Source organism: Mus caroli, unplaced genomic scaffold (assembly GCF_978045245.1).
Source record: "Mus caroli unplaced genomic scaffold, Mus_caroli_1 scaffold_2, whole genome shotgun sequence".
NCBI lineage: Eukaryota > Metazoa > Chordata > Mammalia > Rodentia > Muridae > Mus > Mus caroli.
In genome coordinates, this window is record NW_028227257.1 from 61,693,168 (window position 1) to 61,836,695 (window position 143,528).

At 46.1% G+C, this 143,528-nt stretch overlaps 2 protein-coding genes and 1 pseudogene across 4 annotated transcripts; 1 reads left to right on the top strand and 2 right to left on the bottom strand.

Annotated features, from left to right (window-relative positions):
• Positions 1-9,815: 9,815 nt before the first annotated feature.
• Bub1b (BUB1 mitotic checkpoint serine/threonine kinase B) lies at positions 9,816-59,801 on the bottom strand. 2 transcript variants are annotated; one of them, XM_021149632.2, is made up of 23 exons: positions 59,557-59,801; positions 57,745-57,891; positions 52,583-52,642; positions 51,374-51,518; positions 48,162-48,358; positions 45,609-45,775; positions 43,183-43,397; positions 42,791-42,882; positions 40,305-40,534; positions 35,905-36,017; positions 34,954-35,069; positions 33,801-33,850; positions 32,082-32,139; positions 31,202-31,310; positions 26,679-26,941; positions 23,859-23,992; positions 23,089-23,229; positions 22,485-22,585; positions 16,088-16,237; positions 14,526-14,668; positions 12,766-12,940; positions 11,600-11,706; positions 9,816-10,256 (listed from the first exon to the last, which is right to left on the bottom strand). In XM_021149632.2, the coding sequence occupies exons 1-23, from the start codon at positions 59,568-59,570 to the stop codon at positions 10,025-10,027; spliced, it is 3,159 nt and encodes a 1,052-aa protein (XP_021005291.1). In that variant the 5' UTR covers positions 59,571-59,801; the 3' UTR covers positions 9,816-10,024. The 2 variants fall into 2 exon arrangements, with proteins under 2 accessions (XP_021005291.1, XP_021005282.1); XM_021149623.1 differs by having other exon boundaries at positions 34,954-35,072.
• A 3,511-nt stretch (positions 59,802-63,312) lies between these two features.
• LOC110306921 (eukaryotic translation initiation factor 5A-1-like) lies at positions 63,313-85,099 on the bottom strand (annotated as a pseudogene).
• Positions 85,100-103,552: 18,453 nt separating this feature from the next.
• On the top strand, positions 103,553-124,066 carry Bmf (Bcl2 modifying factor). Of its 2 annotated transcripts, XM_021150201.2 has the most exons (5): positions 103,553-103,690; positions 104,060-104,189; positions 106,215-106,511; positions 107,979-108,142; positions 120,142-124,066. In XM_021150201.2, exons 1-5 carry the CDS (start codon positions 103,568-103,570, stop codon positions 120,241-120,243), a joined length of 816 nt encoding a protein of 271 aa, XP_021005860.1. In that variant the 5' UTR covers positions 103,553-103,567; the 3' UTR covers positions 120,244-124,066. The 2 variants fall into 2 exon arrangements, with proteins under 2 accessions (XP_021005860.1, XP_085690696.1); XM_085834570.1 differs by lacking the exon at positions 107,979-108,142.
• The last annotated feature ends 19,462 nt before the right edge of the window (positions 124,067-143,528 follow it).

The window sequence follows — 143,528 nt, forward strand, 5'->3', positions numbered from 1 at the left end:
AATGTTTTGAGTGCAGAGCTCTGCCTCAGTTTCCCCTGGCTCTTCCTTAACATCTGTTCCCATACAGAGTCTCTGGAGCTTTCTCAGGACCATTTATGGGTGTTCTGCTATCCATGGGAAGCTTTGTCCCTTTACTGCTCCCCACGGCTCAGGCTGAACTATCCCTATCTGTGTCCAGGGTGTTTCTGTATTTTTGTGGCCCCAGTTTGCCACGGTTCAAGCCCTGGCAGCCAAGAGCAGGTGTTTCTGAGATGATTCTCATGGGGGCTTTGTCCTGGCAGCTGGGAGCTTGCTCTATGGCTGGTGCTGGTCATTGAGTGCTTAAATTCCAGAGCACTTATTTCCTGGAAGAAGTGACACAAAGCTCACCTAGTTCTCCTTATCCTGCTGTTGGCATGAGTGTTTGTTCTAACCTTCAGGAATCCCAGTGACCCAGGAGGTGGCTGCCCTGATGACCCCCTTGCCACCTAAGAGCTGGAGGAACAACTCCCCAAGCTGTTGTATTTTGCTTTTGTGCTGCTGAAATTGAAATCAGCGCCTGATGTATCTAGTCTTTGCTACTTTGTGGGTCTTTTTCCCACCCTTTATCCCTTAGAGGGAGTAGAGAGAGAGAGAGAGAGAGAGAGCCCTGAATTTTAATTTCCTTCCTTTTGTTTCATTTTTGAGCACCTACTAACAAACAATGAACAATCCCTCTGTGATGCTTGTCTATGCATGCTTGTCTATGCTTTATGCTTGGCCGGGTGAGTAGCACTATGAGGAGGCGTGGCTTTGTTGGAGTAGGCGTGTCACTGTGGGTGTGGGCTTTGAGACCCTCCCCGCCTAGCTGCCTGGAAGTCAGTCTTCTGTTTGCCTTCAGAAGGAGATGTAGAACTCTCAGCTCCTTCTGCACCATGCCTGCCTGGACTTTGCCATGTTCCTGCCTTAATAATAATGGACTAAGCCACTGAACCTGTAAGCCAGCCCCAATTAAATGTCCTTATAAGAGGTGCATTGGTCATGGTGTCTGTTCACAGCAGTAAAACCCTAAGACACCCTCTGAATGAACAATAATCACTGACCCTCTGCCTTTTGAAACCCTCTGAAAAGTTTCCAGAATTCCAAAATGTTACACAATTGCAGGAAATACCTGCAGCTGGCAAAACCACGCTTGTGCTAGAGCATGAGGCAAATCATAGTCAGCGCTGCAGATGGTTCAAAGCAGCCCAGCATCCCTGTACCTGCCATTAAAATGAAAGCACATTTTTAGAATATTTATGTGTTTTTAAAAGAAATCGAAATCCCAGAATTCTCACTACATTTCCCCACTTCTGTTGTTAAGTCATTAACTGTGCTCTCTGTAGCAGGAAATTATAAACAGACATTTTTCAAAGAAGTCAGTGCTTTTCAGGTCATGGCCAAGGTTTCCAGGAGACGTCTCCTACTCAGTTCTAATCCTCTTATCAGCTTTGATGGTGTAGTGGTTTGAATAGGTTTGACCTCCATAGGTTCCAGTGTTTCAATGCTTAGCCATAGGTAGGGTGTGTCACCATTAAGAGGTATGGCCTTATTGGAGTAGGTGTGGCCTTGTTGGTGGAGGTGTGTCTCTGTGAAGGCTTTGAGGTCTTTCATGCTCAGGCTTCACCCAGTGTGGAAGGAGAGCCTCCTTCTGGCTGCCTGTGGTGGACATTTTCCTCTTGGCTTCCTTCAGATGGAGGTGTAGAACTCTCAGCTCCTTTTCCAGCACCATGCCTGTCTGTAGCCTGCCATGTTTCCTGCTATAATACTATATTGAACCTCTGAACCTGTAAGCCAGCCCCAATTAGATGTTTTCTTTTATAAGAGTTGCCTTGGTCATCATGTCTGTTCACAGCAATAAAACCCTAGTTAAGAGAGACAGTATCAACAGCAGCTGGCAAAACCACACTTCTGCTAGAGCATGAGGCAAATCAGGGTCAGCTGGTATGGACAGTCCAAAGCAGCCCCTTAACCCACACATGGGATTAAAACAAAAGCATGTTCTTATAATGTTTCTGTGTTTTTAAAAGAAACCAAACTCCAGAATTCTCACTACAGTCTGACTCATGTGCAAAGCAAGTGCTGTACCACGGAGCCACACCCTGGTCCCAATTTCCATTAAAAATTAATCATTTATCTTCATTATGCTAGTGATGGATCCTAGGGTCCTGCAAATGCTAGACAAACACTGGGACACTGAGCTATGTCTCTTGCTCCCAAAATGCCTATAAACCCCGCTGAAGTGGGAGGAGGAGTTGTAGCACTTGGTGCCAATCAAAACACTAGGAACTGTCCGCATCACTTCTGTTGCCTGGATACGGAGTGGAGGTATCAAGCCAGCCTCACAAACTCCTCCTAAGCAAGACAGCCAGCCGCTGACCTCAGAAGTGGCTCTTAGGATCTGGTGTGCTCTTTCCCTTCCCACAGTCACTGTCCTTTCTTTGTTACCCATCTTGTAACAATCCACCCACTCTCTGGGACATGGTAATAAATATTGTATATATTATATCTCCCTTTAAACTGTGTTACTCTGCCAAGGAAAGAACTCAAGTTATTTGAAGCTGGGGCACAGTAGGATTCATAAAAGTTGCTTTAGTCTTCTATCTGTAACTAAAAATCCTGTTCCTAGGAATATAGGACCACTGGGTTATAATTGCTTTTGAAAAGTTTGTTATGTGAGCTGGGGAACATGCAGCGCCCTGGGCTCCATCCTCAGCGTCTCACGTGATGGCTTGTGAATAGCGTGCTGTAAAAGGGTGGATGAGGGTGTGCGGTGGTGCACACCTTTAATCCTAGCACTCAGGTGGCAGAGGCAGTAGGATCTCTGGGAATGGAGGTCAGCCTGCTTTACATATTAAGATCCAGGAGAGCTAGGGCTACATGGAGTGTCTAAAGAAAGACCAGACTCAGACATGGTCACGAATGGACACACACACACACACACACACACACACACACACACACAGTGTAATAACAAATAGAATCCTGCTAGCACTGTGGTTTATCAAGGTTTCAGGAAAGCACAGAAGAGCACTGCTATGCACATGCGTGATAGCAAGGCCCCAATCAGTCAGCCAGGATCTCAGTCTGGAGAGGTTTTTACAGAACCTTAGATCAGTAAACGTTAGAACTAAATCGACACACAGGCTTATGCAGAGACCATTAGCTTTCAACATGTGAAGCAGGGTCTCGGGGTAGTGTCATTTAGAGGATGGCAGTGGCTCAGGGAAGTTAAAGTCACAGCTAAAAGTCAGGTCCAGTTATTCTGGCTTCAAAGGAAGCATTTCTAGGCCTGGCAGGGTGATATACACTTGTAATTCCAGCCTTGGGAGGCAGAAGCAGGGAGACCACCATAAGTCTCAGGCCAGCTTGATCTTCATAATGAGTTCTAGGCCATTGGTGCTATACAGTGAGGCCATCTTAAAAACAAAATAAACAAGCAAACCAAAAAGTCAGTTTTCTGACCTCCACACTTTGTCTTGTCTGGCTGGGATCATACCCTGAGACCTTCTAGGCAGGTACAGACCTGTAAAGTTGACTCATGCGATGTAAATCCTGACTGACTGTTAGGAGAACCCACTCCCACCCCCACAGAGCTCACCTGAACCGGGAATGCAAAGCTAACATAAGGAAAATGCAATAAGTTATACAGCCTGTGAAAGAGCCTTGGCCAGTGCTCCACGCACTGGGGCGGAGGGCATGCCGATCTGAATCCTGAGCAATGACTTTCTTACTATGTAGTGATGCCCTAGATCTGAAAGAAGTTAGCGGAAGTCACCTTGTTTCCTATGTCCAGCGTATGTGTCTGACCCCTGTGCTTAATGCAGCTTCGTCACAGTCACTCTCCCTTAGCTATTATCCCCAGCCAAGCTCAGTGAAACTTCATGTTTGCTTCTTTTCCGCCTTTACCAGTACTTTAGTGTAGCACTACATTTTTTTTCAATTTTAAAATAGAAAAGCTAATAAATCCATATTCATCTCTTGTTTACAGATTTTAGGTGGTTTGACTTTATTTATAGATGGGGGATCTCACTATGTAGCCTTGGCTGGCCTGAAACTCATAGACATCCACCTGCTTCTATTGCTAGAGTATTGGATAAGAGGTGTATGCCACCAAGCATGGCTCTATGGATTTATTCTACGACATTCCGTCCAGGTAGGCTACAAGCCCACTGTATAGCTGAAGATTATCAGCTTCCGAACCTCCTCCTCCTCCACCTCCCCAGGGTTGGGGTTACAGGAGTACCAGTGCGGCTGATGTATGCTGCAACTTTACGTTTTCACATCCTATTTTTAAATGATGGTTCTTAAACACTTTAACCTCCCTTTAGCCCACTACCCACCAGAGGTAGTTGAAAAGAAAGAATATGGGAACGCATCCTGTTTAGAAGTGGACCTGTTTAGAAAGGTTCTTTGAAGCAACTCCCATCTGTGTTGTCTGAAGTAATCAGTTCAGTTCACAGGCTAGAAGGCAGCGGCAGCTCCATCCACTCAAACATTTCACGGATACACAAGCAGTCCAGTTCAGAAAAGTGGTTAGCAACAATGGTGACAGGACCTAGCAGAGACAGCCAGGCCTCAGCCTCAGCTCCAGTCAGCAGGAGGGACCCAGAGGGACACCAGGAGAAGTTCCTCAGCCTCAGCTCCAGTCAGCAGGAGGGACCCAGAGGGACACCAGGAGAAGTTCCTCAGCTGTGTTTCTCTCAGGGAAACGAAAATCAGCAAAGACTCAAGACCCACAAGAGTAGCACAAACTAGCTGTGTCAGCAGGCCAAGCTCTCTGTCACTCGGTCCGAGTCCTATTTATACCCTCCAGACATCATGTGTCCTCCACGTGCCCTGCCTCTGCAGGTGCATCCAATCAGCCGGAGTCTGAGGAGTCCAGCTCAACTACTCAGTGGAAGGTGGACCAATGTTCGTGTCCTTAGCAAAGAATCCTCCATCATGGGTCCTTTCACATGTTTGCTTTAGCAGAAAATCCTCTCTCCTGTGTCTGCTTCAGTGAAACATTCATTCACATGTTTGCCCCAGCAAGACACCATCCATCTGACTTTCCTAAGAACCCTTAAGTTTCCACTTCAGGATGCGGTGCTAGGAATCAAACCCAGGATATGGAGGATGCCAGGGCCAGCCCTCTGCCAAGCGAGCCACATCCCTAGTCCGGTAGTTGTTTTATGAAGTGCAACCCTCACTTTGCAGATCTTGGAAGAGCAGCAATTAGAGGAAAAGGCCCACGTGACCAGGCTGGCAAGTTAAAACGGCTCTGAAACCGGAGCAGACAGACCGAGGCATCCAACTCTTCCAGCTGAGCATGGACCCAAATTAAGTAAGTGTACATGGAAATACAATGTCCACGTCACAGAGAATGGAAATACAATGTCCACGTCACAGAGAATACCCTTCAGAAACAACTTTTTAAAAAAGAGATCGTCTCTAGGATCTAGCCCAGGCCACCCACAAGCTCTCTGCCCTGCACAGCTCCTGCATGACAGCTGTGCCCCACTGCGCCTGGCAGAACAACCTAGACAGTGAAGCCTATCATAATGTGAACTTAACAATCATTTAGCGCGCTACATTAGCGTAATAAAATGGTGTGCTGAAAGTGAGATCTAGCACTAAGGACAGACATTAACCTGCAACCACTATAATTTGTCCCTGAATTTGTAGCTGGATCCTTCCAAGATTTTCATTTTTGAGAATTATACACATTGCTGGGCACAGAGTGACAGTAGATACACAGTCCCTTACTTACAAGAGAAAACTAGCAGTCTTGGCAACCTCAGTGTCACAGGGAGAGGTTGATGTGAACTCGTGGACCGAGTACTGCTCGGCTTCAAGATGGCCACAGGAGCCTCCCAGGAGCAACAGCAGAAGCAGGTGCTTTGGTGGAGGAAACAGCATGTTTACAGATGGTCATTTGACATCCACCACATAACCATACGGAACCAGAGTATGAAAACTCAAGCTTTTATTCCAGAGCAGTATTTTTAAGTTACATTTTATTTATTTGTATATGTGTGCATGCACAAGGACAACTTGTAAGAAGTAGTTCTGTCCTTCCACTGTGTGGGGCCCAAGAACCTAACTCTAGCAGTCATCAGGCTTGGTGGTCAGGGCTTTTGCCTGCTGAGCCATCACACACACGCACGCACATGCACATATGTGCATGCCATAGCCCATGTGTGGAGGTCAGGTTGTCAGGCTTGGCGCTAAGCGCCTCTACCCATTGAGTCATTTCAAGGGCCACTTAAATATTTTGAAAAAAAAAAAAAAAAGACTGTATGTCATTCAGTCCTTGGTCACAGACATAAGGAAGTGTAACAGTAACAGAAATAGTGATTTTGAAAACTTCTAACAGATCACAAAACATTAAGACACCATTGAATTTTCAGCATACTACAAATAGATATTTAGATGCATTCTCTTTAATGACTTTAACATGAAGATCTGAGGGCCGGCTCAGTGGTTAAGAGCACTCACTACTCTCACAGAGAACCTGAGTTCAGTTTCCAGCACCCACCCACATGGTGGCTCACAACTCCAGTTCCAGGGGATTCGACACCCTCATGTAACTTCCAGCCACCAGGCATGCATGCTGTATACAGACATATTAGCAGGAAAATACCGTCAGAGGTAGGGTTTACTGCTGTGAGGAGACACCATAACCAAGGCAACTCTTTTTTTTTTTTTTTGGTTTTTCGAGACAGGGTTTTTCTGTGTAGCCCTGGCTGTCCTGGAACTCACTCTGTAGACCAGGCTGGCCTTGAACTCAGAAATTCGCCTGCCTCTGCCTCCCAAGTGGATTAAAGGCGTGCGCCACCACGTCCAGCTTCCAAGGCAACTCTTATAAAGGCAAGCATTTAACTGGGGTATTAGAGTTAAGAACACAAATTCCTGCCCTTAGTTTAAGTAGTAGTGAGAAAACAGAAAAAGGGTTTGTATACAAGCTCACATGGGATCACCTGTCATCCACTGAACTGGAAAAGAATTCCAGGCAGACAAGAGTGGCCAGAGGGACATGGGTTGACACTGAGTAAGGAAGCAGAGACATCAGGGAACCGGGCAGCTATTGTAGACTATGACAAATTCGTTGGGACTTGGGGCCATGTGAGATGAGTTCTGAGATGGCTGGAGGATGGGGGAAAAGCAAGTGACTAGAACCTGAGAAAACGCAGAGGGCAGATGATGCAAACACCTGCAGAAGATCAGCTCCTCCACGGTTCCACATTCCGCCAGTCCTGGAGTGGAAAAGCAAGGAACCAAGCAGAACACTAAAGCCATCTCAAGCTGGTTGTAGTAGAACAGGCCAGTAACTCCAGCATTTGGGAGAGGGAGGCAGGAGTTCAAGGCCACCCTGGGCTACATACTAAGATCAAGCCTGAGCTACATGAGCCGTTATCTTTTTTTTAGCTTTTCTTAAATTGACTTATCCAAATTGATTTGGGGAACAAGGTGTACAAGAGGTTAGATCATAGCATAAGGATATAAAGTATAATCTCTGCACAAGGCACCAGAGGGGGTTAGAAGGCGTTAGAGGGGCTGAAATGGTGTTGACCTGTGTGCTGGCAAACACTGGATCAGCCTTTAACTCACGCTAAGGCACTGAACGGAGCACTGGGGACAGAGTTCGAGCTTTAGGTCTCAGTTTCAGCACTGGATGCCATGTGGTCCATCCTTTCTCACTGATCTGTAAAAGGTGTTATTTATTGTGGGTATGTGTGTATGTATGGGTGTGTTGGTATGGGTGTGTATGTATGGGTGTGTTGGTATGGGCTCGTGTGACACACGTATGGAGTGTGAGGATGACTTGGAGTCTGTTCTCTCTTCTACCATGTCACCAGGCTTAGTGGCAAGTGCTCTTACTCAGACACATCTGTACCTTGGTAAATACTCAGCTTCCATGCCTCCGACCTCATTATAGTCAAAGTCAGTCACGTTAAAAGCATGCTGCACCTGCTCCGTAGGGAGCGGTCTGTGAAGCCGGAATAGAGTAACTTTTTGTAGAGCAAGAATTCTGTTTTCAGTTACAATGAAGAGTGCACCTTCACTGGCCTTGCCTTAGACTTTCACCTTAAGACATCAACAAGTTATTCTGAAGGCCTGTGCTAACCCTGAAAGACTTTCCTACCTGCCTGAGATCACAGCTCGAGTAATAGGCCACAACTTCCTCTGGCAGGAAGAAAGGAGTTCACTTCCAGACTCGGGTCTGGCATCAGTTAGAACACTCTGACTTGTGGGGAGGATGCCTCTAACAGGGCCCCAAGCAAGTTAGGGCACAAAGTGCTTTGTGAATGGGGAGAGCTTATTCCACAGTCTTCCTTCAAACTGGGAGAAGTCCTGTTCTTCCCAGTTGTGCATCTGTCCTTCTCCCAGGCCCAGCATTCTGCTCTTCTTGCTTTCGTGAGACCAGATCAAAGCCACCTGAAGCCTCTACACAAAAACAAAGGCTTCCTTTTCCCAAGACAATGGGCATCAAATATGAGGGAGTCTGGTGGGTGGGCCCCTGAAATCCCAGCCCTCTGGGGACTGTGACGAGAGTATCTGGGGTTGATGGCAGCCTATGCCATGCAGTGATCTTAGCTCAAAAATAAACAAAAATGAAAGGGAAACGGAAAGGGCTCTATTTTGTGGTTTTATGCTTTTGTAAAGAAAACTGAAGCGATGGCAGACATTGTTGATGACAGGCACTGTTGGCGGTGACATCCTCTCCTGTCCTCAAAGGCTGAAGTTGGCAGAGGTCAGAGAATGGGGGGTGTATGGGGTGAGGTGTGGGGTGTGAACACAGCTGCAGGGTGTCCTGGCTCCTCCCACTCCTGCTTGTCCTTTTTTTTTGCTTGTACTTTCAGAAACAAGATTTGCCCATACAGCAACTTGGCTGCCTAGACTGCTGAAGTATTCACTAGGTAGAAGCTTACTTAAGTTAAAGGCTCTCAATTTCCTGGGCAATACAGGGCACTGGGGACTAAGGAGGGTTTGATTACAGAAAGGCAGGTTCATCATTTATTATCTTTAGTATAAGAAGCAAATTGATGTTTGCAGAGCTGTATTTTGGTTGAAGAAAAATATTTGTCTTTCAGATACATTTTTTTCTGGCTTACCCTGTTGAATTTGCCCAAGTGTTTCAGTTGAGAGATTTATTTAGGGAATCTGCTCTCTAACAAGCTTAGAGCAACAATGGTGACAAGTAGAGGGGACTCAGGCACCAGCACGAATGGACATCAGGTGACTGACATTTTAGTGTGAAATAAATGATGTTTATTATCCTACTGAAGAAACAAAAGCCTTAATGACACTGACACACACACACACACACACACACAGAGCCAGTGTGCCCCTTTGGGTGCACAGTGTTCCATCAGACTTACTGTTTTCCAAATTAGTCCCCACTTCAGTCCTTTCTGTTCTGACCCCTGCTTTCCTGACACCTAAGTAAAACGGTCTCTGTCCCCTCAGCAGCCCTGTGTCCTGCATGACAGGTTGCTGAGTACTCTGTCCCCGAAGGTGGGTACCTTTGAACTTAAGGAAAGCTGGTGTGTGTATGTGTGTGTGTGTGTCATTTTACCTGCTTCCTTCTGGACACCCTCTAGAAGGACAGAGAGAGACGGAAGAAATGGCCGGCCAGCTGCCTTCTTATAACCCGAAGGCAGCTGCTCTAAGTCTGGGGTACATAAGTTTCCATCGTAGAGTAAGTCCTCTCCAAAATGAAGCCATTTATCACCTTAGTTTGCAACTGTAGATGAATTGCCAGCAACAGAAATGTAACAAAAACTATTTTATTATAAAATATACAGTGAAAGGAGAGTACATGTTATAAAATTACAAAAGAAAAAAGGCAGAAGCCAGAGGGTTAAAAAGAAGCTGTCTGTACAGAAACCTTTTGAATAAACCAGATGAGGCTGCCAGGGCACAGCCACCTGCTGAAAGCTGTGCTACTGAGAGTGACCTAGTGAAGGACTGCTGATGTGTCTAAGTGTGCTCCAATCCAAATCACAGCAGCCCCAGACCAGTTCTTCACCATACACATGGTTTAGGCAGGGTTCTGTGAGCCACTTGACTGCTTGTCTTGCTGCGTGAGCAAAGCTTCCGGGCTGATTATCTTCCCCAGCTTCCAAAGGGCTTTGTTCAGGTGGCTATGGAATGTTGCATCAAAAGCCCCACCCATTTCTGCTGCCAGCTCCCCCAGAACAGACACCGTGGGCTTGTCACTGGCATTCAGAATCCGCACAAAGAATTTATTCCACAATTCACTGTCTTTTAGCCTAAGAAAATAAAAAAAAAATCATTTCTATCAAGATTGGGCACGTGAAAATTAGAATTCTTTCTGGGTTTAACTCAGCAGGGCACTAACGTGCCAAAGTGATATATGGTAATACCAAGAACTCTAAGATTGGAGATCATTCAAACACTCTTGAAGGTGCAGGGAAGAACTACAAAAATCAGTCTGCTGTGGTGGCCCTGAACATGCATGGAAGGAGGAAATCCACTCTCGTCTGAGCCCATGGATCCTGGCCACTCCGGTGCAGTGACACCCACTAGCACTTATCCACACACGGTCAAAGAAAAAGACACTTCGTTCCCTGCCAGCTTTCTCACTGCAGGCCATGACGACATCACCTCCACCTCAGGCTCCGCTATCCTCAGTTCTCTGACGCCCAACCTTGGTTAAGGTGACTTGTTCTTACTCTCCTTCTCTTATCTGAAAACTCGCACTGCTGTAGAGCAGGGGGCTGACAAAGGTGGGCCCACCCATCTATTTCTGCTTGTGTCCATTAACCACACCAGCAGGTCCACAGCTAGACCAAGATGCCTCTTAGCCCTGCACATCTCAAAGTACCCTTCAGCAATCTCATTAACGTATCTATTTCTGTTGCTGTCTGAGACAATGTCTCACTGTGTAGCTCTGGCTGGCCTCGAGCCTCTGCCTTCCATGGGCTGGGGTTAAAGGCCTGAGCTGGCAAGTCAGGATCAAGCCTATCTTAAAAATACATGCAGGAGACAAGTTTCCGAATCAAAGGAGGAAAATACAACTCAGTGTTCTGGAGAGGAAAGCAGGGAAGGGACATTCAGTCTTCAACACTGATCTAAAATGAAAACTAACTTGAGAATGGGCAGGCAGTGCGTCACTACTTGGTGAGCCTATGCTGGGAAGCCATTGGCGCTACGTAAGGTATCTGACAAGTTCTCAAGCAGGCCTGAAAGATCACTTATTTCTGCACCAGGAGGAGATTGCTCGGTGGTTTGGTTCTACATTATCATTTAATAGATAATAATCTAGACTCAGTATACGATGTGGAAACTTAACTCTTCAAAAGACAACTGACTTTTGATAAACACAGCTGTTAAAAAGACTAACACCAATTGGTTAGAAAACTTATTCCTCTAAAATGTTTCTATTTCTAAGCTAAGAAATGCCCTAAAGTCTGAGCAGGTCTATGTCTTATTTTCAGCTGGCCATTCCTTTCCCTGTCCTAGGTGCTCTGCAGCCACTAAAGTGAACGCAGAGACAGCACTTGGTTTAAAAAACTCAGGTAGGTTGCCTACCACAGCAGAGTCCACTGAAGAGAGAGGGATGTGGAGGAACCCTGGAGGACCCAGTACTCACTCAGAGGTGCTCTGGCTAAGTTTCCAGAGGAGCCCATCCCAGAAGACATGCAGGTGTTCCTTGAACAGGAGTAAGTGTGCTAGGTCTGCTATACCCAACAGATCTACCTGAAATCACAAAACGATCATGAGCTAAAGTGTAAAGTGGCCTCTGCTTCCATTATCAACTGATTTACACAGAGCTGAAAGCACTGACAGCTTGTAGACCTTAGTAGATGTCCTTATCTGTACAGGACAGGGAGAAGAAATGACCAGAGATCATTTAAGGATTATTATTATGACTTGGCCTTTTTGAGACAAGATTTCTCTGTATAGCCCTGGCTGTCTTGGAACTCACTCTGTAGACCAGGCTGGCCTCAAACTCAGAAATCCACCTGCCTCTGCCTCCCGAGTGCTGGGATTAAAGGTGTGCGACACCACTGTCCAATTTAATGGGTTATTTTTAAGAGCCAATGACAACAGATTGTCTTTGTGGATACCAGGATTACCAAATGGCATCAGGACACCTAGTGCATTTGCATAGACTCCAGCTGTGATCTACTGTGGCCCACATGACCACTTCAGGTATACACCATGTATCCAGTCAGCAGATGTTTGCACACGACACAGTCATGTGAGACACTGCACACCCATCCAGGTGTCCTCACAGACAGCTCAGCCTTTAATCCCCAAGTCTCATGTCCAAGGAACACAGGCTGCTGTCCTTACTGTACAGTGAGGGGCAAAGAGAATGACTGACGGGTGACACGGATGGCGGGGTACAGAAATGGCTGGAGCACTAAAGCCACTCAGTTATGTATTTACATGTCTATATTTATATCCCTGGGCACTGTGACAGGAAAGACGGTTAACTGTAAGTCACATGGTGATACAGTATTTGACAGCAGGGTCATCTGGGTGAGCGGGTGGCAGTAAATACCAGCTCTCACGACTTATCTAGACAAGCAAGAGGTTAAGAATGCTTTCCATGAGCCGGGCGTTGTGGCGCATGCCTTTAATCCCAGCACTTGGGAGGCAGAGGCAGGCAGATTTCTGAGTTCGAGGCCAGCCTGATCTACAGAGTGAGTTCCAGGACAGCTAGGGCTACACAGAGAAACCCTGTCTGGAAAGACCAAAAAAGAAAAAAAGAACGCTCTCCGTATTTGCCCAGGCTTGTCTTCCACTTACCTGGTAGGGAGAAGAACAGTTAGCCAGGATCTTTTGTCCTTCCAGGATCTGGGCAGTCCGAAAGCCGCTATAGGCAAAGGCATCCAGCTGCACCCTCAGGTCAACACTGTAGGAGAAGTCCATGATCCTCACAGCATGGTCGTCCTTATTTACATAGTCATAGGGGTCGTGGATTCTGAGGAGATTCAAGAGAGATAACAGAGACAGGCTGTGAGAGCAGCAGCAGAGCCCAGCTTTTTTTTCCTTTTTGAAAGGGCTGCAGGTGTATCTTAGCCTTGCCAACAGTGCCCTCCAGTGGTGAGCTATGAAAGTGCACACAGAGAGAAATGGCAATGGTTACGATTTCTTTGGTCACAGGGAATAAACTCTATCTAACCTAAGCCACAGTGCGTGGCCACCTCAGAACACTCTGAAGCTTTTATACTGTGCAGTAAGGACGGGCATTACAAGTGAGTTCTCCCCACTCAGGTGCCACTGTCCTTCTTGTTTACTGTAACAGGTGGGCTTTCCAAGGAGCAAAGGACCTGCCTACCTCTGCAGTGCAGGCAACAAGCTAGAAGCTCTGCTATTTCCAGGGAACCGCTATCACATGTCCTGCTTCAGCTCAGCCAACACCATAATTTTACCTTACCTTTTTGTAACCTTACCTTTCACTTCATAAAATACTTCAAAACACAAGCTTACTATCAAGTAAGTGTATTTCATACATTAGTTATTTGCATGAATCTCTAGAAACAATGTGCCTTAGGGGGAAACACTCTTCCTGTCACAAACGACTTTAGCACAAGGATTTTATACAATTTACAGACACTCCCATTTTTCCTTTGCATAGATTCAACCTAATTTTGCTTTTATAAACTATGATCACTTAAAACATTTTTTTAAGCTTGAGAGTGTTTCACAAGTTAATAAAGAAGCATGGCCTTCCCTAGCTCTCAGCTTAGCTGCTAGTGTTGCCATGGGCAACACCTCTCCTCCTCCTTTCCCTCTCTGGGGATCAAGCCCAGGCTAGCTCCTCTCCCTCTCTGAGGATCAAGCCCAGGCTAGCAATCACTTTCCCACTGAGCAGTGTTCTTACCTCACAATCTCATTTTCCTCACAAGTTATGTACACAATAAACTAACTGGCTTCAAAGGCCGCTTTCCTGGGGGCTGGAGATGGCCCAGTGGCTACGAGCTCTCACTGTTCCTGCAGAGGACCTGAGTTCAACTTCTATAATCCACATGGTGGTTTACAGCCATCTCAACTCCAGGTCCAGGGCATTCCATGCCTTCTCCTAACCTCTAACGGCATCAAACGTGCATGTGGTGCACATACATACATGCAGACAAACACATAATAAATATATATAAATAATTAAAAGTAAAAGGCTCTCTGGAATTTAGTACTTATAACTCTATATACTATTTCCTGCCAATTTTGTTAAATAAAAGATAATGTCCTTTTACATTTTTTCTGGTGTTCAATTGGAGCCCAGGGCTTTACACATGCAAGGCAAGCCCCCTTCACCTATATGTTCACACACATAGCACCTATATGTTCCCAGCATCTATAGCACATGGCAGCTTCACGACCATCTGTCATTCCAGTTCCAGAGGTGCCGACTCGTTCTGTCCTTGGTGGGTACTGGGCATGCACATGGTGCAGAGACATACAAGCAGAGAAAACACTCTCTTATGCTTTCTTTTTAAGGCATAAATACGAGAATTATTCGGCAGCCAGCCAATGAACAATGAAGGAATTAAAAAGGACCAGCCAACCTGTTTCTCAGGATCAGAGTCCGTGGACTCAAGTCTCCGTGCACTATTTCAGCTCTGTGCAGCTTCTCCACGATTGTCAAGAGGTTGTAAATAATCAACACTATTATTTCATGAGTAACAAATTTGCTGTGTTGGAGAAGATTCTGGAAACAGAAAGAGAAAACTATTCACCCAGCTGTCACATCCACAGTGCGTGCCTGGTGGCGCTGCTGTATGCATTCCTTTTGTTTCCCGCTGGAATGCAGCTGGCCCCCCGCCCCAGCTGAACACCGAGGTCTCCTGAAGGCTACAAGGACTTATGAGACTGGAGGAAGAGCATGAAGGAAAGGCAAAGATGCTTGCTGCCAAGCTGGAAATCCTCTGATCCATGACATTTGTATGGTGGACAGAGAGAAAGGACTCCTGCAAGCTGCTCTAATAGCCACGTGCATGTTCACCTACATGTGCACACACACACACACGTACACACACATACATAAAGTAGAACATTAAAAATTATGTTGGTAGCAAAACTTGAAGAACACAGCAAAGAATAAAATGATATATTGTGTCTATATTTTTAAAGGTTTTAAGGGATGCAGTACAGGAAAGACAAGATTTTCTTTTGCTTTAAATGAATTGATAATTAGTCTAGTTAGGAGATCCATTCATTTCTCTTCCCTGCCCCCTCCTCCCCATCTCTAAAGATAAAATGCTAAAATATATCAAATAGGTACCTGATCAAAGCCACTTGTGTAAGAAGGGATACAGCTCATGGCTGCCTAGACTGTACTGGGCTCTTGTCAGTTCTCAACACTAAAAACCAAGCAACCAAGCAACCAACCATTACCTAAGGAAAGAGTCATCAATGCTTTTACATTTTTACTGAATTTGTCTTTCTCTACAGATGGTATGTTGAGGTACACCTGTAATCCCAGCACTCTGAAGCCTGAGGTAGAAAAACTTCCATAAAGTCAAAGCCAGCTTACATAGTAAGTCAATGCACTTACTACCAAGCCTATAGTCGGATCCCTAGAACCTATGCATCAGAAGGACTGACTTTACCCTCAGATCTTCACATGCATGCCACACGCACACGCGCGTGCGCGCGCACACACACACACAAAGTGTTAAATAAATAAAAATTAAAACTAGACTACTTTTTTTTTTTCTGAGACAAGGTTTCTCTTTGTGTAGCTCTGACTGTCCTGGAACTTGCTCTGGAGACTGGCTTTGAACTCAAGAGATCCTCCTGCCTCTGCCTCCCCAGTGTTGGCATTAAAGGTGTGGGCCACCACCACCTGGCTGGTCTATTTCTAGATGCTTGAAAGGAATTTTGTATTAAGTATCTTAAAATTTTAATTACATTTATTTATCTGTGTGTGTATGTGTGTGTACATGCCATGATGTGGGAGTGGAAAGAAGAAAACAATTTATCAGATTTAATTCTCGTCACAATATTCCAATTGGGGTTCTGGGGGTCCCACTCAGGCCATTAGACCTGGCAGCCAGTGCCAAGCCATCTCTGCAGCGCTGGATGAAATGCCTAGCATAGATGTAGTGTGTGCAGTAGTATCACAAACCTGAAGGGTGGAGCAGTTTATATACTGGTACCAAACAACATGGCCATCTTGGTACTGACAGCAGCTGCAAAGCTGGTCGTAGTCCTCATTCAGACGCTCCTTCAACTTGAGGTTGATATAAAAATCCCACGGGATAGGCTGAGACGATGCCTGTAAAACAGAATATTTAAAATGGAAGGGCAATTAGAACATGCTGATTGATTAGGCTGGCAGATTGAAAGCACTGTTGGAGACAAGATCTCACAATGTAGCCCTGGATGGCCTAGAACTCTCTCTACAGTACTGTAAGGGGAGGTGATGATACTATGGTCTAGTTCTCTAATTGGTTCTTGATTTGTCAGTAAAGAAGGCTGGGAGCCAATTGTTGCTGGGTGGGTGGTACAGGTGAGACTTCTGGGTCCCAGGAGGAAAAGGCAGACACAAGAAAAGAGAGGGGCTTTTCTGCCATGCTTTGGAACGAGAAGCACACAGCAATCATGCAGACATCAAGATCTTGGAGCAGCTAGGGCCTGTAGCCTCCACTAAGGGTGGATGGCCAAGGAGGCTGGCAGAGGCTAGCTGACACAAGCCACTAAGTTTAAGGCAAGAGGAGAAATGGAGATAATAATTGAAGAGGGCACGCCTTTCCAGATAGGAGTTATCTGCGCCCAGCAATTGTACCAGCAAGTTCTACAATAATAAAGCTGTCTGTGTGTCCTTTATCCGTGGATTCTAGGGTACCGGGAGTGAGCCGGTAATGCAGCCCCTCCCGGAGCAAAAGTGGGTAGAGAAAGAAGCCGGGTTGGGGCTGATGGTCGCCTATCCTAGAGCCAAGCCAGAGCCAAGCAGGAGCAAAGGTGGTTAGAAAAGGAAGCTGGGTTGGGGGATGGTTGTGATCATCCTAGAGCTAAGCTGGATGGTAGCACAGTCGCAGCTCCCGGGCTTAGGCAGTAACGTGCTTCTAAAACTACACGCAGGGCTGGAGAGATGGCTCAGTGGTTAAGAGCACCGACTTCTCTTCCAGCGGTCTTGAATTCAATTCCCAGCAATCACATGGTGGCTCACAACCATCTGCAATGTGATCTGATGCCCTCTTCTGGTGTGTCTGAAGAGAGCAATGGTGTACTCACATACATAAAATAAAATTTAAAAAAATTAAAAAAAACAAAACAACAACAAAAAAAAACCCTACATGCAACATAGTACAAATTAGCCTTGACCTTACAGGGATCCACTGGCCTCTGCCTCCTAGGATAAGAGCATGTACTACCATGGCCAAATGGAAAACATGTCTTAGTCATAAAGAACAAAATCCTATTGTTTGTAAGAAAGTGGATAGAAATGGAGATTCTGTTAGGTAAAATGAGCCAGACACACAAACACACACTGACTGCTATGATACACACAGAATCTCAACTTAACCATATACTGAGAAGGGCAGCAATGGGGAGGCCAGGGAGGGTGACAGAGGACACACACACACACACACACACACACACACACACTCCTGTATGTGTTATAATAAACCCCATTCTTTTGTGTTGTGGATATCCCTGGTGTTGTGTGGTGGATGTCCCTGGTGTTGTGTTGTGGATGTCCCTAGTGTTGTGGATGTCCCTGGTGTTGTGTTGTGGATGTCCCTGGTGTTGTGTTGTGGATGTCCCTGGTGTTGTGTGGTGGATGCCCCTGGTGTTGTGTGGTGGATGTCCCTGGTGTTGTGTGGTGGATGTCCCTGGTGTTGTGTGGTGGATGTCCCTGGTGTTGTGTGGTGGATGTCCCTGGTGTTGTGTTGTGGATGTCCCTGGTGTTGTGTTGTGGATGTCCCTGGTGTTATTTGTATCCTGATGTTGATTCCACTTTCCCAGGAGGGGCTGTTTGGACGGAGGAATGAGTCGCTAATGAATAAAGAAACCAATCACTGGGTGATTGGGTGAGTAGGTGGGACTTCTGGGTTGAAGAGAGGAAGGGAAGAGGCAGGAGAAAATTAAAGGCCTTTGGATGGGGACAGCGGGAGATAAGATGTAGCTACTAGTTATACCCAGTTTAGATAGTGAATCTACCAGGATTCGCCACCGGACGATTTAGATTTAATAAGGCTTACAAGATTAGGGTTTTAGTTGTTGTGCCCAGTGACTGAGTTACCCTTGATTCTGAACTAAGTTGGTGTGGTGTTTTCCTTCACAAGGGGGAGGGGACGGACACTCAACTGGGTTCCAGAGAGAATGGTATGGTGGCAAAGCGTGGGTTTGAAAAAGTGCACCCCACACAAAGGCCGTGGAGATTTTGCAGCATGGAGCTGGTGTGGTAGTGACCCACCAGTGGGTGCTGAGCGAGCTGGGTGGAGAGGTTTCAGAGTTCTGAGTCAGCCTCCACAAGATGAGAACAGGCCGGCCGGTCTGCTAGAGTAGCGTGGATTATTTATTTAATATTTTCTGCAACAATTTTATATGCTAACTAAAACCAACTAACCAACCGAAAAGAAAAAAGAAATACAAAAAGTGTAGAACTTAGGAGGCAGAGGTAGGAAGAACAACACAAGTTTCGGCTAGCCTGGTTTATATATTCAGTTTCAGACTAGCCAGGACTTCAGAGTGAGACCCTGTCTAAAACAAGCAAGACGACAAAACCCTCCACGTTTCTTCATTGCTGTGAAGAGACACCATGACCAGTGCAACTCTTACAACAGAAAGCATTAATTCGAGGTGTGCTTATAGTTATAGTCCATTATCATTTTGGCAGCAGGCGGACTGACGTGGTATCGCTGGAGAACCAGGCGAGACTTACATCCTGATGCTTGGGCAGAGAGAGACTCTGGGAAAGCCCACTCCAAGTGACACCCTTCCAAAGGCCACACCTAATCTAATCTTATCAAAGGGTTACATAAACCCATGAGCCATCCTTACTGAAACCACCACACAGCCCTCCGACACTCCAGCAAATGTAAAGTAGAAAGTAATTTAAAAGCATAATCTGGCCAGGCAAAGTGGTGCATCTTTAATCCTGGCACTCTGCACTGTGAGTTCCAGGCCAGCCAGGGCTACATAGTAACACCTTGTCTAAAATGCCAAACCAAACCACAACCAACAAACACCAAAGCATGACCTGTAAGAAAGGACGGAGGAGCAATTCAGCTCTGCAAGCTGGGAAGACTTAATGCACTTAGAAGACCAAGAAACCTTGTCCTAGCAGCGGAGGGGACCACCAAGCAGCCATGGAACACAGGCGCTACCCCGGAAAGGCGGCAGCAGCAGCAGCTAGGTGAGTAAGGTGCTGTGGCTGCAGGAGTACCTGAGCCCCACTTTAGGCCACTCAGTCTCCAGATTCTCCTTCCTGTTCCTGTAGCCCAGCTCGACCACTGCTCCTCCTCTGGAAAGCAGGAGGCCATTTCCAGGTGTAGAGCAACAGGCCTAGGCTAGGAGACGCCAGGTGCCGGAGTGGGGGGTGGGTGGGGCTAGGAAGGAGCTCTTCCGTCACATGTGGGACCTTCCATGTTGCTTCTTTCCTACACTACCTTCTTCTCATGCCAGCAGTCAGGCAGGCATATTCTCTGGGCAGGAAATGAGACCCAGCTCACTCAAGAGAAAAGACTTAACAGTTGGTGGGCTTGCCAATCAAATGCCAAACTACAGTGAAGCCTGTGGCTGTCAAGGTCTTTCTATATACACACAGCTTTCAATTGGCTTTTAGTGTTAACACCTAACTCTGAAGAGAGCCAAACACTCAAAACAAAGTTGCTAACATGAAAAGTCAGAATTTTAAACAGACAAAAAGGAAATAGATGGGATGGGGCACAGGCTGTTTTCTCCTTCCTCTTTCAGAAGAATATCTGTGCTAGGTGGCAGTGGGGACAGCACACACCTTTAATCCCACACTCAGAGGCAGGAGCAGGCAGATCTTGAATTCCAGGTCAGCTTGGTCTACAGAGTGAATTCCAGGACAGCCAGCAGAGTTTTTGGTTTTTCTAAGACACCCTGTCTCAGAAAAACCAAAAAAATGAGGGGGGGGGTGCGGGGGGAGATGGCTCAGCAGTTAAGAGCTTAAGGGCACTGCACTGTCTGGTGTTGGTGCTCACAACCATCTGTAATGGGATTTGATTTCCTTTACATCATGGTGTGATGTGCATGAAGACAGAACACTCCTATTTATGAAATAAATACATCTTTAAAAAGGAAGAAAAAAACAAAGAAAGGAAAAATAAAGACATTTACTTTGTGTGTGTGTGCCCATGCATGTGTCGTGGCACGGGAGGGTATGAAGGTGACAACTTGTGGGAATTGGCAATGTTTTTCCCTGCCAGTTTCCGGGACTGAACTCAGGCTGACAGGTTGGTAACCTGTTGCTAACCCAAGAAAACAATTTAAAACTTCATTAATATCTCAGCAAAATAAAAAATATTTCCTCTTCGAAGGATAGGCTGTGGTGTGAGTGTGAGCCTGCAGGTTGTACAGTGCAGGACTTGGCCAATGGGCATAACTGAGGCAGGGTGCAGGGCAACATCCGGTAAGTCATACAGCACGTACATTATGTCAGTGTTGTAAGTAACATAACAGTGATTTAAAGCATGGGAACGGTCTGTGTGTCATCTGCAATGACTCTTGTCAGTTACAGAAAAGACTTGAGGACCCTCGGTGGGGGTGTCCTGCACAGGGAGGGGGGCTTCAGGTGCAGTCACCCGCAGCTACCAAGAGACAACCGCACTAAAAGAAAAGGGCAGCAGCGGTGGCGGTGGCGGCGGTGGCGGTGGCGGCGGCCGGAGGAGGAATAAAAAGATTTTACGTTTACTTTTGCTTGTCTGTGGGTGGGTAAGGACATCCAATTCAGGCTCCCTCAGAATTCAGGCCTCAGATCCCGGGAGCTGCAGTCACAGGTGGTTGTGAGCCGCCCACTATTGGTGTGATGACTCAGTGGGCAAAGGTGTTTTTCACCAACCCATTTGATGGGAGAGAACTAAGGACCACAAACTGTCCTCTGATCTATACACACAAACACAAACAAATCCTAAACAAAGAAATAATTGCCCTAATATGAGAAATTACAAATTGAGAAAGCATAAAATTGAAAGAAACATCATCTTTTCCTCATAGAAAATGTCACGCCTGAAAGAACCCCAGACTGAGATGTGTACCGACGTCTGCCTAGCACTTGGATGATAATAGACTTACATCACAGTGTGGGACTGTTACACTCCGGCCACAACAAGACTTCCAGGATCTAAAGATAAGGGGAAATTTCACACAAAGACACTAGAATTATAATGACAGCTGGTCATGGTGACACATGCCTGTAATCCAATTACGCAGGAGGCAGAGACAGGAGGATTACTGGTTTGAAGCCAACCAGGCCTACATAATGACCTTTATCTTACAACACCAAGATGACGGACTCTCACCAGAGTAAACTTCTGTTCGCACAAAAGCCCCACTGCGCGTGTAGAACCTGATGGCAGAGTGGCTGACTCCTGATCCCCTTTCCTTCGTCCCTTCGTACTGGATTTTTTAGTACTAGCCAAAAGCTAAGGACTATGAGGCTGGACCCCAACCAACCGAGGACAGACACAGTCACCACATCACCACTAAAGCCCAGTGAGCATCTGTGATGAGGTGTGCGTGATTTGGGGTCTAGCAGCACATCCTCTTGCAAACAAAATTGCTCTGCTGAGCTTAAAAAAAAAAACAAAAAACAAAAAACAAAAACCAAACAAACATCAGGATGGCAAAGACTTCAAAGGCAAGGTGAGGAGTTGAGGATTGGCGGTGTGGCGTTTGCCTAAGTAATGTCTATATACAGGTTCTAAAACTGTGCGGAAAAATACACCAAAACCAGTCAACCAGATAACAATAAGAAAACAAACAAAATCAAGCACAGTTATAAAATAAGGCTTTAGAATTCTAAAGAAAAAAATTAATAAAGAATTCTGTATCCAGTCATGCTACCGATAATGAAAAGACAGAGAATAAGGAATTTTCAGACCCAGAGGGTTTAAAGAACCTTTGCTTTCAGTTCCTCAGAAAGGCACTAAAGGGTGTACTTCTCCAAAATACGAGGAATTAAACCAAGGAGGAAACGGGAGGGAAAAAGGTGTCTAAGTTCCAAGATGAGAAAAACAAACGGAGGCTTCCCCACAGTGATGGAGAGCTGAGATTTCAAGGTGTATGTGTGAAGACTAGAATACAACCTGTCCCGAGCGGAGCAGTCCACACACTCCAGGGCCTGTTTCCTCAGAAGGAGAAAGCCGAAAGAATACCTCGTAAGCTTAGACTGAGAGCGCCTGTGCACAGCCACCCCTCAGTTTTTAGCTTTGATCTGGCCCTAGAACGGTGACCAACTTTTTGGCGTCCCAGGTTTTATAGAACCACAAGGACACACTATCTTCTTTGCTGACTTACAAGGTGATGAGATCACAAAGGGCCCACCTCACCTTTATCATGGTTAGCTCTGCAGAGCTTCTTGGTGCCACCCAGAATAACCTGTAATCGTCACATGTTAGGTGCTCTTGCTTGATGACGTAATCCTCAGGACCTGTTGAGAAGGTTTGGTTCCTTTTTAAAGTCACTGTGAATATACGTAGGTCCTTACACTTTACCTCCTGGCTTAAGTGTGAGAGGTGCTAGTGTTTTTGCCATTAAGTGGCATCTAAAATACTTTTCAAAGTTATTTATATAAAAATCCAAAGGAGCCCCAGGCAGATGGCAGTTAAGAGGACTTAGCACTCTTGTAGAGGACTCAGGTTTAATTCCCAGCACCCACATGCTGCCTCACAACCATCTGTAAACGCAGTAAAGGGATGCAACAGGCATTACATACATGTAGGCAAAACATTAAGTAAAATACATAAATCTAAGAAAAATACTAAAAGAGGTAAAAAAAAAAAAAAAAACTATTGTTCCTGTGGCATGAATTATCAGTGTGTTAACCTCTCTAATGCTATCTACTACAACCTAGGAACACTTTAGTGTTCAAGGGCCTGTGGCACTCAAATCACTTATCTGTATGTGCAAAGGACAAGGGCTCCCACTACTCACCTAACTCAATCTCCTTCCCTATCTCCAGCACAGGCATCGGTCGCTCTTCCACAGAAAACTCTGCAAAAGCACTTAACTCTAGGAGGGATTTCAACAGTTGGAGGCGATACTGTGAACACCAGGGTGACTGAATAGCATTTTCTGTGGGGAAAAGAAGTTGAAAATATATATATAAATTAATGTTTAAAACACAGTAGTAAAGGGCTGGACAGATGGGTTGGTAGTTAAGAGCACTTCTTCATCTTCCAGAGGAGCTGAGTTTGGCTTATGTCTCAGAGCTCACAACTGCCTATAACCCCAGCTCTAGGAGACCTGATGCCCTTTATAGCCTTTGTATGATCTGTCTGTCTGTCTGTCTGTCTCTGCCTCTCTCAAAACACACACACACAGAAAGGGGGTGGGGGCCAGGCAATAGTGGCACATATCTTTAACCCCAGCACTTGGGAGGCAGAGGCAGGCGGATTTCTGAGTTCGAGGCCAACCTGGTCTACAAAGTGAGTTCCAGGACAGCCAGGGCTACATAGAGAAACCCTGTCTCTGAAAAAAATACAAAACAGAACAAAAAAAACAGGTGACGGGGGAGGGAACTCCAACATTACAAAATCAACACTGCTAACCTGACCACATTCATTTGCTTTGGGCATATGAAATACGTTGAATTAGTGCTGGTTTATTTGGGAAATAGTACACCTGGGGCAGGGTCAGCCTGCGGAGGGATTAAACGGCCACTGAGCAGACTCGGAAGCTTGCTGTTGGCTGGAACACTCTACCTGCCCCGTCATTAGTCAGCTCCAGCTTTTCCAGAAGCGGAAAGCCTTTGATGGAGGATGTACTGGGAGCTGAGGACGAAGACCTGGAGAAGCCGGATGAGTGGGTGGCCTCACGGCTGTCTTCAATAATTGGGCTGCAAGAAACAAGAGTGAAGCCATCCTCAGGACAGTATACTCCAACTTCTGTCAGAACTTTATATATTCTCTTAATAAAGATCTATTTGCTTTTACATGTGTTTTGCCTGCATGCATGTCAGTACACCAGTGTAGGGATAGCACCCAGAGCCTGAAGATGATGTCAAATCCCTGGAAATAGAGTTCAGAGGGTTGGGAGATACTGCTGTAGGTGCTAAGAACTGAGCCTGGGACCTCCACCAGAGCAGCCAATGCTTTTAGCCACTAGCTATCTGTTTAGAGTCCAACTTTATACATTTTTAAATTATAAATTTTATACTGAACTCATCTTGTAATAGAATTTATTTATTTATTAATATTTTTATTAGGTATTTTCCTCATTTACATTTCCAATGCTATCCCAAAAGTACCCCCATACCCTCCCCCCACTCCCCTACCCACCCACTCCCCCTTTTTGGCCATGGCGTTCCCCTGTACTGGGGCATATAAAGTTTGCAAGTCCAATGGGCCTCTCTTTCCAGTGATGGCCGACTAGGCCATCTTTTGATACATATGCAGGTAGAGTCAAGAGCTCTGGGGTACTGGTTAGTTCATAATGTTGTTCCACCTATAGGGTTGCAGATCCCTTTAGCTCCTTGGGTACTTTCTCTAGCTCCTCCATTGGGGGCCCTGTGATCCATCCAATAGCTGACTGTGATCATCCACTTCTGTGTTTGCTAGGCCCTGGCATAGTCTCACAAGAGACAGCTATATCAGGGTCCTTTCAGCAAAATCTTGTTAGTGTGTGCAATGGTATCAGCATTTGGGGGCTGATTATGGGATGGATCCCAGGATATGGCAGTCTCTAGATGGTCCATCCTTTCATCACAGCTCCAAACTTTGTCTCTGTAACTCCTTCCATGGGTGTTCCCAATTCTAAGAAGGGGCAAAGTGTCCACACTTTGGTCTGAAGAATTCAAATTGATCCATTCCTATCTCCTTATACTAAGGTCAAATCTAAGTGGATTAAGGAACTCCACATAAAACCAGAGACACTGAAACTTATAGAGGAGAAAGTAGGGAAAAGCCTCGAAGATATGGGTACAAGGAGAAAATTCCTGAATAGAACAGCAATGGCTTGTGCTATAAGATTGAGAATCAACAAATGGGACCTCATAAAGTTGCAAAGCAAGGCAAAAGACACCGTCAATAAGACAAAAAGACCACCAACAGATTGGGAAAGGATATTTACCTATCCTAAATCATATAGGGGACTAATATCCAGTATATATAAAGAACTCAAGAAGGTGGACTTCTTGCCGGGCGTGGTGGCGCACGCCTTTAATCCCAGCACTCGGGAGGCAGAGGCAGGCGGATTTCTGAGTTCGAGGCCAGCCTGGTCTACAGAGTGAGTTCCAGGACAGCCAAGGCTACACAGAGAAACCCTGCCTCGAAAAACCAAAAAAAACCCAAAAAAAAAAAAAGAAGGTGGACTTCAGAAAATCAAATAACCCCATTAAAAAATGGGGCTCAGAGCTAAACAAAGAATTCTCACCTGAGGAATACCGAATAGCTGAGAAGCACCTGAAAAAATGTTCAGCATTCTTAATCATCAGGGAAATGCAAATCAAAACAACCTTGAGATTCCACCTCACACCAGCCAGAATGGCTAAGATCAAAAATTCAGGTGACAGCAGATGCTGGCAAGGATGTGGAGAAAGAGGAACACTCCTCCATTGTTCATGGAATTGCAAGCTTGTACAACCACTCTGGAAATCAGTCTGGTGGTTCCTCAGAAAATTGGACATAGTACTACCGGAGGATCCAGCAATACCTCTCCTGGGCATATATCCAGAAGATGTCCCAACCGGTAAGAAGGACACATGCTCCACTATGTTCATAGCAGCCTTATTTATAATAGCCAGAAGCTGGAAAGAACCCAGATGCCCCTCAACAGAGGAATGGATATAAAAAATGGTACATTTACACAATGGAGTACTACTCAGCTATTAAAAAGAATGAATTTATGAAATTCCTAGGCAAATGGATGGACCTGGAGGGCATCATGCTGAGTGAGGTAACCCAATCACAAAGGAACTCACACAATATGTACTCACTGATAAGTGGATACTAGCCCAAAACTTAGGATACCCAAGATATAAGATACAATTTGCTAAACGCATGAAACACAAGAAGAACGGAGACCAAAGTGTGGACACTGTGCCCCTTCTTAGAATTAGAATTTATTTTTATTGGTCTCATTTTTAAAGCACATCATTTTTCCCAAATAAGAAATAGATTAAACCTGCTTTAGATTTAGTTACTCTATGTATGTAAGCATTCTGCTCACGACTGTGTGCACCATGCATGTGTCTGTACATGTGGAGGTCAGAAAGGGCAATGGATACCCTAGATCTGGGGTTACAGAGTGGAGAGTTATCACGTGGGTGTTGGAAATCAAACCCAGGTCCTCTACAAGAAAGTGCCCTTACCTGCTGAGCCATCTCCTTCGTTACCCGCGTCTCCTAACCAGCACAATTTACTTCTTCTAATCCTCAAATGCAAACCAATCAGAAACCTTCACCAACACGGTAAGTCCCTGGGTCAGACTTACTCCCTGACTGAGCATTTGGTGGGCAGTAAGAGCCCATACCTGGCCACTGTAATTGACAAGCACACGGACCAAGAGAGAAACACTCCCATCACCTCAGTTTCTTTATGATGAGGGCCTGGTGATGAACAGTGTGATGACCCTCAGTGGCCTTCCCATCCAGATCCTCTTCGGGCAACAGTCCCTCGGGATCAGCAGCGATGCCCTTCGAGGACAGTATCTCATGGAAGGGAGTAGATGCCAACCGAGCTGCTCTAGCAAAGTCACAAGTGTCCTCAGGGTTGGGACAAAGCGTCACGTTCCTGAAACCAGTGATGATGGCGTCTTCACTCAGAGGCTCAATTTCTGTAAGTTCATCCTAAAGTAACCAAACACGCTTTAGCTAAAACACTTCAACAAACTTGGTACCACACACATCTGCACGCACACACATTTTTTTTTTTTTTAAAACTGAGACATCAGATCATTGACATGAGATTTAGAAATAACAAACCAGGACCTCAAGTTGAAGACAATTTAAAAAGCACAGGACAGAATTGAGGAAAACGATTTTGTTAACAAAGAAAACTATACTTCATCAAAAAATATACCGGAGGGGGTGTGTGGCTCAACACATAGAAAGACAGCTTATTGTCCTCTCCCAAACAATTTTACCTGAGAGCTGAAAACTGACACTACTGTTCTCACTTAAAAAGTATTCCAGGGACTGGAGAGATGGCTCAAAGAGGATGTGACGCCTCTCCAGAGGACCCAGGTTCAGTTCCTAGCACCCATGCTGGGATGGCTTAGCTTAAGGGGGTTGGTATCCCCTTCTGATTTCCAGTGATAGCCCAACACACACACACACACACAACACCAGGGTGGTCACAATGTACATGCATGTACGCCATGGTATGTATGGAGTTCAGAGACAGTGTGTGGGGGTCATTTTCTTCTTTCCGCCATGCAGGTCCTGGGGATAGAATTCAGGTTATTCCCTATTTCCCACCACTTGAAAACTATGTTAAAATATACATAATTTTTATGATCATTTAAGTGTTCCTAGGATAAGTATTTCTAATCTAGTTGAAAGGTTAAAAACACTAAGGGGTTTTCTGTGTATTTTTTTTTTTACATGCATTCTTAGCTGCCCTGAGAGATTAAACCACTTTATATACTTACCTACAATATAAGAAATGTCCACTCATTCAACCCTGTAGATACTAGGTATTCATTTCCTACATTAGCTACAATTTGCTATTTTTAAAAAAAGATTTATTTATTATTATACATAAGTACACTGTAACTGACTGACTTCAGACACACCAGAAGAGGGTGTTAGATCTCATTATGGGTGGTTGTGAGCCACCATGTGGTTGCTGGGATTTGAACTCAGGACCTTCCGAAGAACAGTCAGTGCTCTTACCTGCTGAGTCAACCCGCTGAGCCATCTCACTAGCCCCAATTTGACATTTTTGACACAATTTCTGACTCAAAATTAAGGAAGCAGCAGTAGGGTATATCTCAAAGAGATAGTGAATATAGATTTAAAATAGCTCAGTTCAAAGAGAGAGCTCCAGGCCTGCCTCAAACACCAAAACAAACAAACACACACACACACACACACACACACACACACACACACACACGCGCGCGCGCGCGCGCGCGCGCGCGCGCGCGCGCAAAATAAATAAATAACTCGGGGTGGAAGGAGATGGCTAAAATATTCAGGTAAATACTTCTTTAAAAAAAAATTCCAAGGAAGACATTGCAAAGGTTTAGGAAAGAAGAGGGAGAAAGAGAGGGAAAGGGAGCAAAAGGAAAGGAAAAGGGAGAGGAAGGAGAGGGAGGCAGCAGAGGGAGGCAGAGAGAGTAAACGAGGAGAACCACGTTAATAGCCCAAGCCTTCACTGAGGAGCTGAACCCAGAACCTCCCTGAAGCCCCATCCTCCCTGGCTAGGCCGTCCACCGCACACTGGGCGGTATTCTCCAGAACACAACATGTACTGCTTGCTCTCTTCAATTACTGTGCTTTCCATAGCAACCGGGGAACTGGCTGGCGGAATCAGAATAACTTTCCCAAATTATTTAAAACAAAGGGGAACATAATGTGTGCATTCCTTCTCTGGAAATTCAAATCTCATAAAACTGGAGTAGAGCCTGCATGTCTTCCTTCAGTCATAAAAGTTTCCTAGGCTCTTCTGAGTCATTAGAAATTCTACATTTTGGATATAAAATAGCATTGCCATTCATATCTGTCTAGCTATAAAATCCTATGTACTTTACCAGATAGAAAATATTTATCAAGAAGGTAAATAAAAAGAGAACTCTATTAACAAGTCACTGTCTTCAGTGACTTAGCTCTTTTCCTTGGTTGTGGAAGAGGAAATGCAGTCATTGTAGCTTCTCATACCCCTCTCCAACTACCCACCCCCCCACCCCCCTTCACCCTCCAGCAATGCCTGGGGCTCGTCTGCACAGACTTTTCCTTCCCAAAGTTTCAGTAAAGCACCGCCATGCCACACCAGTGCCTTGGGTCTTTTTACTGGATTTGAATGCCTATATCCTGTCTTTCTACCCTGGGTGTTACTAAGTCTCTAATGGTAAAGAACATGAGGGGCGTGAGCCAGCTCAGTGAGTAAAGCCACCCACAGCCAGGCCTGGTGACTCCAGTTCAATCCTGAGACTCACATGGTATAGAGAAAACTTCTGCCCTCATACACACACAAGCACACCCCACACATAAACACAAAACAATTAAATGGAAATTAAAAAAAAAAAAAAAGAACAGAAAGAAAAAATGGTTGGTCTATTTCCATTGCTACACAGGCATTTTACATGTATGTCGGGAAAAAAAATAATTGCAAGTGTGAAAAGACTGTCAAATTAGTGAACCCCCCTCCCCGCCCTTTAAGACTTTTAGATATGGGAGGCTGGAGAGATGGCTCAGTGGTTAAGAATACTGGTTGCTCTTCTAGAGGTCCTGAGTTCAATTCCCAGCAACCACATGGTGGCTCACAACCATCTGGAATGGGATCAGATGCCCTCTTCTGGTGTGTCTGAGGACAGCTACAGTGTACTCATATGCATAAAATAAATAAACAATTCTTGAAAAAAAAAAGACTGAGATATAATCCATCACTTCACAGTGTGGTGTGCGCCTCAGGGTTCTAGTGTGTTCACACCAGGGTGCTCTTTTGGTAGAAAGCAAGCAAGCACACTGCACTCCAGCGCCTTGCGGTTGCCCTCTCCATAATTCCCAACTGCACTGCTTTATTATGGACACTTCGTGCACACGGAAAAATATTTCCTGTAAGTTTCTTTCTATCGCACCAGACCCACACATTTCATTTTATCTTTCTGAGAGGAGAAAATGGTATTACCTGTAGCAGGCAAGGAGAGCATGGGAGTCACTCCAAAGCAGTACTCTCCAGACACATGACTTCACTGACTGACCGTGAGGGTCAGCCATGCTGTAATGCCTGTCAGTCTAGCCTTCCTTCCTTGGATATGCCACTGTGCTGATTCGTATTTGATTTACTCGTTAGTTGATCACATCTAGGTTGCTCTCTCTACCATGAGTAATATTTCCATACTAACTGTATATTAGTTTAGTTACCATGGGTAATGTCATGGATGAGATATGCTGTGGCTTTTAGTAACTACATTTAACTAGTAAAATTTTTTTTCCAAGACAGGGATTCTCTGCATTGCTCTAGCTGTCCAGGAACTTGCTTTGTAGGCCAGACTGGCCTTGAACTCAGAGATCCACCTGCTTCTGCCTCAGCACTGGGATTAAAGGTGTGCACCACCACCACCTGTCTAGTAATTATTTTATGCTTTTATTTTCTGTGCATGGATGTTTCGCCTACATGTATGTTAGCATGTGAGTGCAGTACCCATGAGAGCCACAAGAGGGCTGTGGACGGTTTGTAGGCTGCCAACTAGGGCTGGGAATCAAACCCAGGTTGGTCCTCTGGGAGAGCAAGTGCTCTTAAGGGCCCCTGGCTTTAACATTTTAAAGAATGACCAGTGTGTTTTACAGAAGGTCTGTTTGTGCAATGTATGAAGGTTCTAATTTTTCGATAACCTTTGCCTGCAAACATTTGTTATTATCTGTCTGATTACAGGCCTTACAGCGGGTACCCTGTAGTATCTCACTGTGGCTCTAATTTGCATTTTCCTGGTGATATAATTATGAATATCTTTTTATGTGCCTAGTTCACATTAGTGATTTTAATGTTTATCAAAATCTTTTGAACAAGATCTAGCTATGTATTCAAGGTAGCCTAAAACTTACTGCACAGCCTAGGCTGACTTTAAATCTGAAATTCTCCTCAATTCCACTGTCCATTGAGATTACAACAAGCAAATTTCAACATTTATTGAACGTTTAATGTTTGTTTTAATTTTATTACACTTATTTGTCCGTCTGTGTCAGGGAAAGTCATGCAATGGTCAGAGGACAATTTGTGGCAGTCAGTTTTCTCATTTCACCATGTGGGGCCCAGGGACCAATCTCAGGCCATCAGGTGTGGCAGGCAGTACTTTTACCTGCTGAGCCATCTAACCAGCCAAATGCTAAACTACTAAGATATTTGAGTGAGATAATCCACTAAGTCCATTTATGCTAACTTACACAAATATCAGGAGACACATCTTCATTTGTGGTGCCCACTTCTGTAGTTTTGAGAACTGAAAGGGGTCTTCTCTGGGCATTGAGAACCTGTGGACCACCTGTAGCAGGACTGCGAAAAAGACATATTCCAGTTAGCACTCCCTGTTATTGCATACAGAAATAACGGTAACTTCTGATTTATGCTTCTTTTTGGTTGTTTGTTGAGATAAAATTGTATTATGTATCCCAGGTCAGCCTTGAACTCATGATCCTTCTATCTCAATTCCTTCTTCCCAGCTCTGAATGTGTACACCAAAGCACCTAGCTACCCTCACTCACAAGTCTAAGATACTGGGGAACAACACGGTTCAGTGGGTAAGAATGCTTTGTAGTAGAAGCCTGCTAAACTTGAGTTGTATCTGAGAGACCCAATGGTAGAAAGAGATATGTAATTCACAAAGTTGTCATCTGGTTTCCATATGTACAGACTGGCATGTACTGTATACTTTTTGCACATATGTATGTAATACATATATACTATAAATATATATGCAAAATGTGTAATAAAACTTTTAAAGGATTTAGGATAAGGGGCTGGAGAGATGGCTTAATGTTAAGTACTGGTTGCTCTTACAGAGGGCCTAAGTTCGACTGCCAACACCCACACGGAGGCTCACAGCTGCTTGGTGACTCCAGTTCCAGGGGATCCAACACCCGTTTCTGGCCACCTTGGTCACACAAATTGTGTACAGCTATACACACAAGCAAAGTACCCATATACATTACTTTTTTTTTAATTAAAAATTTTTTTAAATCTAAAATTTTAAGATAAAAAGTGTATGTATATAGAAAGATATATTTCTTTATAACAAACAATCCAACAAAAACAATAAAACCAAACCTTTTGTCCTTTTTGTCTGAAAGAGACTCATCAAAAATGGAGAAAGGCATACTGGAACCTACAGAAAGAGAAAAAAGTTTTAGAGGGATTTAATTCTTCAAGAAAACTAGAGAAAGCAATTAATATTGTTGTTTGAAAGAAAAGCCACAATTGAAAAATGATTCTATTTTTAATTATATATGTATGCATGTGTCTTGTGTATGGGTATATTATATACAGATCACTGAGTTCAGATGTTTGAAGGCCAGAAAAAGCCCAGACCCCCTGAAGGCACACAATGTATGACTGGGAACCAGACATGGGTCCTCTAGAGCAGCATCTACTCCTAACCACTAGGCCATCTCTCCAGCCCTAGATTTGTTCTTATAAGAAAAAAAGGCATATAAATGTAAAGATCATTTCATAATCATTATCTAACCATGCATGATCTTAATTCTTCTATGTCCCCAGCCTTGCTACCAACCCCCAAATCCAACCCAACACTGATCCAGAACACTTCATTTTATCTGCAAATGTTTCAGTATGTTTTCTAAGCTTTTTTAAAGGCTCTTTTTATTATTTAAGACATAATATCTACATAACTAACAATCTCTGAATAGCTGCCAGTTGTACATTTTAGAAACCATTGCCAATGTTGTTTTAAAATGTGTCTGAACTGGAAGTGCATAATTTGATTTGTATACTGTCGGTGAGTCAAATGCCTTCTGAGGCTGATGATGCTCAGTGGATGAAAGGCTTTTGTCACTAAACCTGACAACTGAGCTTGATCCTGGAACCGACTCCCGAAAGTTGTCCTGAGCGCCACGTGTGGCATGCTATGCAAGTGCACACATACACAGATAAATAAATATATAGATAAATATGAGAATAAATCTTCTATTGTTATATTTATTTTTGATCTCTTCAGGCTGGGTCTTGCCACCATCTTCCCTCTGTTGTTGAACACGCATCTCCCTGCTTGTGCCCCCTGATATTATAGGCTAGAATTAGAGGACACTAGATTGATGTTTTACAAAAACTACTTTTAAGTGGCTATTCATGTTTTTACCACTTAAAACATCTTAGTGCACATCAAATCTTTCTGTTTAATATCACTGCTGAGCCGTCTTACCACCCTTAGGTCTCCTTTTGCTTATATTTTTCATAGCTTAGAGTTTTTTTAGTAACTTGTAGACAACAATAATCACTGATGCAAAAAAAAAAAAAAAACTGAGAGGAAAATGTGGAGTCTTTTTCAACTGAGATTAACAGATGGGAAGCCTAATACTTTTAACATTGTTAGCAGAAAAGAAAACCACCCTGAATATAAACTAGTTTGCGACATTCCCTCTCCAAGAGCTGCTTTCCTTACAGAGCTGACTGCTGAGCACTCCTGTTATGTTCATCTAAGTGCAGAGTAAAATAACTGCTTATTTTCCATATGTATCAGCATATTTGTGTAGTCACAGTGACTGTGTGAGGTCAGTGGGTTCTGGGGATAAAAAAAACAGGTGATTTGGGCTCTACAAATGCCTTAACCTGTCAGGATACTCTGCTGGCCCTAAACTAAGTATTTCAAAGAAGAGAAAAATCTTATGAAAATATTCTTTCAAATCACATGTAATAAATAGTATGTGTCCGCTCTTTTTATAATTACTTTACTATAGTTAAGAAAAGCCTTTCCTGTCACTATGTAATGTATTTGTTGTATTTCTCAAAATGCTGTCAAATACAGCTTACCTTTAGAATCAGGCTGTTCTTGCAAAATGTTCTCAGCAGGTGAAATTTCCCTGTGAAGAAATTTGTTAAAAAGAAAAAAAACAATGTGTTCAATACCCACAAGAAGAGCCTTCTGTTTTAGAGAGAAGTTCACATTGTCCGGGGCAGGCTCCAACTAACATGGTGGACAGGGGTCTGGAACTGCTACCTCCCCAAAGCCGAGACAACAAGCAGCTGCCTCACAATCAGCCATACTGCTTTTAAAGTCTGAGGACTTCCTATTAAACACAATCTTGTTCATTCAATTGAAGAGAAAACCACTACACACTGAAAATGCTATGAATATATGTGATAACACAAGAACAGTTAAAGCAGATTACAGTAAGTTAAGCCACCAACTTTACAAAACAAAAATAACAGCATCACAGAAGGCACATATCAGTGTGAACAGGAGATATTTTGTGTGGTAATTATTTGAGCTTTGATTTTTGTTTTTTTAAGACAGCATTTCTCTATGTATTCCTGGCTGTCCTGGAACTCACTCTGTAGACCAGGCTGGCATCAAACTCAGAGATCTGCCTGCTTCTGCCTCCTGAGTGCTGGGATTAAAGGTATGTGTCACACCATGCCCGACTTTTGAGTTTTTTATTTTATTAGTATATATCCAGTGTGCACAGTGTTGGACTGGGGCTGGTAAGGACAATTCATATAAGTGTGTGATGCGCTTATGTGTGTGTCCTCACTCCCAGTGTGCTTTTCTGAGACACTCTTACCAGACTGTAACCATTAGACTGACCGATCACTCTGCCTTGGCCACCTGAGTACTAGAGTCAGTTAGGGGACATGCACCACCACTGGTCTACTTTTGAGTGAGGGTGGGGACAGGGATGTACCCCAGGCTGGGCTTCCAGCCTTGAATTCTTGATCCTCCTGCCTCCACCCGCAAGTGCTAGGGTTACAGGCATGTACCACTGTTGGCTCAACAAACATTTATTTTTATTTTCACCAAGGAAAAGGCAGCAGCATACACTCCCTCTTAGCACGGAGCCTCATGTTAGCGTTTGTACAACTCATCACTCAGGACTGTGAAAGGTTAAGGAGATGGCAAGTGGACAGAATCAAAAGTTTGTTCTATGATCTGTGAGCATCATGCCTTCCATCACAATGGTCTTACCTAGGATTCGAGCTTAGTGGACAGACGGAACAGGACAGAGGAACTCCTGACATTTCCTGAGGCTCTGAAGCAATCTGCAATCTGGCTGGGTCCTCTGTAGGCATCTTCTCTTCTTGCTGCTTATATTAACATAAATAAGACAAATGTTCCTCCCATACAGAAAATGCTATTTTTAAGTTACAGTGCTAAACTTTACTTTACCACTTTCTAGACATCTGCCAACCACATCAGACAAAAAGGTCTCTTATAGAGAGAATCTCTTGTGTAGAGTACAGAAGCATCACCTATCAATAAAAAGCTGATTGGCCAATGAGCTGAGGCAGGAAATAGAAGGTGGGAGTTCTGGAATAGTCAGGCACAAGAAGAGATTTGCCCCAAACTCTTGAGGAGACAAACACATGAACTCAAGGAGAGCTAAGTAACCACATGGCAGGACTTAGACTAGTTTAAACTGGATAACTGGGTTATAAGCTAGTAGGAATGAGCCAAAGCTTATGGCCTAGGCATTCATTCATAAATAATTCAGTCTCAGAGTCATTATTTTGGGAACTTGGACATGGGTAGAAAAGCCTGTGGTTACAGTGCTGCCAATAATTTAGGTTCCTAGTCACCTTGGTACTGTTGTACTCAACTGAGCAGTGGTAAATATATATTGAGTTTTAAAAATTAACCCCATTTTAATGGACCATGACTAAAATAGAAAGTTAATATCAGCATTAACAACAAAAATGTAATTGGAAAGTCAATGAATTACATCGCTTAGTTCACAGGCCATAAATCCCATTCAAAGTCACTTGTGAAATTACTTTCCTGCTACTAGTAACTAAGGAACTACCAAATTTTTTTTTTTTTTTAAGGTTGGGTATGTACATCAAAGCCTGACATCCTTGAGTTTTCTGTATTAAAAAAACAGTAAAATAAATCTATAAATGAAAGGAAAGGAAAGTGTACCTGGCCACCAGCCCCTTCTTGCTGAACAGTCTGCATTGCCTTCAGCTTCCTCTCCATCTCTTCGATCTGCTTCTGCATTTCCTCCCTCTTCTTTGCACTGGTCAACAGCTCGGCTGCAAACAGTGAAATTAGCTGAGCCATTCCTTTTCACGATTCATCCTGTAAAAACTGCCTCTGAGGCTCATACCCTCAGCGTACAAGTCAATACTAATGAAAAGGAGAAGAGGAGGAGAACGGCCTCAATTTGAGGTCTGCTTCTCTATTCTTTTACGTATCTCGTCTAGAGAAAAGGAATAGCTGCAATGCACAGGTACAACGGAAAGTAGGTCCCAAGGATACAAAGTCCTTGGCCATACGAAGCTAATATCCAAGTATGTCAGAAACACAAAAAGTAATAAGAGAATCATTTAGTGTTCTCAGCTAACTTGGGCTATAAGCAAGACTTTCTCAGAAACGCCAAAAGTATCTATACAACAGGGCATGGAATGTAGCTTAGTTGGTAGCGTGCTTGCCTAGCATGAAACCCTGGGTCTGTAAGAACGAGGCTTGGTGATGCATGCCTGTAAGCTCGGTACTTGGGAGGTAGAGACAGGAAGATTCAAAGTCAATATCATCCTTAGATATACAGTAAGTTCAAGGCCAGACTAAGTTAGTTACAGGAGTATATTTCTCAAACAAATAAACAAGCAAAACACCCCTCAAACATAGCCCAGTGATAGATCACTCGATTTACAGTGCAAGCCTGAAGCTCAATACTTAGTACAGCAAAAATGTCAAACAGCAACAGTACCAAACGGAGGGTACTTATGGAGATGCTTAGGAGATGAAGATATGCAGGTGGGGCGGAGCGAGGTGGGAGTCATGGTTCAGCGAGCACCGCCTGCTCTTCCAGAGGTCCTGATTCAATCCCCAGCAACCACACATGGTGGCTCACAACCATCTGTAATGGGATCCGAAGCTCTCTTCTGGCATGTAGGTGTACATGCAGATAGAGCACTCCTATACATAGTAAGTAAATCTTAAAAAAATGAAAGGCTATGCAGGTCATATCTACTAAAAACCAGTGATCTTTTTGATAAAATGCAATGTTAAGGCTAAAACTGAATGATGAGGGATCAGTCATATAAAGACTTAGGAGAAGTCTGTCAATACAGGAAGACTACTATATTGAACAATCCAGTAGCCAGCTTGCTTGTAGCTTCTTAGAAGGAAAGCAGTAAAAGGTGGGGCTGGAGAGGCAGTCATGTGGTATAGTGAAGAAACAGGCACTGGGTTTGTTGGCAAAAGGGCCTCTGACGACCATGAACAGACAGATTACCTAGACAGACTACACTGGCAATGAGAAGTCGGGTTGGGAAGATGGCTCGGTGTGAGAGTGCCTGCCATGCAAGCACGACAGCTGCACTTTAGATGGGGATTCCCCAGAGCAAACTGGCTAGCCACACTAGTCATATAGACAAGCTCTCAAGTGATGGAGGGAAAATCCCAGCGTCACACAAATGTGCATGCATATGCATACACGTATATAACAGTAATTTCCAACCCCAATTAGCCGTATAAAAACCACACAATGCAGTTATTATATTTATACGCTATGTGCCTAGATGGGGCAGACCTAGCACTATACAAGCTCATTCCTCAGCTATGAGCCTCTGCTACTTGCAGTCTCTCCTGGCCATGTGGTTCTGCTCCATCTTCTTTCTCCTTCCCTTCTTCTGTCCTCCCCTCTCCTTCCTTCTCTCCTTCCACCTTTCCCCTCCACTGTCCAATCACAGGCTCTAGCCTTTATTTGACCAGATAAAATGAGGAAAAGGTTCACATGGGATCCCCAGAGTACAGGATCCATCCACTGCTTGCAGGTGGGAGGGAAGTCCCACCTGAGGAGGCAGAATTAACATCGGAATACAAACAGCACCAGAGCAACCAACAGCATGGGGTGCATGTGCTTGTTGAATAAGAATGGCTCTGAGAAGCTCCTACCTTTGATGTTAGTCACCAGGGAGTGGCACTACCTAAGGATTAGGAGCCTTGTTAGAGTCAGTATGGCCTTGGAGGGAGAATATTACAGGGGGTGAACTTTGGGGTTTCGAATGGCCAAGCCAGGCCCAGCATCTCTCTCTTCCTGTTGCCTGCAGATCCAGATGGAGACAGGCAGCTCCTTCTTCAGCACCATGTCTGCCTCAGTGCCACCATGCTCTCCACCATGACAATGGACTAAACCTCTGAAACTGTAAGCAAGCTCCAATTCAATACGTTCTTTTTAAGAATTACTAATGCCTTGGTCATGGTGTCTCTTCACAGAAATAGAATAGTAACTAAGAAAGAATGCATACCCTGCCCCCTCCCTACAACACACACATACACATGAGAAGAATAAGAGATGGACAGAAAATGGCTCAGCGGATAACAGCCCTTGCCACTCCAAGATGCAGTCCTAACAGCCTAAGCTGTCTCCAGAGCCCATGTTACGGGGAGAGAAAACTGCACAGTAATGACTTCTGCCCCCCTCCCCCAGTGCATGCCACGCTCTCCCCTGCCCTGAATAACAGAGTAAGGTGTTTGTTGTTGTTGTTTGCTTTTTTAAAGAATAGGAAGTTTGCAGGCAGAGGTGGCACACGCCTTTAGTCCCAGCAATTGGGAGGCAGAGGCAGGCAGATTTCTGAGTTCAAGGCCAGCCTGATCTACAGAGTGAGTTCCAGGACAGCCAGGGCTATACAGAGAAACCCTGTCTAGAAAAACAAAACAAAACAACAACAACAACAACAAAGAATAGGAAGTTTGCTCTTTGGGGAAGCAGAATGATGAACTAATGGCTCGAGAAGACCATTGGGATAATAAAGCACTTCAAAACAATGGGAACCTAGGTTACAACAACAGTAGGGGGAGAAAAGCTGGAGGGAAGGAGAACTGTTGCGGACAAATAGCTGCTGTGAGAAAAGAGACTCTAGAACTACCAAATGAGATGCTTCAGGTCTTTCAATGAACTGTGGGAGAAAACCAGAGCTGCAGATGCAAGACTTGAAAACGTGAGACAAAATTGAATTTATCTACCCAAATCCCACTGAACCTCAGCACAGAGATTTCTGTGAATAAAATATTTCACCTTCTATATAGTAGGTATGAACTAGAAATTTTCCTTAGAAAAATATTTTTATCGAGGTACTTTGTTAACTTGGCTCTTTGGGAGTTTGGGGGTATTTCCTGTGCCAGAGACTGACTGAACACACACACACACACACACACACACACACACACACACACACACACACACAGGCACTGAGCTTCACCCCTCAGCTTAGTGTCTATTTCTTCCGGGAAGTCCCACCTTCTACTTTCTGCCTTTGCTAGGGGCAAAAACATCAGTCTTTGATTGGCAGGTAATGCTTTTACATAGCGCACAAGAGATTATCTCTACCCTTTATGTGCACAGGTGTTTTGCCTGCATATCACTGTGTACTGCTGTGTACTTGATGCCACAGAGGTCAGAGAAGGATGTTGGGTGTGAACATGTGTGCTGGGTAGTGACCCTGGGTCCTCTGTAAGAGCAGCTAACGCTCCTGACTGCTGAGCCGTCTCTCCAGGCCTCCAGTTCCTGATTTCAAAAGGCAGCACTCAGTCTGTGTAGTGGTACACACCTTTAATCCCAGCACTCGGGAGGCTGAGACCAGTCAGGTCTACACAGTGAGATGAGAAGGTCTCAGAACAAACAAACAAACAAAGCCTCACTCAGCTGGCGCCTTGCTTTGCAACCATGTCTTCTTCCCACATAGGCACAGAGGGCCTATTTTCTAATACAGTATTTGAAATGTATTTTACCCTCTTGTTCTAACGTCCTAAAGTCTCCAGCATTCCCTTTCTTGTGTATCTCCTGCTCCATCAGCTGCCTTTTACCACCAGAACACATGGCTCCAGGACAAGAACTGCTTTCTGGTCTCCTGTCTTTCCAAATCTTCCCTTAATTTCAGAATAAGATAATGACTTGAAAAATAATAGAAATAAATATTCTAAGTCACTTAGAGATGACTGAATATGTTAATATAAATAAGCTGCGAGAGCAACTGAGACCAAGTGTGTCAGGCAGCATCCAGGAAGGTACTTAAGGAGGAGTGCAGCTGACGCACGCGCTGCCTCTGTTGTGCGATGTGTGCTCCTAGAGTCAGACCACCTCCTCTCTTACTCTTGAGCGCAGGCTGTTTTCTCAAGAAAAACGTTTTATAGGAGGCAGCAATAACAATTCAGCGCACACACACACACACACACACACACACACACACACACACACACACACACGGGGATGGGGGGTGGGGTGGAAGCTACACAAGCAACAGAAACACCGGCACACGAAGGTACAATAAAGGAGGCAACCTCTCAGACTTGCAAACTTATTTCTATTCCCATACCTTCCCTTCGTTCTTTCAGCTTCTTGCGGAACACTTCAGCTCGGATCTCCTCGAAGGAGAACTCCCCAACTCCGGCATAGATCTTCTCCTTACAGTACATCATCTTCTCCTTCTTCTCCTCACAGCCTTGCTGATGACTCTGAACTCTCTGCAAGGGGTCTCCTTCTTCTCTCCCTGGCTTCCTGGTGCTGAGAACACGGTTGATACTAGGTTCAATCTTGCATGGTGTCCTAAGGAAAGGAAATAATTATCACTCAATCAAAAGCCAAGGTGCGTTACTTCTTAGTTATTTTGCCCAAACAGATGGACAACACCAGCAGCAGGACTACATGTGATTTGTTCCCCAAACAAAACAAGCAAAGAGAGATTTTAAACGGGGCTACAATTAACTCACAAGCACCACAGTGATCATGCTCGAGAGCTCAGTGGTGAGGCCCTGGTGTACATCAAGGCAGAGTTTGGTCCCCAACACTAGGGCGGGAGATGTGAGTTCTGAGGGCCACCGTGCTTTGAAGAGAATCAGTAGCAAGTTAGGTCATCCAGCCCACATGACCACATACTAAAACCTCTTAAACCTGAGCCACAGTAACCCTTTCTGTTTAGGAGCTGGTTGCTTCAGGCATTTGTGACAGTGACTGGGAACTGCTTAACACAGTTAGGCTGGAGAACTCCAGCAAAGAATGGTTTTCTTAACATGAAGAGCAACTACAAGTCACTAAGAAAAACCACCTGACTGGGCATGGGGGCTTGAGCATAATCCCAGCGTCAGAGGTCTCTGCCTTCCACATGTGCACTAGAGCACGCTCATCCACACACTCCATACACACCCACCCCCTACACACACACCCCCTACACACACATATCCCATACATACACATCCACACACATACCATGCATACACACACCATACACACCCACACCATACACACCACACACACACACACACACACACACACACACACAAGTAAATTTTTCAAAAAGGAGCCAGAGTGGTGGCACTCTGCCATTAGGGAGGCAAAGGCAGGTGGATCTCGGTGAGTTCAAGGCCAGCCTGGTTTACAAAGTAAGTTCCAGGACAGCTATTGTGTATAGTGAAACCTGTCTCAAACAAACAAACAAACAAACAAACAAACAAAAACCAAATAAATTTAGATTTAAAAATGAAATTGACATAAAGCTTAATATCAATTCTATAAAGGTTCTAATGGCTTCCTGTGTTTTATGCTTAGACAGAATTTTTGCTCAAAATTGTACTCAATTTGCATTCCTATGATGCCTATCACATAGTGTGAGTTACAAATTAGCTATGAAGCTAAAAGCATATTGTATTATGTGCCTTTAATCCCAGCACTTGGGAGGCAGAGACATAGGAATCTATTGAGTTCAAGGCTAGCATGGTCTAAACAGGAACTTTCTCTTAAAAAAAATTAAAATACACATATCAGCTATGAGGAAATTCTTATATTGAAACAGAACTGAACCTAGTATTAGAACTCACAATCTTTAAAGATTAAAGCATGGAGTGATTATTTATCTACCATTTTGCCTAATTCTTCTTATAACAAGAATATTAAGGGCTGAAGAGCTGGCTCAGCAGTTGAAAGCTCTTGTTACTCCAGAGGACTCAATTCCCAGTACCCACACTATAGCTCACAAATGTTTGTAAATCACGTCCCAGAGAATTCAATGCTCTCTTCTGACTGCTTTCTGACACCAGACATGCATGTGGAGCACACACACATGCAGGCAAAACGCTCATACACATTATTTAATCTAGAAAAAAAATTCTTTTAAACTGTCAAGGATTGGGCTGGTGAGATGGCTCAAGCTGGGATTATGCTCAAGCCCCCATGCCCAGTCAGGTGCTTTTCCAAAGGTCCGAAGTTCAAATCCCAGCAACCACATGGTGGCTCACAACCACCCGTAATGAGATCTGACTCCCTCTTCTGGAGTGTCTGAAGACAGCTACAGTGTACTTACATGAAATAAATAAATAAATAAATAAATAAATCTTTAAAAAAAAAAGTGTCAAGGATTGCCGGGCGGTGGTGGCGCACACCTTTAATCCCAGCACTCGGGAGGCAGAGACAGGCGGATTTCTGAGTTCAAGGCCAGCCTGGTCTACAAAGTGAGTTCCAGGACAGCCAGGGCTACACAGAGAAACCCTGTCTTGAAATACCAAAAAAAAAAAAAAAAAGTGTCAAGGATTATGAAGGAGAAAAGAGACACCCAGAAGAGAAAAACGGGGTAAGACGAAAACTCCACTGTGTGATACTGTCAGTAACAAAGCAGCATTTCTCACGTGGATCTCAGTGGCTATTTCTGCTACAGCAGAGCACCAGAACCCGATTACTAAGTCCACTAGCATAGACAACAAGTACAAAGGAGACACAGGTATATCTGCCGTCACTCCCTCTGAGACGCGCTGGGACTCTCAGGCATCCTTAATGCGCTCTCTCCTCTGCACATGATCTGGAAGCACTCACATTACTGTCTGCTGGGCGCTCTCTTCCACATACGGAGTAAAGCTGGGAAGCACGCTGGGTACCGACATCACAGAGGCTGCATTGTCGTGAGGCTAAGAATGGAGAAAAAAAAAATTAAAACGTATGCAGACAACCTCTAAATATTGTAGGAGTTAAGCAGTGTTAGAACACAGCCAGGCGGGGTGGTGCATAAGTATAATGCTAGCATCAGGAAAGCTGAAGCAGGAGCATGGAGAGTTGAAGGCCAGCCTGAGCTGCCCAGCAAGTTCAAGGCTAGACTAAGCTAAATAGTGAGAGCCCATATCAAACACACAAAGCAAGCAACTCAAACAAGAACAAACCAAGAGACCAACCAACTCCAAATCAGACTGGCAGATCCCGTGAGTCCTCACCCTGCGTCCCGCAGGCCTGTCTGTGCTCCACGGGCCTGGCTGAAGTTCGTTCTCTTTGGCCCTGGGCACAGGGGGTGCCATCCATGGCTGGGCTACAGGCTTAGATAACTCCGGTCTAGACGCGGTATCGGCATTTTCATCAAAAACAGTGATCCTGCGATTACCGTGTACTGGCTGGGGAACTGCATTTAGGAATCCTCTGCTCTGACCTGGAGCTAGGAGAGAAAGGTGATGACAGTGTCATGTAAAAGCTTTAATTATTAACATAGATGCCACATAAGATACACACACTCTGCTCTGAATTAAGAGGGATAGTTCCTCACAATGAGATTTAAAAGTTGTTTTTTTTAAACCTTTGCTCAGCAGTTCAGAGCACACACTGCTCTTGCAGAAGGCCTGAGCTGAGCTCCCAGCACCCACATGGAGTGGCTCACAACTCTTGAAATCCCAGAAGCCCTCCTCTGGCCTCCAGGGGCCCCTGCACTCACATGCACACACCTATACACAGACCCACAAACATACTAATCACTAAAAATAAATAAGTCTTAGCAAAATATAGTAATAAGTTCTCAGTGACTCAACTAGTAACATTTTTATACGTTTTCTTTACTTTTCCCTTTGTCCTAACACTTCAGTCTTCTCTTTAAGATCTATCTTCACGGGCTGGTGAGATGGCTCAGTGGTTAAGAACACAGACTCTTCTTCCCAAGGTCCTGAGTTCAAATCCCAGCAACCACATGGTGGCTCACAACCATCTGGAATGAGATCTAATGCCCTCATCTAGTGCTACAGTGTACTTACATATAATAAATGAATAAATAAATGTTTAAAAAAAAAAGATTTATCTTCACTGTTTCTAATTATGTGTAAGGGTGTGTCTGCATGTGAGTATATGCATATGAACATAGGTGCCCATGGAGGTCAGAGGTATGGGTCCCCTGTAGCTGGAGTTACATACGGCTGTCATCTGCCTGATGAATGCTGAGAACACAACTCGGGCCCTTTGTAAGAATAACAAGTGCTCTTAGCCTCTGAGCATTTTCCAGTTCCTGAGCCTTCTCTCCCACCTGTGCTTCTCCCACCTGTGCTTCAGATTTTATGTCTTTGTTTTTGAGACAGAGTCTTGCTATATAGTGATGGCTAGCTTCAAACTCAGATCTGCCTGCCTCTGTCTCCAAGCATTATATGAAAGCAGTCCACTACCACACATGTCAGGCTCCTCTCATAACTTAAAGTCTTACAACCTTTTTCAATCGTCATTGTAGCACTGCCTACTGTTATGTCCTTTGGTTGGTTAATTTTCAGGTGTATTTTGGGGTTTTTTTTTTTTTTTTTTTTTTTTTGAAGCAGGGTTTCTCTGCATAGCCCTGGCTGCCCTGGCACTTACACTATAGACCAGGCTGGCCTTGAACTCAAGGGATGTGCCTGCCTCTGCCTCCTGAGTGCTGGGTCAACAGCATGGACCACCACAACCAGCACACTGTCTAGTTTTATCAGAAGCTACCCTAAGTATTTTTCAGTTTTCTATTTATCTTACTTGAAATAACAGAGATGTACTAGAACCAAAACTACAGAACCAGCCCACTTACTAGGGGTACCTTCTACTGTAAGACAGCTATTTTAAGCTTTACTGTGATTGTCATCATGGAATAGCCTCTGACAGCACATACTCCCTACACCCCAATTCTAGGCTTTCCAATCCACATTTTGATTGCTGTTAAAATGATACCAGTAAAGGGATAAGGGAAACCAGTTTGGTTAACATGTCTGATTGCCATAAGTTCAGGTAACAAAACCTTATTTTCCTCCGTACTTTCTGGACAATTTTGCTGTGACCCCAGAACAGTGTTAAAAACAGTCACTGCTAATTAAAAAGAGGGGGAAAGTTTGTGTCAGATGTGGGGCACTGCCAATAATCCTAGCACTGGATGGGGAAGCAGAAGGATCAGGAGTTCAAGGCCAAACTGTAACATACAGCAAGCTTGAAGCCAACTTAAACTATATGAAACCCTGATTCAATAAAAGAGAAAGACATATTGCTTACCATCTTTTGGGTGTACAAAAGAGTAAACATTTCTGGTGCTAAACAGCTGAAAATGGTATTACCTAAACCCTCTAAGGAGTTAGCACACTTAAGCTTTATTTTGACAATACTTATTATTTTTCACATCTTTCAACTACATTTGAAAATGTCACATCTCCAGTATCAGCCTCATTCTCAGCCACAATGTAAAGACTACGCCTTTGGCCTTCCTACACCCTATGATAATAGCTCTCTTTTGGCTTTTCCTTTTGCTACCTAGCATTCAGGAAACTAGGCAGCATCCACACATGCATTTATGTGTATTTATGTGCTGCTTCTTACATTATTTGCCACCTCAAGAGACCACAGGCTCTCCAAAATAACATTTGACAAGCTCACCCACCCTTCAGAGCACCTCCGACACGGCTGATGGGCGCTCTGGCCATCTTCTTCCCTCTGCTCTTCAGCTCAGCTAGCGAGCTTCTCTGTGGTTCAGAAGGCCCCAAAGCCTCCTCCTCTTCATTCCCAAGGGCCAAGAAAGCTTGACGCGACACTCGAGACTGGAACTGTCTACAGCAAGACAAAGGACAACCAATTCTCACCAGGTTTTACATTTCTAACTTGTTAATGCTAACAATAAGAACAAACGAGAAAAAAATGTAGAACTATTTCAAGAAAACTTAATTCTCTTGGAATCAGGAGGCAAGCTTATGACATAAGGACATCCCGACTAGAGTCCCTTAAAATTGACAAGTGACCAATTGAAGAGACTCTAAAAATCATCACCAGGTTGATGTGAGGACCAGCTAAGACTAGAAACTTGGTGAAACCCAGTTTCTCAACAACTTTTTATTATATATCTGAAAACAAAATGTGCAGAGTTGTGTCAAGAGTAAATGAGTCCCCAAATACCCTTCAGCCTGGCCAACCAATTGTTAGAATCCTGCCGCATCTTCCCCTCCCCCACACGCAGTTTTTCTTACCCAAATGAAATGAGTTTACACACATGACATTTTACTTTAGCACAGCTGGCAGAAACGTGAAAACTAAACTTCTATGCTGTTGCTGCTACAACTTTAACGTATCAAAAAAACAAAGAATAGATTGTAGGTGCCAAGTAGGGCACATCACAGTCACTTCCACCTCTCTTCTTTTCCAACCACTTAAACTTAAAACCCTAGCCACATAAAAAGAGAAAGCCACGACTCTGGAAGGTTAACAATGCAAGCAAGCTGCAGGATTAGAGTGCACACATCCTCCGTGAGCTGCAGCGGGTCAGAGTGCACATCCTGTGTCCTGTTTTCTCCTATAGTTTTGACCTCCAAGACGGGAATTTGGGAAACTTTCAACTCCGTGAGAAACCCTACCTTTCTGGCCTACGGAGTGGGAATGGTATTCTGAGGGCCAGAACTACTAGGACATTGGCCGCATGCCATATGCTAAAGACTAGGAACTCTTAATTCCCTCCAATCGGCTCACGATGAGCTATGGACATAGAAAGGCTTTGAGAACTGAACTATGACATAATCCTCTGCCCAAGTCTCCATAAGCCAAGCAGTACACGTAGGAGACAAACGAAAACAGCATCCCAAAGGTCTTAAAGCTCAGCTGGCAATAGATTAACCATTGCTGGGAGGTGAGAAAGAATTTGAGACATCTAGACTCAGTTACCGAGACAACGTCACTCACTCTCCAGAGATGAGGATCAAGCACACTATCAGAATGAATGCCCTGGAAGTAATTCATAATCCCTTGACACATATTAAAAAAAAAAAAAAGATGACTAATTCTCAAAGAAAAAAACAAGTAACAAATACCAATATCAAGATTATCCAGACATTGATGAGATTTTAAAATAGCTATTATAACTATGATTCATCAGATAAAAAACAATTCTTTTCATTTTTATGTGTCTGGTATTTTGCCTGCGTTTACATCTGTGTACCATGCGTGTGTCTAGTGCCTGTGGAAGCCAGAGGAGGGTATCAGATCCGCTGATCCTCTAGATAAAGCCGCCATGTTGTGCTAGAGACTATAGAAGATAGACTAGACAGAAACACAAAAAGCTTAATTCATACAATAGAGCTTTTCAAATGTGAACATTTTTATTCTATAAGATAGTTAAAAGAATAATGAATGAGGCCATAGTTCCATTTCCCAACACTTTAATTTTTTTTAAAAATAAAAACTACTTAATCCAGGAGAAATACTTACAAATCATATATATGTTATAAAAGGCTTATATTTAGAACATATAAAAAATTCTTTTTATTTCTTTTGTTTTGAGACAGGGTTTCTCTGTGTAACAGCCCTGGCTGGGCACAAACTCACAGATGGACTTGTCTCCTCCCAAGTGCTGGGATTAAAGGTGTACGTCACCACGCCTTACTCAGAAGAGGAATTTTTTTTTTTTAAAGATTTATTTATTATTATACATAAGATCACTGTAGCTGACTTCAGACACACCAGAAGAGAGCATCAGATCTCATTTTTGGCTGGTTGTGAGCCACCTTGTGGTTGCTGGGATTTGAACTCAGGACCTTTGGAAGAGAAGTCAGTGCCCTTACCCGCTGAGCCATCTCACCAGCCCAGAAGAGGAATTCTTAAAAGCACAATTAGCTAAAGGAACTAAACTGAAAACGTTACATACTGTCTATTCTGTGACATTCTGGGAAATCAAAACTACAGAATTGAAGGGCAGGTAGGCGTCTGTGAGGGTTAGGGAAAGAACAGATATTAACTATAAAGTACAGCACGATTGGATGGATTCGTGTACAGGGAATGGAATCAGTCCATCCTTGAGAATGGTAAAAACATGTACGTACACCTAAATGGATCTTACAGTAAGACAAGAAAGTCTTTAAAAGCCAAATAGCAATTAAGTAAATTTAATACAACGAAGAACTCTTTGGATACTTAAATAAACATTAAGGCAGGCTCTGGAGAAGCAGGTTACCTGTGCTGGGACTGCAGTCTGTCCAGGGGCTCAGCCTTGCGTTCAATTCCTTCCTGGAATACTATGTCCGCTTTCTTGAAATTTTCTCTAGCTTCGTATTCTTCAGCCCATGAAATATAGAACTGGGCAAGGGAAACACCAATTCCTTGGCTTTGTAAATAGCTGTACATATCCAAAGGTTCATTGCACAAATGTCCCTGTAATATGTTAAAAAGAATAACAGTTAACCAATTTCCTTTCACTTATCAAATGGCAGTTATGTGCCAAACAGCCACTGGGGAAGCTACATGCAATCCCTGCGTTGAAGAATATGTATAAAATACACTTGGGATAAAGACCCAAGAAAGAGAAGAGATCAACTCAAAAGTAGGCAAGGGAAAAGAAGGCTTCAAACAGGAGGTACCGTGTGACTTGGCCTGGACAGGAACTGGACTCTCATCAGATACAGAATGGGAAGGGAAGAGCATTCTCCTTTGGTCTGCCTAAGTGAAGACGAAGACAAAGTCTACCCAGGCAGGGACGGTGGGGAATCCAGAGGAAAACGCTGTCACAGGCCTTAAATGGCAAACTAACTCACTCTGCTTCTGTCTGATAGTAAATACATTCTGGGCTAAGAGAGTTAAAAGCAAAGGCAAGATTTGGTCAAGTCTGTCTGTATTTAAGAAACTTTGTAAGATCAGGTATGGTGTAGAATTTTTGTTGTTTTTGTTGCATCCAGGCAGGCATGGTACAGGCAGAGCTGAGAGTTCTACATCTTTATCTGAAGGCTGCTAGTGGAATACTGACTTCCAGGCAGCTAGGGTTGAGAATCTTAGGCCCACAGCCATGGTGACACACCTATTCCAATAGGGCCACACCTTCTAATAGTGCTACTTCCTGGGCCAAGCATATACAAACCACCACAACTACAAAGCTAAACTATGAAGCAATAATGGTTTTTGTTAAAAATATAAATGGAAACTGGACATAGTAACACAAGTCTGTAGTTACACTACTTTGAAATCAGAAACAATAAGATCCTCCAAAGTTTGAGGCTAGCCTGGTCTAATAGGGACTTCCAAGCCAGCCAGAGCTATATGGCAAGTCCCTATCACCAAAAGCCATGATAAAATAAGATTAAAGATGTTTAGATGGCATGTTTGGTTGAGTCCAGATTTATCAAATGGACTATTTCATTTGTTCCAGGCTAGTCATATAAAACCCTGGTTAGAGACAGGGATAATTTGTAGGTAGCAATGATTTCTACCTTTGTGGAGACTGTCTTATTAGAGAAGACAGGCTTGAAGCATTGAGTGTGAATGGAGCAAAGCCATTCAGAACACAGGCTTTCAGGCATGCTAGCGAGGCGCTCTGTAACTGAGCTCAGTCAGCTAGCCCTGCACTACGCTTTTCACCAGATAATATCATTACTCCCTTTTACTAACATCAGGACAACATAACTGAACAAAGAAATTATTCTCATTGATTCTTAAGAAATTATTAATTCGGGTGTGGGGGAGGGTTGTATGTGCACATGAGTACAGGTGCCCTCTGAGACCAGAAGTGCTGACTCCCCTGAGCTGAAGTTACAGGCATTTGTGAGTCGCCTGATGTAACTGGTGGGAACCAAACCTAGGGGTCCTCTGGAAGAGACACAAGATCTCTCTCTCTCTCCAGGACAGAATGAAGGACAAAAGTCTTGCTAAGCCAGCAGGGAGCACAGCTTCTGTGCTAACAAATCAATGTAATGTTCTCTGAGAACAATCCTTTGCTATAAATACAGTCATGTACCTAGCATCTCTCAGGTGAATTCTAACTTGTCACTAGAATGTCAAAACATGCCAACATCCCACAGAAATAAGAATCACATGACTTCTTAGACAGGATTTTAGCAGTATTATTATTTTAGCTTTGCTATGATAGTACAGGATGGCCAGGAACTCACTTTGTAGCCCAAGCTAGCCTAAACTCAAGATCCTCCTGCTAAGAAAAACAGGTATGAGCCACCACACCTGGTTTAGCTGAAGTTTGACAAGTCCTCAAGAATATATTTCAGCTCTAAATCTTGTCAGTTTCAAATATCAGTATTTCATTATGTAATGTGACTGCCAACAATTCTAAACACCCTTCCTTTTAAAATTTCTTTTAAGGTAAATGCAAGAAAATTAATGTCTGAGAAACCTCGGGATTGTTTTATGGTATAGATACGGTCATGGAGAAACTCCTCAGGCATGTTTTAGATATAAAGACAGAGCATGTCAAGAGGCAGACACTGTTGGCTATAGTGATATCCTGGGAGAAAGATGTCCAAAGACCACTAACACTAAAATATCACCTTTTACAGCAGTGTTTCTCCTAAAGGAGAGAGAGGAATTCTAGATTCACCAAGAAAGCTCGTCCTGTAGGTTTGTCCTCTAAGACCGTTACATGGTTCAACTATGTTTACAACTAAGAGACAAAAAAAAACCCTATATTCATTTTTTTAAAAAATCTACAGACTTTATGATCATCTTAAAGCACAAAGCCTCAGGATGTTATCCTGTTTTTAACAAAATCTCAAAAGTTCAATTTTACCAATAAAGACTGGGGCCAGATGCTAGCTCAGAGAGTCAGGGAAAGCACCCAGCTGACCTTCCCCACAGCCGACTTCCCAAAAGGAAAAAGCAGCTCTCCTCCTCCACACCAGTGTCAACCCCTTCAAGCTGGATGTCCCTCCCTTCTACTTCCTGTGCGTCTCTCTATCCTCTCTCCTGACTCCCTCCCACTCTATCGTTTTTTCTAGGTTCACTCCCTGTCAATTGCTTGCTCCTCCTCTTGACCTACAGTTGACTTTTATCTAATACTGTTGACTTTATTTAATACTGTTTACAATAAAGAGAAAGATCTTGGATTAAAGGTGTGTGCTGGGGTTAAGCCACACCACAACTAGAAACAGGTTTTTCCAGTACAATCTCTCAGTGCAATCAAATATCCTACAACATTCTTGGATTAGAGTGTAACAGGGCTGAGCCACACAACTAGAAACAGGCTTTTCTAGTAAATAACACAATCTCAGGGTTACAGTGTGATCAAATAAACATCCTGCAACAATGTTGTATTTACATCTTTAAGTCAAAGCAACTCAATAGATACAAAGACTTATTAATCATTACTGGCTAAATGACTCTACTTTTGCCTATTAATTAGATACCTCTACAGGAAAACTGTCAATTTAATATTCTGGTGACACTCACCAATTTGATCCAGAGACTGAGAAACCGGGGGTCATTATAATAGCGCGTCTCTCCTTGGAGTGCTTCTATAGCTCTCTCTAGTAATGCTGACATGTTACTCTCTTTCCCACCTTGAGGGTAGTTCTGTTCTGTCCAATTAATATATCTGAATGAGAAGAGAAGGAAAGGAACATTATTTTGCACTGATGTATACTTTTGCTTTGGTTCTAAGGCTCACTCTGAATGGATTTTTTTGCTTTTGTTTTTGAGTCTCACTATATAGCCCTGGCTGGCCTGTACTCAACCATATGGACCAGGAAGGATTCAACTCAAAGGGATTCCCCTGCCTTTACCTCCGAATGCTTAGATTAAGGGCATGTCCCACCACACCCAATCTATTCTGGATTTACTTATTTTACTATTTGTGTGTATGTGTGCCTAGATACTGCATTGTGCAGTGCCACTAGAGGCCAGAAGAGGGCATCAGACCCCTCCGGATGGAGATCTGTAGGACTGTGAACTGCTATATGAGAGCTGGGAACCCAACCCAATCCTCTGGAAGAACAGCCAGCGCTTTTAACAGATGAGCAACTGCTCAAGCCTTCTTCATTCTGGATTTCTTTATAAAGATTCATTTATTTTATGTATATAAGTACACTGTAGCTGTCTTCAGACACACCAGAAGAGGACATCCGATCCCATTGCAGATGGTTGTAAGCCACCATGTGGTTGCTGGGAATTGAACTCAGGACCTTCAGAAGAGCAGTCGGTGCTCTTAACCACTGAGCCATCTCTCCAGTCCCCTCTACTCTGGATTTTTAAGCAGAAATATTTAACATATTCAAAGTATGTTTCTTTAGAAGTTCTCAATAACATGTGCAGTTCCTCTATCACTCAAGCTTTCTTGAAGCACTTGTAATAAATACTCTAAGGAAAGAGTCAGTAACACACACGCCTTCATGGTGTTCCATGCCCCAGCCTTAAACACCTCAGGGAAGATGGAGTTTAACTACTGTACAGCCCTTCCTTAGCAATTGTAAAGCTCTGGGCTCTATGCACAGCCCCGCACAACAAACCTTGGCTGGAAAACTACCATGGCTGTTCTGGAATGTTCTGTCAAACAGTACTGTCTGCTCCATCCACCACGCCATATCCCTCTATCTGAGAAATGAGGCCAACAACACTCATCTGTGAATGTCTCTGTTGCTCTCTCCATATAAACATCCTCACCTGTCCCACACATCCAGAGGGTCATCTCCAGAGTAAAAGCGGATTTCAGATTCAAATGCCCTGGAATTGAAACAGGGTATGTTAGCACATGCAGTTCTGACAGCCCCAGGAAACAGGTCTCCTTTCTATTTCTATTCACTTCTCAGTGAGTTCATAGTGACTTAAGTAACTAGACTAGAATTTGAGAATTTGTTAAACAGAAAAGGAATAGAGTGGGTTTAACTCAGTGGTACAGGACTCAACACCCTAGTAGATTATGAAGCCAGCTTTTTAAAAAAGGACAAAAAGCACAGGAAATTAATTACTGTTTTGGTTAGAGATGATTCAGCTCGAGAGTGCTATCTCAGTTACTTTCTGTTGCTGTGATAAGACACCATGACCAAGGCCACTGACAGAGAGTTTACTGGGGGCTAACAGTTTCCGACGGTTAGAGTCCATGACCACCATGGCAGGGAGCATGGCAGCAGGCACAGCTAGAGAGCCTAACTGAGAGCCTATGGTATTGATCTACAAGCACCAGGCGGACAGGGCCAATTGGGCCTGGTGTGAGCTTTTGAAACCACAAAGACCACCCCCAATAACACTCCAACAAGGACACAGCTCTTAGTCCTTCCCAAAGCAGTCGACCAACTGGACACCAAGTCTGTTCTGCTTGCTCATGCAGACTACCTAAGTCTGAGTCCAAGCACCTACACCAGGTGGCTCACAACTACCTACAGCTTTATTTATGTATGAGTGTCTGCTTACATGTATGTATGGGTGCTACATGTATGCAGTGCCCAAAGAGGCAGAAAGAACATGAGAGAAGTACAGTTGCCTGTAAGCTGCCGTGAGTGGCTGGGAGCCAAATCTGAATCCAGTGCAAACGCAGTCCTCTTAACCACTAACCCTCTCTCCAGCCCCACCCTTCCAAAAATAAAATCTTTCAAAACAAAACCAAACCCACAGCACCCAAGTTCAGTTCTCAGCACTCACATCAGGTGGGTCAATCACCTAGAACTCACATGCACATACCCAAATACACACACATATCAATTTTAAATAATAAAGATTAATCTTAAATTGTTGCGATGCACTGAGTGAAGGTTGTCTTTATACTATCCAATTGTTAATTCTGTACTGGCAGAAAGCTAAATACTGGCTGGATTTTGACACTGTCGTTCTTATGGGTCACCACATGCCTCAGCATTTTGTAAACAAACACCTTCCGCACTCTTTCTCAATTGGCTTAATAAAAAGCTGGCAGCCAATAGCTAAGTAGGAAGGGAGGGCGGAACTTGCAGGCAGAGACAGGGACGAGAGAGACAAGAAAGATATGCCAGTGGAGAAGAAACTAGAATAGTCAGGTTAACTAAGTTAGATGAGGTAGCCTAAGCTAATAAAAAAGGGAGGTAGCCTAAGCTACAATAAAAATTCATGAGTCTGTCATTATTCATCTACTGGTGGGTCCAAGAAAAGTCCAGCAATGTTAAATAAATACATAAAAAGAAGAGATGAGATTCTGAGCTGGGCAGTGGTGCAGGCGTCCTCTAACACCAGAACTCAGAGCAGAAACAGGGCGATCTTTCTGAGTTTGAAGACAGCTTGATTTACACAGTGAGTTCCAGGCTGGCCAGGGCTCTCCATGAAAGCTTATTAAAAATAAACAAAACCTAGCTCTACAGTCAGCTCAGACACTGGAGAGCTACTTCTCTGCTTTCAGATTCTTCACCTATAAAATGGGAAGCATAATATTACTTATTAGGTTTGTTTATATACATATTTTTAAAGGTTTCTGTTTTGTTTTGGAGACAGGGTTTTTCTTCGTAGACCAGCCTGGCCTCAAAAATCACAGAAATCTGCCTGTCTCTGCCTCCTCCTGAGTGCTAGGACTAAAGGCGTGCACGACCACTTGGGTAATATAGTGCTTGTCTGTGTGGGTGTGTGCATATAGGTGCCCGATGGAGGTCAGAAGAGAGAATGTCTATCAGCTTTGCTTAGAGACACTTTTTTGTAGTGGGGGACAGTGAAGGCAGAGACTCATAACTGATCAAAGCATGAGAATAAGCAACTGTTGGGTGCACAGCTCTAAATGGAACATCTGTATCACCGACCCAAGACTCAGGGAACATCACATGGAGAGGGTGGAGAGAGATGAATGGAGAAAAGCATCATAAAACCCTGTTTCCTGGAAACAGCATGGCTACTCACCACCAACTTACAGCAGCTATGGTTACTTGCACAGACCTGAACAAGAAAGGGTCAATGGCCAGAAAGATGGCTCAGTGGGCAAAGGTGCTCACGGCTAGGCCTGAGGACATGCGTGGGATCCCAGAACCCACATGGTAGGAGAGTACCCCATGATTCATGGAAGCAAACCTAGTTCAACTCAGTGGGACACACACACACACAAACCTACAACCCAACAAAACAACAAAAATGATATGAAAATAGGAATGGTTCTTGTTGGGAATAAAGAAGAGTTGGGCAGGAATCAGAGGGGAATAAGAGGGGAAAGGGGAGGGTGTGAAAATTATCAAGATAATTATATAAACATATGTAAGTGTCAAGTAAAAAATATATATAAATAATAAGTATTGTAAAGAAAACTTTAATCTGGGTGTAGTGGTGGGTTCAAGCCTTTAATCCCATCTTTCTTTGTGAGCTTGAGACCATCTTGGAGCAAGCTCCAGAACAGCCAAGGCTACAGAGAGAGAGAGAGAGAAAAAAAAAAAGTCTCAAAAAACCAAAATCAACCAACCAATCAACAAACAAACAGAAAGCCCTGTAAAATAGTAATAAAATAGCCAAGGTGTCATATGTCTATAATTGTAATTGCTGCACAAGAGAGGCTGAAAGTTTAAGGCCAGTCTGGCTACCACAGTGAGTTCAAGGACAGCCTAGGATACTTGGAGAAGTTCTTTCCAAAAACAACAGATAAACAAGTAAAATCGTCCTGACACAAAAGAATTATACCTCTAATTTAAAAAAGGCCAAGTATACACGTGAGAAAACAACAACAATCAACAATATAAAACGGGCATGGCTCCTGCCAAGAACAGATAGTACAGGTTTTAAGAAGCCAAAATGGAGGTAGGAACTGGGAGGCAATCATAATAGATTAGAGAAAAGAGGAATTATCCAGTAGTAGATCATCACCTGCCGTCATGGTTCTGGATTTAAGGTACTCCTGACCCAGCAATGGCATTCCAAGGGTGGTGGTAGGAAGTATGTCCACAAAAGCCTTGTCAAATACCCACTGACTTGAGTTTCAAAGAACAAAAGACTGAACCTACTGTCCAGCAACTGGTGTGTGGTAGAGTACTCACTCAGCTGTGAGAGAAGGGGACGCTGACACGTGTGACACGGGAAGTACTCAACTCTTCCGCTGCAGGAAGGAGCCACATGTGACACACCCCTGCCCCACAAGTCCATCATCTGCGAGACTGCAGGAGGTGACTCACAAGTTGAAGCCAGTCTAGGCTATAGAGCAAGACCCTATCGCTAACCAACAACAAAACTCCAAAGTAACTTATCTTGACAGAATTCTATCTACTCAGCAGGTACTTCACGAAGTGGGGAGAAGGACTGAGGAGAATGAGGGAACTTCCTAAAGTAAGATCTTATGGTGAGATGCACTCACTGTCTTACAGCACACTCAAAGATCTGAGCACTCACTGAACACAAATTATACTCAAAAGAAATTCCCAGCACTATGCGGATAGCTCAGTGGTAGGCCCTGGGGCCCCCGTCCCTGAAGGCATGAGAGAGCTGGAGAGATGGCTCAAGGGTTACAAGCACACTGTTCTTGCAGAGGACACCACGCTGGGCAGCTCACATCAGCCCTTAACTCTAGCTCTGGGGGATCAAAGCCCCTTCTGACCCCCTTGGGAACTTGTAGTCACACATACTCACACACATACATATAATGGAAAATAAGTGATTTTTTTTTTAAAGTGGGGGTGGGGGTGAGAGAGCAATAAGAACCATGCAGATGAGGTTTTGTAACATTAGCCAAAATAGGGAAATAGAGAAAGGAAGGTCCTTTAGGAATGAAGAGCGTTGTTTTCTGACAGCAGAATTACATCCAGATGAACCCAGCATCACTGAAAACAGGCTCGGTGAGAAAGCATTAGCTACATCTCTCCTGCCAGGTGCCACAACTTAGCAACACAACACACTGCACATGGCTCAGCCTCAGAGACTCAGGGTCACTGGGTACTACGGCTCTCTGCAGCTGCCCAGCATCTCAAGGCAGCCCTCCTGCACATCCATTATCCTTGAAAAGATCACATTTCAGAGTATGATTTCAATCAAATGAGTATAGTTTCCACACACCCAGAGCCGTACAATCATAAGCTGAATCTTCTCAAGCTCGGGGCTGTCTACACATCACAGTAGGAGACACTGAGAAGGCAAGAGACGTCAACGGTAGTTGTAAAAGCAAACGTGAGGGCAGAGACCGGGATGAGACATGACAGGAGCAGGCAGCAGGAGAGTCAGACAAGTAGAGAGCCCAGTGCAGGACCAAGCTCCAGGCACCAGAGCAAGCGCTAAGAATAAAATAAAGGCACAGTGACACATGGCGTCATCCCAGCAATCAGGAAGCAAAAGCAGGCGGTTCTCTGAGTTCAAGGCCACCCTGGAACTTCACAGTGAGTTCTAGGCCAGAAAGAGCCAGTCTCAAAAAAACAAAAACAAAACCAGAATGCTACCATCTACAACAAAACCATAAAAGCACCGTTCTCAAAGATCTAATTCAATGGGTATGGTTACACTTTACATTTTAGCCTGAAATAAATACCATCTCATGCTATTGAAAGCTTGCAATCAGAAAACCGGGAGAACAGATTTCCATCCTCTCACTGAAGAGTACTCCTTAGGGCAGCGGCTCTCAGCCTGAGGGCTGCAGCTGCTTTGCGAGTCAAAGGACCTTCACACAGGGCTGCATATCAGATCTCTTATACAACAGATACATGACAGTAGCAAAATTACAGTTATGAAGCAGCAAAGTATGTTATGGTTGGGGGGGGGGTGGTGTCACCACAACATGAATTGTATTAAAGGGTCACAGCGTTAGGAAGGTTGAGAGCCACTGCCTGTAACAGGCCTTTGGCAGCTTCACCCCCATGCTGCCTATCACACCAGGGACTTGAACACAAAGCATCCATCCCACTACATACCGTTTCTGCTGCTGCAGAGCAGTGTGGCCGGCTGACTCTTGCTTTGCCAAAGCTCCCTGAAGTGTGGACATGACCCGCCCGTGCCGTAAGGGCTGTATGTTTTCTTTACTCAGCTCCCACTCAGCTCCCTCCAGGCACATGGCTTCACTGGGAAGAAGGAAACAGAAATGAAGCCCACGCCAACAGTGTTACAGCACAGCACTGGGATGACATCTTCAGAGAGGGGATTTCTGGCTCTTTGGGGTTGGACGCAGCTGGTTTGCCAGGAGCATCATTATTCTCTGCAGCTCCGGAGCCTATCCCACGCTCTTCAAGTAAATGCTCAACAGAAGAGAGAACATGGCAAGGGTGTTGGTGACAGTATTGTACAAATAAAGTTAAAGCTAGGAAAAATAATTTTTAAAAGCATCTTAAGTTTAGCAAAGTTAATTTAAATTAAAAAAAACAAAAAACAAAAAACCAGCAGCTTTATGTCGGACATGGGTTCCCAAGGGTTCCACTGACAATGAGACGCCAGTAGCAGCATCCACTCCTGTTTCTAAATATGTACAAGATTAGCTCTTTTTTTTTTTTTAAATGTATTCAAAACAAAACAAGCTGGGTGATGGTAGCACACGCCTTTATTACCAGCACTCAGGAGGCAGAGGCAGGCCAATTTCTGAGTTTGAGGCCAGCCTGGTCTACAAAGTGAGTTCCAGGACAGCCGGGGCTATACAGAGAAACCCTGTCTCGAAAAACAAAACAAAAATGTATTTATTCCCCCCCCCCCCGCCATGGTGTGTGTGTGTGTGTGTGTGTGTGTGTGTGTGTGTGTGTGTCAGTCAGGCTACAACTCTAGGGAGTTGTTTCTCTCCTTCCACCATGGGGTTTCTGGGGTTGGGGAGGGGTGACCAAACAGGTCCTCAGTCTTGGTAGCAATCATCTCTATCCACAGAGCCATCTCACCTGTCCGTGACTAGTTCCTTCTAGTTTGGACCCCAAATACCATCTCATCAGTGAGGCCTCTGTTCAAATCTCCCTCTGCCCCGACTCCCCCACCCCCAAGCCTCATTGCTGGGTAATAAATTAAGGCAGTATGTACCTTGAACAAGTGCCCTTCCTGAGTTACATGTCCAAACCTCTCTGAAACCACACTAGTTCTACCTCCAATGCCATCTTCTCTTGCTTTTTACACTTTTTAATACTGATTCTATCTGACTTTAAACATGTCTTATTGCCCATCCCTGACACACACCCCGATTCATTCCTCCCCAGAACTTAAGCTTCACAAAGGTTGGGATTTTGTGTCTTTTACTGTTCGCCTTCAGTGCTCAAAATGGTAGTCAATAAATTCTCTTCCATGAATGACAGCTTATGACAGCAATAACCCAGTTATTATGCGTTCCATAATTGAAATGCATCTTAAATTCTAACCTAGAAAAACCCTCTATATTTTATGGATGAGGAAAAGCTGCAAGTGCTCTGCTCTTCAGATCCCTCACTGCTAGCAAAGTGAGAACACTTATCAGTTGAAAGCAGGTACTTTACAAATATCTTGAATCCTCCCAGAACTCCATAAAACAGCATTAATATCTGCGTGACACCCCCGTCCCCCATGTAAACATGTTCAAGGTCAAATAAAAACGGCTGTGGTGAGTTTCAGACCCAGATCACATGGCAAATTCCAAACTCTCCCAGTTTTGCCCCTTGGTGGATGCAGGGCTCCACGCCGTTGGGAAGGGGGTTTGGGGAGACCTGCTCTTTGCCGACCTCCTCGATCCTCCCCTCGCCAGCCGAGCACCCCGCGGCAGCAACTTGCGTCCGGTCCTTTACCTCGCCTCCGCCATCCTGCATTCCCAATACTTGCTCTCGCCCTTCCGCAGACCTTTATCCTCCGAGTGCTAACTGAGCCTCCCTCAACCTTCAGCTGGCTCTGGAGCAGCGAAGATCGTCACCCCGTGCTCCTAAACAAAACCACGCATCCGATTCCTTCTCAGAATAGCCACCTCACGCCCCATCAGGCACCGGCCGCCAAGTTTCAAATTTAACGTCTCTTGACGCAGACGTAGCCTCGCCGCTCCCCGCCCCCGCTCCTCCCAAAGCATTCTGGGGATTGTAGTGTATCCCGGGTTTAAGCACGCGCTGCGCAGTGCACAATGGGAGTTGTAGTTTCAGGTTTGAGGTGCTAGTAGGACCAATGGTTGTCCTAGCTCTGCAGCGCGCTCAGGCACTTCGAGTTTGATCTGTGTTTCCTTTCTAAGACAAGCCTTGGAACCCAGGGAGGGACACTTTATTAACAAGAGGTTCTTTGATGGTTTCAGTTTCATAACGTGCCTTTGAGTACATTACTCTTCTGGGTTGCTCTGAACAATTAACTGTGCTACCTATAGGTCTTGTCTGCGCCCCAGGTCTTAACACCTGTCCAGGGATCCTTAGGCCACTCTCACCCAGCTGTTTCCTGTGGAAAGATTGTGTTCTCGTTTTTCTCTTTTACACAAGACCTGGTTTAGCACTGCACTTCCTTTCCCCAGCAAGCCCTTTGACCTCTACAACTTCTCAACTTTGACCAACTTCCTTTAAACTCTCTTGGAAGTGTACCATTTGTTCTCTCATGCAGCCTACCAGATGTCCTGTAAACTACAATCTAACACAGAATACAAACAGGGTAAGCGCTTTGCCTGTCTCACTGGAGCTAAAGGCTTGGTGGTGCAGGCCTATAGTTCAGCTACTCTGGAGACTGAGATGTGAGGACCAAGACTTTAAGACCATCCAGGGCAACTTAGTGAGCCCTTACCTCACAATAAAAAGTTTGCTTTTGTTTTTTGTTTGTTTTTGTTTTTTGATTTTTCTTTTTCAAAACAAGGGTTCTCTCTGTGTGTAGCCTTGGCTGTCCTGGAACTTGTTCTGTAGATCAGGCTATAAAAGTAACTTTTATTCTCCTGTTGTGATTGTTGTCTGAGGGGCTTACTGCCTCCATCTGCTGACCTAGATCCACTCCTAGAAAATTCTAGCCTCCATAAGATCTAATCTAGGTCAGCCTCTCAATTTTGTTGAATAAGCTCACCCTTTCTTGTTCTTTCTGAAGTCTAACTGGCTGGTTCAACTCAGCTGTTCTGGCTCAAACTCCTCTCCCAGCTGACTGGCTCAATCTGGCTTCTCTCCCCCTGAATTGCTCTGCTTGGCCACAAACTCACTCTAGCAATCTTTTCTATTTTCTAATCTTCTGGCTCTTTCTCATTCTCTTGCTCATTCTGTCTTTACCTGTGTCCAGCTTGTTCTCTCTTCAACCTGCCTCTGTAAAACTCTCCTGGCAGACCTGCCTCCCTTTCCCTCCTGTGCTGCTCTACTCTCCCTCTCAACTCTACTGCACTGCTCTCCAGGACGGCTGTATCCTGTTACACTCTCTTCTTTACTGCACTGCCTCTCCCTTAAGAATCAATCTTCCCCTCCCCCTCTCTTCTCCTTAGAGGTGTACATAGCCTATTCTGTCAAATTTTTCTCCATTTGTTGGGGTGGGGGTATACAAACAAACAAGTAATTTCAGGGCATTGATACCCAGACCAGAAACAGATAAATTAGTCATTTGAGCATATAACTTCCAACTAGACTCTGGAGTAGAGAGGGAAGCCATGGGAATTTCTCTACAGAAGACAGTGAACCTGAGGGAAAGGACGAGTTGGCACAATCTACCCATCAGAACAAACCAAGTTCTGAAGCAACTGAAGTGTGTGTCTGTGGTAGATTTCCACCTCTCTATATCCACCATTATCCAGTGAGTTTCCTCACCCAGCTCCCCACTCTTGGACCTCTAGGCTGCCCCATCAAAAAGTGCCAGATTATACTCTACTTTCTCCTAACCATCATATAGCAAACAGGGCTAAATAGTGATGAGATGTTCCTGACAGGGTTTTAAGTCACCAATACGAATTATAGGAGACTAGAGATTTAGTGTTTGGTTGTTTCTGAAATGCTAGGTTGTGTGGAACAGCCCCCCTAAGGACTTCATCTATCAGATTGCACCTTGAATCTTTAAGGGTGTGCATCAGTATTCCTGATGCACAAGTAGGAAATGTCACAACTCAATAGCTTAAAATGATGCAAACTCATTGTGTTCTGGTCTATGGATGAGAAGTTTGGCACAGGTTCTCTGGGTTGACTGAGGCTTGGGGAATTCTACCTTGTTTTCTAGAGCTGCTGTGGGAGAGTGTGTTTCTCCTTCGACAGTTTTCTAGAGGCTTCACTGTCACCCCTGGCTTATGCTTCCCTTTTTATCCTCAGAGCTCAGGATCTAACATCCCTTCATCCAGGCTTCCAGCATTACTTGCCTTTCTCTGATCATAGTCAGGAAATTAAAGGCTCATTACCACAGATGGGGCCCACCTGGAGAATTCAGCATAAACTTTTCACCCCTCAATGTAATTGTATCTTTTATTTGCCTGGAGTAATTGTCTCCGAGGCTTACTGCCTCCATCTGCTAGTCTTACTGCTAGGCCGGGTCCTGGAAGCTTTAACCTCCATATACTCTAATCTAGGCCTAGAAAGTTTTCAAGCTCTGACAGTTAATGATGAATAAGTTCATCTTTTCTAGCTCTTCCTAAACTGGCTGGTCAACTCAACTGTTCTGGCTTAAAACTCTTCTCCAAACTGACTGATTCAACCCTGAATTGCTCTGCTTGGCTTCATACTGCCTGTGGTAATGTATACTAATGTTCTGGTTCCTTCCCATCCTCTGGCTTGTTCTCTTTCTGCAACCTGACTCCATATAACTGTCGTGGTAAACTCCCTCCTTCTTTCCTCCTTCCTCTCTGTGCTACTCTCTCTTAAGTGGCTTCCCTTTCCTCTCTTCATGAGAGTTGGGTATATTCTATTCTGCCAAATCTTCCTCTGATTCGTCACTTTGTCTGCCACTCAATTAGACGTCACTTTCAATCAAAGATGCTTCTTTCTTCCTTCCTTCCTTTCTCTCTCTCTCTCTTTCTTTCTTTTTTTTTCCATATTAAACTTGTAGTTTTATTCAGGTTTGATTTTTAACAAATGTGTCAGGGAGAGAGCCTACAGGAAAGGGTAAAGCCCGTGGGGGCAAGGCCTTCCCAGATGCCTGAGGAGGGATCCTGTCCCCTCCCCCCTCTTCTCACTGCCCCTAAAGGGGTTTGGGAAGAGACACAGGCAGGAAAGAGTGCTGGTCCCCAGTCTGTACCTTGGTGCTAGGGATGAAGGACTATGGAGAACAGAGGACCAGACTGGAGAGGAGTGGGATAAAGGGCACAAGACCATTTGCCAGAATCCAGCTTTCTGATTCCAAATTGAATTAAAAAGAAAAAAAAAAAAAAAAGGAGAGGGAAGCCTAAACCCCACACAGTACCCAACTCCCTCTCCCCCATCAGGGCTGCTAGAGAAGAGGCAGGGAGTTTCACTAAGGCTGTGGCTCCCTCAGTTCTGGCCAAGGGAGCTAGGTGAAGGGCAGGGTCTTCCTGACAGTTTGAAGGGGTGAGGAAAACCAAAATAAAATGTCAAATAAATTGATTAGGAGTCCAGCCAAGGGCCTAGCCAGAGCAGAATCTGGCTGGGGGAGGGGCCTCTGGAGGCTCATGGATCACTGCTGCTACCACCGCCACCCTGGAAGCCAGTTATTTTGCCATGGCCTTGATTGCAGCTGCCTCCTCTGTCATGGCAGACAGCACTGTGATCTGGATCTCTTCTCCACAGTCATTCTTTTTCTGCTCAATCTCCTTGCCAAGGTCTCCCTCAGGCAGAAGAAGGTCCTCTCATACCTCCTCGCTGTTCTGGAGCAGGGATAGGTACCCATCCCGGATGCCAATCAGCTGGAAGTCTTTCCTTTTTATGTTGGGGACATCCATAATATGAGTCGACAGGTAGATATCTTCATATTTCTTCCCAGTAAAAATATCAATGCCAACCAGCTGGACCTTGGCATGGCTATGCTTGCCAGTCTTCGAAGTAGACATCTCAACAATCTTACATGGATGGCCTTTGAGCACCCCAAAACCATTCTCACCTGAGAGATGCTGAGTACTGCATTGGGAAGGTGGCTGAGGCCACCGAGTGTCCCGTCTCGAAGTCCAAACCATCTGCTATTTTAAGAGGCTTCGATTACAAATCTGACTGGACGTCAGGCTGAGGGCTGAGCTCCAGGGGCCCATGAGGCTGGGGAGCATTAACTGCCACACAGCGCCGGTCCTCAATGGCACAGGAACCTTTGCCCTGTCTGGACTGATCTGGCCCCAGGCTCTTGCCCCTTCGTGGCCGCTTGGCTGCCTCTTCAGTGTGGCAGCCTCGCAGCTCGCCCAGGGACCCTTCTTTCTACAAACTAGCTTTACTTTCATTGTTTGGGATTAAAGATGGATGCTAAGGGCATGTCTTTATTCTAGCCAGAGGGGTTAAGTGTAGGTGCTAGGGGCTAACCCACACCACAACTAGAAAAAGGCTTTTCAGTAAATAACATAATCTCAGGGTTCACAGTGTGATCAAATATCCTGCAACACCCCAATTCTAAACCCTAATCATATCTGCCAGCTCCCTTTGGCAATATAAGCTGACATAGTCACAGGAGCCATTTGAAGAGTCATTATTCTACCAACCTCAGGTTGAAAATTACATTGGTATTTGTGGTGGTTCGAATACGTTTGGCATCTTCAGATTCTTGTGTTTGACTGCTTGGCCATGGGGAGTGGCACTGTTAGGAGGTGTGGTCTTATTGGAGGAACTGTGTCACTGTGTAGGTGGGTCTTGAGGTCTCCCATGCTCAGGCTCCATGCAGTGTGGAAGATGGTCTCCTCCTGGCTGCTTGCAGGACAGTCTCCTTTTGCTGCCTTCGGGGCAAGATCTAGAACACTTGGCTCTTCCAGCACCAAGTCTGCCTTTGTGCGGCCATGCTTTCCACCATGATGAAAATGAACTAAACCTGTGAAACTGTAAGCCAGCTCCCGTTAAATGACTGCCTTTATAAGAGACACCTTAGTCATGCATCTCCTCATAGCAACAAAACCCTAACTGAGACAGTACCTCTAGAGTACTTTAATCATAAAGAAACTTCTCCATGCTTCTTCTTCCAGGATGGATTTGGGAATGTGTTACTTAACATATTGCCCCCTCCACAGCATTTTCTACTTTAACAGGGAGGTTTGATAGAAGAAAATTCAGGCCAGGAATAATGGTGTTTGCCTTTAGTCCAACGATCTGGGAAGCAGAGGCAGGTAGAGCCTTGTAAGTTTGAGATCAGCCTGGTCTACACAGACAGTTCCAGGCTGCATAGTGCAACCCAATTTTTTTTTTAAACTGGTAGAATTTCAAGCATAATAGCAATGTTGACAGCCTAGGACTGTCCTAGCAGGCCTCTTGATTTCTTGCTTTTATTTACTCTTGTCAAAGCCATATCTTTCTGCACGAGTGGCTCTTGGATGGATTCAGTGGTTGTATATGTTCTCTTCCGTGTTGTGAGAGTGTGACTCTGCAGTGGCAGATTGCCCGGTTTTGCCTTGCTTTTGTGGGTTGTACAAAATTTTCTTTGGCATGACAAATTGTCCAAAGATGGGGGGACTCAGGGTCCAGGGTCAGGGTCCAATCCAGGGCATCCCTGGATTGACTGTTTATTGGACAATCACAAGAGGAGAGCGGTTGGGTGGTTTTAATCCTTTGTCTTAATTCAGCTTCCAGAATCACATGGGACTCTGCGTGTTCAGATGCTAAAGGAAGTCTGGTCCCAGCTGGCTCTGATTGGAAAATAAAGTTGCCAACGGCTAATGAGTGGCTGGGCCAGGTGAAAGAGGCGGAACTTTTAGATTGCATGGGCAAGGAACTGAGGGAGGAGAGGACTCAAATCTCCAGGACTCAGAGGGAGATCAAAGGATCAGATTTAAGTGCTTCAGGAGAGAAAGCATCCTACAATGGAGGTGGAAAGGGAATGCGGCCTGTAGTGTGGAGTTTTTGCTACACTGCTTTGAGCTCCTAGTGAGTCGCAGGAGCACACCTGTCCAGGAGCTATTTCAGATCCCCAGATAGAAACACACACATCACACACACACACACACACACACACACACACACACACACACACAGAGAGAGAGAGAGAGAGAGAGAGAGAGAGAGAGAGAGAGCAGTTAATCTTGAAATGTCTTGGCTGATTCAATAACTGGGCACTCGTAAATTCTCCCCTGCTACTCAAGGCCCAGTCAGGGAAGTGACCAGAGGCCACTTACCCAAAAACTTACACGACTGGTTGGCTTTATCTCCTCCACTACTGCATCCCTTTCTACTCTCCCCAAGTCTTCTGATTCTCTTCCTCTCCCTAGCCTTCAGGAACCTTGGAAGTCCCTCCTCTTTCTATCCAGCCATTGGCCACTGGCATCTTTATTGATAGATCAAAAAACAACTGGGGGAGGACCTTCAGCATAAGTAAACACAGATCAAAGCATCCAGAACCAAGCCCCTATAGCAGGTGGGAGATGGGGGGGGGGTGTACTGCTCAGAAAGTAGCAAAGTAGCAAAGTAGCAAAGATAAAATATAGATTTTTGAAGAAGTTAGACCAGAAATACAAAAAGAAATGTATGCTAGCCATGGAGAGAATTAGAAATGGCCAACCATTGAACTAGTCAAGGCATATCAAAATTAGCTAGTGTGTGTGTGTGTGTTTCATTTGTAAATTCAGAGAGCTCTTGGGCAGGTGTGCATGCACACCCCACTGGTAGCCAAAGTGATTTAACTACGCCATTGCTACAGAGTCTCTCTAGAGGTAGAAGTGAGGTCAGGGGAACAAAGTTATGGATACTGAAACAGTGTTCAAAATCAGTGAATCCTACATCTGGGAAAGCAGTGATACTCTGGGGCCTTTACCCTGACAACAGATCAGCCAATCAGAACAGCGGAGACTTGTTGAAGGTTCCAGTTATTAGGTGTCTTGAAGTGGGAGAACCAATGAGATGGAGGTCTAATGACTCAACCTACTTGTTGCCAAGAAGAAAGGAAGTGGTGGATGGAAAAGCACATTGGCCCAGGACTGAGGGCTGCTGGCTGCTGCCCAGTAGTGTCTCCATCATAGCTGTTGCTGACAGGGTACTAGGGAACTCTCCACAAAAACCTGGGGTTTTCTCTTCGGTACAGTGGAAACTCCTTCTAGACCATACTTCTCTTTTCTGCAGAAGTATCCTACTTTCACGATCTCAACAGTGGAAATAGCTTGACTCCAAATTTCCACTGATATATGCAGTAAATGCCTCTGCAGAACAGGGAGGTACCAGTAATTAACTCTCCAACATGTGGCAAAAGAGGACCAAAAAGTCAGAAGAGACCATAGGCTGAGAACATGCAAAGCCATAGGGGAGGGCTGTAAAGAGAAAATGGCATTTGGTGTGATGGTTTGTACATGGTTGGCCCAGGGAGTGGCACTACTAGTAGGAGTGACCCTGTTGGAGTAGGTGTGGCCTTGTTGGAGTGGATGTGTCTCTGTGGATGTGGGCTTTAAGACCCTCATCCTAGCTGCCTAGAAGCCAGTATTCTGCTAGCAGCCTTCAGAAGTAGAACTCTCAGCTTCTCCTGCGGCATGCCTGCCTGGATGCTGCCATGTTCTCACCTTGATGATAATGGACTGAACCTCTGAATCTGTAAGCCAGCCCTAATTAAATGTTGTCCTTCTAAGAGTTGCCTTGGTCGTGGTGTCTGTTCACAGCAGTAAAATCCTAACCAATACACTTGGGAGGTGGAAGCAGGAGGACCAGATATGCAAGGTCATCCTCAAATACACAGTGGGTTCCAAGCTAGCCTGGGCTACAGGTGACCCTTTGTGGAACAAAGTAGCCCCTCTCCATCAAAATTGAGAAAAAACAAGACAAGATGCAGGGTTAGGTAAGTTCAGGGATTGGCAGGAAGTACACAGCTGAGGATGCTTCTCCCTCTCATCAGCCCAGCCACTTCTGTGCTCTTGGCTGCTCTTGGAGAGTCTTAGTCTTTCCTCAATCTCCCAGCTTCTCTGAGTACATGGCTGTCATTTCTGTTGGGTCTATTCTTCTCCTCATTAACACCCCTAGTCAGGGTTCCAGTACCAAGGCAAGAGGGATGCAGGAGGGCAGGGGGAAGTTGTCAGCTTCAGGCCACTGTAAGGTTACATAACAAGAGAGATCCCGTCACAAAATACCAGCGGCTGTGGGTGTAGCGTAGGAGTAGAATGCTTACCCAGCACATGAAAAGTCCTGGGTTCCATCCCCAACACTACAGATCCACCAACAAAAAAGAAGCCTTGCTGTCCTAATTTACCTGAAGCACTGTGTGCCAGACCTCTGGAGGTCCCAAGGAAGAGCAATGGAGTTGGTCCAATGACCCCGTGCTCAAGGACCCCACTGTACCACTGGATCTATTCCAGGAGCTGATGATAGTACACTACCTGGCCTGGATGGTTCCAAGATGAACCAGCAAACATGGGTGGTTGACAGGATGGTGGAGTGTCTAGTAGAGTGGCTGCAGCTGGCTCTCACTGCCTCTTGGCTGGGCAGGCTTCCTTGGCTCAGCTCTCTCAAGACATTGCCTCCTTCGTACACACTATATGAAGCTTCACTTTGACATTCTGAGAGGCCATGGGCATAGGGGTTGGGAAAGACACTCTTGTCAGTCTGAGCTCCTCAATGTTCTTCTGAGGAAAGGGCAGAAGTCAGAGATTCCCATACCATTAGAAACAATACAGTTTGACTGAATGTAGGCAGTAAACTGAATCAGAGAAGGATTAAATGAGGAGATTTGCTAATTTGGCCTCGTTCCCACTTATACCATTTTCCCTAAAGTCTCTTGTCTCTGTCTCATCCCTCCCTTTGCTTCTCTCTCTTTCACTTAGATTGGAGGGTAGGCTAGAATTGGCCAACATTGAACTTCTATTGATATAACCTTAAGAGACTGAGGACCATTGGAGATGCTGTATCAAGAGCGCTGGAAGGGCTGTTCAGGAGACCCTGGCCCACTGTGCCTTTGACCATCCACAGATGATGACCCAGTCTCAGCACCAATGCAGAACCACAACAGTTTCCCTTCTCTGTGGGATCTTCAGGATATGTTGCTTCTGGGACATTCTGCTACGTCCCTTTTGGCACATTCTCTAAGCCAAAGCAGAAAGAAAAGAATCCAGAGGCAGGTACATTACAAAATTATCTTCCCCTGCTATCCAAAGACACAGGGAGGGGCCCAGGCCTCCCTGAACCAGGTAGGTCCTGCTTCTGGCTTCTGTTCAGCATTTGGCGTTGACCCCTGCACCTCTGATAAGATACCATTGTTGGGGATCGGTTCTAATGCTTTGTCTTAATGCAGCTCCCAAAAGCCAGGCTTCCAGATGCTGAAGGTCCCTGCCCCCAACTACCTTTAATTTGTAATAAAGAACTGCCATACAGCCAATGGTTGGGCAGGGAGATGGAGGTGGGACTTTTAGATTAGGGGACAAGGGACCAAGGAGAGTGGGAGAGGAACAGGAGAATCACCATAACCTGGAGGCAGAGGGATCAGATTTAAGAGCTGCAGGAGAGAAATCATCCAGCCCTGTAGATGGAAAGGGAAGGTTGCCCTATGGGAGGGGCTGCCTAGAAGGTAACAGGGCAGCAAATGTAAAATAGAGATTTAGAATGTGTTAAGCCAGGAATACCAGAGGAGAGTGTTAGCCAGCTGCAGGGAAGTTTAGAAGTGCCCAACCATTGAGCTCGTCAAGGCATATCAAAACTAGCTGGTGTGTCTTTCATTTGTGAATCCAGAGCTCTTGGGTGGGTGCAGCACACGTGCCGGAAGCCAAAGCCATTTAACTAATTCACCATTTAACTAATTCAGCCATTTAACTAATTAACTACATATCATGACCACAGGCATCTTATGGAAGAAAAAGTTTATTTTGGCTTATGATTCCAGAGAGAGTGAAATAACAGTGGGCTGGCTTGGTATGAGGCAGCTTGAGCAGGCAGTTGAGACATCATATCTCCATCTACACACAGGATGGAGCAGAGGATAAGGATAGGAGGAGAGAGAGGGCTAGAGATGGAGCGGGGGAAAGAGAAAACTGGAAGTGGAGTGAAGCTATAGACTCCCAAAGCTTTCCCCTAGGGACATACTTTCTCCAGCAAGGCTCCATTCCTTAAAGGTTCCATAACCTCTACAAGTGGCACAGCCAACTGAAGACTAATATTCACATATCTGAGCCTATGGCAGATATTCTCATTCAAACCACTACAGCCTGAAATGGCTGCAAACCAGCAGAAAGGTGCTGTTTTCCTAATCTACTTGGAAAATTGTAGCCACCTTTCCACTGCTGGGAAGGAATTGAGGAAGTCAGTGGGCTTTCTAAGAGAGAGGTGGGAATGTTTGGTAACTCTTGTCCCTGGTTTCTGTTGTAGCCCTGGCGCTGTTTGATGCTAATTCTGCTTCCTCAAGAGTAGCAGCCTGGATTGAGGAGTGAATCAGGTACTCAGGTGACTTCATGCGACCTTCCCCTAATGAATAAAGATTTCAAGGAACCAGTCACTGAGCGAAGAGTAAGCAGGACTTCCTTCAGAAAGAGGAAGAGAGGAGGCAGGAGAAACTGACTTGGCTTTTGGATGGGAGACCTTGTGGAGGCCAAAATGGAGGTAGCAGAGGCCCTGGTTCAGGTGGCAGACCCGTTTGGATCTGCTACCAGAGGATCTAACTTAGAATGGCTAACAAATTAGGATGCTAGTTGCTATGCCTGGAGACTGTGTCATCTGCTGATTCTAAACTAAGTTTGTGTGGGTGTTTTTCTTCACGCAGTTCTTCACCCAGCAACTCGACTGGATTCCAGAAGAGTACGGTGGCAAAGAGTGAGTTTGCAAGAAGTGCATCCCAAAAAGCCATGGGAATTTGGAAGTGTGGGACTGACGTGGCAACGACCCATGAGCCAGGTGGAGTGCTTTCGGAGCTCCAGGTCAGAGAGTCTGCTGAGATGAGAACAGGCCGGCCTGCCCACTGGTGCCTGGCTGTCCTGCCATCGGTACACTGCCGGTGGTAGCATGGATTGCTTTTTTAATATTTCATGCTACAGTTTTCAGCCAGGGAGCTGTGCATCTACAGGCTAGCTCCTGCCAATGGTAAGATTTATGTAGCTCCCATGCTGGACATAATTGCTTATGACTGCTATCATGAGGAAAACTCCTCTAGGATGACAAGCCTGTGGGCCAGAGTTTCCTCTGCAGCTATGAACAAAGAAATGGATCAGAAGACCTCCTAACACTGGATTGCTCTGGATCAGTGTTGCCTCCTGGCTGGAGTGTAGGAGCCATGGGACTGGGCATACCAGGTAGGAGCCATGGGACCGGGCATGCCAGGTAGGAGCCATGGGACAGGGCATGCCAGGTTTGGCTGTACAGCAAATGCTCAGCACCTGCCCTGAGGCAGGAACTTAGTAAATAACCAGCATGTGGCCTTATTAGCTCATGAAAATGTCATATGTTCACTCAACAAACATTTCTTGACCATTTTGTGTCTGCTGCTATGCCAGACACTGGAGACATAAATATGTAGACAGCAGAAGTCCTGTGATCAAGACAAACAACTGGCAACATGGCTAGAGTCAGGGACGCTCAGGATGAGGGACCAAGAGGGTATTGACTGGACATCTGAGAACTGTTGGCAGTCATAATGGTAGGAGCATAGGAAAGGTGTAGGGTCCTGGCGGGAGCTACTCTGGCCCACAGGCTGGTGAGTGCAAGGTCAGAGACCAAACCCAACCTGGTAGACCTGGTCCCTTTTTTAGGTTGGAGGGTAAACCCAGCCTCTTTTGCTCAGGTCTGGGGGTTGGGGAGTACGTGTCTAACTTCTTTCTGTCTGGGTGCTTCCTCTGAGCTCTCCAGTGGCTCTACTATGGAGCCATATATGGTTCCCACCTGACGAAACGGCTTGATAATCTCTTAGTCTTGCCATAGGTCAGAAGCAAGCAGAGCAGAGTACAGGCACTGTCCCTCCTCCCCAGGACGTAGTCCCTTCCTCACGTAGTATTCCTCCTCCCCCGGGATGTATTCCCTTCCTCCCCAGACATAACTCTCTGATGTCAAGTTGTTCTCATTTGTTTGTTTTACTGAGAGTGCCACGGCCAAGGAGAACTGGCCCAGCTGGTCTTACTGGTTGGAGGGCTCCTTGGTCCCTCTTATTCCACTGCTCTGCTGCTCACAGAATGGACACCGGCTGAGGAAGGCCAGGCTCATGCCTGCCATCCTGCTCTATCTCCTGCCCCTGCCCAGGGGGAATGGAAAAGATGCATTAAAGAACACCATGATGTTTGAACTACTGCTTGCTGCCTGGGTCCATCCGTAGACATGCAGTGCTGGAGAGTCAGGCAAATTGCATGTACCCGTGGTCTTATGGCGGGGGGGGGGGGGCGGGGGGGTAGGATTCTTCTGACTGCAAAGAACACTTCTCTCCAATGTCATATGCCAAAGAACCCCAACCTAGCTATGTGTCTCAGAGTGTTAGAGGGTATTTCTACTTGTTATGGAATACAAAAAGCACACTGGGCTTTGACAGGATGTATTGCAAAGTGGAAGATAATTTCATACAATACCAGAATGTACTATACAAAATGTCAACATCAGGGTCAAAAAGAAGGCTTAGTGATTAAGAGCACTGGCTGCTCTTCCAGAGGACCCGGGTTTGATTTCCATCACCCACGTGGTGGCTTACAACTGTCTAATTCCAGTTCCAGGGCATCTGACACCATCACACACATACATGTAAGCAAAACACCAATGGACATAAAAATTATAAGAATAAAATCATTAAAAAAAAAAAAAGCTAACCATTAAAAAATGTCAGCATCCCCCTGCTACATTCACACACTAAGAAACACTATATGGGGGATGTGAGGCAATGGGCTATGTACAGACGGGCTTGTCTCCAGTTGAGCTGAGGTCGTGAACCCCGGTGAAACCCAGTGGTAGTAATTTTCACCTACATAGGATGACAGAAGGTGTCCCCTCATGTCTCTGGACCCCTGGCTCCTGTTGAAGTTACCGCCCCACAGCCCCTCCCCCCCCCCAGAAGAGGCTCACAGTCACATAGACAATGTCCCAAGCTTCTGTCCTTCAGGCTAGACTCCTCCCAGTTACCTAGCAACAGCAAGATAACAAGCCCACTATAAGAGGGGCTATTTGGCCCCACCTCCCTCTCTCCTCTTACTCTCTCTCTGTCTTACTTTCTTAGCTTTTACCTCTCACTAAGCCTTCACCTTTCTTACTCTCTAACTCTCTTTCTCTCTTTCCCTTCCCCCTTCTCTCCTCTTGGCCATGGCCGGTCTCTCTCTCTCTTTCTACCTTTTCTCTTTCCCCCTGCCTTTCTAAAATAAAGCTCTAAAACCATAGACTGTTTCTGTTCATCAAGGCCCACTGTGCTTGACCGATGGGATAGGCTTTCTTCTAACGAGCTCCTTCTAACCTCCCATCAGAAGCCCTTCCTATGTTCCTGCCACAGACCAGACTAAAGACTCTCGCCTTCCTGGGAACCTCTCTCCCTCTTCCCATATCCCCGGGCCCCTATTCTGTTCTCAGCTCCTTTGCCGTATCCAGTGTGGGATGCCAGACACTGAGAACCTGGTTCTGGGGGTTCTCTCTTGTCTACCACCTGCCGTGTGGGGTCAGTGGCTTCACACAGCCAGATGCCCACCCGGGGCCGCATGGAAAGTGTCTGGCAGTTGTCCCATGTCCACCGCCCAGAGCACAGGAAGTCTGGCAGGACGCAGGCTCTCTCCCTCCTCCCTATCCCCCTATACCCACAGCCCCACAGGGGAGCCCACTTTTTTTCAAGGAAGAGTAATTTGAATAAACACTACAGCTTACTTAGTTATTGTTTTATTGCTTCCCAAACTATATTGTGTAGATGACTCATCTGGAGAAAGTTTTAAAATTTGAAGTCTTGGTTGTGTATGTCTGAGGTATGGTGAGTGGTCCAGGATTTCTGACTAGCTTTGGGGTATAATGGAAGCTGCTAGGCTGAAGACCACACTTTGCTGAGCAAGATTCTTTAGTACAATTGTGCATGTTACTTTCTTTTAGAGACATTTATAGTTGGGAGATATTTTGTCTGCACAGTACATTGAGATTGTAGTTTTGAGACTGGCTTTTAGTGATTAGAGCCAGAGACATTGATGAACATCTTATCAATAACAGGTCACTGTTCACAGTGTGGAGACAAGAGGTTTGTGAGTTTGAGGCTGTCCTTGACTGCATTGTCAGGCCTTGTCTCAAATTACTTAATTAATGTCTTAGTTACTGTTTAATTGCTGTGAAGAGACACCATGACCAGGACAACTCTTATAAAAGAAAGCATTTAATTGTGGGCTTGCTTATAGCTTCAGAGGGCTAGAGTCCCCCCATGGTCATGGGGGTGGGGTGAGGGGTGTGAAGCATGGTAACAGGCAGGCAAACATGTGGCTGAGAACTTACATCTTTTACTTTTGCAGGCAAAAGGCTGTGAGAGAGTCAGAGGCTGTGAGAGAGCATTAGCTTTCAAAAGCCTCAAAGCCCACCCCCAGGAACATACCTCCTTTAATTAGGCCACACCTGCTCTAATAAGGCCACACCTCCTGATCCTTCTCAAAGAGTGCTACTAACTGGGGCCCAAGCATTCTTATTCAAACCACCACAATTAACTAATAAAGAGAAACACGATATCAAGGCAGTCCTTCTGTGGGGAGGCAGAAAAGAATACCCCAATGTATGACAGCTGACACTGAGCACTCTGAATGAAAGAAAACTGGAAGGCCTTGGATCGAAGGTCTCACAAGCCTTGGCTTGTTTCTCCTCCTTCCAAGCACCAGGAGAGGGTTGATTCTGAAGTTTCCCCTGGTCTACTTAAAGCCCAGATATGCCAAACAGACACCAGTACCAGTGATCACCTCCCCAAAATGTCATCAGTCAAAAAGATTAGACTCATTTTGCAGGAAGGCTGAGAACTATGGGTTGTACCTAGACAGGCTTCATCAAGTCCTTGCTCTCATTCCCACTCAGTTTCCAATGGTTTCAAATCTGTTAGGACCACAGTTGTAGGGTATGGTCCTTGTCAAACTGCTGCCATCTTTATTAGTTCAGGAGAGGTGGGAGGGCCATGGAACCCCACACCCAGTATCCAGCTTCTCCTCCCAACCAGTTGGATCCTGTTGAGGTTGGGAGAGCCCACGGTGAGATAAAAAAAATGTAAATAATGTAAAATATATCTGAGAGCAGTCTTGTTTCACAGCAGGATGGGAACTCCAGCCATGATTTGAACATGTGGTCTAAGGCTTGGGTTACCTTGGAGCATCAGCAAATCAGCTCCTTAGCACTTGGAGGTACAAGCTCTTGGTCCTGCTGAGAATATAAACTGAGGCTGTAAGTCTGTCTTGGTCAGTTTGTCATAAGATAATGGAATATCAGAGATCAGGCAAACTGTAAGGGAAAGAAGTCTAGTTTAGCTCCCTTTTCTAGAAGCAGCATAGGGTTGAAGGCCTCATACAGTTAATGGTTGAAAACAGAAAGGCAGGAGGGCATGCACGCAAGAGGGAAAATGCAAGGTTGGCCTCACTTTCTAAGCAGCTTACGCTTACAGCATCCAGTCTCCTCAAACCAAGAGTGTTCACTACCTCAAGAATTAACTCGGTCCCTCATGGAAGGCATTAATTCCTTAAATGACCCAACTACCTCATACAGGCCTGTGAACTAACTCACACTGAAGAAGCCACCTCTGAACTAAAGATTTTGCAGTCTGGCTGATTAGAATTTAATGACTTTGTAGAGGTAGAATGTTGTCACTCAAGAGCCAAATTATGTTGTGGTGTCTTTAGTCCCCTCAATAGCTATTTACTCCTAACCTCTTCTATCTGAGCTATCATCTTTATGGCTATTACATAAAACTTTTGGAATGTACCTACCTAGCAGACCACTAGTGCCCACCAGCCCTAAAACTAACAGTGCTATAGTATAAAATATAAACTCTATACCATCTTCCTGATGTAACTGAGTGTCTTAGTCACATTCTGTTGCCGTGAAGAGACACCATGGCCACAAAACTCTTATAAAAGAAAGCATTTAATAGGGCCTTGCTTACAGTTTCAGAGGTTTAGTCCATTGTCATCATGACAGGGAGCGCCGTGGCACATAGGCAGACATGGTGCTGGAGAAGTGGCTGAATTTCTACATCCAGATCCACAGGCAGCAAGGAAGAGAGAAACATACTGAGCCAGATTGAGCTTTTGAAACCTCAAAACCCAAGTGGCACACTTCCTCTAACAAAGGCCACACCTTCTAATCCTTCTCAAGTAGTGCCACTCTCTGGTGATCAAGCATTCAGATATATGAGCCTATAGGTGTGATTGTCTTCCTTCCTTCCTTTCTTTCTTTTATCCCCCCTCAAGTGTACTGACTTTTTTCCCCCAAATACTATGACTATTATACTTTCTGGTATTTTTCCATACTATTTCTTTTTTTTTTCTTTTTCTTTTCTTTTTTATTTTTTAGTTCACTTTACATTCCGATGACAGCCGCCTCCCTCCTTTCTTTACAGTCCCACCCTTACGAATCCCTCCCCCATTACCTCCTCCCCTTCTCCTCAGAAGAGGAGTCACCCTTGGGTACCACTCCATCTTGGACATCTACTCCCAACAGGACTAGGTACTTCATCTCCTACTGAGGCCCAACCAGGCTGTCCAGGTCAGGGGAAGGAGATCCAATGGCCAGGAACAGAGACCAAGACAGCCCCCACTCCATTTGTTAGGGGACCCACAGGAAGACCAAGCTGCACATTTGCTACAGATGTGTAGGGGGTCTAGGTCCAGCTCCTGCATGCTCCCTAGTTGGTGGCCCAGGCTCTGGAAGTCCCCCATGGTCCTATGTTAGTTGTCTCTGTGGGTCTTCTTGTAGTGTCCTTGAGCTCTGACTTGCTCACTTCTATCCCCCACTCCTCCACAAGACTCCCTGGGCTCTGCCTGATGTTTGGCTATGGGTCTCTGCATCTGCCTCCATCTACTGCTGGATGAAGCCTCTCTCAGGAGACAGTTATGCTAGGTTCCTGTCTGCAAGCATAGCAGTATATCATTAATAGTGTCCTACCTGGCTATGGGAGGTGGCCGCTTCAGTCTCTATATCCTCCTCTGGTAGGAATCTCAGCTAGGGTCACCCCTATAGACTCCCTGTATCCTCCCCTGTCTCAGGCCTAGTCACCAGAAATGCCCCGCTGCCAACTTCTATTCTCACTCCCAGCCCTCTCCCCCACCCCACACCTGATTGCCATTCCTGTTAACCCCTTCCCCCTTTCCCTACCAAATTCCTTCTCTCCATACACTTTTGATGACTATTTAGTTTCTTCTTCTGAGTGAGATTTGCACATCCTCCCTTGGGATCTCCTTATCACCCAGTGTGTAGATTGTAGCATGATTGTCCTGCACTTCATGGATAACGTTCACTTGTAAGTGAGTACATGCTATATGTGTCTTTCTGGCTCTGGGTTATTTCACTCAGGATGAAATTCTTTTTTTTTTTTTTTTTTTTGACAGACAGACAGGGGGACAGGGAGACAGACAGACAGACAGACAGACAGACAGACAGACAGACAGACAGACCTGAGCTGCACAGGTCATGGGCAATGCCAGGCAGGCCAGGTCGGAAGGAAGGGAGCTTGGAGAGAGAGAGACTGACAGACCCGAGGGAGGCAGGACACACAAGCCGGGGGAAGTGGGAAGGAAGCAGTGTGGCTCGGGCATAGCATCAGGCACCACTGACAGAGACACAGAGAGACAGACAGAGAGACAGATAGAGGATGATATTCTCAAGTTCCATCCATTTTCCTGCAGAATTCAAGATGTCTTTGTTTTTACTGATTGAAGAGTTTTCCATTTTATAGATGCACCACAATTTTTTAAAAGATTTATTAATTTATTTTATGTATATGAGTACACTGCTGCTGTCTTCAGATCTGCAATGGGCATCAGTTTCCATCATAGATGGTTGTGAGCCACCATGTGGTTGCTAGGAATTGAACTCAGGGCCTCTGGAAGAGCAATCAGTGCTCTTAACCACTGAGCCTTCTCTCCAGTCCACACGACAATTTCTTTATCTATTCTTCAGTTGAGGGACATCTATGTTGTTTCCAGCTTCTGGCTATTACAAATAAAGCTGCTATGAACATAGTCCTTTAGGGCATCTTTTGGGTATATGTCCAGGAGTGATATAGCTGGGTCCTGAGGTAGAACTATTACCAGTTTTCTGAGAAACTACCAAATTGATTTCCAAAGTGGTTGTACAAGTTTGCACTCTCACCAGCAGTGGAGGAGTGTTCCCCTTGCTCCATAGCCTCACCAGCATGTGTCATCACTTGATAGCAGTATACAGATTCGATGCAATTCCTATCAGAATTCCAATTACAGAACTTAAAAGAGCAATTCTCAATTTCATATGGAAAAAAAATCAGGGTAACTAAAACAATCCTGAACAGTAAAAGAACTTCTAGAAGTATCACCATTCTTGACCTCAAGCTATACTACAGAGCAATAGTAATAAAACAAACAGACAAACAAACCCTGCATGGTATTGATATAAGAACAGACAGGTTGATCAAAGGAATTGAATTGAAGACCCTAGAATGAACCCATACACTTATAGACGCTTGATTTAGACAAAGAAGGCAAAACCATAATCTGCGCCCAGCAATTGTGCCTAGCAGACAAGTTCTAAAGTAATAAAGCTGTCTATGTGTCTTTTATTCTAGGATTCAAGGGTCTTGAGGGGAGGCTGGTAACACCATTCCTCCTGGAGCAAAGGCAGGTAGAAAAGGAAGTCAGTCAGGTTAGGGCTGGTGGTGACTGTTCCTGGAACTAAGCTGGGTGGAACAAAAGGGAGTCGGAAGGGGCCAGAGCTCAGGTCATGGTCCTGGGCAAAAGGCAGTAGTATATTTTTTAAAACTACACACAACAGTCTGCATGTAGAAAAATGCAAATAGACCCATATTTATCACCCTGCACAAAACTCAAGTCTAAGTGGATCAAAAACTTCAACATAAAATCCTAAATCTAATAGAAAAGAAAGTGGGGAATAGGCTTGAACCCATTGGTTTAGGAGACAACTTCCTGAATAGAACACCAATGGCTCAGGCTCTAAGATCAACAATTGATACATGGGACCTCATGAAACTGAAAAACTTTTGTAAGGCAAAGGGCATGGTCACTAGGACAAAATGACAACCCACAGATTGGGAAAAGATCTTCAGTAACCCTACATCCTACAGAAGGTTAATATCCAAAATAGATAAAGAATTCAAGAAATATCCAGGGTTTTTTGTTTTTGCATATGAAGTTGGACACCAACAATACAAATAATCCAATTTTAAAAAGTGGTACAGAGCTAAACAGAGAATTCCCAACAGAAGAATCTGGAATGGCTGAGAAGCACTTAAAGAAATGTTCAATGTCCTTAGTCATCAGGGAAACGCAAATCAAAATGGCCTTGAGATTCCATCTTGCAACTATCACAGTGGCTAAGATAAGGGTAATTTCTATTCAAACCACCACACCAATCTACCTGATGCCTTTCTGACTCACTAATTTATGACTGTACTGTTTCTGTATTATAATTAAAGTTCATGTAACCTCTTGCAAAGTAAGGCATATTATTCAAGGTCACCTGAGTCCAAATTCCCCACCATGGCTACTCATATTGCTTCAGAATAATCTAATCCCTTAACCCCCCCTTTTGGGGGGGGGTTGAGACAGGGTTTCTCTGTGTAGCCCTGGCTGTCCTGGAACTCACTTTGCAGACCAGGCAGGCCTCGAACTCAGAAATCCACCTGCCTCTACCTCCCGAATGCTGGGATTAAAGGCATGTGCCACCACGCCTGGCTCTTAATCCCCTTTCAACAAGAACAGTGTTCTTGGCATTCAGGCTCTGCTTACCAATCTTGCCACAATGGCACCAAGTTTCAACATGCATTTGGGAAAGACATATAAATGTAGATTATTTTTCCCCAAACCCTATTTTATTTAGGGTTCTTAAACACTTCAGCCTCCCTTCCCTTCCAGCTCACCGTCCAGTGGTAGGGGCATGAAGGTTAGTGGGAAAGGGTGTTAAGGACCTGCTTAGAAGTAGTCTTTTGGGGCAATTCCACTCTTTACTGTCAGGATACCAGTAATCTAGTCCAATCGCAAACACCAATCATGAATCAGTAGTAGCAGCCTGATCCAGAAGAAACAGCAAGGCTCCACCAAATCAGCAGAAGTCAGCAGAAGCAGCCAGAAGCAGCTGGAATACCATGAGAACGTCTTGGTGCATTTCTCTCTACAAAGTGAAGATCAGCAAAGCCCAGCGAAGCATAGCATGGTGTAGCAATGCAAGAGCCTCCTCTCACTGTTTGTGGGTTCTACTTAGATTTTTTTCCCTAAATATCACATGTACTCTTGCAAGACAGCTTCCAGAAAAACATCACATGACACAACTAGGTTGTTAAAGAAACCAGGAAGTTCCACTTCAAAGATACATTTTTTTTTTAACTAAAGATTTATTATTTTTTTTATTTGTTTCTGGAAGGGAGTGTGTGCACATGAGTACAGGTGCCCATGAGTCCAGAAGAGGGCACTGGATCTCCTGGAGCTGGAGTCACAGGTGGTTTTGAGACTGGCATGTGTGCTAGAAACTGAACTCAGGTCCTTTGCGAGAGCAGCATATGTTTTTAACCTCTGAGCCATCTCTCCAGCCAGACACAACATATTGAAACCATCATAGGATGAAATACTTCATAGACTTCACACCTATTCTTGGGCTTACCCCATTTAAGGAACATTTGTTGTTATTTTGAGACAGGTCTTAGCTCAGGCTGGTATTGAACTTGACCTCCTACCTCTCAAGTGCCAGTATTATAGGAGTAAGATACCATGCTGGCAAGACACTTTTTAAAAACAAAAAACAAAACCAAACAAACAAAAAACTATGTGAGCGTTAGACATGTTACAGGTGTTAAACAGGTGTGGCACATAGCTGTATACTAGCACTTGGGAGTCTGAGGCCAGAAGATCATAAATTTGAGACAGGACTGGGAGGAGATTCAAAACACACTCACCCACACACTTAAAAACACATAAAGAAAAAAGAAAGAAAAGGGAAAGAAAATTTGCTATAGGGCAGCAGATGGGAGTGGGATGCAGGAGCAGAGGTCAACGGGATAGAGGAGCAGAGGGAAGTGACATGGAGGAGCAGAGGGCAGAGGGATGGAGGAGCAGAGAGGAGGGGGATGGAGGAGCCTGAGCAGGTGAAGGGGACCATGTGTTAGTTCTAGCACTAGGTGATCCTTCCTGGGTGTTCCTTATGTTATTGTGAAATAGATAAGCATAAACAAGAGGTGGAAACACCATCAATTGTGATGACAAAAATATCTTCCTCCTCTTCTTCATCTTTTTTGGTTATTTATAGTGGAGACTTTCCTGGGATGGAGCTTACTCTGTACCCCAGGCTGGCCTTGAACTTTCCTTGATTGTCCTACCTCTGTGTCCCTCTTAGGGGCTGGGGTTATAGGTGTACATCATCATTCCTGTTTTTGAGAATGATGTTTTTGTTGGCACCCTTCTTTCTTTTCTTTTTCTTTTTTCTTCTTTTGTCTCTTCTTTTCTCTTCCTCCTTCTCCTCCTTTTTCTCTTCCTCCTTTTTCTTTGAGGTAGGATCTCAAAGGAGGCCCTAATCTAGTTGTCTAGGACGTTGTCTTATGAAAAGACCAGTTTCAATGCAGTGAGACCAGATATATTCGGGGGTTGAGGGTACACAGAGGAGGGAGGGGGGGCTTCTGGGAGCCGGAAGAGGTTGTGTTTTGATTCTGCCTCTGCATAGGTGATCTGGAGAATTCTCAGTATGGTGAGGCCCTGGACACATGGCAGCTTTAGAGACAGAGGGGTCCTCCCTCAAGCTTGTCCCTGGTTGAAATCATTCTTCTTTTATCATCATGCATCAGTTATCACCATCACATGCACCAGTACTCACTATCGTGTTAGGCACAGTTGCATCCTCAGCCCTGACAATGACATCAACACAGAGGCTGACTGTCTGCATGGCTCCCAATGACATCATCACAGAGGCTGACTGTCTGCATGGCTCCCAATGACATCATCACAGAGGCTGACTGTCTGCATGGCTCCCAATGACATCATCACAGAGGCTGACTGTCTGCATGGCTCCCAATGACATCATCACAGAGGCTGACTGTCTGCATGGCTCCCAATGACATCATCACAGAGGCTGACTGTCTGCATGGCTCCCCCAGCATCAACCCCGGGCCCCTCCTGCAGTGGCAGGATGATTGTTTAGAGTGTGCCCTAGTTTGCTTATCCGTTGCTGTGGCACAACATTGACCAAAAAGCAAGTTGGGGTAGGAGGGGGTTTCCTCCCTCTTAGAGATTATAGTCCTTCAATGAGAGAAGTCAACGGTAGGAACCTGGAGAAAGAAACTGAGGCAGAGGCCTTCCTTAGAGGAACACTGTGGCTATGTGGCTAGGCCCTACCAGAGCAATCCTTAATCAAGAAAATCTAAAAAACAAAACAAAACAACAACAAAAAACAAAACAAACAAACAAAACAAGCTAGCCAGGCAATGGTGGCTCTAATCCCAGCACTCAGGAGGCAGAAGCAGGTGGATCTCTGAGTTTGAGGCCAGCCTGGTCTACAGAGTGAGTTCCAAGACACCCAGGGCTACACAGAGAAACCCTGTCTTGGAAAAACAGAGAGAGAGAGAAGGAGAGGGAGAGGGAGAGGGAGAGGGAGAGGGAGAGGGAGAGGGAGAGGGAGAGGGAGAGGGAGAGGGAGAGGGAGAGGGAGAGGGAGAGGGAGAGGGAGAGAGTTCACAGATAAGTGCATGGGCCAGGCATGTCGCTGTACCTTCATCAGGCAGGCAGTAGATCATTGTCTGTCACCTCAGCATGCCGTTCTGTTCCCCAGTGTCTGAGTCTCTCTTGTCCCTGTGCTCTACTTATAACCCAAATGAAAGTCTGAAGATGGAGGAGAAAGAGGAAACAGTTGCCTGCTGGTACTCTCCTGCCTGTCTTGGAGACAGTGGTGATGTCTGGAACGGGGCTGTACCATGTGGCTATGGGATCAAACCAACCTGGAAGGCACCCGTTATTTGCTGAAAAGAAGCCAACGGGGAAAGCAGAGTTTTCCTGCTACAACCAGCCCAGGGTTTCTCATTATGGAGGGGAAAAATATTCCTCACTTTCGCCACGTTTGCTGGGCTCTGTTATAGAAACAAATTCACCTCTTCTGCTCTCTCTCTACCTCCCTTCCTTCTTTTGGCCTCTGTCCCACTGTGCAAGTGTGGAAGTCAGAGGACACCCTCTGGTATTGGTCTTTACCTTCTACCTGATTTAAAACAGGGTTTCTTTATTGTCAGCCTGCTGTGTATACAGGGTAGATGGCTTGTGAGCTCCAAGGATTCCTGTCTCCATCTCCATCTCTCCTTAGAAGTGCTTAGGAGGACAGACTTATGCTACGATTCCCAGCTTTATATAGATTCTGGGTATTCAAACTTGGCTTCTCATGTGCATGAGTGGCTGAGCCATCTCCCTGGCCACATATCCATTTCTAAGGAAACAACTTTTATGTCAGTCAAAGTCCTAGCAGGAAACCAGTGACACATTGTAAGTGAGACGAGTCAAGATGATTTACAAAGAGCAGAGAAATGGGGAACAGAAATGGAAGACTGGGGGACAGCAGTGGCTAGAAACAGTTGGCTCTAGTTCTGATGGTCCAAGATAGGACAGCCACCCAGGAACTCATCGAGGAACAGCAACAAAGGCAGAGCCTGACAGGAGCAGGTCAAGACGAGCCCCCCAACAATCATGACCCCCCCAGAGGATGGGGGCTCCTCCAGTTTCTTTCTCCTCCAGCTTTCTGGTCTCCACCCAGGGCTTACCATTGGCCAAATGAAGTACAAGTCAGGGGACAAAAGAACCCTAGGTGACATAGGCCTTCCAGGTCGAGACCGTTGGGGAAGAGTGGAGTAGGAAGCCGGAGTGGTAAGCATGGTGGAAATGTGTGTTTGTTTGCATGTGTGTGTGTGTGTGTGTGTGTGTGTGTGTGTGATCCTGGGAAGAGGGGACCTCGGATCCCAAGTGCAGGGTTCTCCTGTTACCTCCCTGCAGCAGAATTGCCTACTGAAAACAAATTTGCTTTGTATCAGGCTGGTAGTCCTGGTGCCGGAAGTGTGTTTCTCGACTACACTCACTGATAAATGAGGAGTCTGTGAGTCACCAGGTGTCCCCTATCTGATTTGTTTGTGAGGAAGTTAGAGGTGAGATAGTGCATACGGTTGTAATAACTACTACTAACACATTTTCTGGAATAATGCTTACCTCATACTTATTACATGTCCTTTTTTATCCTTGTCTACTATTAATTGTCTCAAATTATACTTGGGACTGAAAGGAGTGTGAACAGTTGTGGGGCGCCTGGCATGGGGAGAGATGGGCTGGGAGAGATGACCTGAGTCCTGCCAGAGCTCCAGGGCTCTGGGTGGGTGGACTTGGGGGATTGCCACACGTCTGGCTGTGGGAAGCCATGGAACCCCAGTCCTCAGGGGTAGAGAGGGAGCAGTCCAGGGTCTCTGGGCCTCATGGAGGCCAGAGATGACAGATTCTCAGTCTCGGACATCCCAGACACTGATATGTGTCATAGAAGAGCTGAGAACAAAGTAAGGATGGGGGCAGCCTGGTCAGCCCTGGGGCTGAAGAGAGAAGGGGACACAGGGAGAAGGTGCTGAGTGGTTTCCCTGTGGGCCAGAGTCTTTGGTCTGGCCTGGTGGCTAGAAATGCTGAGAGGCCTCCCAGCTGGAGGTTAGACTTGGCTCTTTAGGGGAAGGCCTATTCCATTGTTCTAGCACAGAGGGTTTTGGTGAAAAGAGACGGTCCATGGTTTTAGAGCTTTATTGTAGAAAAGGAGAGGGAGAGAGAGAGAAAATAGAGAAGTAGAGGCCGGCCATGACCATGTGGAGAGAGGGGAGAAAGGAGGGGGAGAGAGGAGAGAAGGGAGGGGGAGAGAGGGAGCAAGAAGGCTAGAGAGAGAGAAGAGATGAGAGATAAGAGCTTAAGAGAGAGAGGAGGGGCCGAGCAGCCCCTTTTATAATGGGCTGGGCTTTGTAGTCAGAGGATTATGGGGTTAAGGACTCTTGGTGTCAAGTGCCTATGTCTGGGAACGTGGCTCACTGTTCCGTCCCTTGAAGAGTTTTCTACTGAGTCTCTCCAGAGTAAGCCTCGTTTGACCAGAACACAGACTGCCTTTCACAGTTCCACAAACAGTAAGTCCAGGCTAGGCTCAAACTCACTACATAGCTGAGGATGGTCATGAACTTCTGATTTGCCTGCTCCATCTCCTCGGTGCTGGTATTCCAGGTGTCCATCACTACACCTGGCAGTAAGTCTTGCTCTGGGTAACACATACCCAGGGTGAGCCTGCCTTCAATGAGATAGATGTCTGCTTTTCAGTTAAGTGAGTGTCTGTGGTGGGCAGGCCATGCCAGGTATGGCAGATTTGCTCCACAAATTCTTTAGGAATATGAGCCTTTGAGGGGCTTGGGGACCAGCTGCTCTTTGACCCTTTTCATGGGTTTTCTGCTGAGACTCTCACCAAGAGTTCCTTGGCTAAGCAGAGCACCAGCTTCTGTCTCCCCCATGACCTTGACTCTGGTATCATCACATAAGGAGCAGTGTGAACACCTCAGAGGACTGGCAATGTCTGCATGCTTGGACCTCATGGGTATTTCAGGCTTGGGATGAAGCCCCTTCCCTCAACCCCGCCATCTTGAGGATCATTATGGGATGGTGGGAAGATATGGCACCACCCAGTCTCCATGGAGAGAAAAAGATGGGGTCTGTATTAGTCTATTTACTGTCACCAATAACACTGTACTACAAACGGGATATGTTATAAAGAAATAAGGGTGGGACTGGAGATATAGCTAAGTTTGTAAAATGCTGGACTAGCCTGCACAACGCCCTGGGTGTGATCCCCAGCATCTCATAAAGCAGGCATGGTGACACATGCCTATAATCCCAGCATTTAGGAGATAGCGGCAGGAGGATTACAAATTCAAGGCCATCCTGGGCTATGCAGAGTTAGAGACCAGTATGGATTACATGAAACACTGACTCAAACAAACAAACAAACAAACAAACAAACAAGCAAACAAATACTTGGGGAAGGGACAGAGAGAGGAAAAAGGGAGAAGGAGGAAGGAAGGAAGGAAGGAAGGAAGGAAGGAAGGAAGGAAGGAAGGAAGGAAGGAAAAGATGTTTGAACTAGGTGTGCACCTGCTGTGCAGACTTCTCCTGAGGCAGTGGGTGGAGGATCATTTGAGACTATGAGACCAACTCAGGCAATATGGGTTTATTTTTGGCTGTGGTTCTGGTGACTCAAGGTTGAGGAGCCATATCTGGGATTGGTTTTTCTGGCACAGTCCCAAGATGATGCAATGTCACACAGCAAAACACCAAAATGTGTTTTTTAGGGTTTTTTGTTTTTTAAAAGGGCCAACAAGATGGCTCAGAGGATAAGGCTCAGGATTCCAAGCCTGAAATACTGACTTGAGTTCAGACCCCACGCCACACACAGTGGAAGAAGAGAACTGACTCACTAACACCCACAAGTTATCCTCTGACTGCCACATGTACACAATATCACATACACATATGTGTACACAAACATACACACACACACACAAAAACCCACATGAATAAATAATTATAATTAAAAAAAAACAGAAAGACCATTAGTTGTAGCAGGTATGTCGGCGCAGATCTGTCTCTAATCTCAGCCCTTAGGAATAGAAGCAGGATTAGGAATTCAAGATCATACTCCTCTATACTGTAAATTCCAAGCCAGTCTGAGTGACATAAGACCTTGTCTCAAACAACAGGAGCAGCAGCAGCAACAATGACAACAAAGCCAAGAGAGAAACAGAGAGACAGACGTACACATACAGGACTGTGTTGTCTTTGGGCATCCCTCCCTCTTCTTGTAAGCCACCAGGATTCAGTTATCCCCAAGATTGTGAATAAACTTATCATAATCACATCTTAGAGTGCTAGCTACATTCACCCTGTTAATGTCTCTTAGTGTAGATTAAATTTCAGCACGTGAACCATTGGAAGACACATTAAGAACCACATCTACACCACAGCAGGATCCCACGGGAAGGCGAGACTACAATGACAACCAGACTTAACCATTCTGTCCTCGGCAAGCTGCCAAGCGTTGAGGGGGGGGTGCCCACTAGACCCTGCTTCTCCTGGTCCTCTATCACTTGGGGCCAAAAGGGATCAGTACTCCCAACTGACTTATACTGTTCTCAGCAGTCAAGTAGGATGGCCGTTCTTCCTTCTGCCTCTGAAGGACTAACTCACTAGGTACATCTCTGCCCTTTGAATATGGGCCTTCTTTGCTCCATAGTCTCCAAGAGGAATAAAGGACATATTTCTCCTCTCTTTGTCCCTGCTATCTTTTCTTTCTTTTTGTAGCTTTTATGATGATGATGATGGTGGTGGTGGTGGTGGTGGTGGTGATGATGATGATGTTGATGATGTTGATGGTGATGTGTGCCTCATGCAGCCCATGCAGGCATAGAACTTTCTGTGAAGCTGAGACTGGCCTTGAATTCTTAACTATCTTGTCTATGCTTCTTAAGTGAAAGGTTACAGGTGACTTAATAGTTGTATCTTAAGAGGACCCTATGGACTCCAAAGAAGGGGTTCTAGTTGTGGGACCTATAGGACTTATCATGGGCTACAGAAGCCCAGGGTCTTTGGGCCCCCTTTCAAGCCACCCCAGTGCATAATGCTATGAAGAGAGAAGACAACTATAGTACCCAGACTGGGTGGTCCTGCTTTGAGCATTGTGAGGAATCCTGAGGCCTTACCTACAGTTGGGTTTGACTCAGGATACAGATAACTCAAAAGCTAAAAAAATTACTTGGGAGTGGAATTTGAGGTCAGAGGTCAAGGCAGCCCAGAGTTTCCCTTAAGCCTTAGAAGTTCCAGCTCAATTGTGGACACTAGCACTTGTTCCAGCACCTTGCGTTTCCATGTTCTACCCTCTGGGTTTCCATCACACATTTCTTGGCTTTTGGGTAGAGCTGAGTAACAACTCATTAGATACAGAGAGCCAGTAGAAAATTGAGAACAGATCGACTTAGTCCTGGAGCAGAGGACAAAGGACTCTGCAGACTTGACTAGGATAGTGTACTTTAAGAGCAGAGATAGCGAATCACGGCCATGTTCTTCGACATTCCCAGGTCTGGCCTGCCTGCCCTCGTGGAGACTCCTTACATGGTCCCACACTGAGAACATGCCTCTGAATGTCTGTCCTGCTGGAGGTGATCTGTCCTGTGAGTGCCCGTCTCGCCAGCAAGAACGACGCCACAATAGGATCCTTCTGCACACGTTTATTGGGAGAGCATTGATTGCATAGGTGAAAGACCCTGAGCCCAGAAATGGTGCTGCTTATATAGGCCTAGGAGTGACGTGTCCATACCTGATTGGTTATGCTACCAGTACCTCATTAATATGCGTAGGGCCAGGCAGTGACTCGGCAAAAGCCTCTTATGCACATGCGCACATTGGTTGCCCATAATCATGGGCAGTGGCCAGTGGTAGCCAGCGCCACTCTGCAACGGCACATGTGGCTTCCCACACTGTCCTGCTGTTCAGATAGATCCTCATGGCCCCTGTGGCTAGTGAGGACCCTCTTCTTCCCAGGTAGCCTTCTTCCTCTGCTGCTTAGGCAGGGAGTCCCTGAGCCAGGTCCCATCTAGATCTCAAGGAGGCAGAAGCAGGAATTGGGAAGACAGAGAGATCTGGGGGAATGAGTCTGCAAGTGACCTTTGGTCCTCAGGTTAGGGGAGGGTTCCTGAAGTGTCACTACCTACTTGTGGCCTGCAGTTTTGTCACCTGCTTTGCACAGGTCAGCTTCTAATACTGAGGTTGATTGAATCATTACGGAGTGGCCTAATTAACTCATAGTCCCTGCTTTCTTCTAAGTGTATGTAAATGCGTGCCAAGAAGCAAACCATCCATGGCTAGCCCGAGGGTCGGATGTTACTTTTATTCTTGACTCCCAAGCTGGAAATGAAAGGTTTATGTGGCCATTCCAGAAGCCCAGGTGTGTTGGAAGGATAGAGCTATTTCCTATTAAGTAATTAATTAAATTAATTGATTAATTTGGGAGGCAGGGTCTCATGTATCCAAGGTTAACTTCAAACCCCCTATGTGGTCAATGGTGCTCTTAAATTTCTGATTTTCTTCTCCTCGTCTCCTGAGTGCTCAGATTACAGGCATGGGCTGCCACTACTCCAACTCCTGTTTGCTGTTTCCCTTTTAAAGGCCTCTCTCTCTCTCTCTCTCTCTCTCTCCCTCTCCTTTAAAAATTCATCCTTGTAAAGTTGGAAGTGTAGGGTTGGAGAGTTCAGCAGTTAAGAGCATTGGCTGCTCTTCCAGAAGTCCAGAGTTCAATTCCCAGCAACCACATGGTGGCTCACAACCATCTGCAATGAGATCTGATTGATTCCCTCTTCTTGCATGTAGGTGTGCATGCAGATAGAGCACCCATATACATTAAATTAATCAATAAATCTAAAAAAAAAGTTGGAAGTATAGCTCAGTAGTAGAGAGCTTGCTTGGCATACACAAGACCTCAGTTCCCAATACCCATTTAAAAAAAAAATATATATATATATATTATATAACAGCTATAATATCTTATATGTAACTATCTATTAACTATACGTATATATACATGTACACATACATATGCAGAAAAGGGAGAAATACGAGCCTACATTTAAAGGTAAAACTGAAGCCTATAAGAAAGCCCAGGCTTGCACAAGAGCAGGGACCTGTACAGAGCATGTGCAATAGGCTCCCGGGACCATCATACTCACTTTTATAACAGTAATTCTGGAATTTGGAATCGCTGTTCAACAGAGGTCATAGGAAGCTATTATTTTGAATTGAACTCTTGGGTTAGTAGGGTCACTACAACCCAACAAAAATGGAGTTAGTTATGCTAAGCATCACACTATCATACTAAACCTTTAAGGAACAACCAGACAGACCCCAAAACAGAGCAACATTTACCGAGAACTGGAGATTCCAGTCGGAGTCAGCTAGTAAGGAAGTCGCCCCTGATTTAACCCTTACAAACGATCAGCCTGGAGTAGCCTGATGTTAACCTAGCAGCGCCTCTAGATTTATTTTTTTGCTTTCCTTGTTTCTATACTGTGAAACTGTAATGTTATTATTGCTCAGAGAGAGCTCTTTCTATTTACAGAATTCATGAATCATAAGTAAAAGCCAACTGCATCTCTAAGTTTGTTGTGACTTTGTCTTTTGACAAGAACTAAGCTGTAGAATCTGCTAGTTTAGTTCCTGGAAATATAAATTGTAACTACGTGTGAATTAAAGCAGACATTTAATTCCTTTAGCTAAGGAATCCCTGGAGACGTGGTTAACATCTAAGTCTTAGCCTGCTTTAACTAGCGGCAGTTCTGACAGGCACAGATGCTCACTTGTAAGGACACTGGTGGCTTTAGGGGTCAGCTGAGGTGGTTGGACTGTGTTCCTGCAGCATGTTCCCCTTTTGGAGAAGGGAAGAGAAACTAACATGTCATAAGCATCTGGACAGTTGGCATCATGAGAAACTCTACATTCATCATCTCTTTGATCCCTACTTAGAAAAAGACGGTAAAGAAACCAGGACTCAAAATCCAAGTAACCTGGGCTGCAGCCGCAGCTCAGCTGGTCGCATGCTTGCCCTGGGTTCGATTCCTAGCACTGCGTACACTGGGTACGGTGGGACACACCTGTAATCTCGAACTCAGGAAGTGGAGAATGGAGGGGTCAGAAGGTAAAGAGCATGATTTGTTACACAGTAAACTTAAGGACCTGTCAAACAAAACCAAAAAGAACTTACAGGTTGCAAAGCATGTTTTGCATTTGTGGTGAGAAGCCCCATCCACCGTTCACTGGCAGGTTGCTCTGCTTTTTAAACAAGCTCAGAGTCATCCCCTCTGACTGAAAGCAAGGAGGTGAGGCGGTCTCCACAGATCAGATTTACCCAGTCGGTCACATAAGATGGTGGATGGGTGCAAGGGAATCTGGCTTTCACTTCACTTCCAGAAAACGATCGCAGACTTTGGAAACACAGGATGGGCCAGGTTTGGTAGAGTGTACTGCCTGTGCGTGAATGGATGTGTGTGTGTGTTCATGTGTGTGTGTATACAAGTGTGTGTAAGTGTGTGTGTGTGTACATGTGTGTATATGTGACATTGTGTACATGTGCTAGTCAGAGGACTTAATTGCTGAGCCATCTCTCCACACACACACCCAAGAGGTATATTCTGTTGTTTTTATGTTTGTTTGTTTGTTTGTTTTTTGAAACAGGGTTTCTCTGTGTAGCTCTGGCTTTCCTGGAACTCACTCTGTAGACTAGACTGGCCTTGAACTCAGAAATCTGCCTGCTTCTGCCTCCAAAGTGCTGGGAGTAAAGGTGTGCGCCTTTAAGAGCTATATTCTTAAGCCTTAGATGTGTATAATCTTGGAGCTTTGAGAAATTCTATGACTGATCCCTGTCCCTCAGATGATGACAGTTGGTCTCAATGGAGCATGCATATCTCAATTTTTTAAAATATTCCATGTAATTCTTTTACCCTTTTTTGATTTTTACATTTATTTATGTGTATGCTCCTAATGCTGGCATATCATGGCATGTGTGTGGAAGTCAGAAAACAACTTGTGGGAGTCAGGTCTCTCCTGTTCAAGGGATCAAGCTCAGGTCATCAGACTTGGTGGCAAGTGTCCTGGGCCACCTAGCCTGCTCACTGGCTCTCTCCAGGCAATTCCAATGTGCAGCTCTACTGAGAACCACAGCCTTATTACCTACCAGGAGGGCTTATGACAACCCTGGTTGCCAAGTCCCACCCTCTGTGTTTACCACTGGAAGGTCTGGGCTGGAGTGGGGGAGGAGTGAGGGAGGTAAGAGGAAGGTGGAGGGGAGATGTTGGGGGAGTCTCTGCTTTTCTGATACTTCAGGTTTGCAGCTTAGGGTAGAGAACATGCCTAACTGGATCTAGTTCAGGAGAATTATAACTCTCTAGTAAATACTACCACTAGTATGCTGGCTAGTTTTACCTTAACTTGACACAAACTAGAGTTATTTGAAAGGAGGGAACCTCAACTGAGAAAAATGCCTCTACAAGATCCTGCATTTTCTTAGTGACTGATGGGGGAGGGCCCAGCCCACTGTGGGTGGGGCAATCCCTGGGCTGGTGGTTCAGGGTTCTGTAAGAAAGCAGGAGGATTATTAGATCATGAGGAGCAAGCCAGTAAGCAGCACTCCTCCATGGCCTCTGCATCAGCTCCTGCCTCCATGTTTGAATTCGTGCCCTGTTTGAATTCCTGTTCTGACTTCCTTCAGGATGAACAGTGATAGAGAAGTATGAGGCAAATAAGCCCTTTCCTCCCTAGCTCGCTTTAATTATGGTATTCATCGTGGCAACAGTAACCTTAACAAAGACAGACAGCCTCCAAGCAAATGTTATGTGTCAGGAATTTTGGTATAAAGCATTTACATACATGTCTTATATATTCTTATAGTAGTTATATTCTATACACGCTTTTAGAGATAACTTTTGTTTTTAACATTCTACAGTTTGTTTTGCATCTGACTTCTGAAAAACAGAGCCAATGGTTTTGTTTATGTGTGGGGTTTTTTTTCCATTTATTTTGTGGATTTAAAATATTTTTATTGCACTTATCTATTTAAAAAATATGTGAGTGGATGTGTTCGGGTGCAAGTGGCACAGTACAGGTATGGAAGTCAGAGGACAACTTATGGGAGTTGGTTAATGGGTCCGGGGATCAAACTCAGCTTGTCAGACTTGGCAGTAAGTACCTTTACCTACTGAGCCATCTCAGTGGGCGTGTGTGTGTGTGTGTGTGAGCATTTTTATCACAAGGAACACAGTAGTAGCTACTGCTTGTTGAACATCTCTTATGTACAAAAGTGCTCTACAAAGGTACTTTGTATTTACTTATTGCTTTTACTTGTATCCATTTAAAACAGGACAGTTCATTCTCCAGTGTTATGCAAGGACCCCATCTGATAGATGATGTGACAACTTAGAAGCTACTTTATAATGGGTGCAAAGCTGAGTGTGAATCTTTATGTGTCAGAGTCTAAGGTTGTTCTTATGTTTTATATTACCTCTTTTAAAAAAACAAACAAATAAACTTCCTTTTTGGGACAGAGTCTCTATCACTGTAGCCTAGGATAGCCTAGGATTTCCTAGGCAAAACTTGTGGGAATCATCCTGCCTCAGTCTCCAAAGTGGGAGGATTACAGACATGAACCACCACATCTGGTTTACACTGACTTCTTAGGTAACAGCATTGTCTTAAGGTGTTATCTGTGCCAAACCAATTGACTCTCCAAGGATTCCTAGCTCTTCCTTCAATTCCAATAGGCCACTGGAAATGGAACCCGGATGAGACACCCACCTGGTGTCTTGGGGCACATAGAGTGTGCTTAATAAATACTGTGAAAGTTTCTTTTTAGAGAGGAAGTGATAATTATTTCAGTCAAGCCCATTGGGATTGTATGAAACTAGGAAGTGACCTTATTGCCAAAGGCAAAGTGAAACAAAGTTCTCAAAATAAAACACAAAAACATATGCCTGTAATCCTAGCACTGGTAAGGTTGAGGCAAGCCGACTCTAAGTTTGAGGTCATCTTGGGCTACATAATAAGATTGTCCACCCCCCCATACCTAATTTTTTAGTAGTATAATTTGTATTTGTTCTTTGAGAATTTCATATGTACATATAATGTATTTTGATCATATCTACCCCCACCTCCAACTTCCCCTAGACCCCCCCTCCAACATGGGCCCCTCCCCATCTCATATCCTCTTCTTCTTTTAAAAAGACAAACAACCAACCCACTGAGTCCAATTAGTACACAGGGGCAGGGGGGGAACTACCCACCAGAGCATGGGTACCTACCCGTAGCCACACCCCTGAGGAACAATGGCTCTCCTCCTAGCACTGGTGCCAATGGCTCCTCAGCTAAGGGGAGCCACATAAACTCCCTCTCATCCACGCTGGGATTTTGACTGGCCTGATCTTCTGCTAGTCTGCTGTGGGTTCATGAGTGTGACAGTCCTGTCGTGTCAGAAGACATCCTCCCCACTTTCCTGCTCTTCCTCAATGTGTCCTGACCTAAAGACTGAAAGCTGACAGTCCCTCAGTCTCACACTTTAACCAGGAGTCACCATATTAACCCAGAGGCCCACTGAAAAAAATCGACTCCTCTGACCACAGTTGAGAGTAGTACAAATCTAGGTAGCTATTTAGAAAGAAATTTGACAACGTAACCATTTAACTAAACAATAGGAGGTTTCCCTAGACATGGAGGTTTTCCTTCAGACATGGGCTTTTGACAGGTTTTACAGTACGACACATGAGTTCCCTCCTGGGGAGTGAGCCTCAGAGCTGATCAGATAGCAGCTGGTTGGCCCCATAACCCTCATGCCTTTATTGTGCCAGTGGGCTGTAAGTGAAGGTGCCCAGAGAGAAGCTACCCTTAGACTCAGTCTTCTCCAAGGACAATCTACTGGTTAAAAATTGAATGATTGTGGAGAGGTTGCAACGTCACAGGCTCAGAGTCTAATTACAGTTACCATGGGTTATCTTTGACCTCTGAGCAGCCATTCCTTGCCTACCTTTGTGTCTGACCTAACATCACTAGACTAAAGCCTTTTAGGATGTAATTAACATAATAAAATCCAGTTTCCACCAATCAAAAAGCTAAGAGCATCACCAGCCAGCATTTGAGGCCTAGCACTGAGATTTTTCCATTTGGCTGTAACCACCTACTTAATTTTTCCACAAATTTATTTGAAAAAACCGCCATAAGACTTTGTTTTGGAGGTGGGGGTGGGGCTGGAGAGATGGCTCAGCATCTAAGAGAACTGACTGCTCTTCCAGAGGTCCTGAGTTCAATTCCCAGCAACCACATGGTGTCTCACAACCATTGGTAATGGGATCAGATGCCCTCTTCTGGTGTGTCTGAAGTCAGCAACAGTGTACTCATATATATACAAAATAAATTAATTAATTAAAAGAAAAGACTTTGTTCTGTTATTATAAAAACATCATGAAAGTTAGGGTAACATAAATCTGTGTTCCTAGGCCGTGGTCATTCACGTTTTGGCTTCCAAATAATCTCTTATCCTCTTGGAGGTGAGAGTTGTGTTTAGTGTGTGTTGATGGGAAACGTTTTCAAAAGACTATATATTTTTTTCTTCCTTCTGAATTTTTGAAACAGGCTTTCTCCACGTAACCCTGGCTGTCCTGAAACTCACTCTGTAGAGCAGGCTGGCCACAGACTCAGAGATCCGCATGCCTCTGCCTCCTGAGTGCTGGGAATAAAGGCTTCATCAGCCAGCAAAAAGACTAAATTTTTAAAAACTCAAAATCATTTTTCAACACTAGTATAAAAATTTAAATTTATTTATTATGATGATGTGTGTATTGTGTATGCCATGGTGCACATGTCATCAGTTCACTCCTTCCGCCTTGAGCAGCAGGGTAAAACTGAAGTTGCTAAGCTTTCCTGGCATGCATCTTTAACCACTGAGCAATTTTGTCAACCCTATCTTTTAAGTGGCAAAGAAATGTAGCTTGAATGGAGTAGCTCAGTGGTAAAGCTCTGGCTTAGCATTTGTCTCATGTTCTATTTCTAGAACTGTAAAAAAAAAAAAAAAAAAAAAAAAAAAAAAAACCAAACAAAAAACCCAAAAACAACATCCACCCCCAAGCCAATGGCATGAAGTAGAACACTTTCTACTTACAGGGAATATTCAAACTATAAGCCCTGAAACAAACCTTCACACAGATAAGAAAACAAGCAAGCTTGAGGAACACTGGCCAAGGAATTGGATTCCAAAACAAGATCCTTTCTTCTTCCCTCTGAAAACTTGCCTAGTCCCAAAACACAGTTAAGAATGACCATCTAAAGAGAGGCCCATTGGACTTGCAAACTTTATATGCCCCAATATAGGGGAATGCCAGGGCCAAAAGAATGGGAATGGGTGGGTAGGGAAGTGGGGGGCGCTATGGGGGACTTTTGGGATAGCATTGGAAATGTAATTGAGGAAAATATGTAATAAAAAATATTAAAAATAAAAAAAAAAATAAAAAAAAAAAGAATGACCATCTATCTGGTAGATGCTGGAGAGGTCAGTAAGAATTTATACTGAGAATTTATGCAGAGGTCATAACTAGACCCCTCCATAGGTAGTAATAAAAGTTTATTAGGGATCAAGCTACCAAGGCTATCTCTGGGTGTGTGGGAGCACAAAATTGCAGAAAGCAAGTAAATTTTATATGATAGCAAGGAGGGGGAGGCTTTGAGCTAATACAGGCTTGTTTGGATTGACCCGGAACTAGATGTCCAAGGTAGTTGACATGTGGGTTGGATTAAGGGAGGTTCCTGATAAACAGAAAATCACATTAGAAAATCCATGAAGGATGTTGAATTTAAGACTCCGTTTATCTGGTAACAATCCTGTTTAGGACATTCTCACCAGCACTACCATTTGGGGAGCCCAATGTGGACCTAACAGTCTTACATACTTTATACCTTCATTGTAAGAGAGGCCAGCCAGACATGAAACAGATTTTATTAAACTATAAGTCTATTATAAAACTTTTTTGGTGATCTTCTACAGCTGGGAAATTCAGGATTATTTTGGTGTTTAGTTTTGTTATTAAAAGGTCACATGCCTGCTGGCGATGACGCCTGGAGCAGCCTCAGAAGCTGGTCTGATCGAGGGGAAGAGTTCAGAATTCATAGACTTGCTCCTTCAGTGCTTAAGGGTATTTATATCTAGAATAGACTTGGTACATAAAAGCCTGAAATGACCTGATCACCACCCAGGTTCACGTTGTAGCTTGACATTTCTTTAGACAAACTAATCCATTAATAGCAATTAAAGCTGGGCTTGCCAAAAAAGGACACTTTCATATTTATTCAAATACTAAACCGCGCCAGGTAGAGAATGATAGAAAAAAGAAACGCACACACACAAACAGTGCTCATCTGTAACTACATTTGTGTACACAGATACATTGGCCCAAACATAAAACACACATGCATATCACATAAAAAATTATTAAACAAAATCTTACCTGGTTAGGTGTGGTAGCATCCAATAGTAATCCCAACATTTGAGACTCTGAGGAAGGAAGATTACCATAAACTTGACTACCAGTTTAAACTAAATAGTATAAATACATATATTCTATACAGTGTGTATGTATAGCAATAAACAGTAATTCAGGCATACACCAACCATTTTCAAATGGGGAAGATAACCTTAAGATTAGTGTTCCTACCTGGAGATTTCCACTAACATACGTCTTAGTCTTTTGCTGGGTATGGTAGCATATCCCACCACTCGCATGGTGATCCAGTACTCGGAGGGCTGGAGGCAGAAAGGTCTTGAGCTCAAGATCTTTCTGGATCTTGATCTTAGCTCAAGAGAGACAAATGGAGACCTTACCTCAAAAAAAAAAAAAAGCCAAAGTTGTGGAGTGTTTTGAACTGGTAAAGAGCTGGCCATGGTCATCGTTGTGGCTCAAGGTGAGACCAGAGAGAGGCAGAGGATTCTGAAATTAGCCAGAAAAGAGATAGGAAGGCTAAGAGATCAAAAGATCTGTGGGAAAGAGAAGAAAGCAAGGAGGGAAAGTTCAGAGTGGGCAGAAAGAACGATCTATCTGAAGTTCTAGAAGATTCTATAGAAACAAAGGAAGCATGCAAGCAAATGCAGCACCTACTGGACTCAGATACCACACCAGAGACTTTCCACCTGTCTTGACAGCTCTCTGTGTTCACCTGATAGCAGGACCTGACCCAGACATGTGGGCCACAGATCCTTGAAAGGTAAATGTAAGTTGATAGTGACAACCTGAGACTCTCTTCCTTTGGGTGCTTCTTGTTCACAGAAGGACTTTTCTTTGAGCCCATAGGATCCCTAAGTGATTATTAGCTATGAAAGTCCCTTCAGCCAGAGCACACTCTACCCATCTGGTCCTGTTTGGAAAAAGAATGAGGAAGACCTACTGGTCCTACACAAAACCCATCCCATCACACGGTATTTATGCACAGTAGCCTGAACCCACAGGGTCAGGGCAGGGTTAGGAAACAGCGTGGCAGACAGAGGATGGAAGTAGGAACTGAAAATATGCCCCAGAGCAGAGCGGGAGCTGGGGCTGCTTCCTGTGCATGATGCAACAGCTTCTGCCACAGGTGTCGTTGGGCAGACGGTGGGAGTGTCTGCCACTGACAGGTTGAAATTGACATCATTAGGCTGCTTCAGGCGTGGCGCGCCTATTATAGGGACAGTGGGGTGGTTATCATGGGTGGAGGCAGGGCTTGCCTGCCTTTAAGTCAGTAGATAGAGCTGACAATTTAAATCATAGTTCCATTTACCTGCTGCTGGAGAATGACCTTAGTTTCCTTAAATGTAAAATAGCTCAGTCTGGGGTTGTCAAAGATGGGATGAGACCCATTTTGTAGCATCAGGTCTCCCTCCCTCCCGTGAGTGCTGCATGGTGGGAAGGTTGGTTCAGCTCCAGCAGAAGGACCAGGGAAGAACTGAAATGAGAGGCTATTGTAAGCCTTTGGCTTTTTGGGCTGTTATGGTTTGGGTTTTTTGAGACAGGGTTTCTCAGTGTAGCCCTGGCTGCCCTAGAACTTGCTCTGGAGACCAAGCTAGCCTTGAACTCTCTTGCCTTTGCCTCCAGAATGCTGGATTAAAGGCCCCACCACTTCCCAGCTCAGCCTTTGTTATTTTGTGGGTTTTTTGTTTGTTGAGTTGGGTTGGGTTGGGTTGGTTTTGGTTTCTTGAGACAGGGTTTCTCTGTGTAATAGCCCTGGTTGTCCTGGAACTGTCTTTTAGACCAGACCAGGCTGGCCTCAAACTCACAGAGATCCACCTGCTTCTGCCTCCTGAGTGCTGGGATTAAAGGAGTGAGACATCATGTCTGGTTTTAGTTTTAACCCCTGCTGTGGCAGACTTCCCTTAAAGGTCCACGTGACAAGGACTTAAGTGTGAGTGTTGGAAGGCCATGCTTCGGTGCTGCTAATGAGAATGAACGCCAGATCTGATGTTTGATGTGGGGCTCCTTCTAGTCTCCCTAGTAACAGGTGGGCTTGGGGAGCAGGGGAGAAGTGGGACATCGGATCTTTCTAGATATCTCCATACAGGCAAAGGCAAAGCCAGCAGGGAGGAAGCCCAGCCTCCCAGAGAAGCTCTTTTTCTATTGCTTATCTAGTTTTTTGCTATACTCTGCTCCTGTTCCAAGTGTCCCTCTGATCCTGGGTGTAGTGTGTAAAAGGTCACACAGTGTGTATGCTCAGGGATACCCAGGAGACCTCTAGATGCTGGCATGGGGCTTAACACTCACTGTTGTTACATGTTTGATAAACTCTCATCTATTCCTCATGGCTAGAGACTTATTCCTATTCCAGCCCAGTAGGGGCAAAAGTTAGGTGGGAAGCAGCTGTTCCAAGTTGCTTTCCCAACCTACACCCCCCTGAGTACCAGGTTCAAATCTAAAGGACACTGGGTTGGTTACTTTTCTGTCACTGTGATAAAACACCATGACCAAGAGCAACTTGCAGAAGGCGTTTACTTGACTTAACGTTTCCAGAGGGATAAAAGTCCATCCATCGTGGTGGAGAAGCATGGGAACGTGGAGTCGCATGCTGCCAGGAACAGAGGGCTGAGAGCATAAATCTTCAACAGCAGGCGTGAAATGGAGGAGGAAGAAGACTGGGAATGGCTCCAGGATTTTAATCTCAAAGTCTCAAAGGAGAAGCACTGCCTTAGCGAGGCTGCACCACCAAAACCTCCCCAGGCAGCTCTGGGGATCAAGTGTCCAAATGCCCGAGACTATCAGGGCGTTCTTGTCCAAACCACCCCAGATGTTAAGTTAGGAGAGATTGGCCCCGCCCCAGCACAGCATCAGGATTCCTTGCTAGCAATCCATCTCTTTGGTTTCTGCTGGAGATTCCTGTAATTTCTCTGCTAATCTCAAAGAACAGGTGGAGTGATGTACTGATGCACTTCTGTCCTAGAGAGGCCACCCTCTTCTGGTGTTGGTGAAGCAGAAGGAAGGAAGGAAGGAAGGAAGGAAGGAAGGAAGGAAGGAAGGAAGGAAGGAAGGAAGGAAGGAAGGACACTTTGGTTGGAACGTTCTAGTCCTTGAGAAGATGAAGCCAACTTTTTTCCCTTGGTCTAGGCCTCAGGTGGGAGAGGAACCCAAAGCACAGCTCTGGTACCTGGCTTGGGATTTTTTTTTTTTTAAGCAAACTGTCCGCACTGACAATGACCTTATGATGTCCCAAATATGGACCAGGGTCAGTTGACCTTATCTCTGCCTCCTAGAGGGATTCCCTCTGCAGATGAGCACCTAAGGAAAGCCAGGTGTCCCGAGGACAAACACAATTTAGACAAGACACTTACTGAGATGCCCCCAGGCTGCTTTCTTTCCTACATTGTAACACTAGTTTCTGTTCCGTTTGAAATGGGAAACTGTGCACTCCTGTACTCCCTCTGCAAATGTGTACTGAGCAGTCTCTGAAACAAGACTGAGCCTATGCTGGGTGCCACAGTGCACAGGACCCTGAACTCCACACCTATCTTCTACATTGGGTTTCTGAATCCCGAGATGCTGTCTCTCCAGCATATGAGTCTTCTACCTGAATCCCCAAGAACATAATTAGTGAGTAGTAAGTCCACTACCCTGCACATCAAGTTTCTCCATGTGCACAACTTGCAGAAGCCAATCTGTTCTGGAATATTCTTTGAAATCACAGCAATCTTCCTACCATACCTCTTCAGTGCTGGGATTACAGCAGGTATTGCCTCCACACTTGTCTAGTTTATTATTGTTGTTGTTATTGTTTTGTGGGGAGACAGACTGATGCATAGAGAATTTGCCAAGGCCTGAATAAGAATGGTCCCTGTAGGCTCATATATTTGAATGCTTAGTAACCAGGGAGAAGAACTGTTTGAAATGATTAGAAGGATTAGGAGATGTGGCTTTGTTGGAGGAAGTGTGTCACTGAGAGTAGGTTTTGAGGTTTCAAAAGCCTATGCTAGACCCAGTCTTACTCTGCCAGTGGATCAGGATGTAGCTTCTACCTACATTTCTAGCACTGTGCTATCATCCTGTCCACCATGATGATAATGGGCTAATCATCTGAAACTGTAGCCAAGCCCCCAGTTAAATGCTTTCTGTTATAAGAGTTGCCATGATCAGGGTGTCTCTTCCCAGCAATAGGACAGTGACTGAGACAGATGCCAAGAGATGCACTTGAGCCAGCCTTAGGCACTGGCCCAAGTGGAACACCAATGGTGAGGATGAAGGGAAGGGATGGAAGGAGCAGAGGTGGGCTCCTCATGCTTTGCTGAACTACATGTGGCATGGGTCCAAGGTCACCCTGACCCTCTGACATTCTCACTTGGCCAAGCCTCTTGGAAGGATAATGCACCTCCCTTTGGCTCCAGCATCTCTTGTTGGACAGTTATCAACTCCTGGCAGGCTTGGGCTACTGGCCAATCCTACTTGACCCTTCCCTTTGTCTTTCCCCTCATTCCTGTCCTCTGGGATTAGCATTTTCTTACATGAGCAACCACAGAGCACAGCCCTCTGCGGGGCTGCTTCACTCTTCTTTCAGATGGGTTTTGAGAGAATAAAGAAAATAATAGACAGTAAAAGCCCAGGAGCCTGGCAGGAGGGTGCATGCTGCAATCCCAGCTTTTGGGAGCTGGAGGCAGAAGGTCATCATTGGCTACATACAGAGCTTGAGGTCAGCCTGGTACACACAAGGCACTATCTCAAAAAAAAAAAAACAAAAAACAAAAAAAAAACAAAAGGGGGGTGGGCTCTGCAGTGAAGAGCACTTGTTGCTCTTGCAGAGGACTAGTGTTTGGTTCTCAGCACCCACATGGTGGCTCACACCCATCTTTAACTCCAATTTCAGGAGATTCCACCCCATCTTCTAGTCAGTCCCCTGGGGCATCAGGCACACAACTGGTCCACACACATACATGAAGGCAAAACACCCACACGAATAAAGTAAAAATAAATTTATCTAAAAACAATTTAAAAAGAAAAACAGAAAGAAACCAAAGTAAATAAATAAAAAATATAAAACAAAAAATAGCCAAAGAAAATTGAGTCTGGGAGCCCCAGATCCAGCCAGCTTGTATCTTAGAGCAGACTGTAACTAAGCCCAGCTTCTCTGCTTTGCCCGTGTCTCTATTGCAGCTCATTTAGGCTATGGCAGGGCTTGGTTCCTTTCACTGATTTCTGCGCCCCACCCCCCCGCTCCAGTTTTCCCCAAAATTCATCTTCTGTAAAATCTTTGCTACCAGTCCTCTATAAAATAATTCCTTGGGGCTGAAGAGATGGCTCAGTGCTTAAAAGCACTGGTTGCTCTTCCAGAGGACCCAGGTTCAATTCCAAGAACTCACACGGCAGTTCATAGCTGTCTGTAACTCCAGTTCCGGACGGAGGACACGCTGTCACAATGACATACAGGCAAAACACTAATGCACATAAAATAAAAATTAACAAATTACTTTTAAAAATACAGACTCCTCAGCCTGGTATTCCAGGGGGCACCTCTGCAATCTGACCTGAATCTACTTGTCCATACCCTCACATCCTAAATCATAGTGAAGATGCCAGAGAGCTTGATGGGGGGAGGGGGGGCACGGCGGGGCATGCAGCTGACCTTGCTTTCCAGACATGTTAAGTACTTTATTCTAGCTCCCTGACCTCTCTGGGTCAGGACTGTTTTATTTGGTTTTTATTTAGTGAAATATTCCCCATTCTTCAAGGCCCGACTCAAAAGTCTTTGCATATTATCCCTAAAATAGCACCATTCAAGCTGGTTTCCATCATTCACATGTGAAGTATAGGTTCATTGAGGTCAGGCACCAGAAGTCTAGCACTTAGACCAGTACCTGGCACATAGTAGGTGTTCAAAAAAATGTAGTCATCCCTAGATTGGCTATAGTACACGAGATGCGTTTTGCTTTCTTAGCAGTCCAAGAACAGCTTTCTGCTGCTGCCATAGATAGGGTTGTCCGAGCTACCCCTTTGATTTCCCCTCTGCCAGAGTCCTTTTTTCAACAGTGATCTTCCACAGTCTAGAAGAGAGGACATGGCCTTTCTTTGCACTTGATGGATCCGAATGTCATTTGGTTCTAGATGCAGACACACGTGTTCTCCTCCAGCTTTCCTCAGACATGCCCAACAGGAAAGAGGGCGTTCTTTTTGTTTTGTTTTTGTATTTGTTTTGCTTTTTTTTTTATTAGGGACCAGCAGCTCGGTTTTTTTTTTTTTTTTTTCCGCTATATATTACAAGGTGAGTCTGAAAACTCCCAGTCTCCTCCTGAGCCGGCTTTTTGGAAGTCCCGCAATAACTCAGCCCATTTCCAAGTAGACAAAAGTCACTTAGGCGTCTTGTCCCCCACTACCTAGTAGAGAACCTAGGGACTCTCTGTCGTTTCTGGGGCTTGCATTAGGAACCGAATCCTCACCCTCTACAACGCTCCAATTGCGCTTCTGACGGAGGTCAGAAATGCACCCGGCCCCTTATAATGTTTCCAAGTGAAGGTTTGTACATTGGTGACTGTCCCTGGCAGCTGCCCAGCTTGAGACTTGGACCTCCACTTGCCATTGGTCAGTGGTTGGAGTGACGAAAAGAGGGGCGGGGCCTCATCAGCTGTTTGCGGGATGCCCGGAGCGGGCGTATTTTGGAAACAATACCGCGCGGTGTGCCGTGGCCTCCTCCCGCGCCAGCTTGAGCCTGCAGCAGTCGCTGCGGCAGCCCGCGCCACCACCTCCCACCGCAGCCCGGTGAGCGCCCGGGCGGCCGGGGGCTAGGCGGAGTTGGATCGTACCTCCTCCGGGAAGTGGGGAGCGGAGTCGCGCAGCGCGTGGGGGCCCGGGGAAGGGTTTGGACTGCGGGCATCTGGGGTGACCACGGGGAGTTGGGGTGCAGGGATGTGGGAACGAGGTGCAGAGCACAAATTTGTGGTTGCTGCTCCAAGAGGGGCTTTCGGGAAGCATTTGGAATTCGGAGTTGAAAGTAGGTGAGCAAATGATTCTGGGGTCCACTGCCAAGCTCCGGGACGCTCTGGCCTCCGGGTGTAACTGTGGGGTGGGGCCGTGAGTTGTGGTGCATTTTGCCTCCCTGCGGAGTCTGAAGGCTCCTCTTCTTAACAGCTGGAGTTTGCCCCCTTCTTCCCAATCGAGTGTGGGCACCAAGCCCCCCGAGTGTTCTTCACCCTGGACCCTGGCGCAGAGCCCTGGCATCACAACTCGGAGGCTGAGACGCTGTCCTGGAGTCACCCAGGTGTGTGTGCGTGTGTGCATGTGCGTGCGCGTGTGTCCTGAGATCTTAGCCACTATTGAGTTCAAGGTATCTGGCTAGTGCTAACTCCTAAGAGGAGGAGTTTATATTGAGCATCCTAGTTGGATCGCCGAAGTTCTGCGATGGCTCCAGCGGACTTTAAGCCCTTTGCTAGGAATAAAGAATTCCCTGGCGGTGCTCTCAGGAAGTGCCCTCTTCTTACCAGTCTGGACTTTACCACTTTAGCTCAGGGAAGCTGAGGGTCTCCACTCTTCCCCAGTTTACTTTTGACTTTGCCCAGAGCCCCTCCGAGGTTCACACTAACTGGAGAGCCACCTGCAGTTCTAGTGCAAAGTGGGAGGGGGGGGTCTCCGCGTTTTCAGAGCCACACCCTCTGGCTGCACCTCCCCCACTGTCCAGTCTAGGCAAGGGTTGAACTTTGGGGCTTTGCTGGGAGGGGGAGGGGAGTGATAGGCTTCAAAAGAAACACCAAGACAATGACTCCTGCTTGTGATTGGCTCTGGAGAGTCCCTACTTTGGTTGGGATAGCCACACTGCGAAGAAGAGGTTGAAGGACAGAAGAAGCTCTGCTAGGTGACATCTCTTGGTCCTTTCATCTGGAAACTTTACGCTGGAGTTACCCCTTTCCTATCGGAACAATAGCAGGCATGGCGTCATTCTCCAGGGAAGAGGGCACAGGACTACGGGTAGCTCAGGGATGGGATGGGGTAAGGCTTGGGGGTTGAAGCAAGAACCTCACAGGGCTTGCATTTGGGAAAGTAAGGTTTCTGAACCTAACTGAGATTTCTGTAAAGACTTAACCCCACAAACTACTTGGCTTGTCTTTCAAAGGCAATAAAGTGGGGATCGGAACTCCCTGGAATCCCCAGCAGTCTGACGATGACAAAATTTGTCCTTGCATCTCCTTAACCATTCAGGTGCTTGTTGATGCTTCTGGTTGCCCCAGGGGCCCTAACTGAGGAGAGGTCAGCTTGGAAGTTCAAGCTGCCGGGTGACTCCAAGTGCAGAATTTCATGAGCTGTCAGGTGGAGCGAGAGGAACTTAACACTAAGAAACAGCCCCACTGTGTAGGCAGGGAGAGAGCGCTCAGCAGGAGGACTGAATTTCACTTCCTTCTGCGAGGCACTTTGCACCTATCTCAGGTTCAGCTCTGGCAGGAATGGGAGGCTGAGTGGACGAGAATTGGAAGTCACGAAGATTAGCGAGTAGAATTAGCTGGACACTTTGCTAGAGGCCGATTCAACCCTCCAGATTAACCTGTGGTGAGCAGGCAGCTTTGCTCCTCTGGACGGGAGCTAAGCCAGCTGGCCAGCTGGAGTGACTAAGTTACGTCCCCTGTTCCAGGACACACTCACCACACCACAGAGCCTGTTTGTTGTGTTGTGCAAGGAGGGGGTGGAGATGTGCAGCAGGGTGGGGCTTAGCACGTTAGGAGGGAACCTGGCTGCTCTACAATTCCTGGCTCTTGTTTTTGCTGCATAGCCTGGAGTTCAGACTTCGCCGAGAGCCTGGAGGTTCCTGCTTAGGAAGTGTGTGTGTGTGTGTGTGTGCACATAAGTATGTTGTGCACTTTGTATAGTCAGTAAGTGTCCCCTTCTGAGCCTCCACAGCCACTTACAGAGGCTAGTCTTGCTTCTATGTCCCCAGGTACCTGGTGGTAGCACCTGATCCTACTCTTGCTGTTGCTCACAAATCCTCAGTGTCAAACTTTGTGACCAGCCTAGGTCAGAGGAGGGGGTGGAGTGGGAGGTGGGGGGAGGGTGGCTCTGGTGGGTACAGAGAAAAGGCAAGGAGGGGCCCTGACCATAGAGGCCACATTTTGGGGGTGAATGTCACCCTTGGTGGTGTTTTATTACCAGGGTTGTGTATCATCAGAAGTTGGCTTGGCTCCCTCACATAAGAAGAGCAGGGGTGGGGGGTGAGGGGAGGGAAGGAAGGAGGGGAGGGGAATCCTAGGTCTGGCCTCAGTAGGACAGCAGCCCAGATGCTTCCATTGTTCTCTGGCAGGAGAGATGGAGCCACCTCAGTGTGTGGAGGAGCTAGAAGATGATGTGTTCCAGTCAGAGGATGGGGAGCCGGGGACCCAGCCTGGGGGCTTGCTCTCTGCTGACCTGTTTGCCCAGAGCCAGCTGGACTGTCCCCTCAGTCGACTCCAGCTCTTTCCTCTCACCCACTGCTGTGGTCCCGGACTCCGGCCCATAAGCCAGGAAGACAAGGCCACTCAGACCCTCAGTCCAGCTTCCCCAAGCCAGGGTGTCATGCTGCCTTGTGGGGTGACAGAGGAACCCCAGAGACTCTTTTACGGTGAGTGCTCTTAACCTTAGAGATTGGGGGAAAGAGGGGACTTTCCCTCCCTAAACCTGCTCTGTACTATTTCCTTCCTCAAACTGAACAGCCAGGGCTATCTATTCAAGAGCTTTCAGCCTTCCTCACCTGAGCTTGGGCCCCCAATAGAGCAAACTGCATTGTTCTTTCTGTTCTTCTTGAAGGGGTTTCTTGGTCCCTGCAGTCTCCTTTCACATCCTATGTCGTTTCAGTGGCGCTGCCCTTTGGCCCCGGTGCTGATTTGCCTTTCTCGAGGTGGAAGGGAGTTTTAAACCATGTGTCACTGTTACCACTCAGCCAGTACTTATACGGAAGATTCCCAAAGACAGAAGGTGGCTTCCAGTTGCCATTTGGGACTTTCTGTGCTGGGAAGGGGAACTGGAGAAAGAGGTTGGGCCTATCTGGGCTCAGTGCCAGGAGAGGGGCTGTTACCAAGGCTAAGTCAGACAAGACCCCTTCATTTGTGGGCTTAAAGGGTTTGTTTTATGAGAAATATGCCCTCCTCTGGCAAAAGGGCAGGATTAGACACTCGGTCTGTTTTCTTCTTTTAGCACACTGGCCTGTGGAGGGAGGGGAAAGGCTCAGAGGTCATCCTGCTGTGTCTGTGGGAGCAGACGGAGCCCGCTGCACTTAATCTCAGAGGGAACTGCCCATAGGGCACTTCTGGAAAAGCAGTTCTGGCGGGAGTCTGAGAAGCTGGATGAGGCCTGCTTCGGGCTGGAAGAGGGAGGAGGCAGGAAGGTGGCAGGCGCCCCCAGCGGCCGTTCTGGTGCCAGCACTCGGTGAGCCGACTTGGCTGCTCTGTGGGCCTCAGGAGTTTTCTCATCTGCTTTGCTGCTGCTGCTCTGATCTTTGAGTGATGAGCCCAGCTCTCCCTAACTATACTAGAAAAACGAAGGCACTTTTGGGTTTTTGTTTGTCTTGCTTTTCCCTGTCCGCTTTGCACAACCCAGGAACTCTGGAGAGTTATTCCAGAGAAGAGCTTCCACCTACTGCTACCCGAGTAACACATTTAGGTCAAGTACAGCCTGATAAATGCCAGAAGCTTGGCATGGTCGTCACACACGTTAGCACCCTGTGCTATGCCATGGCACTGACAGGACAGTGCTGAGGAGAAGGCAGGGTCTGTATTCTTTCCTGTTTTTCCAGCATAAGTGTGTGTGCATGTGTGCATGTGTGCGCGTGTATATGTGTGTGCACACACGCGCTCATGTGTACTAAATATTTCAGCTACTCCTAAGCTACACCCTTGGCCCTTGTACCAACGTTTATAGTCTTGGGCAGCTGTCCAAGTTTGGCAGGATGCCCTGGTAAAGGCCAGGCTGCTTCCTCTTCCTTCTGTCCTGAGCTTTACCAGTAACTCCGGGTCTTGGCCAGAAAGGGCTGACATGGAGAAGATGGGCTAAGGGGAGAAAAGGCTGAGTTGTGGATTCTCTGTTTTTGCAGGCAACGCTGGCTACAGGCTTCCTCTCCCTGCCAGTTTCCCTGCAGGCTCACCCCTTGGGGAGCAGCCCCCTGAAGGACAGTTCCTTCAGCACCGAGCAGAGGTGCAGATCGCCAGAAAGCTTCAGTGTATTGCAGACCAGTTCCATCGGCTTCATACGCAACAAGTAGGCATGAGGGTTGGGACGGGGGTTTGAGGCTGTTGAGGCTGGGAAGCCGGAGCCAGGGGTTACTAGACCTCTGGGTGTGTTTCAGAGTTTTGGTCTTGGCTACTGTCAATTACGGATGGACCCAGATAGCATAATTAGATGAGTACTCCTGTCCTTGAGAGCTCCAGTTGCCTACTCAGCTTCACAAGAGGTGGAAGATGCTGCTGCCATCACTCCCTGCCAATGGGATGGCTTCCTGTAGTCTGGTTTGACAAACTCTCTGGACCCAAGTGGAGGGCTTGCCTCTTGCAGAATGCAGCAGTGAAACTGAGCAGTTGGGGGTGTGCCTGGCCGAGGAACAGTGGGAAACCAGTAATCGGTCCTGAGATGGGGCCTGAGTGGGGGAAAGTGGTAGAACCGGTTGAAACCTGACACTTTCCAGCTGGGGAGCCAGTCCTCACTGTCTGTGTCTGGGAACCCAGGCACAGGACTCTGGAGATTGTACCTCGGAGTCTCCCCAGACCCGCGGACGGCGGGGCGCAGTGCCTGGTGCTTGGCCGGCAGCCTGGCACCAGCCCCGCCTGGGCGGAGCATCGCGTGTCAGCCGAGCATGGCAGAGTCCATCAACAAAGGCGGCGGCTGGCAGGCTCGTGCTGGAGCCCGTTGTGCCATGGATGGGAGGTTGTCCTGCTTGACAGCCCAGCCACCGTCTGTGCTGGGCCCCCAGGTGCTTAACCCTTCCCAGGCAGGCTGGCTTTCTGAATGGCTGCCAAGGCAAGGGCGGGGCCTGGGGCTGGATCCTTGCTGGTACAGATGCTACCTGGCAAAGCCACAAGACAGGGGAATGAACACAATCTCTACCTGTGGGACTGTGTTCTTATCCTTACACTCTCTCTCTCTCTCTCTCTCTCTCTCTCTCTCTCTCTCTCTCTGTGTGTGTGTGTGTGTGTGTGTGTGTGTTTAGATCACAGGAACAAGTAACTGTCAGGGCTGGGCATAAACCGCAGATTAGATAGGCAATTTTAGATAATTCAGATAACCAGAATAGTTATTGGTAATAGTAACTTTGACTTGAGAGACACACCATTGCGGACAGGAGAGGGTGGAGCTGACCCTGAGTTTTCTGAAAACAGGCCACAGGGTGTTATTGGCTTACTATGCTCTCTGAGAGGGATTGGGGTGCCACAGCTATTTCTGATGGGTTTTCCTAGTCCTTAAGTGATTTGGAGAGAGGTTAGCTCTGTGCTTGGTTATAAGGCTGCCTGGCTAATTGCTGTGGCCCAGCCACGGTCCCCATTCCTTCTATGATTATATTGTTCAATCTTGGCTTAGCGAGTCCCTCCCAGTCCATGTTTGGACGCCTTCTGATTCTTTCCTGCACATTTAATCCACCTTGGTCGTATTCCATGGCTCAGCCCAGCTCACTCATGGTGTCTGGTCCTGACACTGACGAGGATGGGATGACACAGTGGCCATAGTCTCTGCCTCATCTAGAGCATGTCTGGAGGCTTTCTTTCTTCATTTACAATCATCTGGCCTCTGTTAACAGCTGTTTCCCAGGATATCCCCCTGTCCGTTAGTGAGCTCTGGCATGCTGGAGACCAGGCTAGAGGCCTCCTCACAGCTGGTTCAGGAGAAGACCCTGTCCTGAGGTCTCCCTACTCTTCACTGACTGATAAATTAATTCTCCTAGTTAGGGCTGTTCTTTGAGGGCACAGGTCAGTGCTAGATATGGTGCTATTGTCTCATCCAGAGTGCCCCCAAGAGGTGGGAAGGAGAATTGCATGAGAGTATGACTGTTGGCTGCCCTTTTGTCCTTGTAATAGACCTTAGTTGTTGTTATTTTCTCCTTTTCCTGCCCAGTGAGATGTGGGACATTACAATGATGTAGAAAGGCATGCTGGCATATTAAGTGTATCAGTCCTGGCCCCAGGCCAGCAGGTGTCAAACGGCTCTGGGTGTTAGTTTATGTTGGCCATATTCCTTGTGCCTACCTCTAGGCCATTTGTTTTTCTCATATATTTCCTGAGGAGTGTGGTTAAGTGGAAGACTTAATCTGGCTCCCTAGGTTGCTGGTTTAGAGTGGCTCCCCTAGAGTCACAGACAAGAATTTATAGGCAGAAATCAGTCAGGCACTGACCACTGCTAGTTCCTCTGGCATCGAAAGCAGGTGGTGATGTGAATGGTGGTAAAAAGTTCTCTCCCTCCTGCTCTCTCTCCTTCCCTCCGTCCCTCCCTTCTTCCCTCTCTCCTCCCTCTCCTTCCTTCCCTCCCTCTTTTCCTTCTTTCCTTCCTTCCCTTTGCAGGGGGTGGGGGGAGGGAGGGATAGGTACAACAGGGTCTTGCTATATAACTCAAACAGGATTCAGCCTCCCTGAGTTCTGGGATTACAGGCTTGCACCACCGTGTCCCGTTTAAGAGAAAGCCTTTTCAAGCTTGCATGTGTATCCACCTCTCTGCAGGGCCAGGGAGAGAGGCTCTGTTCTTCCTCTTGGCTGGCAGGCTGCATACAGCAGGGATGTCTGATACCTCAGTGACATTGACGTTCCGATGACAGTGATGGGTTCTGAGAGAGTGACCCCTTCAGTTTCTCTGCTGAGGAGGGAGGATCAGATTCAGTTCCTGACAAACTCACAGCTGCCCTGGTCAGGATATCTGAGCCTCTGTGCCTCTCTGTTCTCTGTGAGTGGCCCCTCCAGTCAGTGCAGGCCTAGGGAGAGTCAGAAACTTGTTTCCTTCCCTATGGAAAAGTCCACTGTGGCCAATTCTGATGGGATATTTTCAGACTGTGTTGAGAAGCTCAAAGAGAGTAGCTGCTGTGGGCCACTGAGTAAGTGAGCAAGAGGGTTAGAGTTCTTTATGTTGGAGTTTGTTTTTTTTTTTTTTTCTCACTTGGAATGGAGACCAAGAATGTCTCCATTCATAAAAACAGATTTAGAAATTCTCTAAATAGTAATTAGACATTTTAGAAATGAGAGGACATGTTCCGCTCTTTGTTTGAAACCATCTTCATTTATAATATCAAAGGGAGGATGGTGGACTTTCAAACAGCAGGTCTGGGAAGAATGTCTTCCCTGCCACTTACACAACCTCTGTTTGTGGGCAAATCATTGTACTCATCCAGCCTCAGGTTCCAGTGCTAAGCTGGCAGGCAAGCTGGAAAGGCCTTTGGGAATTGTAATACAGAGCACTATTGGCCTGGGCTTGTAGCTCAGGTAGGAATTAAACACTTGCCTAGCATTCCGGAGACCCTGGCTTTGATGCCCAGAACTGCAAAAAACAAAACCAAGAAACTGCAGTGGCTTGGAGCTTTGAACACATGTAACGAAGGAAGGATGCAAGTTCAAGGACCGCCTGGGCAACTTAATAAGACTGTCTCAAAAAGTAAGCAAGGATGTATAGATCAGTGGTAGGAAGTTTGCCTAGTGTGTGCACACATACTCGATGAATTAGGGATTTTGCCTGGACTTGACTTGATAATTCCTGGGGAGCTCTTTTGGAAGTTGTATCCAGATTGGTTCATCACCTAGCAGCCCTTCTACCCGACATCCTACATCTTTTATTCTGGGAGTCCTTGACTGCTTCCTCACCAAAAAAACTACTCCATGTTGGTCAGTAGTTTTCTGGAGCAGAGACCATGGCTGATGAGGCCACTCTGGCTCTAGAGAGAACAGCCTGGTGCAGGGACCCCAGAGGTTTGTCCTTCAGTGAGAGGTGCCCCCTGGGAAGCCATCTTCTGTCCCAGGAGTAGGAGGTCTATGCAGGACAACGCTGGGGGAAGAGGGGGCCTGGGGGAGGGGTCTCTGGAAGCTCAGGGTTCGTGAGAGTCTGTGCTGGGGCTTGGGGGCCCTGTGTTTGCTCTGTGGCTGGCTCTGTTTATATCACTCGCTATATTTAGCTTCTGAGTCATCAGTGCGGCAGACTGGAGGCCGAGTTCCCCACACACTCTGCACCTGATTGCTCTTTCTTCCAAGAGAAGGCCTTCTAGTTCCGAGCAGTTCATCCCTCTCTGCCCACCAAGACAGGCCATGGGGATGGGAGTTAGCGTTGGTGTGTTTTCAGGGTTGGGGGAGGTGGGAAGACGGGATTGGAGGAAGCACAAAGAAAGAATAAAGAAAAGTGGCTGGTTTGCCTTTTGATCCATGCCTGGCAAGCCAAGAGGGCACATTCCATGACCAAAGCAAGAACAGTCTCCTGTGTGCTGAGAGAAGGGTTCCAACCTTTATCCTTGCCCGGTCTGCCTTGTCCTGTCCAGCAGACTGACCCCATAGAGAAAAAGAACAGTCAGCTGCCAAGGCCCCAGGTTGAGAGTGAGCCTGGGGGTTCGTTCTCCATAGCAGTATAGTCTTGCAACAGGCCCGCCCCTCCTGCTCTCCCCTCTCTCTCCCTCCCTCCTCATTAACTGAGACACTTCCCTCCAGAGCTCTTCAGAAGTTGCCCAGTGGTCTTCCTGAAGCTGGTCTGAGACAAGGAAACTGAAACGCCCGGAGGGAGTTGGGTAAGGTGTCAGGAGTTTCTACTTCCTGGTTATGGAGGCAGTGTTCCAAGGCACTGTCTCCTGCCTTGCCACTTGTCCCCCAGTGGCCAGATCCAGTGACTTCCAGTTGTGTCAGAGGAAGCCCTGTCACCTCCAGCCAAAAAGTGGCAGTTCTAGGCCGTCCTTCCTTCCTTGGAGAAGTGATGGCCTTTGCTTTGGCAGCGCTCGGATCCTCTTTGTACTGTTGCCTGTGCTGTGAGAAAACCCTTGGAAAGTATTCTTTTCCTTTTTCCTTTTGCTATGTTGCTAATCATGGAGTGTCTGGGCAGCGGCTCACTGGGTCCCTGGATGACCCTCTGGGTGTCAGACCCCAAGTTAGTTTGAAAGCCTTGAAACCTGAGCTCAACTGCCTCTGACTACTGGGACCAGTCTCAAAATAGGAAGGCTGGTCCGTCCCAAAGACTGCATAAGTCTGTGCGGGAGGTGGTGCTTGCTGGGGGCAGGGGCAGGCTTAAAAGCAGAATGTGTCTGCTGCTTACTGTTGCCACCAGGCCCAGGGACAAATGTATAGTTCCTCACGTAATGAACCGAGTGGCCTTGAATGTCCAGTCCCATTGTTCCTATTCCATAGAAAACAGGCTCACAGAGGCAAAGCAGCATGCCCAAGTTACTCTGTAAGTGGTGAACTCAGGGCTGTGAGGACTCTGATTCTAAAACAATGACATTTCTACCTCCCCATCTCTGTTTCTGGGCAAACACACCCCCAAAGGCAAGGATATGATGATGGAGCTGTCATTTTCCGCCCTAACCAATCTGACTAATACTTAATCCTGGTCTCTTAATTTCTTCTTCGTTAGATTGTGAAATCGCTGAGAATGAGGTTATATCTGAACAGCCTTTGTGTCCTATAACTCTTAGCTTCCTGGGCTCCGTAGATCCTCAGTGGCTTCAGCAAAAAGCATCTTCCCAAGCTCTGGAGAGTGGAATTTTCCTAAGGTTGCATTATCACTGTCCCTGCTCTCAGCCACAGGCTCTTTCCTTCAGCCTTGGCCTGGGTAGTTTTACAGTCTGACGGGAGACTGAGAGGGGCAGTGTGCAGATCCCTCTGTGGCAATTCTGTAGACCGTGCAATTCTGTATTTTGAAGTAAATGAAGTGGTTTCAAACCATGCTCTAAGGTCCTAATTTCAGACCAGTCTTTAGTTCTATTTGATCTTCCATTAACTCTTTCTCTAAAAGGTTTCTTTCTTTCTTTCTTTTTTTTTTTTTTTTTTTTTTTTGTGGTCCACATCATCCTTTCTGAATAGTTAACAATCTGGAAACAATGCCTTTAAGTGTAATAGGGAAGCAGTTCTGTTTGCATAATGTGAGTAAACACTGAGTTTTTTTTTTTTTTTTAAGACAGGGTTTCCCTGTGTAGCCAAGGTTGTCCTGGAACTAGCTCTGTAGAGTAGGCTGGCCCTGTACTCAGTGTCCTGCCTGCCTCTGCCTCTGCCTCTTGAGTGCTGGGACTAAGGTGTGCACCACCATGCCCGGCTGATACCGCAATACATTTAGGAAAGAAAAGCTGTATAGGATCAGAGAGACCGCTCAGAGGTAGAGTACCTACTTGCCTAGCCTGCCCAAGGCCCTAGGTTTTATCCCTAGCACTGCACTGTAAATAAATAATTTTCTTACATCAACCCGTGTAGGTGTTTTGCCTGGAGGTAATGTCTATGCAGCAGGTGAATGCAGATACCTGGCTACCCTCCCAGGATAGAAGAGGGCAGCAGCAGCACTGGAGCTAGTTATGAGCCATCATGTAGGTGCTGGGAATTGAACCTAGGTCCTCTATAAGAATAGCAAGTGCTATTAACCTCTCCAGGGAAGGGATTCCTTCCTCCCTCCTTCCCGTCCTGCCTTCATCTTTAAAAAGAATAGCTTGGGGTCCAGAAGTCAGGGTCAGGGACTTGAGAGACTCATCAAAGTTGCTTAGGATTTATTTGGTATATATATATATAATGAGTACACTGTCCCTGTCTTCAGACACACCAGAAGAGGGCGTCAGATGTCATTACAGATGGTTGTGAGCCACCATGTGGTTGCTGGGATTTGAACTCAGGACCTCTGGAAGAACAGTCAGTGCTCTTAACCACTGAGCCATCTCTACAGCCCCAATTTTTTTTTTTTTGAGACCCTACTTCCCCATCAGTAAAACAGGGTTGGTAATACCTGTCTGTCCTATGACCCAGTGCAGAGATACAAACACCCTGAGTCTGACATGGTACAAATTGCTATTTGGTAAATTTGCTTTTCAAGTGTTAGATCTTTTGGAAACCTCTTTTTTCTCATTCTTTGGGTGACTTAGCCACAGGGGTTTCTGGAACGCTGGTGACACATGAAGCTCCCAGAGGGCAGGAATTGAATCTGGAAGGGAGAGGCAAAGGGAGATTCTTATCCAGGGAGGGCGGGGGTGGGGGTGGGGTGGCATGCTTTGTGCTTAATGCACAGGCCCTGAGGGACCAGGCAGAGTCTGATTTGTGTAACCTAACTGTGTCAAATCCGACCTGCAGCTAGATCCAGCCCCTTTTCTCTCCTTCCCCTTCCCTCTCTTCCTTCTCTTTTTACTCTTTGGCCTGTCCCAGACAAGAGGCTGAGTCTATCACATAAAGGATCTCTTCACCTGGGCAGACTTTAGGTATCCCTGGCCTTAGATACCTAGGTCATCTTGCAGGTCTGACTCTTCTGTAGTCAGACCATGTGCATCGGTCAAGAAGCCCCAGTGAGTCTTCCAGCTTCCTACTGCCCGGGACGAGTCGCCAAACATTCAGTTGTCTTGTTCACACACTTGCCCTTCCCCCATCATAGCAGGAAGAGAGTTTGACCTCTGGTTGGGCTCTGGGGTTACTCGTGATCTCTTTCTTAAACATTTGGGTTTTGTTTGTTTCTTTGTTGTGTTTCAGGTGGTAGGGGCATCTGTGTGTAATGGAGTTCAGAGAACAACCTTCAGGAGTCCCTCTCTCCTCTTTATGGATTCTAGGTTTTGTTTTTGTTTTTGTTTTTGTTTTTTTGAGACAGGATCTCACTATGTAGCTTTGACTGGCTTGGAACTTGCTATGTAAACCAGGCTGACAAAGATCTACCTACCTCTTCCTCCTCAGTGCTGGGATTAAAGGCATGTTGTTGTCATGCCCTGGGGGTTCTAGGAATTGAACTCAGGTTTTAGTGTTTGGTGGCAAGCACCTATATCTTCTGAGTCATATAGTCAGCCCCCTTGAACATTTTCCATTCTTTCCCTTTGCTCTCCGGTCTAAAGCTTTGTGTGTGTGTGTGTGGGGGGGGGGGGGGGGGCTTGGGGTAAGTGTTCCATCCCTTATTCCCAGTCTCTAATCTTTGGGTCACTCCATTGCGGTTTCTAGGAGCTTCCAGCCCTAGCGAGGCACATATGCCTGTCAGGGAGAGCTGGGCCCTGTTCCAGGGATTTGCCCTCGGCGATCACAGATTGTATGCTGGGTGTCTGGCCAGCTGCCTGAGATCCAGAGGCTGGCAGAGTCTTTCCTGGTTTCCCCTTCCTTCTCGTTCCCTTGGAGGGACAAGTGCTGTCCACTGTTCTGCTTTCTGTGTCCTTCATCCTGTTTGGTAGAGGCAGGTTTCCTTCCTCTGCAGTGGCTCTCCTTTCGGGTCCTTTCTCATCAGTGTCTTTTGTTTGACTCGTAGAAATATTTGGTTTATTATAGAGGAGCTTGCTTTGGGGTCTATTTTGGGGTGTTCAGGATAGACCTAAGCACAATATTCCAGGCTGGGTTTATGCCCTGGAGAGTGCTCAGGGTCTCGGGGCTAGGCTCTCAGCTCTCCCTAACCAGTGTCCAGGCCTGCCTAAGCACTGTTGGGACAGTCGACAGGACTCAGCCCTTGGCATTGTGTTGTATTCCTGAAGGCAATTGTGGCCACAAACTCCTTGGGGTTGGAAAGTACCTTCATGGTTTCCAAAGCCTGTCTGTGGCCTGCTTGGCTGCCGCTCAGACACCTGGGCAGGATCTACCTTTGGCTCTGCCACCAGGGCAAGACACTGGTTTAATGGAAAGAGGTTAAAAGGCTCTGAAGAAGGTGCCAAATTATGAAGTATTTTCTTCTAGGCTGTATGATCATTACTGGCTTTTATATTCTCCTCTGTATTTTCTTATATTTTGTAGTATTTCTACAATGAGTGTGTATTGCTTTTATTATTTAAATGTTTGTATATTTTTCCTTCTGATCTTCCTTCCTTCCTTTCTTTTGTTTTTGCCACACTGGGGGATTGAACTCAGGGTCTCTAAGAGCAAATACTCTTCCATTGAGCTACAGTCCCAGCCCCCTTCTGATTTAAATAAAATATATTTATTTTCATTATTTTTAATTATGTGCATGTGTTTGTGTCTGTGTTTGACATGTGTTTGTGTCTGGGTCATGTGCACGTGAGTGCAGGTGTCCTTAGAGACCAGAGTGCCAGATCCCCTGGAGCTGGAATTACTGGTGGTTGTGAGCCACTGCTGTGGGTGCTGGGAACCAAACTTGGGTCTTCTTCAAGACCAGTACACATGCCTAACCACTGAGATATCTAGCCTGTCTGCCTCTTCCGATTTTTCAACTGTTCCTCATGGAGCTTGTTCAGTATGTACACTCCTGGGCCCCTTCCCTGGACACTCTGACCCTGCTGGCATGGGTGGAGCCTGAACACTGTCTTGTGCCATAGTTGGATTTAGAAGTCATTTACCTATAATAACACCAGTGTTTTCCTTACAAACAGTGAGGGATCCAGCCTAGAGCCAGGCTCTCTAGGTTCCTGATCTGACGCTCTAACTACCCGCATTAGTGCCTTCTTTCTAGCTTGTGAGCCCTGAAACCTCACCACAGGGGCATGGTGCTGTGTGGTATTAAAGGCTGTGAACCCCACTGTGTGCTTCATGCTTGCCCCACCCCCATAAGTCTTCAGCCATTCGATCTGACCACTCACCAGCTCAAAGATGCTTATCGGATGCTAAACTCTGCAGAAAGATGGGGTGAAGTTGTTGCCTTGTCTTACTTCCAGAAGACTTCGGGGGCCCAGGAAGCCTCCTCTGTAGCAAATGACCTCTGTTGGTAGAATTTGAGAGAACCAAGGCCATAGAGATGGGATTGGTGCAGGCATTGAGTTATAGAGAGATGGTCTCCTTCCTTGGCCATTAAGTATTTTGAGTGATGTTGCAAAAAGAAGGATGGAGGATCTTCTTGGGCACAAACAGTGATGACTGACGGTACTTGATGTCCAATGACCATAGGTAGGGACATTGCTCTGCGTTCTAGCCAGTCCTGGCTACTTACTAGCCATCTGATGGCTGGATTAGATCTTTAGTTATCTCATCTGAGATGGTCGTGATAATATGGATCCATTTCATTGGGTTTGGGAGGTGATGGACTTTTCCATAAATAGAAGAATGCTTTTTATCTTGTACTGTGCCGAAAACCTCAGAATTCTGGGGATCTTGTTGAAAATGCACATTCCAGTTCAATGGGTCAGCATTTTCTAAAGATTTATTTATTTATTTATTATTATATGTAAGTACACTGTAACTGTCTTCAGATGCACCAGAAGAGGGCATCAGATCTCATCACGGGTGGTTGTAAGCTACCATGTGGTTGCTGGGAATTGAACTCAGGACCTTCGGAAGAGCAGTCAGTGCTCTTACCCGCTGAGCCACCTCTCCAGCCCGGGTCAGCATTTTCTAGTGAGTGCCTGTTATCCTGGGGACCACACCTTACAAAGCAGGAGTGGAGAGCACTCAGTATAGAACTACCACAGTCTGTCTCTGTTCTTGTTGCAAATCACTCTGTGTTTTCAAGCAGGCACCTGAGGGGATTCATGAGGCCAGCAGACTGGCCCCTCTGGGGACCCGTCTTTTCCTGGGGTCTCCTGTTCCACTCATGACCCTTGCACCTGTTGTAGACAGCAGGTGGGGAGGGACGGTGGAGGAGGGAGCTCTCCCAGCTGTCACTGCCCTAGTCTCTAGCTTTGCAGCTGAAGTTCAGGCTGCTCTACTGGAACCAGATTTTGTTAAGCTGGGTGTGTTTCCTCTTTATGCTCATCTTTGTTTACAAAACATGAGGAAGCCATCAGTCTCCTCAACGCCTTCTGCCAGGCTTCTCGGTGGCACACCCCACTTCCCTTAACCGGCTTGGCAGGCACTAGTCCCCACTCATTCGCCTATCCACCACACACTCCCCTCCACCATGGCCGTGGAGGTGGGGTAGTCTGTGTCAACCTCAGTTAGACATTATATTTCTTTTTGTGGCTGAGGACCCACAGCCGGCTTGGTTCCCTGGGGAAACCCGGAACTGGATGGAACTTCAAAGCTTCAGAAGTCCAGGAAACCTGGGAATATGACCTGCATTTCTTACTCTTCTCCCATGTGAGGAGGCGTTGCCTGGCAGGAGCTGATTCAACAAGGGTTGTGGTTAAGGACTGCCTAAGAGATGGCCCCCATGCTCCCTGGACACCTCTCGCAAACTCACTTGCTCTCTGGGCACTGAAGGAATCTGAATCTAGCCTGTGCCGGCCTCCTCTCTGCACACTAGGTTTTTATTCCCCTGTCCACTAAGGACCCCATGGAGAGGCCCCAGCCCTGACAGACAAGGAGAGAACAAAGACTGCCTCTTCCAGGGCTCCCTTGTCCCCTTCAGGCCTTTGCTGGCCTCTGGGAAATGATACCTGTGTAGACAGGACACCAGCCAGAAACCTTTGTGCTTTTGACCTCTGAACTTTGCCCCCTAGCTTCCCAGCCTAACGGTAGGACCTGGGATAACCTCCAGAGCTGGTGTGCATTCTTTGTTTTTGTTTTGTTTTCAAGTGTGTTCTTGCTTAACGTTTAATTGGCTCCAGTCAGTAGGAAAGCCTCCAAGAGGGATTATTTATGGCTTACTGTCAAAAGCAGCTATAAAAAGGGCAGCCCGGAGCTGGGGATGCTGAAGTGGGGAGAGGGCTGGCTGCCTCACACAAGTGTGTGTGTGTGTGTGTGTGTGTGTGTGTGTGTGTGTGTGTGTGTGTGTTTGTACTGGATGAAATCAGATTTTTGCTGCCTCAGCAGTGTGGTTTAAATTGAAGATTAACCCTTTGACCTTCACAGTGTCAAATCACTTGCAGATGGAGGCTCCCCCTCCCCTCCCCTCTCTTGTTCTCTGTGTTCCTTTGGAATGGGGGAGAGGGAGGGACTTCTTGTCTTTCTCGCTCAAGCAAGATTGTTGTTCATGCAGCTAAAGTTGGGGGGGGGGGTGTCAGGAGCCAATCTGATTAAAAGCAGTACTTGGCTAAACTCTGGAAAAATCCTGTAAGCAAGGGAGAAAGTCTGATCCTTCCGTGCTCAGTACACAGAGCCCAGCGTGGTGTTTTTAATACCCAAACTGCAGTTGTCTTGGGAGTTTTGTCTCTTGTCCCCCAGTTTGCTGGATGGCACAATGGTGCCAGCCTGAGATCTGGCAGTGGAAGCCTGTTGGGGACCCAGTAAGGAGCCTGTGGCCTGACACCTAACGGTCATCTCTTTTCCTTACAGCACCAGCAGAACCGAGACCGTGCGTGGTGGCAGGTCTTCCTCTTCCTTCAAAACCTCGCCCTGAACAGACAAGAAAACAGGGAAGGGGTGGGTCCCTGGTGAGGCTGGACCGCCCTAGTCGGATGGATCACCAGAAATGCAGTCTGGAACAGACATTCTGGGAGGACAGATACTGTCTTGTCAAGTTTTGTTATCCTTAATTTTCTATCCATGTGTACATATTACATGCCCCAGTGGGATCTTCTTTCCCCGTTCAGAACCTCCACTGGGGATGGGGGCCTTTGTCAAACACTGTTGAAGGAGAGGCAGCTGTGTCTGCTGGTAGAGTTCCTAAGGCTCTGAAGATGACCAGTTGGTGATGTTCTCCAGGAAGTGGACTGAGACTTGCTACCGGAGCTGGTTAAGTCAGGTTAGGCTCCCAGTACCATCAAACGTGTCAGCCTTCCTTTGTGCCTGATGGGTCATGGCTTTAGCCCATCAGGACCCTGTCTGGAGCTTCCTGGCTAAGAACAACTGTGCCTTGGCTAGCCAGCTTCACGTCTGGGTTCCCACTTGGCACAGCCAGCGCCCACCGCATGGGCTCAGGGATTCTTACTCAGACGCTGTCAACCTCCGGAAGACCTCAGGGAGGGTCGGACTTCTCCAAGAACCCCTCAAAGGTGCCACAAAATGAATCAAACTTGAGAGGCTTCAAGTCTGACTTGGTCCTACATGGAAGCCCCTTGATTGGTCCCCAAGGGTGCAAACTACTGCCACCTTTGCTGGAGCCAAGTAGCCAGTCACCATGCCGTTGTACCCAGTGGCCTGTGCCTTTGTCAGCTCTGTTTTCAGAAGACCCTGCCAATGACTGGACTGGATCTGTCTGCATCCACCTTAGCATAAGCACTTGGAGATGGGGTGGGCTTGCTGGGGGCGTGGGAACCCAGCAGCCATCCCACTGATAAGTTGGTCCCAGGGGAATCCTAGACCTCTTGGTTTCCTTGGAAACATGTACCTCCTCCCCCTTACCCCCATTCCTTTTCTGTACCTAGTGGGATACAGGAAGTAGCTAGGACTGAGGCTTTGTCAGCTGAAAAAGTGACTTTGGAAGTAACAGACAATGTTTAGACTATGGAACCTGCAGAGCTGACGCATCTTGAATCTTCCTTTAGCTTTCAGCTAGGCCAGAAGGGAGAGTTCTAGAACCCAGCAGGACCTTAGCTGCCTGGGAGCTCCTTCCTTCTCTCCCCGCTGCAGTGCTCAGGGAGGGAACGAAAAGCAGCTGATCTTAGAAATTAAGTCCTAAGTGTTATGTATGTAAGGAAAGACATTGGTGCTATAATGAAGATGAGCCAAGGCTCAAAGAAAGATGGCTTCCCTAAACAAAGAAGAGCACAGGATTATTCAAGGACTTTGGAGGAGAAACTCAGAGTAGACTCAAATTGAACAAGCCCAGTGACTCCCCATTCTGCAGAAGTGGGGGGGGGGGGCGGATTTCAGTACCATAAAAGGGCACCAGATCTCCTGGGTGTACAGGTTGGGCAGGTTTCTCCCTGCACAAGGCTACCTACAGAGGGGGCTCATAGAGGCTGAGGTCCAGCCTGTGCCCTGTTCTCTAGGCTGCACATCCTGATGTGGGCAGGGTGTGCCCAGAGTAAGGGATGTCTTTCCTAATTTGCACAAAGGTACTGTGTGCACTCTCAGTGGTCCTGAGGAGGACCTTAAGGCATGTGTATAAGCCTTTGTGTTTTTCTGCTCAGATGACCTGGAGATATTACCTCTTCTTGGCCACAATCATTTTTCTCAGGGTCTATACCATAGTTCGTCTGCTAAGAAAGTGGGTTCCTGTTTGCAAGGAGAGGGGACCCAAGTAATGACTATGAAGACTGGTTCTGAGGCACACTAATTATTTGTGAAGCCCAGCCTTCCTACATCCCACCCTCCCTGCAGTTTAGATGTGTGTGGGACATATGTGGTCTTCCCCTTTCCTGGATCAAGGCTATGACAGGCAGGCTTCTGGTATGTGCTTGGTACATGTGCTACGCTACATGTGCTTGGTGGTACATGCGTGCCCCTCCCCATAAAGAACCTTGTACTTCAGTTATCTTTAACACGACTTAGTAGACTTTCCATCTGTCCTAAGGCACGACTGTCAGCTTCAGCAACCTTGCCAGGTGCAGGCTGGGTACCCTGTGGCCTGAGAACTGAGCCCAGAGTTTGACCTGAATATTGAGCCTGGGACCAGGCAGAAGCTGGTCAGAATGTACTGTCTTCATTTTGGGCCAAGCCGGGACCAAACTTACTAACTCAGGCAAGTCAGGGTGAAACTTAAACCCTCTTTTATCTTTCTCCAACCTGAATCCAGGCTGGAGTTGAAGCTCAATGATAAAGAGCTTGCCTGTTGGTCAAGAGACCCTTGGATAGATCCCAGGACTGTAAAATATAAATAAATAAAAATATGCCCCCTCTCTCCAACCTCTTGGAGGCAGCTGGCAGCCCAGCTCAAGAAGGCAAGAGGTTCCCCCTGGCTGCTTGCTTTAATTGGCCGGTGATCTCTGCCTGGTGAATTGGTTTTATAGTCTCCGAGTCCAGCCCCTGGACAACCCCTCCCCTTTGCCTCTCCAGAACTCCAGGAGCTTGGCTGTCTCTAGTGAAGAGTGGAGATTCAGATTCAGAGGGAGGGAGGGTCTGACCTGTGTGGTGACCTGTAACCAGCTGAAGGCAACAGGCTTTTGTGGTGTGCTGAGGTTGGGGGGTGGGAGAGGAGCTGGAAAACTCGGTGTAGAAATGCCCTAGAGGAACAGAAGCCCTGTATTCAGGGCCAAACTGCTCTCCTAATTCACAGTCCCCAGGAGGCATTTCTCAAAGCCAGTGAACAGATCTGGAGAGGAACATCCCCCAGTCCCGTCACTGACTCCCCCAGGGAGACTGGGGTGGTACGCAGGAGAGTGGGGGGAGGGTGGGCACTTTGCCTGGCCCTGTCTCTCTGTTTCAAAGTTTGGCTGTGCTGTTCAGTTGTCCCCAGTGGCCTTGTCTTGCTCAATCAGAGGTGGAAAAAGATCACCTCCCGGTGACCTCCTTCGGGCCCCAGGGGATGGGCTGTGTCCAGAGCTATGTGGCAGAGCTTGTTTCCAGAGCTCAGAGAGGCCCTGCTGGCCTGCCTTGCTGCCCCAGTGGTGAAACCCAAGCCCAACACTGAGCATGGTAGGGAGTGGGTGTTGGGGACAGTCTAGCCAAGGCCCCTGTCTGCCCAAGACTTTCCAGGAACTAAGCAGTGAGGTCACGGTGACAGTCCTGGTCAGCGAGGAGAATATTCTGACGAGAGCTTTCCCATTCTGGGACTTGCTAGGGGGAGGGGGGGGGGTACCAGTGTATGGAGTAACAAGACATCAGCCTTCGTGGCTCTGCAGGATTTGGGGGAATCAGTACGGTGGCCACTGTGGCTGCTATGAAGATAAGGCCTTTTGGAGACAGACTGTCCTAGCCTGATACCCTGGTTGGACCTAGAGGGATACAGGGTGGAGCCACGGTCATCTCAAGTTTCCCGGGGTTCCTGTGGGCTGCAGACCTAGGGGACAGAGCCTCAAGGAAGACAGCAGAGCAAAGCTGAGCTCTTCCATATATGCCAGCTTTGGCCAAGGTGCTATGAGGTCTATGACCCCAGGCTTGCACTGCCCCTTTCTCTACAGTTGTCTGATGTCCACCCCATCTCTGGGTTCACAGAAACTGACACGGGGAGACCCAGTGAGATGTAGCATTTCCCTCATCCCCAGTTTGGTTGGCCTGGGGTCTGGGCATCCTGCCTTAAGGAAAGGAATGGGGACCATTATTTTTTAACCTGTATATAATATTTGACCTTTTTTTTTGGTTCTTTATATGTATACATGTGTAAATATCCTCTCACCCATCAAGTGGTACAGTTTTTAATAAAACCATTTAAAGCAGATCTGTTCTTTATTTTTTTCTAAGGTGTGTTAAAAGTACAAGAGGGAGCATCAAACAGCCTTAACGTGTTTCTCCCATGATATCCAGAGTTACCAACAGAGGTGTTGCATTCTTGTCATGGTCTTTCACTTCTTGGAGTTGAGAAGAACAGTCTGGCTGCATAGTAGTAGGGCCACCGAAGCCCAGTGCCTCGGGACAGAGAGGCTTTGGAGGGGTCAGCCTGGGTTCAGGTCCAGGCTCTGCCTGCCTCAAAGCACTGAAGGGAATATATCACAGGCCCCGCCACCTCTGTCACCCAGCAGTGGCAGCCTCTGTGGTGGTGATGAACCTCCTGCCTTTCTACACACAACCCATGCCCCTGGCAGGCTGAAGCCTGGGTCCCTTTTCCCAGCTTCTTGGGAGACAGAGGCAGGAAGATCACAGATTTAAGGCTATAGAGAGAGTTCAAGACTCTGTTGTAAAAGGAAAGGACTGGAGACTGTGGCTTGGTGGTAGAGCACATTCCAAGCAGGCCTGAGGCCTCAGGTTCAATCCCCAGTTCACAAAGATAGGGGTGGAGGGAAAGGGGATGGCTTAGTGGTACTGTACTGTAGCAGCGGGAACTATTAAAAATCCGGCACCACCCCGAGCTATACCCAGCTACTCTCTTCCCGTGGACAGAGGAGAAAGGAAGAAGGAAGGAAGATGGAAGAAGAGGGAGAAGATCCAGATTCCTCATGTGACTATTTCATAGATAGCCATAGGCAGCTATGAAGGTCTTATAAGGGATGGATAATTTCGGGACAATTTGTCTTATCTAGGTGGGCAGTTTATATCAATATCAATTGGCTTTGAGTTCATTGTGTGGGCGTTTTGTGGGGTGAGAATTTACTGATATAAATCTGTCTTATAAATTCCAAGCCTCTAGAGTTTGGATTTTACTGGGTTGCTGGGACTTGGGACCCCTGACCACAGTGGGTGGATGTCTGGGAATGTGAGCAGAATCCGCAGCAAGAGAACCAAGATCGGTCACCAAATGGGGCTAGCCTAGGGGTGGAAAGACCTGGGGAAGAGAGTACCTGGGTATAGCTCCGGTGGTGCCGATTTTTTTTTTAATAGTTCTCGCTACACTGTACCAAGTATAAAGACCTAAGTGTGAATTTGTTTGTTTGTTTGAGACAGGTCTTTTCTGTATAGCTCTGGCTGCCCTGGAACTCATTCTATAGCTCAGGCTTGCCTGAGACTCAGAGTTTCTGCCTGCCTCTGCCTCCTGAGTGCTGGGACTAACGGTGTGCACCCCCAGCCACCACAAGTCACCAGTTAGCTCTAAGTAGGGATCTTAGGGACCCATTTCAAAGGCCAGAAGCAGAGGCACTTTCTGGGAGGCAGCAACAGAAGATCTCAGGGGCTTGCCTGGACAGCCACTCGTAAATGAATTGATAAACTTCAGCTTCAATGACAGACCCTGTCTCGAAAGAAAAATTAGATGAAAAATTAGGGGCTGGAGGGATGTATCAGTTGTTAGGAGTGTTGGCTGCTCTTCCAGAGGACCTAATTGGTTCCCACTGCCCACACTGGGCAGCTGACAACTGCCTATGATCCAGCTTTAGAGGGATCCAATGTCTGTGGTCTCTGTCACTCACGTGCCACATGCTGCCACATAAACACATAATTAATAACTCTAAATCTTTAAAAAAACATATATAATGTATAGAGTACTAGCAGATACCCCATCTTTGACATATGCCTCCCCTCACACATGCACACATGTATCCACCACACATGAGGAATTGTTTGAAAAGATAAAAGGCAACCAGGACAAGGTGGCATACACCCTTAATCCCCGTTTGTGGGAGGCAGAAGCTAGCTAGCCTCATTTACTTAGAGAGTTTAGGCCAGCCAAAGCTACCTAGTAGGACTCTGTTTGTAAGTGACTTATATAATTAATCAAAAAGTAGCTTGTCAGAAGTCATGTGCTGGGTGTGCGGGGACTTTCCTGGCTGACTCTTTCTTGTGTATGTGTGAGACTCTAAAAGGTGATTTCCAGCTCTTGCCAGAGTTCTGTAGGTCCTTCGGGAGAACGTGCTGTGGGTCCTGTTTAGCTGTGTGAGCAGCTGGCCAGCTGGCCTTACCTGTGACGTGCTGCTGTGAAGACCTCAGCTGTCCATACATGCCCTATTCTGTAGAGTGTGGCAACTTTGGTTGATCTTTTCTTAGTGTTTTGCTTTACAGATCAGTAAACTGAGGCCCACACCAGCACTGCACTTTTCTATGTAGGTTAGTTAGGTTTTTCAAGACAGGGTTTCTTTGTGTATCCCTGGCTGTTCTGGAGCTCACTCTGTAGACCAGGCTGGCCTCAAACTCACGGAGATCTGCCTGACTCTGCCTCCCAAGTGCTGGGATTAAAGGTGTGCGCCACCAGTGCATAAACCCTATGTAGGCTTTTTAAATAGCTGAATCAGGTCGGATGTGTGTGAGTGTGTCACTCTGTTTCCACTTGAAAATCACATTGCTAATGCCCGGCTATTAGAGGACGCCAAAGCGTGTCTATTTTTAATGCCAAATAACTGCCTCTTCTATAAAACATGGCACTTCTAACTGCTCTATATTTGAACAGCAAGGTTTATTTTTACTGGAGTGTAGTGGAAGTGGGACTCGGGACTTGGTGCCATCCAGATGTTACTCTACATGTCATCTGCTAGATTGTGGCTGAGTCCATTAAGTGTCCTATGAGGTACACAGAGGATCAGAAGGTGCCTAGTGATAGTAATGTATTCATTTTTAAATAGTTAAACAATTTCTTTTGTTGTTTATTTTTGGTTCATTTGAGACAAAAATTTTCAGTATAGCCCTGGCTGGCCTCAAACTCATGGTAACCCTCTGCCTCAGCGTCCCGAGTTCTGGGATTCTACACCTTATCTATCTATCTATCTATCTATCTATCTATCTATCTATCTATCTATCTATCATCTATCTATCTATCTATCTATCTATCTATCTATCTATCTATCTATTCATTTAATTTGAGACAGGCTTTCACTATGGAGCCCTGGCTGGCCTAGAATTCACCCTGTAAATCAGGCTGGTTTCAGACCCACAGAGATCTGCCTGCATCTGCCTCCCAGGTAGTGGGGTTGCTAGTGAGTGCCGTGGTGCCTGGCCCTTTACTTTCTTTCTTTTTTTTTTTTTTTTTTTTTTGGTTTTTCGAGACAGGGTTTCTCTGTGTAGCCCTGGCTGTCCTGGCACTCACTTCATAGACCAGGCTGGCCTTGAACTCAGAAATCTGCCTGCCTCTGCCTCCCGAGTGCTGGGATTAAAGGCATGCGCCACCACGCCCGGGCCCTTTACTTTCTATCTGGCAAGTTATCTTGAGCCTACTTTTTTATTGATTCTTTATGAATTTTATATCACACGCCCCTATTCCTGTCATCTCCCTGTTCCTTCATATCCTCCCTCTGCCCTTACAAACTCCCAACTAAAAGAAAAAAACAAAACAAACGAACAAAAAAACCCAAATAATAAAAACCATCTTATCCTGGAAACTGTAGTATGCCACAGTGTGTCACACAGTGTACTCTTTAGTCCACACATCTTTGCTTACAAATGTTTATTTAAATGAGTTGTTGATCGGGTTTGAGGCCTCTGGCTTCTCTACACTATCAATACTCCTCTCAGATTTCCTGTTGTTGCCCTGTGTCATGGAGATCCTGTAGCTTTGGATCTGCAGGACCAGCCCCTTCATGTGCTCCAGCAGTTCATAGATGGGGTAGATGTTGGGGTGGGCCACCTCAAAATCATGAATCTGGACCTAGGTGGTATCTGAGATGGTTTGCTGGCCAGCTCTTGCACCCATACCACCAGGGTGAGCTCTCCAGCACTACCCAGGTTAGCTAACCCAGCCAGCAGGGGTGGGGATAGCTCTCCTCCTGTAAGGGGTAAGGAGTGGGGGAGGGCATCTCTCCCTTGCCCAAGTTACCTAACCCAGCATCGGAGGGGTCTGGCCATGATCCTTCTTTTGGTACCAACCTGAGAGCTCACCCTTGTCCCACTCCATCCACTTTTTAAAATATGACCTGCCTATCTAGAGGAAATACAGAGCAAACAAAGAGAAGAAACCCTGTGTCAGGGAGACTATTAAGAACACTTACTATTCTCTCAGAGGAGCAGAGTTTGGTTCCTAGCATCATGTCAGGAGGCTCCAATGCTCCCAATTCCAGTTCCAGGGGAGCCAGTGCTCTCTTCTGACTCCACATATAAGGCACGTGTGTACACAGATACATACATACATACATACATACATACATACGTACATACGTACATATGTACATACATACATACATATATATATACACATACATACATACATACATATGTACATACATACATACATACATACGTACATACATATATACATACATACATACGTACATACACATAAATAAGTAAAAATAACAGGATGTAGTGGGGCATGCTTTTAATCCCAGCACCAGGGAGGCAGAGGCAGGCGGATCAATGTGAGGTCAAAGTCAGTGAGCCTGGTCTACACAGTGAGATGCTGTCTCTAGACAAACAAACAGATCTTAAAAATAAATAAAATAAAATAAAATAAAATAAAAGCAACTGCAATCTCAGCCCCTCTACCACAAAACTCATTCTACCAGAGTGTTCCTCACCCTGCAGGTTACTCTGGTGTTAGCATTCTGCATGTGCGTTCTGCATAGCCAGTCACCCTCACATGTAATGGCTTAAAATGATAGGCATTTATGAGCGTGTGATTTCTATGGGTCAGGAATTTGAGATTAAGAAGCCAAGGTGGATGAGACTGAGGTGCTGGTATAAAGGTGAGGTTAGTTGAAGGGCCTGTTTAGGTTGTATCAAGTCATTGGTGTGGCTTAGCTGAAAAGAGTTTGGGGGGGCTCATAGAGTGGTGGGAGGTTCATACAGTGATGTATTGGTGCATAGCAACACAGTATACAGCTCTATTGCTCCTTTTGCAGGTGGTGATGTGTGTGTGTATGTGTATGTACATATATGTGTGTAGATGTGTGTACATACATGTGTGTGAATGTGTGTGTGCATGTGTGTACATGTGTGTATGTGTGTGCATGTGTGTGTGCGTGCATGTGTGTGCATGTGTGTACATGTGTGTATGTGTGTGTGCATGTGTGTATGTATGTATGTATGTGTGTAGGTGTGTGTGTGTGTATGTGTGTACGTGTATGTGCATATGTGTGTGTGTGAGAGAGAGAGAGATGGAGTATGAACAGGCCCTTCCCCGGTCAGATCACAGCAGTGACTGATCATACAGAGATAAGCCTTTCTGCTTTGGTGTTCTAAATGCTAGCCAGTGTTTTCCTCTGCTGCTCAACTGAGGCAAAGAAAGAACTGGCTGGCTCTTCTGAGATGTGATCACATCTGCTTGTTGAACTTCATGGGCATCTTAAAGGATTTTCAAGGACAATTTTTACTTTGTGTGATTTTTTTCCCCCTCACTGGAGGTCTTGGCACAGAATCCTTTGTAAAATGAGACTCCTTTGGACCACTAAACCCAACTACTCCCCCGTAATCCCCTGCTTCCTGGGAGAACTTTTTGCCTAACTGGAAAAACTGTTTGGAACCGAATTCTAACCAGAATTAGAAATGCCACTCAAAGAGGTGAGAAGAGACTGTGTTAACCATGTTCTATCAGTCACTGATGTGTAAAACTTGCCTGGCTCCATGCCACCCTGCATTTGAGTAACATTCACAGTGCCTAAGAAGATGAGGCCCGCTGATGAGCCGGTGACCACAGAGACAAGGAACTATCCTAAGCCCAGGGCACTGATCCAAAACAAGCCACGTGGTTCCTGCCCTGAAGATCAGCCCTTTCAAGAAGTCTAGGTGGTGTGGAACATTGGGAAAGCCACCTGGCCAGGACTGAAGAGGTTCAATGTGACTCCATCCCTAACTGGTGACCTGGGGAAGGACCTCTCTGGCACTGGGCATCCTCATCTGTCAGCGGGTCGGACTAGGCTTATTTGTCCACTGTTTTGTCCATTGGTTTCTTTGAGGGTGGAAGAGCCTTGAATTCTTTTGTTTGTACTAAAACAAAATATTGATCATCTCCCCAGGAAAAAGACACAGAGTGTGTCTAAACTCAAGGATTCGTATATAAAATTTCAGGCAATTAGCTGGGGGCATGGCTGGTGTGAACCTGTAATTCCAGCACTGGGAAGGCTGAGGTAAATGGATTTCGACAACACTTAGTGAGAGTCTCTCTGTCTCTCTCTGTCTCTCTTGTTTTTTTCTATCTCCGTCTCTGTCTTTCTTGGTCTCTGTCTGTTTCTCTCTCTCTCTCTCTCTCTCTCTCTCTCTCTCTCTCTCTCTCTCTCTCTCACACACACACACACACACACACACACACACACACACACACACACACACACGGTTCTGTTGTTGTTTTGAAACAGGTCTTGCCATGTAGCCCTGACTGGCCTGGAATTCTTCCTCTTGAGTGCTGGGATTAAAGTCCTTCACCACTGTGCCCAGCTAAGAGAGATTTTTACACATAATGAAGACTACCTTATTGCAAAGCAACAAGCCTAAAAAGAAGCACCACAGAGGCTTAGAAGCACAAGGAAACCTTCTTCATTCCATCCTTCCCTTTATCCACATGGAGAGACGCTGCTTCTGCATCCTGTGTGCTTCACCCTCTGTGTACCGTGAAGGAGAATTGTGCAATCACTGGAGACTTGTGTTTATCAGACTGCATTCCTGATGTCAGGGGCCCACACTTCCTGTCCACACACTCAGAGACCAAAGCCATGACAATGGGCTGGTTCTTTCAGAAGCCACGACTCCAGTCCAGACAGGGTATTTGTGGCCAGTCTTTATAGCACTCTTATCCAACTTAAAGAGGGGTGCCTTCCCATAAACACAGCAAGGAGGTTCTGATCATGTTGTTTCAAGGTTCATCCTAAATTAGTGTCTGGGAACTAATCAGACCTTGAAAGTTATAGGAAAACATGGCCTGAGGCTAGGGGAGACCCAGAGCAGGTACAGGCAGAGGCCAGGAGGTCTGCATGTCCCTGATATAAGTTTCTTGTTTGTCACCCGAGTGATCCCAGGGTTATGCCCGATGATTCTGACTTTGAAGTGGAGAGGGTTCAATGCCTGGTGGTCACCTCATTTCTAACACACATTTACCAAGTGCCCCTGAGCCCCAGGCACCAATTTCAGAGGCTCTGAAAAAATGTGAATATACTCGAGTGAAATGGGCATTATTTTAAACAGAATCACAGAAAACCCTTCCAGCCCCCAAGTCTGGTAAGATCAAAGCTAGGAAGAAGTCCCTTTGCTGACACCAGGGCATGAAATTTCAATGATCCTTTCCCCAAAAAAAGAGTGGTGGTTCTCTCTCTCTCTCTCTCTCTCTCTCTTATTGCGAGCTTTTGTGTCCCCTGGTAAGACCACGCTCAGGGTAACCGAAATCTTCTGCAGCACAAGCTTTATTGCTTACCCCATCAGGAGCCAGTGGAGAAGAGAGCCAGAGAGAGAGCCAGAGAGAGAGAGAGAGAGAGAGATTGCGGAGCCCTCTCCCTTTTATCGAGGACTGTCCTCCACCTCGGACGTGTCACTCCCTGATTGGCTGCAGCCCATCGGCCGGAGTTGTCATCACGGGAAAGGCAGAGCACATGGGTGGAAAGCTACCCCGGCACATGCGCAGCTTGCTTGTTTACTACTTAGAACACGGGTGTCAGTGCCATCAGCGCCATCTTGTAATGGCGAATGTGAGGACGGCTCCTTACACTCTCTCTCTCTCTCTCTCTCTCTCCTCTCCCTCTCCTTCCCCTCCCCCTCTCTCCTTTCCATATTTGTCTCTTTTATTCTGCGTAATGTATGTGTACTGGTATGTGCCTAGTAATACAAGAGCCAGAAGAGGGCACCAGCTCCCCTAGAACTGGAGTTTTGTAGGTGCTTGGAACAGAACCTGGATCACCTGCAAGAGAAGCACGTACCTCCAACTAGGAAGTCATTTCTTTAATGTCTGACACCATTCTCCTTTGGGGGCAGTGTTTAAGACAAGGTCTCATTATGGAGCTCTGGCTGTCCTAGAACTCACTATATAGACCCAGCTGTCTTGGAACTCAGATACACACCTCCTGAATGTTGGGATTAAAGGTGTCTATCACTGTGCCCAGCTAGGTACTATTTTCTTGATCACCAATAGCTATGATTGGGTAAGTGGCTCTGGACATACCTAGATAGACAGGAGGGCCCGGGAGGGGCCTGATGGGACCTGTGATAACTGGTCTCATTTCTTCACCATAGCTCCACCCCCTAGCAAAGACCTTGACTCTGACCAGGAATTCAGAAATCTCTAGAAGAAGGGAATGAAAACTCATCCTGAGAGTAACCTCATGAGTGCTAATGGTGTGGTATTCAATAAGACCGTCACCACCATCTTCCCTTCTCCCTGTAGTCCAGAAGCCCGGGATTTGTATGGCAAAACTAAGCTGTTTCCTTTCTTCCTGGTGCCACAAGGCTCTGAGCAGGAGGGCTTGGAGTCCTGGGCTGAGATGCAGCTGGGGGAAGGGCACATTAGCCACGGGAGCAGTAAGCAGCTATCAACAGCACAGGATGGCGGGCCACCTGCCTTGTGTGGGAGGCCACAGGCAGAGTTTCCAAGGGTCCTTACTACCTTGGTGAAGCCCAGTGCACATGGCTGCCGGTGCCTGAGGGTGCAGCCAGGGTAGGCTGAGTCAGCGGACTGACACTATTCGTCTGGCAGTAGCTTACCAACAATCACCCTTCCACTCCTGGGAAGAATCAAGGAGTGGCTAGGTCTGTCCTGAGGTCTTCTCCAGGTCCCCAGCCATGCAGGAGCAGAGGTTGAGCTAAGGGGATGCTGGGAATGGGCTAGCCTGCAGTGTTTAGATGTGAAGACAAGGGCATGCTGTGGTTAATCTTTCAAACCACCCCAGACATTTCTCTAATGGCTTTGGGCTGCCTCTTAGCTGGGTATAGGGATACTGTGTCCCTTTGCAAGGTCACTCCCCCCTACCCTGTCTCTCTGTCTCTGTCTTGCCCCCCACCCCAAGAAATACCTGGTTGGCTCCTCAATAAAGCATAGACCTTCCAACAAAGAGTTAACCTGCCCCTAGTAGCATCCCACCAGAGCCTTTGAACCAGCCTTCTGTGCCTGCCCATGTGTGTAGCCTCAGGACTGCCACTCACTCACACTTGTTGGCTCCACTGCAGCATACACAAAGGCTGCCTTGTTTCTGGCTGAGCCAGAGTCACATGTTTTCACTCTTAACCAGAGCTTTAAAACGAAACAGCCACCCTCTCTGGCCCCAGATGACCCTGTTTACGTCTGTGGAGCCAATTCCAAACAGCTACAGTAGCGAAAACTGCTTTCTAGGGGGACTTCTTGACTGTCTGTGTAGAGAGAACAAATCCTCACTTTGTATAAAGGGGGGACTTTAAGGAGTTTAGGGAAATGCCTTAGAGGGGAAAATACTAGGAAGCCAGCAGCTGGCCACAACTTCTCTGTTTTCTAAAGTATCTCTTACAGGAGACCCCAGGGGCCAAAGATAAAGCTTGCAAGAAACAAAAGGATGAGCAGAGTTTTCAGGGCAAAGAGATAGAACCTTCTGAATATTCCTAGTGAGATCTCATTATTTAACTCTTGAAGAAAGTGATATTTTCTTTCTTTCTTTCTTTTTAAGAATAACAAGTTTTTGTTTTGTGTAAGTGTGGATATGAGTGTTTGTGTATGTATATATGCGTGTGTGTGTGTGTGTGTGTATGAGTGTATGTGTGTGTTTGTGTGAATGTGTATGAATGTGTGTGTGCACTCAAGTGTGTACATAATGAGTTAGTGAGCAGTGGCCTTTGTTTGGTTCGTTTGTTGCTAACAGTAGGAAAGAAAGCTCTCTTTCCTGGCGTAGGGAAATGACCTGAACTGTGGAGGCTTCTAGAAACGTCTGGTGTCAGGTCTGGCTGAGAAGGACCTGTTTTGTTTTGTTCTGTTTTTTTTTTTTTTCTGTTTGTACCCTGAAGACTTTCTTCTTTCTCGTGAGTGGTGACCCATGTTCACTGTGCAGGAAGCCAAGTTTCCTATGATTGTTCTGATTCTGATCAAAGTGGTAGAAGGTGGAGGGAAAACACCAGGGCCCAGGAGTGCTGGCAACACTAGGGTCCCAGATGAGGTCCACTCGTGAGCCACACAGACACCAGAAAGGACCAGACACCTGCTGGCTTCTGTGCATCCCTGAGAAAAACAGTGGGGCCATAGACACGGAGCCTGAAGGCGGCTCCACGTCCTAGGGTCTGGAGAAGTTCTTCAGGCAAGGGATGGCAAGTGAGTTTCCTTCCAGTGATGATGCAGAGAAAGCAGGCAGCTCCCATTGGAAAGAATCTGACGCTGCATCTGGTCTTTGCAGGAAAAGAGTCCATGCCTGATGAGCAGTGTGCATGCACACGGGAGGAAGACGCCACAGCAAGAATTGCTATCCCTGGCCTAGGGCGTCTCAGAAAGGTGCACTTCTGCAAAGGAAAGGAGAGAGGAAAATGCAGCCGCAGAGAGGAAAGAGTAAACAGGATGGCGGAAGTCATGGTGATTCTCGCAGAGACAATGGTGCTCACTCAACACTGTAGTCCTGAACTAGGTGAACCATGAAATCTAAGCAGAAGTGTGGTTGTCACCTTTGAACTAAGGCAGAGAGTAATTATAGGCCACGCTGTACTCTGTAACCTGTTCCTGTGATTCAAGGGGCCTCATCTAGTAGAGTAGTGTGCTCACAAAATGGGGTAGCCTCTGCCACCGTGGTTATTCATGTAAAACGGAGCCTCTGGCCAAACAATGTGGAGCCAAGAGAAAACTAACCATATATTTGTATGTGTGTCCTTTGGAATGCTGTGGGCCCTAGCCCATCCTGACTGACACAGTAATGAAAGGACAGTGGGTTGTCGCTGCTTTCCAATTTCTCCCCATGTGTTTAGGGTCTTGCTTTGTAGCTGGCCTGGAATTTGGTTTATAGACTAGGCTGGCCTTAATCAAACTCACAGACACCCGCTGGCTCTACCTCCTGAGTTCTGGGATTAAAGGTATGTACCACCATGTTTGGTTTATTCATGCAGTCTTACTATATAGCCCAAGTTGGGCTAGAATTATCAATCTTCCTGCCTTAGTCACCTAAACGCTGGATCACAGACATGAACCACTATGCTTGTCTTCTGTCCATACTTGAAACTGCTGTTTTAAGCAATGATGTCTGGGAAAATTGCTATAATTCCAGCCACTTGGAAGGTTTAGGTGGGAGGAACAAGGGTTCAAGGCCAACCTAGGGTGAAAGACCTGTTTCTCACAAGTAAGTTAGCAAGCAAAAGCATAAGGGGACCTTAGTAATTTAGTCATGAAATCAAAAGGTTTCTTTCTTTCTTTCTTTCTTTCTTTCTTTCTTTCTTTCTTTCTTTCTTTCTTTCTTTCTTTCTTTCTTTCTCTCTCTCTCTCTTTCTCTCTCTCTCTCTCTCTCTCTCTCTCTCTCTCTGTCTCTCTCTCCCTCCCTCCCTCCCTCCCTCCCTCCCTCCCTCCCTTCCTTCCTTCCTTCCTTCCTTCCTTCCTTCCTTCCTTCCTTCCTTCCTTCTTTCCTTCCTTCCTTCCAAGACAGGGTTTCTCTGTGTATCCCTGGCTATCCTGGAACTCACTCTGTAGACCAGGCTGGCCTTGAACTCAGAAATCCACCTGCCTCTGCCTCCCAAGTGCTGGGATTAAAGGCGTGCGCCACCACTGCCCAGCCCCAAAAGGTTTCTTAAGGCAGAAGAAGAACCACATTACCTTCTGGTTAAAAATTAATAAAATATATACATGCTTTATTACAAAATATTTGTACAAGTGGTCGGCATCCATACTTCTTAATTTCTCTTGTCAATTTCTCTCCTCTCCTCTCCTCTCCTCTCCTCTCCTCTCCTCTCCTCTCCTCTCCTCTCCTCTCCTCTCCTCTCCTCTCCTCTCCTCTCCTCTCCTCTCCTCTCCTCTCCTCTCCTCTCCTCTCCTCTCTCCTCTCCTCTCCTCTCCTCCCTTCCCCTCCCGTCCCTTCCCCTTCCCTTCCTTCCTCTTCTCCCACCTCCCTCTCCAGCCCAGGCTAGCCTTGAAATCACCTTCTAGTCAAGGATGATATTGAACTTGATCCTCCTGCCTCCATTTCTCAAAGTTCTGGGATTAGAGATGTAAGTCTCCATATGCAGTCTGTGAACTCATAGCTTTGTGCCATCTAAGCGAACACTTTACTGACTGAGCCAGCCTCCATTCTCTCCCCCTCCCCACTTGTTGCTGTTCTTCCTAATTTTTGTGCTACTATGCAATCTGATATATTTATTTTCTGTCTTTAGCTGACTGATTCCCAGCCAAAGAGCCCGATACAAACTTCATTGTAATTACAGCTACTTAGCTTTTTCAATCAATTAAATTATTTATGTTTTGTGTGTGGGGGTGCTTATGATGTATGTCTATCACAATGTGCGTGCCTGTTGCTGGAGGAGGCAAGAAGACTTTACATTCCCTGGAACTGGAGTTACAGATGGCTGTGAGCAGCCATGTGGGTGCTGAGAACAGAACTTCTTCCTTCCTCTGGAAGAGCAGCTAGTGCCTTCAACGGCTGAGTCATCTCTCCAGTCCTAGATATTTAGGTTTTATTCATTGGTTGTATGATTTATCAATATTTGTACTGCTGATTACATCTCCCTCCCTCCCTTTCTTCCATTTTTCCTTTCTTCCTCTCTTCCTTCCTTCCTTCCTTCCTTCCTTCCTTCCTTCCTTCCTTCCTTCCTTCCTTCCTCCCTCCCTCCCTCCCTCCCTCCCTCCCTCCCTCCCTTCCTTCCTTCCTTTGGCTCTATAGCCCAGACTGGCTTCAAACTCACTAAGAATCCAACAATTACCTTGAACTTTAGATCCTCCTGAATGTCGGGATAATAGAATTTATGTCCATACATTATGGTTTATGAAACACTGAAGATCAAATCCAGGGCTTTGTGCATGCTAGGCAAGCATTCGACCAACTCAGCTCCATTCCTAGATCATTCATTCATTCATTCTCTCTTTCTTTCGAAACAGAGTTTCACTGTGTAATTCTGATTGGCCTGATTTCTTTTTTAAATATTTATTTATTTATTTATTTATTTATTTTGTAGAGCAGAGGTAGGGGAAGAGAGAGATTTGCCTTACCTCCTGAGTGCTGGGATTAGAAGCATACTTCACCATGCTCAGATTAGTTCTTTAGAAAATACTCCTAAACTCAACGCCTGAGTAATAATTTTAAGGGCTACTAAACATTAGAATAAATAAAGCTTCTCTCTTCACACAGAGCTCATTCCTCACTCGTGTCTGCTTAACGTCTGTGGCCTTCGGCCTTCCCCTGGTTGTTCAAGGACTCGAGCCACGTCTAGCCTATTTTGCTGTCACCATCAACACGCTCTTTTAAAAGCACTGTCTGAGGGATGCAAGCCACTCACATTCACCTTCCATCAGGGAAGGAGGAAGGGAGGGCTGGTTACCTAGGGCAGCACTTTCCTCCAGGAAAACTGAAGAATCCAGCTGCTGGCCAGGTAGCCATTCCAGCACACTTATTGTGTAGGGTTTTTCTGGGAAGAATTCACAAATGTCTACTCACCTCAGATAGGGAATCAAGGACAGACCAACGTGACAGTTCTATGCAAGCCTTGCCTGATGAACCAATGAGTTTACAGGAACATGAATTGGGTACCCACAAACAGCTGCATCATCAGAAAGTCTCATCCCAGCATGGGGATGACATCTCCATAGCCACGCAGATGGCTCGCACCCCTAGCCTCCTACTTTCTATCCTCCAGCAACCTCCAAGATGACAGGAAGCTGGGGAAGAGCAGTGGGCAGCCTGGAGGAGTGGGTAGCTAGAATCCCAGGTGAGCATCGAATCTCTCTCTCTCTCCCTCCCCTCCCTCTCTCCCCCTTTCCCCCCAGTTAACAAGCCTGAAATTAAGAATGGCTTATGGGCAACCACTGTTGCTCTTGATTAAGATGATAATAGCCGTCACGCTCAGAGGGGAGCGTCCCTCTGCACCTGTGCGCTGTGAAAGGCCACTTGATTATAGACAACTGTTATCTCCGGTCACAGTGGTGTGGGTTTCTCAAGAGCCATTGCTGCCTGTCCCCAGCTTGTCTTTTGTTACATCCATAGCACCTTTTTCTGTTATTTCCAGGATATGACGGTCCTACCACCCATGTAAAGTAGAATGCGGTACTATGACCTGAAACATTTTTATTTTGCTCATGTTAAAGGGAAGGATGACATTTTGCTGTTTAACATATACTTTCTTATTTTCTAAAAGAATGAGAAATATGTGCATGTTTAATTGGGATCGTTTCTTCTGTTAATTCTCTCTTGGTATTTAGCTCTTTTTTGTTGGGAACAGGGAGGAACAGGGTCTTAATATATAGCCCAGGATAGCCCTGAATTTGCAGTCCTTCCACCTCAGCCTCCCGAGTGCTAAGATTCCAAGTGTTTGTTTACCCCCACACCCACAAGCATTTAACTCCTTAGCTTATGTGTTAGTATCTTATTGTGTATTTATAAGTTACTTATAAATTATTTGGTTTATAATCTCATCTATGTGAACTCCAACATTTTTAATATATTCAAACTAGTCATACTTTTTCTTTATAACTTCTTTTGCTTTTATGTTTCTAAAGTGTTTTGTATAAAAATATTGAAATGGGAGGGGGTGGCTAGAGAGGTGGCTCGATGGTTAAGAGCATTTGCTGCTTGTACAGGGGACCTGGGAGTGACTCCCAGCATCCACGTGGTGGCTCACAACTGCCTCTGTTTCTCCAGTTCCAGGGGATCCAACACCCTCCTCTGACCTCTGGAGACACTAGTCATACATGTGGTACACAGATATACATGCAGGCATAACAAAATATACATAAAATAAGAATAAATAAATCTTCAGAAAAAGAAAGAAAGAAATTCGAATGTTGGCTGGGGAGGGAACATTGTTCTGTGGTAGAGCCTAGAGCTGGATACATGAGGCTCTGGGTTCGATTCCTAGCACTGAGCAACAACAACAACAACAAAAACAAAATGTTTACCTATAAAAGTTTCTGGTCCCTCTCCACCCCACCCCACCCCCATTATAGGACAAGGTTTCTCTGTGTAGCCTTGGTTGTCCTGGAACATATTCTGTAGAGCAGGCCGGCCTCTGCCTCCAGAGTGGTGGAACTGAAGCTATCCCTCAGCAGTGTCTGACTTAGCTTCTATTTCTTTAAGGTGCTTTGCTTCTGCTGGGTTTGGAGACACCTACCTGTAATCCCAGCACATTTGCAGGATGCTAAGGCTAAAGGATTTCTAGCTTAGGCTAGCCTGGGCTACAGAATGTCAGAAGACCTTGTCTCAAAAAGCAAGCAAGCAAATGAAGAGACATTGCTGCCTTTCAAAGAGGAGTCATTTACCCAAAACTGGCACTCTTTCTGGCATATGAGCGTGAGCTACAGAATGGGTTTCTCCCCACAGGTAGGGTGTTCCCTGTAACACTTCTCAGCCTTTGCCACTTGTCAGTCAGGATTCAGCTTGCTCCAGTAACCCTTCTGTTACCCCAGCACAGTTGTCTCCTCTCCCAGGCTTGTCTCCAGCTCACTTAGGACTCCCCGTCATTACAGCAAGCACTTCCAAGTCCACGTGAACTAATTCTGTAAGGAAAGCCCGAGACACTGGTGGGTCACACAAGTGACGAAAATGGCTAAAATCCATGAATTCCCTTTCTCATCTCATCACTGGACTTGGGGTAAATCACTCGGATCCAGTGATGTTAAGTTCCTGCCCCAAGTAGGAGTAGCCGGTTCCCCTTCAACTTCTACCCAGCATCCTCCCAATCTTTGATGATGGAAATTCCCCATCCTCCCTCCTCTTCCCCTTTGGGGCATGGGAAGTCTTTTTGCTGACTCATTTGTCCTCTGTCTCACAGTCCAGAACCCCTTTCTCTGAAGTTCAAATAGATAGTCTCGTGGTTTTTTGAGTCTTGTCCACAAGGCTAATCCTTGTGGCTTCTCAAAGAACCAGCTCCTTGGCTTCATGGAATCTAGATCAAGGTGTGTTCTAGGCCGGATGGACTCACTGTTCACCTGGTCTCCTGGCTTGCCTATCTATTTAGATTATCCATTTCTGGAGAGGGTGGGCTTCTGTGGAAAGGGTGAACTTGGGGCTCTGTTTCTCCCTGGGCATGAAAGGCAGTTGCCCCAGAGGATGTATGGAGAGTGAACAGCAGGACCTTCCATCCCCGGGTCCTCTTTGGTGGAGGAGGAGAGGGGCAGGGAGGGCAAGGGTGGCGTTTAGCACTCACTAAGCCAGCGTGTATCCTTGAGCACCGTGTAAGTTTTCTAAGGGTAGTTAGAATGGATCCAGTCCAGTTCAAGCCTTGGAGAACCAGACTCTCCCCATCAGAGAGTATGGCCTTGACTGACAGCCAGGAATGACAACATTCTCAGTTCTGAGGCCTCTTCTGAGAGACCTAGGATCAAAACATCTTCCCTGAGAATGGGCTCAGTAGTTAAACTTCCTCAGAAAGGCAGCGTGTGGGACAAATTCTCATGGCATGGGTGGCCAGGAAGTGCAGTCTGCGGAAGCATGTTCCTGAACAATCCATGAACCTTTCCCAGGGTTGGTGGCTCTGGGTGCCAGTTAGTGACCAGAAGCCCTCTCTCCCTCCCAAAGACCTGCTTCTGATGACCCCTCTGTTCTCAGGATACTCCTGACCTGCTGGAGGGAGAGGCAGGGGGAAAGGAAAGGGCAGTTTCCTCGAGAGACCAGGGCAGGGGACCAGCAGGGAAAGCTGCTTGTCTGGAGAGGAAACTAGAGGCGAAGACTGAAGCTCTTTGAACTTCTCCCAGGAGCTGACGGGAAGGTTGCACAAACACCATCAGGCTCAGCCAGGATGTGAAGGGAGCAGCCAGGATGAAGTAGCTCCTCTGAAGGCTTCTCACCCGGTCCAAGGGCTGAGGAGGGAGAAATAACCCTCCCCCATCACCCGACAGCATCCCCAACACCATTGAATAGGCAGAGTCAGAAGAGGGGATGTAGGAAGCAGAAGCTGTGGGTTGGCGTTCACAGAGGAGGCAGGTACAAGCAACACGATGGAAAGGGCAGCCATGGCCCATCAGCAATGGCCTTAGGCAAGGCTGTGAGCTGAGTCAGCTACCTGTCCTGGGGCACCCAGGGAAAAAAAGATGGCTCTTAAGCTGGTGTTAATTAAACCCAGCTCAGAACCCTTCTGTACACCGGGCCCTGAGGAACTGACTGCATTAGGGTGGAGTGAGAGGCTAAGCAGGAAGAACAGTCCTGTGTAAGGGGGAAGGGTGAATCTGGACTGGATGGGGAAGGGGGCGGGAGGGATTCCCTGAGGAGTCCTTTTTAACTTTCAGACAGGACTTCACATCTCTGAAAACACATAACGAAGGTGACAATTTTATGAGCCAAGTTATGCGTAGCACATTTTATGTTCCTAAACGACCTAAGTGCTTTTTGTAGGTCCTTCAAGGACACTAAAAAGTAAGTGTTGGGACCGGAGTGATAGATAGCCCCAGCCCTTGCTGCTCTTCCACAGGACCCAGGTTCGGTTCCTAACACCGTGTCAGGGGCCTCAAACACACACTCCGATGTAAATACAATCAAATCCTCCCATCCCACCTGTCCAAGAGTGTGGACATTCCCACCCACACTTTTACCCCTCCCTGTGTTGTTTTCTGCTTCAAGACCATCACTTTGTTTGGTGGGCCATGCGCTCTCCTACCCACTCCACCCTCTCAAGCTCAGCGCTCCCCTCAGTGATCAGTCAGTCATGGTTCAAACCCCCTCTGGAAACCAGAGCTCACAAAAGGAGGGGAAAGTGAGGGAAATACAGGGTAAAGAGTGCTGAAACCTGCGGGAGTAACACCTGCCCTCAGAGAAGCCAACTTCCGTTGGAGGCATGGACACACTGTTGCTGGTTGGCCCTAAGGACTGATGACTGACACCATCTAAGTCAAGAAGGCCTGTTCCCCAACATGTCCCACTAGCGAGCTTTCTGGAGGAGTTTGTGGGGCTAGGAAAAGAACCCCTTTCATCTGGCAGACTCCAGCCCAGCTCTGTCCTCACTGCGGGAGGACATGGCCTGTTCTGTACACCCAATCTTCAATCCTCCTAGTCTATGAGGCCCAGATCAGCCTGTGACAGAAGAGCACTGATCAAGAACAGACTTGGGAAGGATCAAAAATCAGGGTCCAGGGTGTATGTGTGTGTAGGGGCAACTGGTAATTCCACCCCACCTGCAGTGCTGGTGGAGGCGGGAGCCCAGCCAGCGGGTGACAGCGAGCGCCCAGGGGAGGCCTCGTGCCCTCTGTGAGGGTGACTGAATCTGCCAGCTGTGGGGCCTGTCCGTGCCAAGTCTGCCCTGGCTCCGTCTAGTCGTAATCGATGCTGGCGCCAGGCCAGGCCCCCTGCCAGCTCCGGTCACACTCGGCTAGCGCGAGAGGCCCAGCCCATTAACTCCTCGCCAAGGCCCATTGTCTGGGTCCCTGCCCGGTGGTTTATTTACTCCAGGCTGGACGGGAGGTGGCGGCCAGTGCGGGCAGCCAGGCGGGCGGGCGGGAGAGGATGGGGTGGCTGGGGAGGCCAGAGTGGGGCAGCCTCCAGAGCCCCAGGGCAGGGCCTGCTGTTGGGGCTTTTGTTGTGATTTTAGTGGCTTGAAAGATTGCTGGTTAGAAGCAGATGTACTTTCCAAGCCCACCTCCGTGGGCTTCTCAGAGGTGCAGGCTCTGTAGAATAGAGACCCTTACACCCTACCCACGACCCATACACCCCACTCACCCTCATGGCCCCTTGAAGTTTTTTATTTTTCCCTCAAGTACCCTTTTTAGTTTTTTAAGTTGGCGCTTAAGTCTTTTTATCCCAAGTTTAGTTACCAAGGTCATCCTTGCAGCGTTTTTTTGTTTGTTTGTTTGTTTGTTTGTTTTTTTAGGAACACATGCCTTTATTATACAGAATAGTCAGGAAGTTTTAGAGGAAAATTATTAGTGACACTTTACAACTAAAATTTAACATAACATCTTTCTTTTTTTCTTTCTTTTTTTGTTTCAATTTTTCATTACATCTATTTACTTATTTGTACAATGTGAGTGGTTTATGTCCTGACAGGTTAGAGGACAACTTGCTGGCTTTGATTCTCTCCTTTTATCCTGTGGGTCCCAGGGATCAAACTCAGGTTGTTAGTTTTGGCAGCAGACACCCTTCGCCTCCTGAGCTGTCTACCTGGCTTGATTTCTCATTCATTTGTTTGTTTTGTTTGAGACAGAGTCTCGCTCCCTAGCTAGGGCTAACCTGGAACTCACTATATAGCCCAGGCTAGCCTTCAACTCACTCGTGGCCGTCTTCCTGCCGCAAGTGCTGGCATTACAGGTTTGAACTCGTGGATTTCTTTTTAACTAGCCAGTGCTG

What these genes read in the sequence shown, in the direction of transcription:
- Bub1b (XM_021149623.1), bottom strand. An exon ending in TCAGTCTCTGGATCAAATTG is followed by an intron (nt 48,359 to 51,373) that starts GTGAGTGTCACC and finishes AACATATTACAG; the next exon opens with GGACATTTGTGCAATGAACC. An exon ending in AGCGCCCAGCAGACAGTAAT is followed by an intron (nt 40,535 to 42,790) that starts GTGAGTGCTTCC and finishes TCCTTTCCTTAG; the next exon opens with GACACCATGCAAGATTGAAC.
- Bmf (XM_021150201.2), top strand. Translation starts at nt 103,568, where the DNA reads ATGCCCGGAGCGGGCGTATTTTGGAAACAATACCGCGCGGTGTGCCGT. An exon ending in CCACCTCCCACCGCAGCCCG is followed by an intron (nt 103,691 to 104,059) that starts GTGAGCGCCCGG and finishes TCTTCTTAACAG; the next exon opens with CTGGAGTTTGCCCCCTTCTT. An exon ending in ACCCCAGAGACTCTTTTACG is followed by an intron (nt 106,512 to 107,978) that starts GTGAGTGCTCTT and finishes CTGTTTTTGCAG; the next exon opens with GCAACGCTGGCTACAGGCTT.